This window comes from Heterodontus francisci, chromosome 7 (genome assembly GCF_036365525.1).
Source record: "Heterodontus francisci isolate sHetFra1 chromosome 7, sHetFra1.hap1, whole genome shotgun sequence".
In the NCBI taxonomy this organism is placed as follows: domain Eukaryota; kingdom Metazoa; phylum Chordata; class Chondrichthyes; order Heterodontiformes; family Heterodontidae; genus Heterodontus; species Heterodontus francisci.
In genome coordinates, this window is record NC_090377.1 from 6,694,846 (window position 1) to 6,821,880 (window position 127,035).

Consider the following 127,035-nt stretch of genomic DNA (forward strand, 5'->3'; position numbering starts at 1 on the left):
GGGATACCCTCTCTTGGGTAATTGAGGTCAGTGAGGGATACCCTCTCTCGGGTAATTGAGGTCACTGAAGGATACCCTCTCTTGGGTAATTGAGGTCAGTGAGGGATACCCTCTTTCGAGTAATTGAGGTCACTGAAGGATACCCTCTCTCGGATAATTGAGGTCAGTGAGGTATACCCTCTTTCGAGTAATTGAGGTCAGTGAGGGATACCCTCTCTCGGATAATTGAGGTCAGTGAGGGATACCCTCTCTTGGGTAATTGAGGTCAGTGAGGGATACCCTCTCTCGGATAATTGAGGTCAGTGAGGGATACCCTCTTTCGAGTAATTGAGGTCAGTGAGGTATACCCTCTTTCGAGTAATTGAGGTCAGTGAGGGATACCCTCTCTCGGATAATTGAGGTCAGTGAGGGATACCCTCTCTTGGGTAATTGAGGTCAGTGAGGGATACCCTCTCTCGGATAATTGAGGTCAGTGAGGGATACCCTCTTTCGAGTAATTGAGGTCAGTGAGGTATACCCTCTTTCGAGTAATTGAGGTCAGTGAGGGATACCCTCTCTCGGATAATTGAGGTCAGTGAGGGATACCCTCTTTCGAGTAATTGAGGTCAGTGAGGTATACCCTCTTTCGAGTAATTGAGGTCAGTGAGGGATACCCTCTCTCGGATAATTGAGGTCAGTGAGGGATACCCTCTTTCGAGTAATTGAGGTCAGTGAAGGATACCCTCTCTCGGATAATTGAGGTCAGTGAGGTATACCCTCTTTCGAGTAATTGAGGTCAGTGAGGTATACCCTCTTTCGAGTAATTGAGGTCAGTGAGGGATACCCTCTCTCGGATAATTGAGGTCAGTGAGGGATACCCTCTCTTGGGTAATTGAGGTCAGTGAGGGATACCCTCTCTCGGATAATTGAGGTCAGTGAGGGATACCCTCTTTCGAGTAATTGAGGTCAGTGAGGTATACCCTCTTTCGAGTAATTGAGGTCAGTGAGGGATACCCTCTCTCGGATAATTGAGGTCAGTGAGGGATACCCTCTTTCGAGTAATTGAGGTCAGTGAGGTATACCCTCTTTCGAGTAATTGAGGTCAGTGAGGGATACCCTCTCTCGGATAATTGAGGTCAGTGAGGGATACCCTCTTTCGAGTAATTGAGGTCAGTGATGGATACCCTCTCTCGGGTAATAGAGGGTAGTGAGGTATACCCTCTTTCGAGTAATTGAGGTCAGTGAGGTATACCCTCTTTCGAGTAATTGAGGTCAGTGAGGGATACCCTCTCTCGGATAATTGAGGTCAGTGAGGGATACCCTCTCTTGGGTAATTGAGGTCAGTGAGGGATACCCTCTCTCGGGTAATTGAGGTCAGTGAGGGATACCCTCTCTCGGATAATTGAGGTCAGTGAGGGATACCCTCTCTCGGGTAATTGAGGTCAGTGAGGGATACCCTCTCTCGGATAATTGAGGTCAGTGAGGGATACCCTCTCTTGGATAATTGAGGTCAGTGAGGGATACCCTCTCTCGGATAATTGAGGTCAGTGAGGGATACCCTCTCTTGGGTAATTGAGGTCACTGAGGGATACCCTCTCTCGGATAATTGAGGTCAGTGAGGGATACCCTCTCTCGGGTAATTGAGGTCAGTGAGGGATACCCTCTCTCGGATAATTGAGGTCAGTGAGGGATACCCTCTCTTGGATAATTGAGGTCAGTGAGGGATACCCTCTCTCGGATAATTGAGGTCAGTGAGGGATACCCTCTCTCGGATAATTGAGGTCAGTGAGGGATACCCTCTCTCGGGTAATTGAGGTCAGTGAGGGATACCCTCTCTCGGATAATTGAGGTCAGTGAGGGATACCCTCTCTTGGATAATTGAGGTCAGTGAGGGATACCCTCTCTCGGATAATTGAGGTCAGTGAGGGATACCCTCTCTTGGGTAATTGAGGTCAGTGAGGGATACCCTCTCTCGGGTAATTGAGGTCAGTGAGGGATACCCTCTCTCGGGTAATTGAGGTCAGTGAGGGATACCCTCTCTCGGATAATTGAGGTCAGTGAGGGATACCCTCTCTTGGGTAATTGAGGTCAGTGAGGGATACCCTCTCTTGGGTAATTGAGGTCAGTGAGGGATACCCTCTTTCGAGTAATTGAGGTCAGTGAGGGATACCCTCTCTCGGATAATTGAGGTCAGTGAGGGATACCCTCTCTCGGGTAATTGAGGTCACTGATGGATACCCTCTCTTGGGTAATTGAGGTCAGTGAGGGATACCCTCTTTCGAGTAATTGAGGTCAGTGAGGGATACCCTCTTTCGAGTAATTGAGGTCAGTGAGGGATACCCTCTCTTGGGTAATTGAGGTCACTGATGGATACCCTCTCTTGGGTAATTGAGGTCACTGAGGGATACCCTCTCTTGGGTAATTGAGGTCACTGAGGGATACCCTCTCTTGGGTAATTGAGGTCACTGATGGATACCCTCTCTTGGGTAATTGAGGTCACTGAGGGATACCCTCTCTTGGGTAATTGAGGTCACTGAGGGATACCCTCTCTTGGGTAATTGAGGTCACTGAGGGATTCCCTCTCTCGGGTAATTGAGGTCAGTGAGGGATACCCTCTTTCGAGTAATTGAGGTCAGTGAGGGATACCCTCTCTCGGGTAATTGAGGTCAGTGAGGGATACCCTCTTTCGAGTAATTGAGGTCAGTGAGGGATACCCTCTCTCGGGTAATTGAGGTCAGTGAGGGACACCCTCTTTCGAGTAATTGAGGTCAGTGAGGGATACCCTCTTTCGAGTAATTGAGGTCAGTGAGGGATACCCTCTCTTGGGTAATTGAAGTCACTGAGGGATACCCTCTCTTGGGTAATTGAGGTCACTGATGGATACCCTCTCTTGGGTAATTGAAGTCACTGAGGGATACCCTCTCTTGGGTAATTGAGGTCACTGAGGGATACCCTCTCTCGGGTAATTGAGGTCACTGAGGGATACCCTCTCTTGGGTAATTGAGGTCACTGATGGATACCCTCTCTTGGGTAATTGAGGTCACTGAGGGATTCCCTCTCTCGGGTAATTGAAGTCACTGAGGGATACCCTCTCTTGGGTAATTGAGGTCACTGAGGGATTCCCTCTCTCGGGTTATTGAGGTCACTGAGGGATACCCTCTCGGGTAATTTTGCTCCTTCTGCACCTTCCAGATCAGATGAGGAAATGCTGGTTAGGAATTTTAATCACCGAGATGGAAAATATTTTTGCTCCTTAACTTCTAAATGACTGGTGGGTTTCGTGTAATTTAGTTGAGCTGTCAATATTTGTGAATATTTTGGTACAGGGCTCAACACTGAATGGCCTTTGATCACAGAGAGTGTTTGGTGCATTTAAAGTTCATTCAATTCAGAATGAATCTGCAGCCCCAAGAATGATTTCCGTGACCAATGAACAGGCTTCCTTGGGAGGCAGTGGGAATGATTCATATAGTTTCATTCAAATGCAGATTGGATGGATTTCAGAAAATACTGTTTTGGGATCCAGTATGTGATTAATTTGGGATGTGATGTGTTGTGGGAGGAGCGTGTTCTGGAGGAATAGGTGACCTTGGATCTATGATTCCCAAAGCTCTCCAGCACTGGGAGTTTTCTCCACCTCCTCTCCGGGTCTGGTGTGGACTCATTGATAGAGATTGATCACTGTGATTGATCAATAACTCCATTATCGATGTATCATGAGACTCCCAGTATAGGAGAAGGTGAAGGAGATGGACCTGGTCTTCCTTCATCCAAGGATTCTTATTTTGCCATCAGAGCCTTTTTTTATTCTTTCATGGGATGTTGGCGTCACTGGCAGGACCAGCATTTGTTGCCCATCTCTCATTGCCCCTGAACTGAGTGTCTTGCTCGGTCATTTCAGAGGGCATGTCAGAGTCAACCACATTGTTGTGGGTCTGGAGTCACATGTAGGCCAGACCAGGTAAGGACGGCAGATTTCCTTCCCTAAAGGACATTAGTGAACCAGATGGGTTTTTACAACAATCAATGATACTATCATTGCACCATTATTGAGACTAACTTTCAAATCCAGATTTTTATTAACTAATTGAATTTTTATTAATTAATTAAATTTAAAACCGTGGTGGGATTTGAATCCATGTCCCCAGAACATTAGCCTGGGCCTCTGGATTACTATCAAACACCTTCCCCCACCCTCCCTCCCCTTCACTTGCTTAGAACCTAATTATTTTCCAACCTTTGCCAGTTCTGATAAAATGTCACTGACCTGAAACTTTAACTTTGCTTCCCTCTCCACAGATGATGCCAGGCTTGCTGAGCATTTCCAGCACTTTTTGTTTTTGCCTCTGGATTACTAGTCCACTAGACCACCATCGCCCTTCTCTTCACTAGAGACAGATCTTCAGGATCAGTCTAAGCCATCGCTGGATGCTCATGCTGCAGTTCCTATCCGTTCTCCATTCTGAGCGGATTTGTGTCACACTAACTGAAGGTTAGTGCGGCAGAGGAAAGGAGATGTTCTCCCACAAAAGATGGTTCCTTCATAAGTACTGATTGATACTCAGGCAGATCATTGATACAGTGAAATCAGTGAGTAACTAAGAAATGCACAGGAGCATGTCCGTGATGGGGTGGTGATGGATTGAATTCTGCAATACAGTGAGTGCAACTGCAACAACACTCAGGAAGATCCACCATCCAGGACAAAGCAGCCCGCTTGATCAGCACCCCATCTACCACCATCAACATTCACTCCCTCCACCATTGATGCACAGTGCCAACAGTGTGTACTGTCTACAAGATGCATTGTCGCAATGCATCAAGTTTCATTCAACAGCATCTTCCAAACCCTCGACCTCTGCCAACTAGAAGGACAAGGGCAGAAGATGCATGGGAACACCACCACCTGCAAGTTCCCCTCCAAGTCACACACCATCCTGACTTGGAACTATATCGCCGTTCCTTCACTGTCATTGGGTCAAAATCCTGAAACTCCCTTCCTAACAGCACTGTGGGTGTACCTACCCCACATGGACTGCAGCGGTTCAAGAAGGCAGCTCACCAACACCTTCTCAAGAGTAATTAGGGATGGGCAATAAATGCTGGCCTGGCCAGCGTCGCCCACATCCCATTAATGAATTTTGAAAAATAGTCTCACTGCCTTCTGGGTTAGAAAGGGGGAAATCAGCCAGGGTTCCTGCTGCTGATCACTGTCCAGAACAGGATGAGGCTTAGCTGTGAAGTCTGCTGCAGTCGAATAGCCAACACCACTCATTGTCTGGGCTCACACGTCATTGGCAGAGGCAGTGCAGGGTGAAAGCAGCCTGTGGAGTTGTTCCCAGTGAAGGTTCAGTGATTTCTGGGTGGAGCGGGAGGCAGGTTTTATATTTAGTGAGTGTTTCCGTTTACAGCGTGCAAGATCCATGCCTTGTGTTCAGAACATAGGAACAGTAGGAGGAGGCCATTCAGCCCCTCAAGCCTGTTCTACCATTCAATTAGATCATGGCTGATCTATACCTGAACTCCATTTACCCACTTTCGTCCATATCCCTCGATACCCTTAACCAACACAAATCCAGCTCGGCATACTGCTCCTAAAGAACAGTTATAGCAAAGAGTCATCCAGCTTGCTTTCAACACAACCAGCTCTCTGCACATTCCTCTCTGAGCCAATGTTTGGACCTTGAGTGTGTTTCAGAAGCGTCCATATTCCAGCTGGTTTATGCCAGAGAACGAGTTTATATATCATTTAGCTTGGATTTAAGACAGACTCTTCCTCTGTTTCTGGGAAGGATCACAACGAGTACAACGTGATCTGCCAATAAAGATTATCCAATAGACATGGGTCAGCCTACCATTGCTTTGGCTTGTCAGGTAGACAACCCTCAGGCAATGGTGTGATGCCAATTCTCCTTCAGTCACATGAGAACAGGTTGCATAGGCTGGGCTTGTACTCCCATGAGTTTAAAAGATTAAGGGGTGATCTAATTGAGATCTTTAAAATGATAAAGGAATTTGATGAAGTAATTAGAGAGAAAATATTTCCTTTAGTGGGGGGAGTCCAGAAGAAGGGGGCAGAACTTTCAAATTGGAGCCAGACCATTCAGGGGTGATGTCAGGAAGCACTTCTTCACACAAAGGGGAGTGGAAATCTGGAACACTCTCCCCCAAAAAGCTGTTGAGGCTGGGGGTCAATACGAGCTTTCAAGACTTCGATTTTGTTGGGTAAGGGTATCGAGGGATATGGGGCAAAGGCTGGTAAATGGGCTTGAGGTACAGATCAGCCATGAACAATCTGAAGGGTCTAAATGACCTGCTCCTGCTCCTGTTCCTATATTCCTATTTCTTTGAAGAGAAGCGTGGGGATGATCCATCGAGAATGTACAATAACCAGATTTACCCAAAGATTTGGAACAAGGCAGGGAATCGGTATCTGAGTGCGACCAAACGCCTGCAGGAGGGGAGACAAAGGAAGGAATGTCAAAAATAACAGACCTCAACATTATGAGAACAAAATATTCCAGTGTGTGATGTATTGGGTCACAGGAATAATGTTCCATTCACTTGGCCAACCATAGATATCTCTTAACATCATTGCTCATGAATTATTCATTCATCGAGGGGTATAAATCATATTTTATGGTTATCCATCACACACCTACTACTATTTTCAATTGGCTTCAATTGCTTTGATCAGTGTTCCAAAGCTCCTGCTAACTCCAGTTCAAATCAATGCTGATAACTTCTATCCCCAGGCCATTAACACAAGTGCTCGACACTTAGACAAGAATGTTAACAAAAGCTGGGCTGAGGAGAGACAATGAGTGAATATTGTTCTGTACAAGGCAGGTCAGCACAAAACCGAGAGGTTGCTCTCCTGGGAGAAAGACATCGTCAAAACTCTTGGGAATGATCAAAGTGAAGAACCGAATTTTGACTGAGAATCACGAGTGATACATGTGGGAGACAAAGGTATCAAAAGCATTACATCGAACTTAGAATCATAAAATGGTTACAGCACAGACAGAGGCCATTCAGCCCATTCTGTCTGTGCCAGCTCTCTGCAACAGCAATTTACCTTTATTTTTATTCATTCGTGGGATGTGGGCGTCACTGGCCAGGCCAGCATTTATTGCCCATCCCTAATTGCCCTTGAGAATGTGGTGGTGAGCTGCATTCTTGAACCGCTGCAGTCCATGTGGGTTAGGTATACCCACAGTGCTGTTAGGAAGGGAGTTCCAGGATTTTGACCCAGCGACAGTGAAGGAATGGCGATTATAGTTCCAAGTCAGGATGGTGTGTGACTTGGAGGGGAACTTGCAGGTGGTGATGTTTCCATGTATTTGCTGCCCTTGTCCTTCTAGTTGGTAAAGGTCGCGGGTTTGGAAGGTGCTGTCTAAGGAACCTTGGTGCATTGCTGCAGTGCATCTCGTAGATGGTACACACTGCTGCCAATGTGCGTCGGTGGTGAAGGGAGTGAATGTTTGTAAATGGGGTGCCAATCAAGCGGGCTGCTTTGTCCTGGATGGTGTCGAGCTTCTTGAGTGTTGTTGGAGCTGCACCCATCCAGGCAAGTGGAGAGTATTCCATCACACTCCTGACTTGTGCCTTGTAGATGGTGGACAGGCTTTGGGGAGTCAGGAGGTGAGTTACTCGCCTCAGGATTCCTAGCCTCTGACCTGCTCTTGTAGCCACGGTATTTATATGGCTACTCCAGTTCAGTTTCTGGTCAATGGTAACGCCTAGTCCCATTCGCCCCTCCTTTCCCTGTCGCCCTGCAAATGTTTTCCTTTCAGGTGTTTATCCAATTCTCTTTTGAATGCTTGATTGAACCTGCCTCCACCACTCTCAGGTAGTGCCATTCCAGATCCTAAACATTTGCTGTGTAAAAAAGAGTTTTTCCTCATGTCACCTTTGGATCTTTTGATATTCACCTTAAATCTGTCTCCTCGGTTTCTCGATCCTTCTGCCAATGGGAACAGTTTCTCTCTATCTACTCTGTCCAAACCCCTCATGATTTTGAACACCTCTATTAAATCTCCTCTCAACCCCTCTTCTCTCAGGACAACAGCCCCAGCTTCTCCAAAATATTCATGTAACAGATGTTCCTCATCCCTGGAACCATTCTTGTAAATCTGTTCTGCATCCTCTCTAATGTCTTCACAGCCTTCTTAAAGTGTGGTGCCCAGAACTGGATACAATACTCCAGTTGAGGCCAAACCAGTGTTTTATAAAGGTTCAGCATAACTTCCCTGTTCTTGTACTCTATACGTCAATTTATAAATCCCAGGATCCCGTATGTTTTATCAACCACTTTCTCTACCTGCCCTGCCAACTGCAACAATTTGTGCACATATACCCCCAGGTCCCTCTGTCCCTGCACTCTCTTTAGAATTGTATCCTTTATTTTATATTGCCTCTCCTTGTCCTTCCTACCAAAATGTATCACTTCACACTTCTCAGCATTAAATTTCATCTGCCACTTGTCCACCCATTCCACTAGCCTGTGTCCTCTTGCAGTTTATTACTCTCCTCCTCACAATTCACAATATTTTCAAGTTTTGTGACATCCACAAAGATTGAAATTGTGCCCTGTACATTCAAATGTAGGTCATTAATATAGATCAAGAAAAGCAGGGGTCCGAGCACTGACCTGAGGGGGACCCCACTATGTACCTTCCTCCAGTTCAAAACCCAACATTCACCACTACTCTCTGTTTCCTGTCACTCAGCCAATTCTGTATCCATGCTGCTTTTCTCCCTTTTTATTCCATCAGCTTCAACTTTGTTGACAAGCCTGTTATGTGGCACTTCATCAAATACCTTTTGGAAGTCCATGTACACCACATCAACCACATTACCCTCATCAACCCTCTCTGTTACCTTATAAAAGAATGTGAGCAAGTTAGTTAAACACAATTTGCCCTGAATAAATCCATGCTGGCTTTCCTTAATTAGTTCACATTTGTCCAAATTAATTTTGTCCTGGATTATCGTTACTAAAAGCTTTTCCACTCACTGAGGTTAAAATGACCGGCCTGTAGTTGCTGGGTTTGTCCTTGCACGCTTTTTTGAACAAGGGTGTAACATTTGCAATTTTCCAATCCTCTGACATCACCCTTGTATCTAAGGAGGATTGGGAGATTATGGCCAGTGTCTCTGCAAGTTCCACCCTTTCTTCCCTCAGTATCCTCGGCTGCATCTGATCCAATCCTGGTGACTTTTAACTTTAAGTACAGGCAGCCTATGAAGTACCTTCTGTTTATCAATTTTTAACCCATCCAGTGTCTCAGCTACCTCCTCTTTCACTATAACTTTGGCAGCATCTTCTTCCTTGGTAAAGACAGATTCAAAGTTTTCAAACTTGAACATGTTGATCAACTTTGTGTTTTCCTGCTGGATGACAAGTTCTGCTATTGCAGGATTCACATCTTCAGCAACACACCCAGAAACACAACCAGAGTTAAGGGATATGGGAGAAGGTGGGTCGGTGGGGATTGAGGGACAGGGGAAAAAAATGGGGTTGAGGGAAATTGAGAGAAGGTGGGACTGAGGGAGAGGGAGAGAGGGTGGGATTGAGGGATATGGAGAGAGGGTGGGATTGAGGGATCGGGAGAGAGGGTGGGATTGAGGGAGAGGGAGAGAGGGTGGGATTGAGGGATATGGAGAGAGGGTGGGATTGAGGGAGAGGGAGAGAGGGTGGGATTGAGGGAGAGGGAGAGAGGGTGGGATTGAGGGATATGGCGTGAGGGTGGGATTGAGGGATAGGGAGAGAGGGTGGGATTGAGGGATAGGGAGAGAGGGTGGGATTGAGGGATATGGAGAGAGGGTGGGATTGAGGGATAGGGAGAGAGGGTGGGATTGAGGGATAGGGAGAGAGGGTGGGATTGAGGGATAGGGAGAGAGGGTGGGATTGAGGGATAGGGAGAGAGGGTGGGATTGAGGGATATGGTGAGAGGGTGGGATTGAGGGATATGGCGAGAGGGTGGGATTGAGGGATAGGGAGAGAGGGTGGGATTGAGGGATAGGGAGAGAGGGTGGGATTGAGGGATATGGCGAGAGGGTGGGATTGAGGGATAGGGAGAGAGGGTGGGATTGAGGGATAGGGAGAGAGGGTGGGATTGAGGGATAGGGAGAGAGGGTGGGATTGAGGGATAGGGAGAGAGGGTGGGATTGAGGGATATGGCGAGAGGGTGGGATTGAGGGATAGGGAGAGAGGGTGGGATTGAGGGATAGGGAGAGAGGGTGGGATTGAGGGATATGGCGAGAGGGTGGGATTGAGGGATAGGGAGAGAGGGTGGGATTGAGGGATATGGAGAGAGGGTGGGATTGCTGTATTATAACAAGAAGGTGTGTACAGGCAGCAGTTGTAGCTGTTGCTCAGGGTGAGGACGAGGCCTCTCAAGAGGGGCTGTGGTGGGGTTAGGTGCGATTGCAAGTGAAGAACAACGTCCAGTGTTTACAGACAAGCAAATAGAGAAAGGCCAAGGTTTAAACAGCACTGAGACAGGGGACTGATCCATAATAACTTTTTAAAATACATTCATGGGATGTGGGTGTCGCTGGCTAGGCCAGCATTTATTGCCCATCCCTAATTGCCCTTGAGAAGGTGTTGGTGAGCTGCCTTCTTGAACCGCTGCAGCCCATTTGGGGTAGGTACACCCACAGTGCTGTTAGGAAGGGAGTTCCAGGATTTTGACCCAGTGACAGTGAAGGAACGGCGATATAGTTCCAAGTCAGGATGGTGTGTGACTTGGAGGGGAACTTGCAGGTGGTGGTGTTCCCATGCATCTGCTACCCTTGTTCTTCTAGTTGGTAGAGGTCACGGGTTTGGAAGGTGCTGTCTAAGGAGCCTTGGTGCGTTGCTGCAGTGCATCTTGTAGATGGTACACACTGCTGCTACTGTGCGTCAGTGGTGGAGGGAGTGAATGTTTGTGGATGGGGTGCCAATCAAGCGGGTTGCTTTGTCCCAGATGGTGTCGAGCTTCTTGAGTGTTGTTGGAGCAGCACCCATCCAGGCAAGTGGAGAGTATTCCATCACACTCCTGACTTGTGCGTTGTAGATGTTGGACAGGCTTTGGGGAGTCAGGAGGTGAGTTACTCGCTGCAGGATTCCTAGCCTCTGACCTTCTCTTGTAGCCACGGTATTTATATGGCTGGTCCAGTTCAGTTTCTGGTCAATGGTGACCCCCAGGATGCTGATAGTGGGGGATCAGCGATGGTAATGCCATTGAATGTCAAGGGGAGATGGTGAGATTCTCTTTTGTTGGAGATGGTCATTGCCTGGCATTTGTGTGGCGCGAATGTTACTTGCCACTTATCAGCCCAAGCCTGATATTGTCCAGGTCTTGCTGCATTTCTACACTGACTACTTCAGTATCTGAGGAGTCACGAATGATGCTGAACATTGTGCAATCATCCGCGAACATCCCCACTTCTGACCTTATGATTGAAGGAAGGTCACTGATGAAGCAGCTGAAGAAGGTTGGGCCGAGGACACTACCCTGAGCAACTCCTGCAGTGATATCCTGGAGCTGAGATGATTGACCTCCAACAACCACAACCATCTTCCTTTGCGCTAGGTATGACTCCAGCCAGTGGAGGGTTTTCCGCCTGATTCCCATTGACCTCAGTTTTGCTAGGGCTCCTTGATGCCATACTCCATCAAATGCTGCCTTGATGTCAAGGGCAGAAACTCTCACCTCACCAACCTTTAAAAGGGAAGTGCATAGATATTTAGAAATAAAAATGTCAAAGGATTTGAGGAAAGGACAGGGATACGGGACTGAGAGGTGAAGCATATCACTGAGAGCAGCTAAAAGAAACAGAGATCAGCCCCAAACTCTGTCTACTTACTGAATGGGACAGATCCTGCCCCGCATTGCCACCCTGTGTACTTCAGTGCTACTGCAACAACGTTCATGCTGCCACACTGGGAAGCTCAACACACACTGCAATCACATGAGTCAATTATAACTAGAGCAGCAGGAGGGGAGGGAACCCGTTCGTGAGGGGCTCAGTGGGAGGTTGCCGACCATTAAACATCTCGGCTGACAGGCTCAGTGCAGAACAGAGGGAGTGCTGCACTGTCAGAGGGTCAGTACTGAGGGAGTGCTGCAATGTCAGAGGGTGAGGACTGAGGGAGTGCTGCACTGTCAGAAGGTCAGGACTGAGGGAGTGCTGCACTGTCAGAGGGTCAGGACTGAGGGAGTGCTGCACTGGCGGTGGGTCAGTACTGAGGGAGTGCTGCACTGTCAGAGGGTCAGGACTGAGGGAGTGCTGCACTGTCAGAGGGTCAGTACTGAGGGAGTGCTGCACTGTCAAAGGGTCAGTACTGAGGGAGTGCTACACTGTCAGAGGGTCAGGACTGAGGGAGTGCTGCACTGTCGGAGGGTCAGTACTGAGGGTGTGCTGCACTGTCAGAGGGGCAGTACTGAGGGAGTGCTGCACTGTCAGAGGGTCAGTACTGAGGGAGTGCTGCACTGTCAGAGGGTCAGGACTGAGGGAGTACTGTACTGTCAGAGGGTCAGGACTGAGGGAGTGCTGCACTGTAAAAGGGTCAGTACTGAGGGAGTGCTGCACTGTCAAAGGGTCAGTACTGAGGGAGTGCTACACTGTCAGAGGGTCAGGACTGAGGGAGTGCTGCACTGTCAGAGGGTCAGGACGGAGGGAGTGCTGCACTGTCAGAGGGTCAGTACTGAGGGAGTGCTGCACTTTAAGAGCGTCAGGATTGAGGGAGTGCTGCACTGTCGGAGGGTCAGTACTGAGGGAGTGCTGCACTGTCCGAGGGGCAGTACTGAGGGAGTGCTGCACTGTCAGAGGGTCAGGACTGAGGGAGTGCTGCACTGTCAGAGGGTCAGTACTGAGGGTGTGCTGCACTGTCAGAGGGTCAGGACTGAGGGAGTGCTGCACTGTCGGAGGGCCAGTACTGAGGGAGTGCTGCACTGTCAGAGGGGCAGTACTGTGGGGGTGCTGCACTGTCAGAGGGTCAGTACTGAGGGAGTGCTGCACTGTCAGAGGGTCAGTACTGAGGGAGTGCTGCACTGTCAGAGGGTCAGGACTGAGGGAGTGCTGCACTGTCAAAGGGTCAGGACTGAGGGAGTGCTGCACTGTCAGAGGGTCAGGACTGAGGGAGTGCTGCTCTGTCAGATGGTCAGTATGGAGGGAGTGCTGCACTGTCAGAGAGTCAGGACTGAGGGAGTACTGTACTGTCAGAGGGTCAGGACTGAGGGAGTGCTGCACTGTCAAAGGGTCAGGACTGAGGGAGTGCTGCACTGTCAGAGGGTCAGGACTGAGGGAGTGCTGCACTGTCAGAGTCTCAGGACTGAGTGAGTGCCGCACCGTCAGAGGGTCAGTACTGAGGGAGTGCTGCACTGTCAGAGGGTCAGGACTGAGTGAGTGCTGCACTGTCAGAGGGGCAGTACTGAGGGGGTGCTGCACTGTCAGAGGGTCAGGACTGAGGGAGTGCTGCACTGTCAGAGGATCAGGACTGAGGGAGTGCTGCACTGTCAGAGGGTCAGTACTGAGAAAGTGCCGCACTGTCAGAGGGTCAGTACTGAGGGTGTGCTGCACTGTCAGAGGGGCAGTACTGAGGGAGTGCTGCACTGTCAAAGGGTCAGTACTGAGGGAGTGCTGCACTGTCAGAGGGTCAGGACGGAGTGAGTGCTGCACTGTCAGAGGTTCAGGACTGAGGGAGTGCTGCACTGTCAAAGGGTCAGTACTGAGGGAGTGCTGCACTGTCAGAGCGTCAGTACTGAGGGAGTGCCGCACTGTCAGAGGGGCAGTATTGAGGGAGTGCTGCACTGTCAAAGGGTCAGTACTGAGGAAGTGCTGCACTATCAGAGGGTCAGTACTGAGGGAGTGCTGCACTGTCAGAGGGTCAGGACTGAGGGTGTGCTGCACTGTCAGAGGGTCAGGACTGAGGGAGTACTGTACTGTCAGAGGGTCAGGACTGAGGGAGTGCTGCACTGTCAGAGGGTCAGTACTGAGGGGGTGCTGCACTGTCAGAGGGTCAGGACTGAGGGAGTGCTGCACTGTCAGAGGGTCATTACTGAGGGAGTGCTGCACTCAGAGGGTCAGGACTGAGGGAGTACTGCACTGTCAGAGGGTCAGGACTGAGGGAGTGCTGCACTGTCAGAGGGTCAGTACTGAGGGGGTGCTGCACAGTCAGAGGGTCAGGACTGAGGGAGTGCTGCACTGTCAGAGGGTCAGGACTGAGGGAGTGCTGCACTGTCAGAGGGTCAGGACTGAGGGAGCGCTGCACTGTCGGAGGGTCAGTACTGAGTCGGCTGTTCACAATATATATCAATGATTTGCATGTGGGCACCAAATGTAATATTTCCAATTTCACAGATGATACAAAACTAGTTGGGAAAGTGTGTTGTGAGGAAGATGCAAAGTGGCTTCAAGGGGATTTGGATAGACTTTGTGAATGGGCAAGAATATGGCAGGTGGAATATATTGTGGAAAAATGTGAGTTTATCTACTTTGGTAGGAGGAATAGATGTGCAGAGTATTTCTTAAATGGTAAGAGATTAGAAAGTGTAGATGTACAAAGGGACCTGGGTGTCCTTGTCAATAGTCACTGAAAGCTAACATGCAGGTGCAGCAAGCAATTAGGAAGGCTAATGGTATGTTAGCCTTTATTGCAAGAGGATTTGAGTACAGCAGTAGTGAAGTCTTGGTTCAATTGTATAGAACCTTGGTTAGACCGCACCTGGAGTACTGTGTGCAGTTTTGGTCCCCTTACCTTCGGAAGGATATTATTGCGATGGAGGGATTGCAACGAAGGCTCACCAGACTTGTTCCTGGGATGGCGGGACTGTCCTATGAAGAGAGATTGGGGAAACTGGGCCTGTATTCTCTAGAGTTTCGAAGAATGAGAGGTGATCTCATTGAAACCTACAAAATACTTAAAGGGATTAACAGGGTAGATACGAACATAAGAAATAGGAGCAGGAGTAGGCCATTTTGCCCCTCAGGCCTGCCCCGCTATTCAATAAGATCATGGATGATCTGCCCCAGACCTCAATCCTCTTTCATGCCAGCTCCTCGTAGCCCTCAACTCCCCGATCTTTCAAAAATCTATCTATCTCCTCTTTAAATACTTTCAGTGATCTAGCCTCCACAACTCTCTGAGATTGAGAATTCAAGACAGTCACTCCCCTCGGAGAAAAGAAATTCCTTCACATCTCAGTTTTAAATGCGTGTCCCCTTATTCTATAACTATGTCCCCTAGTTCGAGATTTCCCCCACTCGTGGAAACATCTTCTCAACATCTACCCTGTCAAGCCCCCTCACTCACTCTAACCTGCCCCCCTCTGTACTTGACGCACTCCGTTCTCTCAGGTCTAACCCCGACATAGTCATCAAACCTGCAGACGAGGGTGGTGCTGTTATTGTATGGCGTACCGACCTCTACCTTGCAGAAGCTCAACGCTAACTCTCAGACACTTCTTCCTATCTCCCTCTGGACCATGACCCCAGCACCGAACAACAAGCTACTGTCCACGGGACTGTCACTGACCTCATCTCCTCTGGAGATCTTCCCTCTCCAGCTGCCAACCTCATAGTCCCACAACCCTAGACAGCCCACTTCTACCTCCTTCCTAAAATCCACAAACAGGACTGTCCCAGCAGGCCCATTGTGTCAGCCTGCTCCTGCCCCACTGAACTATCTCTTCTTATCTTGACTCTATCTTTTCTCCCCTGCTCCAGTCTCTTCCCACCTACATCCATGACTCTTCTGATGCCCTACATCATTTTGACAATTTCCAGTTTCCTGGTCCCAACCGCCTCCTCTTCACTATGGACGTCCAATTTCTCTACACCTCCATCCCCCACCAGGATGGTTTGAGGGCTCTCCGCTTATTCCTGGAACAGAGGCCCAACCAGTCCCCATCCACCAACACCCTCCTCCGCCTGGCTGAACTTGTTCTCACATTGAACAACTTCTCCTTCAACTCCACTCACTTCCTTCAAGTAAAAGGTGTCGCTATGGGTACCCGCATGGGCCCTAGCTATGCCTGTCTTTTTGTGGGATATGTCGAGCATTCTTTGTTCCAGTCCTACTCAGGCTCCCTCCCCCAACTCTTTTTCCGGTACATTGATGACTGTATCGGTGCCGTTTCCTGCTCCCGCCACGAACTGGAAAACTTTATCAACTTTGCTTCTAATTTCCACCCTAATCTCACCTTTACATGGTCCATCTTTGACATTTCCCTTCCCTTCCTCGACTTCTCTGTCTCCATCTCTGGGGATAGGTTGTCTACCAATATCCATTATAAACCCACTGACTCCCACAGCTACCTCGACTACACTTCTTCACACCCGACCTCCTGTAAGGACTCCATTCCATTCTCCCAGTTTCTCTGTCTCTGACGCATCTGCTCTGATGATGCTACCTTCCATGACGGTGCTTCTGATATGACCTCCTTTTTCATCAACCGAGGATTCCTCCCCAGTGTTGTTGACAGGGCCCTCAACTGTTTCCGGCCCATTTCCCGCACCTCTACCCTCACCCCTTCCCCTCCCTTGCAGAACCGCGACAGGGTTCCCCTTGTCCACACTTGCGACCCCACCAGCCTCCACATCCAAAGGATCATCCTCCGCCATTTCCGCCACATCCAGCGTGATGCCACTACCAAACACATCTTCCCCTCCCTTCCCCTGTCAGCATTCCGAAGGGATCGTTCCCTCCGCAACACCCTGGTTCACTCCTCCATTACCCCCACCACCTCGTCCCCTTCCCACGGCACCTTCCCCTGCAATCGCAGGAGGTGTAATACCTGCCCATTTACCTCCTCTCTCCTCACTATCCCAGGCCCCAAACACTCCTTTCAGGTGAAGCAGCGATTTACTTGTACTTCTTTCAATGTAGTATACTGTATTCGCTGCTCACAGTGTGGTCTCCTCTACATTGGGGAGATCAAACACAGATTGGGTGACCACTTTGCGGAACACCTCTGCTCAGTCCGCAAGCAGGACCCTGAGCTTCCGGTTGCTTGCCATTTCAACACTCCCCCCTGCTCTCATGCTCACATCTCTGTCCTGGGATTGCTGCAGTGTTCCAACGAACAGCAACCCAAGCTCGAGGAACAGCATCTCATTTACCGAATAGGCACGCTACAGCCTGCCGGACTGAACATTGAGTTCAATAATTTCAGAACATGACGGGCCCCCATCTTTTTTATGTTCAGTTAATTTTTCTTTTTTTTCTTTTTTCTCTTTTCTTTGGTTATTTTATTTTAGTTTTTTTTAGTTTGCTTAGTTTGTTTCTGCTGTGCCTACCCACTGTTTCTGTTGAAAAAAAAATTATGTTAGTGCTTGGAGTGCTCTGTGCTTTACAGTCTATTAACACCCTCTCTGTACTAACTCACTTTGGAGCATGCGCGATGCTGAGGAGGTCGTGGATAGCACGTTTAGCGAATTGGTCACACCGCAGATTAGGAATGCTGAGGGAGAAAGGGAATGGGTGACCAAAAGGCAGAGAAAGAGCAGGAAGGCAGCGCAGGTGTCCCCTGTGGTCATCTCCCTCCAAAACAAGTCTACCATTTTGGATACTGTTGAGGGAGATGGCTCACCAGGGGAAGGCAGCAGTAGCCAGGTTCATGGCACCGTGGCTGGCTCTGCTGTTCGGAAAGGCGGGAAAAAGAGTGGGAGGGCTATAGTCATCGGGGATTCGATTGTAAGGGGAGTAGATAGGCGGTTCTGTGGTCGAAAACGAGACTCCCGAATGGTATGTTGCCTCCCAGGTGCACGGGTCAGGGATGTCTCAGATCGGCTGCAGAACATTCTGAAGGGGGAGGGTGAACAGCCAGTTGTCATTGTGCACATAGGCACCAATGATATAGGTAAAAAATGGGATGAGGTCCTACAAGCAGAATTTAGGGAGTTCGGAGCCAAGTTAAAAAGTAGGACCTCAGAGGTAGTAATCTCAGGATTGCTACCAGTGCCACGTGATAGTCAGAGTAGAAATGAAAGAATAGTCAGGATGAATGCGTGGCTTGAGAGATGGTGCAGGAGGGAGGGGTTCAGATTTTTGGGACATTGGGACCGGTTCTGGGGGAGGTGGGACTATTACAAATTGGACGGTCTACACCTGGGCCGGACTGGAACCAATGTCCTTGGGAATGCTTTTGCTAACGCTGTTGGGGAGGGTTTAAACTAATGTGGCAGGGGGATGGGAACCAAATGAGGAGGTCAGTGGATAGTAAGGAGGTAGTAACGAAAGCCTGTAAGGAACTAGATAATGAAGTCAGATTGACTAAGGGGAAGAGTAGGCAGGGAGCAGATGATGAACGCAAAGGGAGTGGTGGTCTGAGGTGCATTTGTTTTAATGCAAGAAGTGTAGTAGGGAAGGCAGATGAACTTAGGGCTTGGATTAGTACCTGGGAGTATGATGTTATTGCTATTACTGAGACTTGGTTGAGGGAAGGGCATGATTGGCAACTAAATATCCCAGGATATCGATGCTTCAGGCGGGATAGAGAGGGAGGTAAAAGGGGTGGAGGAGTTGCATTACTGGTCAAAGAGGATATCACAGCTGTGCTGAAGGGGGGACTATGGAGGACTCAAGCAGTGAGGCAATATGGGCAGAACTCAGAAATAGGAAGGGTGCGGTAACAATGTTGGGGCTGTACTACAGGCCTCCCAACAGCGAGCGTGAGATAGAGGTACAAATATGTAAACAGATTATGGAAAGATGTAGGAGCAACAGGGTGGTGTTGATAGGAGATTTTAATTTTCCCAACATTGACTGGGATTCACTTAGTGTTAGAGGTCTAGATGGAGCAGAATTTGTAAGGAGCATCCAGGAGGGTTTTTCAGAGCAGTATGTAAATAGTCCAACTCGGGAAGGGGCCATACTGGACCTGGTGTTGGGAAATAAGCCCGGCCAGGTGGTTGAAGTTTCAGTAGGGGACTACTTTGGGAATAGTGATCACAATTCCGTAAGCTTTAAAATACTCATGGACAAAGACGAGAGTGGTCCTAAAGGAAGAGTGCTAAATTGGGGGAAGGCCAACTATACCAAAATTCGGCAGGAACTGGGGAATGTAGATTGGGAGCAGCTGTTTGAAGGTAAATCCACATGTGATATTTGGGAGGCTTTTAAAGAGAGGTTGATTAGCGTGCAGGAGAGACATGTTCCTGTGAAAATGAGGGATAGAAATGGCAAGATTAGGGTACCATGGATGACAGGTGAAATTGTGAGACTAGCTAAGAGGAAAAAGGAAGCAGACATAAGGTCTAGGTGGCTGAAGAAAGACGAAGCTTTGAAAGAATATCGGGAATGTAGGACCAATCTGAAACGGGGAATTAAGAGGGCTAAAAGGGGTCATGAAATATCTTTAGCAAACAGGGTTAAGGAAAATCCCAAAGCCTTTTATTCATATATAAGGAGCAAGAGGGTAACTAGAGAAAGGATTGGCCCACTCAAGGACAAAGGAGGAAAGTTATGCGTGGAGTCAGAGAAAATGGGTGAGATTCTAAATGAGTACTTTGCAACGGTATTCACTGAGGAGAGGGACATGACGGATGTTGAGGTTAGGGACAGATGTTTGATTACTCTAGGTCAAGTCGGCATAAGGAGGGAGGAAGTGTTGGGTATTCTAAAAGGCATTAAGGTGGACAAGTCCCCAGGTCCGGATGGGATCTATCCCAGGTTACTGAGGGAAGCGAGAGAGGAAATAGCTGGGGCCTTAACAGATATCTTTGCAGCATCCTTAAACACGGGTGAGGTCCCGGAGGACTGGAGAATTGCTAATGTTGTCCCCTTGTTTAAGAAGGGTAGCAGGGATAATCCAGGTAATTATAGACCGGTGAGCCTGACGTCAGTGGTAGGGAAGCTGCTGGAGAAGATACTGAGGGATAGGATCTATTCCCATTTGGAAGAAAATGGGCTTATCAGTGATAGGCAACATGGTTTTGTGCAGGGAAGGTCATGTCTTACCAACTTAATAGAATTCTTTGAGGAAGTGACAAAGTTGATTGATGAGGGAAGGGCTGTAGATGTCATATACATGGACTTCAGTAAGGCGTTTGATAAGGTTCCCCATGGTAGGCTGATGGAGAAAGTGAAGTCGCATGGGGTCCAGGGTGTACTAGCTAGATGGATAAAGAACTGGCTGGGCAACAGGAGACAGAGAGTAGCAGTGGAAGGGAGTTTCTCAAAATGGAGACGTGTGACCAGTGGTGTTCCACAGGGATCCGTGCTGGGACCACTGTTGTTTGTGATATACATAAATGATTTGGGGGAAAATATAGGTGGTCTGATTAGCAAGTTTGCAGACGACACTAAGATTGGTGGAGTAGCAGATAGTGAAGGGGACTGTCAGAGAATACAGCAGAATATAGATAGTTTGGAGAGTTGGGCAGAGAAATGGCAGATGGAGTTCAATCAGGGCAAATGCGAGGTGATGCATTTTGGAAGATCCAATTCAAGAGTGAACTATTCTGTAAATGGAAAAGTCCTGGGGAAAATTGATGTACAGAGAGATTTGGGTGTTCAGGTCCATTGTTCCCTGAAGGTGGCAACGCAGGTCAATAGAGTGGTCAAGAAGGCATACGGCATGCTTTCCTTCATCGGACGGGGTATTGAGTACAAGAGTTGGCAGGTCATGTTACAGTTGTATAGGACTTTGGTTCGGCCACATTTGGAATACTGCGTGCAGTTCTGGTCGCTACGTTACCAAAAGGATGTGGATGCTTTGGAGAGGGTGCAGAGGAGGTTCACCAGGATGTTGCCTGGTATGGAGGGCGCTAGCTATGAAGAGAGGTTGAGTAGATTAGGATTATTTTCATTAGAAAGACGGAGGTTGAGGGGGGACCTGATTGAGGTGTACAAAATCATGAGAGGTATCGACAGGTTGGATAGCAAGAAGCTTTTTCCCAGAGTGGGGGATTCAATTACTAGGGGTCACGAGTTCAAAGTGAGAGGGGAAAAGTTTAGGGGGGGATATGCGTGGAAAGTTCTTTACGCAGAGGGTGGTGGGTGCCTGGAACGCGTTGCCAGCGGAGGTGGTAGATGCGGGCACGATAGCGTCTTTTAAGATGTATCTAGACAGATACATGAATGGGCAGGAAGTAAAGAGATACAGACCATTAGAAAATAGGCATCATGTTTAGATAGAGGATCTGGATCGGCGCAGGCTTGGAGGGCCGAAGGGCCTGTTCCTGTGCTGTAATTTTCTTTGTTCTTTTCTTTGTTCTAATGCTTTGTCTTTCAGCACACCATTAACATACCATTTGTCTTTGTTCCATGACTTTCTGGTCCGTTATTCTCTGTGACCCTGTCCTATCAACACCTTCTCTTTTGTTATCTCTTGCCCCACTCCCTGCTTTACTTGCTTAAAACCTTTTTCATTTCTAATATTTGTAAGTTCTGAAGAAGGGTCACTGACCTGAAACGTTAACTCTGCTTCTCTCTCCTGCCATCATTTCTTCTTTTTATTTCAGATTCCAGCATCTGCAGTATTTTGCTTTTATAACCCCTCAGAATCTTGTACATTTCAATAAGATCACCCCTCATTCTTCTAAACTCTAATGAAGAAAGGGTTAACCTGTTTAGCCTTTCTTGACAAGTCAACCCCTTCCTCCCAGGAATCAGCCTAGTGAATCTCTGTTGAACTGCCTCCAATGCCAGTATATCCTCTCTTAAATACGGGGACCAAAACTGTGCGCAGTACTCCAGGTGTGGCCTCACCAACACCCTGTACAGTTGTAACAAGACTTCCCTGTTTTTTAACTCTAACCCCCTAGCAATAAAGGCCAAAATTCCATTTGCCTTCTTAATTAGTTGCTGCACCTGCATGCTAACTTTTTGTGTTTCATGTACAAGAACATCCAAATCCCTCTGCGCTGCACTTTTTTGGAGTCTCTCCATCTAAATAATAATCTGCCTTTTTATTCTTCCTACCAAAGTGGATGACCTCACACTTTCCCACATTGAACTCCATCTGCCAAGTTTTTGCCCACTCACTCAACCTATCTATATCCCCTTGCAGATTCCTTATGTCCTCATCAAACATGCCCTGCCACCTATTTTTCTATCATCAGCTAATTTGGATATATTACACTCTGCCCCCTCCTCCAAGTCATTAATATAGATATTAAATAATTGAGGCCCCAGGACTGATCCTTTTGGCACTCCACTAATTATGTCTTTCCAACCTGAAAAAGACCCATTAATCCCGACTCTCTGTCTTCTGTGTGTTAACCAATCCTCAATCCATGCTAATACATTACCCCCAATACTGTGAACTCCTATCTTGTGCAATAATCTTTCATGTGGCACCTTATCGAATGCCTTCTGGAAATCTAAATACGCTACATCTACTGGTTCCCCTTTATCAACTCTGCTTGTTATATCCTCAAAGAACTCTTGCAAATTTGTCAAACAAAATTTCCCTTTCACAAAACCATGTTGACTCTGTTTGATTACATTATGTTTTTCTAAATGTCCTGCTATTTCTTTCTTAATAATGGACTCTAGCATTTTCCCAACGGCCGATGTTAGTCTGACTGGTCCATAGTTTCCTGCTTTTTGTCTCCCTCCCTTCTTGAACAGGGGCGTCACATTAGTGGTTTTCCAATCTGCTGGGACCCTCCCAGAATCTAGTAAGTTCTGGAATATTTTGACCAATGCCTCCACTATCTCTGCAGCCACTTCCTTCAAAACCCTTGGATGTAGGCCATCAGGTCCTGGCGACTTGTCTGCCTTTAGTCCCATTAGTTTGTCGAATACTTTGTCCCTCGTGATAGAGATTGTTACCAGATCTTTCCTCCCATTAGCTCCTTGCTTATCTGATATCTGTGGGATGTTTACAGTGTCCTCCACAGTGAAGACCGATGCAAAATATTGGTTTAAATTATCTGCCATTTCCCTGTTCCCCATTATAAATTCTCCAGACGCATCCTCCAAGGGTCCCACGCTCACTTTAGCTACTCTCTCTCTTTATATACCCGTAGAAGCTCTTGCTGTTTGTTTTTATATTTCTTGCCAATTTACTTTCATAATCAGTTTTCTCCCTCTTTATTAGCTTTTTAGTCATCCGCTGCTGGTTCCTAAAAAATTCCCAAGCCTCTGGCCTACCACTAGTTTTTGCCGCTTTGTATGCCTTAGTTTTTGATTGGATACTCTCCTTAACTGCCTTTGTTCACCACAGGTGGTTCATCCTTCTCATCGAATCCTTCTTTTTGACCGGGATAAATTTTACTGAGTGTTATGAAATATCTGCTTAAATGTCTGCCACTACTCATCCACTGACTTTCCACTTAGTCTATTTTCACAGCCCGCTTTAGACAACTCTTTCTTTATACCTCTGTAATTGGCCTTGTTTAAGTTGAAGACACTGGTTTGAGACCCGAGTTGCTCACCCTCAAACTGAATTTGAAATTCTACCATGTTGTGATTGCTGCCCCCTAGAGGATCATTAACTATGATATTCCCAGAGGGCTGTGGAAGCTCCGTCATTGAGTATGTTTAAAATAGAAATTGACAGATTGCTAAATATCAATGACATAAGGGGATATGAGGCTGTGTGGGAAAAAGGCATTGAAGTGGATGATCAGCCATGATCGTAACGAATGGTGGGGCAGGCTCGATGGGCTGAATGGCCTACTCCTGCTGCTACGTTCCTATGTGATCCACCCTGTCGAACGTCTTCTCCTGAGCGAGGGAGAGAAAGGCAACCGTCAGAGCAGTCCTCTGGGAAAAATGGATCGGGTCCTGGACCAGATGGATGTTGTCCTGGATGGACAGGCCCGGGACCGTGTAGGACTGGTCGGGGTGGATCATGTGGGCCAGCACGGAGCTCAGACGGGTAGACATAGCCCAAGCAAAGATCTTATAATCCGTGATGAGGAGGGAGACCGGACGCCAGTTCTTAAGCAAGCGGAGATCGCCCCTTTTTGGCAGCAGGATGATGACCAACCTGTGCCACGAGAGGGGCATCTCCCCAGTCGTCAGGTTTTCCCCCAGGACCCGCGTGTAATCGCACCCCCCCAGGACAGCCCAGAATGCCCTGAGGAACTCCACGGTCAGCCCGTCCAACCCCGGGGATTTGCCCCTCGAGATTTGGTGGAGGGCATCGGTCAGCTCCGCCAATGTGAGCGGAGCCTCCAGTCCTCCCACAAAATTCACTGGACGGATCCAGAGAGAACAACGTGCCGTAACAAGTACAGATCAAGAGTCCCATTCCCTCCGGATCCATGATGGAGGATCCATTGTTGGCTACCAGCCATTTTTCCAGAGAGTAGAAGGGTGAGGCATGGTCCAAATCTTCCAGGATCGGGACCTCGGGACCCTATGTGCTGCTCTCTCCCCAGACCGTCCTGAGGGACAGAGGGCTGCTGCTTAGGGCTCGAGGCCCTGATGGTGCTGGTGGTGGGGGGAGCCAGAGGACCCATGCCAGGAGATGGACCCTGCAACTCATGGCCCTCTTCAGACAGAGGGTAACAGTGAATGGGTGTTTTTCTGAATGGAGGGATGTGACTAGTGGTGTTCCGCAGGGATCAGTGCTGGGACCTTTGCTGTTTGTAGTATATATAAATGATTTGGAGGAAAATGTAGCTGGTCTGATTAGTAAGTTTGCGGACGACACAAAGGTTGGTGGAGTTGCGGATAGTGATGAGGATTGTCAGAGGATACAGCAGGATATAGATCAGTTGGAGACTTGGGCGGAGAAATGGCAGATGGAGTTTAATCCGGACAAATGTGAGGTAATGCATTTTGGAAGGTCTAATGCAGGTGGGAAGTATACAGTAAATGGCAAAACCCTTAGGAGTATTGACAGGCAGAGAGATCTTGGTGTACAGGTCCACAGGTCACTGAAAGTGGCAACGCAGGTGGATAAGGTAGTCAAGAAGGCATACGGCATGCTTGCCTTCATCGGTCGGGGCATAGAGTATAAAAATTGGCAAGTCATGTTGCAGCTGTACAGAACCTTAGTTAGGCCACACTTAGAATATTGCGTGCAATTCTGGTCGCCACACTACCAGAAGGACGGGGAGGCTTTGGAGAGGGTACAGAGGAGGTTTACCAGGATGTTGCCTGGTCTGGAGGGCATTAGCTATGAGGAGTGGTTGGAAAAACTCGGATTGTTTTCACTGGAACGACGGAGGTGGAGGGGCGACATGATAGAAGTTTACAAAGTTATGAGTGGCATGGACAGAGTGGATAGTCTGAAGTTTTTTCCCAGGGTGGAAGAGTCAGTTACTAGGGGACATCGGTTTAAGGTGCGAGGGGCAAAGTTTAGAGGGGATGTGTGAGGCAAGTGTTTTTACACAGAGTGTGGTGAGTGCCTGGAACTTGCTGCCGGGGGAGGTGGTGGAAGCAGATATGATAGCGATGTTTAAGAGACATCTTGACAAATACATGAATAGGAAGGGAATAGAGGGATACAGACCCCGGAAGTGCAGAAGGTGTTAGTTTCGGCAGGCATCAAGATCAGCGTAGGCTTGGAGGGCCGAATGGCCTGTTCTTGTGCTGTACTGTTCTTTGTTCACATGAGTGGTGTCTGATGCAGGTGGAGGGGAAGTGGGGGGATGGGGGGGAACGGTGCAGCTGTGCCACCCACCCTGGGCCGTTGAGGTGGAGTTGGCAGCCGGGTGGTTGGGGCAGCTCTTACAAACATGCCCCACCCTCTTACAGGCATGGCACTGCGCCCCATCCATCATCCAGAAGGCACGGTAGGCCACTCCCTGGAACTCCACATTGAAGTGGCCTTCGATGACCAGCTCCCGCAGCAGCTGCAAAAGTATCTGATGGACAAAGGAGTATACATGCTGGAGGCTGTTCTGCCGAAGACCGAGCAGGATTGGGGTGATCCCTGACCTCACCTCCCCCAGATGGTGTAGGTGGGGGAGGAAGAGCTCACTGAGAACAATGGGTGGGACATTTGATAACAGAATCCGCTGCACAGTAGCCTCCAAAGGGTCAACTGGCAGAAAAGTCCCACCTAATGTGAGCCCCTTACTCAGGGCCAGGGACACTACCCCCTCGGTCATTCAGAGAAATACAGACTTGCCATACATTTTTGAGGCTGCGACAATAGCCGAGGGACCGACAACCTCACCCATTGCCTTTACATAAGCCTCAATTGTCATATTTGGGTGGGAGTAACTCTTCACTCCATGCTTTGTTGTTAAAAGCTTGACTGGTGACGGGGCCAAAGGAGTGTCCACAGCAGCTGCTGCAACATAAGGCCTCACCACCGGAGAGGACTGAGAAACCGTGGGCGGAAGAGTCATACACCCCATTTGTTGAGAAAGAGAGGAAAAAATAGTAAATATAATAATAAATTGATAACACAAACACTTGGAGGATTATGGCAAAAGGGGAAGAGGCTGAGGGAGAAGAAGGCCAGGAGGAATCAGTCTTCGCTGCTACAATAATGGAGTGCTGTCTTTTCACCAGTGTTCCGGTTGGGGCCGGTGGGTTATGTCTTCATCTGGGACAGCTAAAACTGCTCAGACACATACCTTTCCCAATGTTATTAGAGATTGTTCCAGGCCACGTAGTTGGGGTGGGGAGGAGCTCTCTATTCGATGGTAACAAAAACACAGGAGCCCCCGACTGAAACAGACAACCCCACGGTTATGACCAGGTGAGAAAGGAGTCTAGGGTTCCCTCTCAGCCTTCACCTGGTCTTACCATAAAGGGTTTAATTTTAAACACACTATTTTTAGCTCCCCCTTGGTGAATCCTTGCCACTGCTTTCCAATTCTTAGGCAAAGAAACCAGCACAAACAAGCTTTCTCAGGTTTAAAGAAGAAAAATTTAAATTTATTAAACTTGAACTTAACCTCTAATTCGGTTGATGCTTATGGATACGTCCCCACGCTAGCATGCATACGCAATACACACATGCAGATAGAGACAAAAAAGAGCAGAAGAAAAATAAAGTGGAAAAGTTTGAGGCAATATCTGAACAGTTTTTGTTACGGTTCTTCGAGTTCACTGGTAGAGTCCTCGATTGTAGGTAGATCTTGCTTTTTGTTGGGGCCCAGTATTCTTCTTAAACTTTGTTCACTGTAGGAGACTTTTCTCTCTTGGGGTTCATGTGTCTTCAGTGGATTCAGAGGCTTGTGAGAAAGAGTTGGGAGCAGACAGGAGGGATCGTCTCAGTCCAGGAGCAAGCAGTCTTTTTTGAGTTCAAACTCTCCGGGGCCAGTTCAAAAGAAAGCCCTGGAACAGCCAGTTAGTCATGTGACCAGCTGGTCTATCCAGTCCTGGCCCCTGTGGATTGTATCACCCCAGCAGGCCCTGGAATGCACTTCCCCACCCCCTCACTGTCCGGTGACCAACATCCATAGTGGGTTGAATGTGTCAGGGAATGGTCCTTTGTCCTTCCAATCACTGTCTGTTAATATGCAAATGTATTTTCCAGCTCCGGCTGATCTGTTTAAAAAGTTATTTTCTCGCTCCAGCAACAGTTAAAAATCAATGTTCATGACAAAATTAATGTGCCTTTTTCTTGGCAGGTGGGGGCCAAGCATGACATCCACCCTGGTCAATAAAAAGACTTCAATGCTCCAACCAAACTCACAAAGGATTTTTCAGTTCTTGTGTCTTCCTGTTGCCTTCCTTTGGTGAAAAAATAAGTAGAAATTTTCCTCACCAGAAATGATGATCTGCTGAGAGAACCTGAGGATTGAGGGTCCAAACTAGATTGGGAAAGGGGGAGGTGCAGTGAGACCTGGGTGTCCTTGTGCACCAGTCGCTGAAAGTAAGCATGCAGGTGCAGGAGGCAGTTAAGAAGACAAATGGTATGTTGTCCTTCATAGCGAAAGGATTCGAGTACAGGAACAAGGATGTCTTGCTGCAATTATACAGGGCCTTGGTGAGATCACATCTGGAATATAGTGTGTAGTTTTGGTCTCCTTAGCTGAGGAAAGATGTTCTTGCTATGGAGGGAGTGCAGTGAAGTTTCACCAGACTGATTCCTGGGATGGCAGGACTGATGTATGAAGAGACATTGGGTTGATTAGACTTGTATTCACTAGAGTTTAGAAAAATGAGAGGGGATCTCATAGAAACCTACAAAATTCTAACAGGACTGGACAGACTAGATGCAGAAAGGATGTTCCAGATGGCGGGGGAGTCCAGGACAAGGGGTCACAGTCTAAGGATAGAGGTAAGCCATTTAGGACTGAGATGAGGAGGGATTTCTTCACCCAGAGAGTGATGACCTGTGGAATTCTCTACCACGGAAAGCAGTTGAGGCCAAATCATTAAATATATTCAAGAAAGAGTTAGATATAGTTCTTAGGGCTAAAGGAATCAAGGGATATGGGGAAAAAGCAGGAAGAGGGTACTGTGTTTGGACGATCAGCCATGATCGTATTGAATGGCGGAGCAGGCTCGAAGGGCCGAATGGCCTACTCCTGCTCCTATTTTCCATGTCTCTATGTTTAAACTAAAACACAGAACATCAAAGGTAATCATCTCCAGATTGTTACCTGAGCACATACAAATTGACACAGGGTCAAGCAGATTAGAGAACTAAATGCGTGGCACAAAGTGTGGTGTGGGAAGAATGGGTTTCGATTCTTGGGGCACTGACATCAGTACTCAGGGAAGAGGGAGCTATTCCATTGAGATGGGCTTCACCTGAACTGGGCTAGAACTAGTATCCTGGCCAATCGCATAACTAGGGCTGTGGACAGGGCTTCAAACTAACAGAGTGGGGGGAGGGTTTGGGTAAAGGGAAATTTAAAAATCCAAAGAGAGAGGTCAGGGCATCGGAGCAGGATAGTGATGTGAGTAAATGCCAACAGAATGGGACAGGAAGGGATAGAGAGTTAAACAAAAATTTTACATCACCAAATAAGGTCATTCCAGGGAATAGAGGTAATAAAATGAAACTGAAGTTCCTTTATCTGAATGCACGAAGCATCTGTAGTAAGATAGATGAACTAGTGGCACGAATAGAGGTAAATGATCGAGATCTAATTGCCATTACCGAGACATGGTTACAAGGAGATTGAGATTGGGAAATGAATATTCCAGGGTACACAATATTTCAAAGACACAGTAAATGGCAAAGGAGGAGAGGTAGCCCTGATAGTAAAGGATGACATAAGGACATTAATTAGGGATCTGGCCTCAGAAGATCGTGAAGTAGAATCAGTTTGGGTGGAAATTAGGAATAGCAGGAGTCAAAAAATACTAGTGGGAGTAATTTGCAGGCCCCCGAACAGTAGTTATGTTATTGGACAGAACATTAAATGGGAAATTATTGGAGCGTGTAAAAAAGGTAATGTATTAATTGTGGGGTACTTTAATCTGCATTTAGACTGGGACAATCAAATTGGCAACAGCGGTCTAGAAGATTAATTTGTAGAATTCTTCCGTGACAGTTTCTTGGAGCAATACATTGTAGAACCGACTAGGGATAAATCTATCTTAGATCTCATATTGTGTAATGAAGCAGGGTTAATAAGCAATGTCATAGTAAAAGATCCACTGGGAAATAGTGATCATAATACCATTGAGTTTCATGTTACGTTTGAAAGTGACACATTTCAATCACAAACAGGAATCTCAAACTTAAACAAAGCCAATTATGAAGGTATGAGGGGAGAACTGGCTAAGGTTAATTGGGTAAATAGACTGGAAAGTATGGCGGTAAATGAACAGTGGGAAACATTTAAAGAAACAATTCAAAGAGTTCAACAAAAGTACATTCAGTTCCAAAACAGAAACTCATCAAGAAAGACCCATCCGTGGCTCACTCAGGAAGTTAAGGAGAGTATTAGACTAAAAGAAGAGGCTTAAAATGTTGCAAAAAATAGCTGCAGGTCTGAAGATTGGGAGTGTTTTAGAAACCAGCAAAGGGCCACCAAAAAGTTGATAAAAAGGAAAAAAATAGAATATGAGAGCAAACTAGCCAGTGATATTAAAACGGATTGTAAGAGCTTTTTATAAGTACATAAAAAGGGAGAGAGTAGCTAAAGTAGATATTGGTCCCTTAGAGGAAGAGACAGGAGAAATCATCATGGGGAATGAGGAAATGGCAGAGGCATTGAACAAATATTTTGTGTCTTGTCTTCACTGTAGAAGACACAAGTTCCATACCAGAAATAGGCAGTAACCTAGGGGCTAAAAAGAGTGAGGAAATTAAGCACATTGCTGTCAGTCGAGATAAGGTATTGGAGAACCTTAAGGGACTAAAATCTGACAAGTCCCCGGGACCAGATGGCCTACACCCTCGGGTTCTAAAAGAGATAGCTGCAGAGATAGTGGATGCGCTGGCTATGATATTCCAGAATTCCTTAGATTCAGGGATGGTCCCATCAGGATGGGAGTTGGCAAATGTTACATCGCTTTTCAAGAAAGGAGGGAGAGAGAAATCAGGAAACTACAGGCCAGTTAGCCTAACATCAGTCATTGGGAAGATGCTGGAAATTATTATTAAAGAAGTCTTAACATTGCACTTAGAAAAGCAAAGTATGATTAGAACAAGTCAGCATGGTTTTACTAAAGGAAGATCCTGTTTGACTAATTTTTGAGTTTTTTGAGGATGTAACTAGTAGGTTGGATAAAGGAGAACCAGTAGATGTCGTATAAATTAAAACAAAAAGTGCTGGAAATACTCAGCAGGTCTGGCAGCATCTGTAGAGAGAGAAACAGAGTTAACATTTCAGGTCAGTGACCCTTCATGAGAACTGGCAAAGGTTAGAAATGTAATATGTTTCAAGCTAATAAACCGGGAGCGGGAGAAAAGAGAACAAAAGGGGAGTTGTTGATAGGACAGAGGGTTGGAGATATTAACTGACAAGGAGGTCATGGGGAAAAGGCAAAGGGAGTGTGATAATGGTGTGGTGAAAGACAAAGCATTAGTGCGGAGAGGGTATTGTACAAACATGGACAGGCGCATGGTTTAAAAAAAAAATGATGAAACAAACTAAAATAAAAATGAAAAAAGACCAGTCATGCTCTGAAATTATTGAACGAATTGTTCAGTCTGGTAGGCTGTAGTGTGCCTAATCAATAAATGAGCACTTACCTTCCAGGAGAGGAGCGAACCTACGGGAGGAACATGGAGCAGGGAGCTGATAAATACAGCCCGAGGATTGCGGCCTAGAGCACTTACCTTCCAGGAGAGGAGCGAACCTACGGGAGGAACATGGAGCAGGGAGCTGATAAATACAGCCCGAGGATCGCGGCCTAGAGCACTTACCTTCCAGGAGAGGAGCGGAGTTTGAAAACAAAATGAACAATGATGTCACAGGAAAGCTGCAAGGTGATTGGTTGGTGAGTAACTGCTGTTAGAGTGCGTGTGTAAATAGCTTAATAACAAGGAACAAGTGAGTAGCTTTTTTTTGAGTAAGGTTTTTTTTGAGTAAGGTTTATTTTAACTAGTGAACTGTATTGATTTTTAGTAGAATTTATCAGTATTAGAAAGGTTTTATTAATAATTCTGAGGTGTTGTAGTATTGGTAAGGATTTTTTTTTAGCAGTAGCAAAGGGTCAACTAATAAATAAAGGAATGGCAGGAGTGCTTCAACCTCGAGAGTGCATCTCCTGTGCTATTCAGGAGCTCCAGGATGCTTCCCATATCCTGGAGAACTATTTGTGCAGGGAATGTCGTCAATTGAAGCAGGTTGAGCTCCGGGTTTTGGAACTTGAGCGGCAGCTGGCGACACTGTGGTGCATTCGTGAGGATGAGAGCTATGTGGATAGCACGTTTACAGATGTGGTCACCCCACAGATTAAGAGTATGCAGAGAGAGAGGGAATGGATGACCGCCAGGCAATCAAAAAGAATCAGGCAGGTAGTGCAGGAGACCCCTGAGTACATCTCACTCTCCAACAGGTATTCAGTTCTGAATACTGAGGAAAGTGATGCTTCACCTGGGGAGTGCAGCTAGAGCCAAGTCCATGGCACCACAGGTGGCTCAGCTGCACAGGAGGGTACAGGGAAGACTGGAAAAGCCATAGTGATAGGTGATTCAATAGTCAGGGGAACAGACAGGTGTTTCTGTGGCTGCAGACGTGAATCCAGGATAGTGTGTTGCCTCCCAGGTGCCAGGGTCAAGGATGTCACTGAGCGGCTGCAGAGCATCCTGAAGGGGGAGGTTGAACAGCCAGCAGTCGCGGTCCACATCGGAACTAACACCATAGGTAGAAAGAGAGATGTGGTCTTGCAGTCAGAATTTAGGGAGCTAGGTAAGAAATTAGCAAGCAGGACCCCAAAAGTAGTAATCTTCAGATTACTCCCAGTACCACGCACAAGTGAGTATAGAAATAGAAGGTTAAGACAGATGAATGTGTGGCTGGAAAGTTGGTGCAGGAGGGAGGGCTTTAGATTCCTGGGACATTGGGACCCGCTCTGGGGGACATGGGACCTGTACAGGCTGGATGGGTTGCACCTGAACAGAGCTGGGACTGAGTTCATTGCGGGACATTTTGCTAGTGCTGTTGGGGAAGGTTTAAACTAATTTGGCAGGAGAATGGGGACCTGAGGGTAGACTCAGGTGGGACAAAATCAGAAATTAAAATGGAAGGCGGAAAATTAATGGATGAGTCTGGAAGACAGAGGAAATGATGGTTAGAAAATAAATAAAAGTGTTTGGCAGTGCTCAAGGGTATCTATTTCAGTGCAAGGAGTATAGCAAATAAAGTAGATGAGCTGAGGGCACATATAGACATGTGACAGTATGATATCATAGCTATTACAGAAACATGGCTGAAGGAGGGACAGGAATGGCAGCTCAACATTCCTGGTTACAGGGTTTTCAGACACGATACGGAGGGGTATAAGAAAGGAGAGGAAGTGGCAATTTTGGTCAAGGAAACCCTTACAGCTTTGAGAAGGGATGATGTGTTGGAAAGTTCATCAAATGAGGCCATATGGATTGAGTTAAGGAACAAAAAAGGGACAATCACACTGCTGGGAATGTACTATAGATCCCCAAACAGTCAGAGGGAGATAGAAGAGCAGATATGTAGACAAACTCTGAGAAGGGCAGTAATAGTAGGGGATTTTAACTATCCCAATATTGACTGGGATAGTTTTAGTGTGAAAGGAATTGAGGGAGCAGAATTCTTGAGGTGCATTCAGGAGAACTTTTTTCCCAGTATGTAGCAAGTCCAACAAGAGAGGGTGCAGTTTTAGACTTAGTTTTAGGAAATGAAGATGAGCAGGTGGAAGGAGTGGCAGTGGGAGAGCATTTTGGTGGTAGTGATCATAATTCAGTCAGTTTTAACATAATTATGGAAAAGGACAGAGATAGAACAGGAGTTAGAGTTCTCAATTGGGGCAAGGCCAATTTTACTAAACTGAGGAGTGATTTAGTGAAAGTGGACTGGAAACAACTACTTGAAGGTAAATCAGTGTCAGAGCAGTGGGAGGCATTCAAAGGGGAGATACAAGGGGCTCAGGGTAAACATGTTCCCACAAAGAAAAAGGGTGAGGCGGCCAAATCTAGAGCCCCATGGATGTCAAGGAGCCTACAGGGTAAGATAAGACAGAAAAGGAAAGCTTATGTCAGACACTGAGAACTCAATACTACAGGAAGCTGAGAGGAGTATAGAAAGTGGAGGGATGAAATCAAAAAGGAAATTAGGAAAGCAAAGAGAGGGCATGAAAGAATATTGGCAAGCAAAATCAAGGTGAACCCAAAGATGTTTTATCAATATATTAAGAGTAAGAGGATAACTAAGGAGAGAGTAGGGCCCATAAAAGGCCAAAAATGTAACCTATGTGTAGAAGCGGAGGATATTGGTATGGCTCTTAATGAATACTTTGTGTCTGACTTCGTAAAAGAGAGGGACAATGCAGATATTGTAGTTAAGGAGGAAGAGTGTGAAGCATTGAATGTGATAAACATAGGGAGAGAGGAAGTATTAATGGGATTAATATCCTTGAAAGTTGATAAATTACCAGGGCCAGATAAAATGATGAAATATATCCCAGGCTGTTAAAAGAAGCAAGAAAGGAAATAGCAGAGGGTCTGACCATCATTTTCCAGTCCTCACTGGATATTGGTGTGATGCCGAAGGATTGGAGAATTCCTAACATTGTACCTCTATTTAAAAAGGGAGCGAAGGATATACTGAATAATTACAGGCCAGTCAATCCAACCTCAGTAGTGGGCAAATTATTGGAATCTATTCTGAGAGTCAGGATAAATTGTCACTTAGAAAGGCACAGGTTAATCAAGGATAGTCAGCATGGATTTGTTAAGGGAAGATCTTGTTTGACCAACTTGATTGAATTTTTTGAAGAAGTAACAAGAAAGGTAGATGAGGGTAGTGCAGTTGATGCAGTCTACATGGATTTTATCAAGGCTTTTGACAAGGTCCCACATGGCAGACTGATTAAAAATAAAATCCCATGTGATCCAGAGGAATGCAGCAAGGTGGATACAAAATTGGCTCAGTGGCAGAAAACAAAGGGTAATTGTTGACAGCTGAGCAACTGGAGGGCTGTTTCCAGTGGTGTTCCGCAGGGATCAGTACTGGGTTCCCTGCTATCTGTGCTGTATATTAATGATTTGGATGTAAATGTAGGGGGCATGATCAAGAAGTTTGCAGTCGACACAAAGATTGGCCGTGTAGTAGATAGCGAGGAGGATAGCTGTAGGCTGCAGGAAGATATTGATGGTCTGGTCAGATGGGCAGAAAAGTAGCAAATGGAATTGAACCTGGAGAAGTGTGAGGTGATGCATTTGGGGAGATTAAACAAGGCAAAGAAATACACGATTAATGGGAAAATACTGAGAGGTGTAGAGGAAGTGAGGGACCTGGGGGTGAATGTCCACAGATCCCTGAAGGTAGCAGGACAGGTTGATTAAGGTGGTTAAGAAGGCATATGGAATCCTTTCCTTTATTAGCTGAGGTATAGAATATAAGAGCAGGGAGGTTATGCTGGAACTGTATAACTCATTGGTTAGGCCACAACTTGAGTACTGTGTGCAGTTCTGGTCACCTCATTACAGAAAGGATGTAATTGCACTAAAGAGGGTACAGAGGAGATTTACAAGGATGTTGCCAGGACTGGAAAAATGCAGCTATGAGGAAAGATTGGATAGGCTGGGGTTGTTCTCCTTGGAACAGAGAAGGCTGAGGGGAGATCTGATTGAAATGTACAAAATGTTGACGGGCCTGGATAGAGTGGAGGTGAAGGGTCTATTCACCTTAGAGAGGCCAGTGACAAGGGAGCATAGATTTAAAGTGATTGGTAGAAAAATTAGAGGGGAGATGAAGAAAGATTTTTTCACCCAGAGGGTGGTGATGGTCTGGAACTCACTGACTGAAAGGGTAGTTGAGGCAGAAACCCTCAACTTATTCAAAAGGAGTCTGGATATGCACCTCAAGTGCAGTAAACTGCAGGGCTATGGACCAAACGCTGGAAGATGGGATTAGAATAGGTGGATCATTTTTTGGCCAGCACAGACACGATGGGACAAGTGGCCTCTTTCTGTGCCTTAAAATTTCTATAATTCTTTCTATGATTCTAGGTGCTGTTCCTTGAGCTTGCATTGTTGTTCACTGGAACACTGCAGCAAGCCCAGGACAGAGATGTGAGCATGAGAGCAGGGGGGGGTGTGTTGAAATGGCCAGCGACAGGAAGCTCAGGGTCATGCTTGCGGACTGAGCGGAGATGTTCCGCAAAGCGGTCACCCAGTCTGCGTTTGGTCTCCCCAGTGTAGAGGAGACCACATTGTGAGCAGCGAATACAGTATACTAAATTGAAAGAAGTATAAGTAAATCGCTGCTTCACCTGAAAGGAGTGTTTGGGGCCTTGGATAGTGAGGAGAGTGGAGGTAAAAGGGTAGGTATTACACCTCCTGCAATTGTATAGGAAGGTGACGTGGGAAGGGGACGAGGTGTTGGGGGTAATGGAGGAGTGGACCAGGGTGTCGCGGAGGGAATGATCTCTTCAGAATGCTGACAGGGGAGGGGAAGATGTGTTTGGTGGTGGCATCATGCTGGAGGTGGCGGAAATGACGGAGGATGGTCCTCTGGATATGGAGGCTGATGGGGTGGAAAGTGAGGACAAGGGGAACCCTGTCACGGTTCTGGGAGGGAGGGGAAGGGGTGAGGGTAGAGGTGCGAGAAATGGGCCGGACACAGTTGAGGGCCCTGTCAACCACAGTGGGGGGGAATCCTCAATTGAGGAAAAAGGAAGACAAATCAGAAGCACCGTTGTGGAAGGTTGCATCATCAGAGCAGATGCATCGGAGACAGAGAAACTGGGAGAATGGAATGGAGTCCTTACAGGAGGCAGGGTGTGAAGAAGTGTAGTCGAGGTAGCTGTGGGAGTCGGTGGGCTTATAATGGATATTAGTAGACAGCCTATCCCCAGAGATGGAGACAGAGAAGTCGAGGAAGTTCAGGGCGGGAGCAGGAAACGGCACCGGTACAGTCATCAATGTACTGGAAAAAGAGTTGGGGGAGGGGACCTGAGTAGGACTGGAACAAGGAATGTTTGACATATCCCACAAAAAGACAGGCATAACTAGGACCCATGTGGGTACCCATAGCAACACCTTTTATTTGAAGGAAGTGAGTAGAGTTGAAGGAGAAGTTGTTCAATGTGAGAACAAGTTCATCCAGGCGGAGGAGGGTGGCGATGGATGAGGACTGGTTGGGCCTCTGTTCAAGGAAGAAGTGGAGAGCCCTCAAACCATCCTGGTGGGGGATGGAGGTGTAGAGAGATTGGACGTCCATAGTGAAGAGGAGGCGGTTAGGGCCAGGAAACTGGAAATTGTCAAAATGATGTAGGGTGTCAGAAGAGTCACAGATGTAGGTGGAAAGAGACTGGACCAGGGGAGAAAAGATAGAGTCACGATAGGAAGAAATAAGTTCAGTGGGGCAGGAACAGGCTGAAATGATGGGTCTGCCAGGACATGTCCTGTTTGTGGATTTTGGGAAAGAGGTAGAAGCGGGCTGTCTGGGTTGTGGGACTATGAGGTTGGAAGCTGTAGAGGAAAGATCTCTGGAGGAGATGAGGTCAGTGAAAGTCCTGTGGACAGTAGCTTGATGTTCGCTGGTGGGGTCATGGTCCGGGGGAGGTAGGAAGAAGTGTCTGAGAGTTGGCGCTGAGCATCTACAAGGTAGAGGTCAGTACGCCAGAGAACAACAGCACCACCCTTGTCTGCAGGTTTGATGACAATGTCGGGGTTAGACCTGAGAGAACGGAGTGCAGCAAGTTCAGAGGGGGACAGGTTAGAGTGAGTGACGGGGGCAGAGAAATTGAGACGGCCGATGTCTCGCTGACAGTTCTCAATGGAAAGATCAAGAGCGGGTAAGAGGCCAGAGGGAGGGGTCCAGGTAGAGGGAGAATGCTGGAGGCGAGTGAATGGGTCTGCTGGTCGGGGGGAGGACTCCTGGTCAAAGAAGTGAACCGGAGGCGGAGGCGACGGAGGAAGAGCTCAACGTCATGTCGAGCGCGGAATTCATTGAGGTGGGGACGCAAGGGAATAAAACTGAGTCCTTTGCTGAGTACAGAACGCTTCGCGTCAGAGAGGGGGAGGTCAGAGGGTATAGTGAATATATGGCAAGGGGTCAAATCAGAAGGGGTGGGGTCAGAGGGAAGTGAAGGGGAAGGAGGATCTGGAGGGGCATTAGTCCCCATCAGCTGCTGGAGCTTGCGTTCCTTGACACCTGAAAGGAAGAAAAAAAGTTTTTCGTTAATGTGTCAGATAAGACGAAGGGTGAAATGAAACTGTGGAGTAGAACAGCTTTGAGATAAGGTGAAGCGGTGCTTCTGGAGAGAGAGGTCCAGTGTGTGCATGTGGCGGTGCATGGCACTGAGTGTGGATCTCAGGATGCAGTGAGAACAGCAGTCCGAGGAACATTGTATTTCTCGGAGATTCCTGTAATCCTGGGTGGACTCAAAACCTGAAGGATGAACCTTCAGTTGGAATCCACGTGGAATAAGTTGGAGACGGAGAGAGTCGTTGAGGAAGGAGATGTGGCTGTGAAAATGAGTAGATGTAATATACCTGAATTTTCAAAGGTCATTCAATAAGGTGCCACATAAAAGATTAATCGGCAAGAAAAGGGCTCATGGTGTTGGGGGTAATATATTAGTGTGGATAGAGGATTGGTTAACAGACAGGAAGCAGAGAGTGGGCATAAATGGGGCATTTTCAGGTTGTCAGGCAATGAATAGTCGGGTGCCGCAAGGATCAGTGCTGGGGCCTCAGCTATTTGCACTCTATATTAATGAATTGGATGAAGAGACAGTGAATAATGTATCTAAGTTTGCTGATGATACAAAGCTCAGTGGAAAGGTAAGCTGTGGGGAGGACATAGAGAGGCTGCAAAGAGATATAGACAGGTTAAGTGAGTGGGCAACAAGATGGTAAATGGAGTATAATGTAGGGAAGTGTGAAATTGTTCACTTTGGTCGTAAAAATAGAAAAGCAGAATATTTTTTAAAAGGTGTGAAACTGGTAAGTGTTGATGTTCAGAGAGACTTGGAGATACTCATACAAGGAACACACAAAGTTACCATGCAGGTGCAGCAGGCTATTAGGAAGGAATACATGTTGGCCTTTATTGCAAGGGGATTGGAGTACAGGAATAAAGAAGTCTTACTAAAATTGTACAGGGTTTTGGTGAGACCGCACCTGGAATACTGTGTACAGTTTTGGTCTCCACATTTAAGAAAGGATATACTTGCACTGGAGGCAGTGCAGCGAAGATTTACTAAATTGGTCCCTGGGATGAGGGGGTTGTTCTATGATGAGTGGCTGAGTAAATTGGGTCGATATTCTCTGGAGTTTAGAAGAATGAGAGGTGATCTAATTGAGACATACAAGATTCTGAAAGGGTTTGATAGCGTAGAAGCTGAGAGATTGTTCCCACTGGTCAGGGAATCTAGAACACGGGGACACAGTCTCAGGATAAGGGGTCAATCATTCAGGACTGAGATGAGGAGAAATTACTTCACTCAAAGGGTTGTGAATCTTTGGAGTTCTCTATCCCAGAGGGTGTGGATGCTCCATCACTGAATACATTTAAGGCTGGGATAGATAGATTTTTGGTCTCACAGGGAATCAAGGGATATGGGGAGTGGGCAGGAAAGTGGAATTGAAGCCCAAGACCAGCCATGATCGAATTGAATGGCAGAGCAGTCTTGATGGGCTGAATGGACTACTCCTGCTCCTATTTCTTGTGTTCTGTTTCTGTCTCTCCTGCCTGCAGCAGTTGCACAGCTCAAAGTCAACAGATAGCTGAAACCTGTTGTTGTTCACAGGTCCTGAGTTGCTCCAATTAGGCAGCAGCCAACCCATTTTTTTCTTTTCTTTTGAGCTGTATCTAACCCCGTTTTTTTTTCACATCGAGGGGGCCTTTATTCCTCAGGCCCCCTTTATATACATATTTACAGTTTTAAAATAACTTTATAAAAACCAGATAAATCAACAAATAACTCAAATTAAAATGCCATTTTCGGCGTCGACAATGCACTCCAGTCCCTGCGGTGCCCACCGATCGCGGAAGGCCTCAAGCAAACCGGCGGACACCGCATGCTCCTCCTCCAGGGACACCCGGGCCGAACGTAACCGCAGAAGAGGGGCAGGCAATCGGGGCGGACGGACCCCCTGACGGCCCGCAACCTGGACCTGTGAATTGCCACCTTGGCCAGGCCCAGCAGCAGACCGACGAGGAGATCCTCCTCCCGGCCCATGCCCCTCCGCACCGGGTGCCCATAGATCAGGAGCGTGGGACTGAAGTGCAGCCAGAATTTGAGGAGCAGCCCCTTCAGATACTCAAATAGGGGCTGCAACCACGCACACTCCATATAAACGTGGAACACGGACTCGTCCAGGCCGCAGAAAGTACAGGCGGCCTGGGAGTCCGTGAACCTACTTAAAAGCCTATTGCACGGGACTGCTCTGTGCAGCACCCTCCATTCCAGGTCCCCGATGTAAAGGGGGAAGACTCCCGCATAGAGAGACCTCCATCGGGGTTTCCCCTCGCCACCAGATGGCAACGCAGACCGCCAGGGCGTGTCCGGCCGGCTGACGAGGGGGAGGAAAGTGGAGAGTGTGCAGGAGCAGCCCGTACAGGAAAACCCTCCGCGCCGATTGGAATGGCACGGAGGGCATTTCCGAGAGGCGGCTCGGGTTGTACGGGACCGGCATTCGAGGAGGGTTTCGGGGCCTGGGTCCGATGAGCACTTCCGGCCGAGCGGGGGTCAGCTCGGCCGGGATCGCTCCGCACACCCGATCCCCCTCACCACCCGCAGTGAGGGGCGTCCCGGAGGTTTCGGCTACTCCTCCGCCCGCCGGACCGTCCCCGGAGTCGGCCGCCCGGACAGCCGAGGCGCTCTCATCCGCCGGCGGGGGAGCGCCCTGACTGGAGGCGACCATGTTCCAGACTCGGAATAGATCCCGGAAAAAGACAGGCAACTCCCACAGAGAGGCGCGGCTAACGGACTCCACCGGGAGCTGCGTGTCGTCTTGAAGGCAGTGACACTGGCGGAAAAAATACGTCGCCAGCGCACACCATCTGGGAGGACGCTCGATGTGCAGGTATCTCTGCAGGGTCTGAAGGCGGAGAGTCGCAGCCTGGGTGCGGACGCACACCAGCGACTGGCCGCCCTCCTCAATCGGGAGACTCAGGACCGCGGCAGAGACCCAGTGTTTCCTCTTGCCCCAGAAGAAATCGACGAGTTTCTTCTGGATCTTGGTGGCAAATACAGGGGGCAGGGCCAAAGTGACCAACCGGTACCACAGCATGGAGGCCACCAGTTGGTTTATGACCAGCGCTCGGCCCCTGCAGGAAAGCACTCTGAGCAGTCCTGTCCAGCGCCCCAGCCGAGCGGTGACTTTCGCCTCCAACTCCTGCCAGTTTGCCGGCCAGGCTTCCTCAGTGGGGCTAACGTGGACTCCCAGATAGAGGACGTGCGTGGTGCTCCACGCAAAAGACGTCATCTCCTCCGGCAGGGAGTCCACCCGCCACTGACCCACCAGGAGTCCGGAACATTTCTCCCAATTGATCCTCGCGGAGGACGCGGCAGAAAAGGTCTGCTGGCAGTCGCGCATCCTCCGCAAGTCAACGGGATCTGTGACCGCGAGGAGCACGTCGTCGGCGTAAGCCGAGAGGACGACCCGCATGGCCGGCTCGCGCAGAGCCAATCCCGTCAACCTCCTGCGAAGCAGGCACAGGAAGGGCTCCACGCAGATGGTATACAATTGGCCGGACATGGGGCATCCCTGACGCACTCCTCTCCCAAAGCGAAGGGGCGCCGTCAAGGACCCGTTAACTTTGACTAGACACTTTGCGGCGGCATATAAAAGTCGGACCCGGGCCACGAAATGCGGCCCAAGTCCGAAAGCGCGCAGAGTCCCGAAAAGGTATTCGTGATCCACCCTGTCGAACGCCTTCTCCTGATCGAGGGAGAGAAAGGCGACCGACTGACCAGTCCTCTGGGAAAGATGGACCAGGTCCCAGACCAAGTGGATGTTGTCCTGGATGGACCGGCCTGGGACAGTGTAGGACTGGTCTGGGTGGATCATGTGGGCCAGCACGGAGCCCAGGCGGGTAGACATAACCCGGGCAAAGATCTTATAATCCATGCTGAGGAGGGAGACCGGACGCCAGTTTTTAAGCAGGCGGAGATCGCCCCTCTTCGGCAGCAGGACGATGACCGCCCTGCGCCACGAGAGGGGCATCTCCCCGGTCGCCAGTCTTTCCCCCAGGACCCGCGCGTAATCGTCCCCCAGGACGTCCCAGAACGCCCTGAGGAACTCCACGGTCAACCCATCCAGCCCTGGGGATTTGCCTCTCGAGAGCTGGTGGAGGGCGCCAGTCAGCTCCGCCAACGTGAGCGGAGCCTCCAATCCTTCGGCGCCCTCCGGGCTGACCTGCGGCAGGCCCTCCCACAAAACTCTGCGCGCATCCTCGCTGGACGGATCCGGAGAGAACAACGCACTGTAATAAGTCCGGACCAGGAGGCCCATTCGCTCCGGATCCGTGATGGAGGATCCGTCGTCGGCCAGCAACTCAACGAGCTGCTTACGGGCCCCCCGCCATTTTTCCAGCGAGTAGAAGGGTGAGGCGCGGTCCAACTCTTCCAGGATCTGGATCCGCGACCTCACGTACGCACCTCGGGACCCTATGAGCTGCAGGTCCCTCAGCGCGCCCTTCTTCTCTTTGTACGCCTGCCACAGGGCCGGGTCCACGACGGCATGACCAAGGCGGGACTCCAGGTCGAGCACCTCCCTCTCAAGGCGCCCGATCTCGGCTTCCCGCCTCTTGGTCGACCCCTTCGCGTACTCCTGACAGAAGACGCGGATGTGAGTTTTGCCCACATCCCACCATAGCCTCAAGGAGGGGAAGCCCCACTGCTTCCTTCTCCAGTCGGCCCAGAATTGACAAAACGAGTCCCGAAATCCCTAGTCCTCCAGCAGCTGGTTGTTAAAGTGCCAGTACGCGGACCCCGCCCATGTGCGGAGCGGAGTAAACTCCGCCCACACCAAGCGGTGGTCCGAGCACGGCACCAGCCGCATGGAGGCCGCCAAGACGCGGGAGACGTACGCCTGCGAAAAGTAGAGGCGGTCGATTCGCGACCCTCCTCCTCCAGACCTCCACGTGAAGGCGCTGGAGTCGGGATGGAGATTCCGCCAGACATCCACCAAGCTAAGGGAGCTGATCAGTCCGCTCAACTTCTCCACCGACGCTTGGCCGCGCTGGGGACTGGAGCGATCCCCCACCTCGAGGGTGCAGTTAAAATCCCCCGGAGGATGATGCACTCGCCGCGATCAATGGAGCTCAAGAGAGCGGACACTTCTTCAAAGAAGTGCGCTTGCAACGCGCCGGGCCTGGGCGCGTACACGTTCACAAAGTGGAGCGGCACGCTACCCAGGCGAATGGCGAGGTGGAGCAAGCGGCCCGGCACTAGCTCCTTGACCCCCAAGATCTCCGGCTGAAAAGTTGGGGCCAACAAGATAGCCACCCCACTAGAAATAGGGGTGAGGTGACTCATGTGGACCCCACCCTGCCACTCCAGGAGCCAGGTGGCTTCGTCTCCCGGAACGGTGTGGGTTTCCTGCAGAAAGCTCACCGCGTATCTCCCTTCCCTGAGGACTGAGAGATTGTGAAATCTGCGGTGAGACCCCCTGCTGCCATTGATGTTGAGGCTGGCTATGGTTATCTTCATGTCAAAGGTACTTAAAACCCGTCACCAACAGCTCACTGTGAGGAGGGAGTGGAAGTGCACCTGGCCTTCCACTCCCCCAGCAACCCATTGAGGAACACATTAAAACGGCGCCTCTCAACCAGTTTCATGCCCGCACCCTTGCCCGCTTTCTTCAGGGCGGCACGGACGGACTGTATGATCAGCGCCAGTTTTGACCAACGGCCGAGGGCCAGCTGAACTTTATCGTGGCAACCCCTGCAAGCCGCGAGGAAATCCCGGAGCTCCGCCGTGGGGATAAGGGGAGATTCGGTGGGAGGCACGAGGGACTCCACCACCTCACTGGCGATGGAATCAAGGTCATCCTCCGTGCCCAACACCGAATCCCCATCCTCCTCCGGGTCGTCACCGCCAGCGGCCGACACATCCATCACACACTGTGGGGCGGACGTCCCGGCCGCGCCAGCTGGTCCTGCCTCCGTCACGATCCCACCCCCAGGATCGATGGCGGAGGAGTCCTCTCTGGGTTCAATTGTGAAACTGGAGCCTGTGGGTACCAGCAGCCCAAGACCCCCCACCACCTCCGTCCCCAGGCCAATGAGTGGTCCAGGTGAGACAGAAGTTCCCGACTCCGGAAATCCAGCCGGAGCCAAAACCTGAGGCGGAGAGAGGAGGCCATCTCCCGCTCCGCCAGCACCCACAGGCCCAGCAGATGGGGCAGCATTCTCGGTTATAACCGGGTCGGGTGTTTCCTGGTTGGTGGTGGACTCCGGCTGGGAGGGCCGACCCTTTGGGGCCCCGCCCTCCCCTCTCATCAGGGCACCCGACCCAGTGGCAGTGGCAGAATGGGTGGCGTCCCCAGGCTCCCCCACAACAAGCAGGGCTCCACTGGCTTCCCTGGGAGGGGCCAGATTTACAGGTGTCTCCCCCTCCCCTCCATCCTGAGGAATAGGGAGCTCCTGCCCGGACTTTGTAGCCTTGGTGGTGGCGCTAGGGGAAACGTGGGGACCCGAAACAGGAGACAGCTCCCCTCCAACAGATGGACCCTGCGCCTCAGGGCCCCTTATTACCTCTGTGGAGGGGTGCCTTCTCCTCTTTTTCCCAGTTGGGTGCGGACGCTCAGAGACCTCCATGTCATCAGAGGCCTCCACCTCCGCACTCTCTCTTTTTTTATTCACCCTGGGCCTGAGCCCAGCCCTGGGGCAAGTTGACTTCCCGAGATCGGGCTTTATGCTGAGCTCAGACTCGGATACTGTCACGGTGTCCAGGGGACACGCCTCTCGATGTTTATTCCTCCTCCGCGCCTTCCTTCCACTTGGACGGTCACCCCTCCTCCCTGCTGGAGACCGTGAAAACCACAGCCTCCGGTACCGACTGAATGGTATCTGGTGGAGGTGTAGGGGGGGTGGGAGGAGGTGCAGCGTCACCACCCTGGGCCGCCGAATTGGAGTTGGCAGCCGGACATGCCCCACGAACATGCCCCACCCCCTTACAGACATGGCACCGCACCCCGTCCAAGGTCCAGAAGACGCGGTAGGCCGTCCCCTGGAACTCTACATAAAGTGGCCCTCTGTAACCTCCTCCCGTGTCAGCTGCATGAATAACTGGCGGCGGAAGGAGTACATGTGTCGGAGGCTGTTCTCCCAAAGACCGAGCGGGACTGGGGTGAGCCCCGTCTTTACCTCCCCCAGATGGTGCAGGTGGGGAAGGAGGAGCTCACCAGGAATGAAGGGCGGGACATTGGATAAAATGAGCCTTTGCGCAGTGGCCTCCAGGGGGTCCACTGGCAGAAAGGTCCCACCCACGGTGAGCCCCTTACTCAGAGCCAGGGACACCGCCCGCTCGGTTCTCAGGAATAACACTGCCTTCCTGTACATTTTAGAGGCTGCAACAATGGCCGAAGGGCCGACAACCTCGGCCATAGCTTTCACACATGCCTCTATAGTCATGTTCGGGTGGACGTAGCTCTTGACCCCATGCTTCGATATTAATAAAGCAAACGGTGACGGGGCAACAGGTGCAGCTGCAGCGGCCGCAGCAGCATATGTACGGGAAGGTCCCGCCACCGGCGAAGGAGGGCTTGCCATGGGGTCTAAGAGCCACGTCCACCCCCAAGAAACAAAACAAATTAACACAATTGAAACAAAAAAAAAGCAAACTTTAAACAAAGTGGAGTGGGAGTAGAGGAGGATGGGGTAGGAAGGTAAAGGAAAAGGGGAGGAAAGGTGACTGAGGCGACTGAGTGGAGGAAGGGAGAGAAAGGCTGAAAAGGATGTTTGATCCAACTGCCAGTTGGAGCACCTTTATCACAATTAGTCCAAAACTGTTTGTTGTCTTCCAGTTGGGGGAGGCTTCTTCGCCCGGGATGGCTGGAGCCGCCTGGTACTCTCCTCTTCTGATCTTAACAAGAAAGTCTTCACCCGGGCAACTCCAGCTGTCCCGAGCAGGCAGTTGGGGTGGGGAGGGAGCTCCCTGTGTGCAAGCACCAATACAAATACAGGGGCCCCCTACTGGATTTGGCAGCCCCACCCAAGTCTTCCGGCCTCTTCACCCTCCCCCAAACAGTCCAAATTTAAGAGTTCTTCAGGTGCCCTGACACCCACCTCTCCAAAACAATTGCAGCCTTCCTTGATGGTTTCCCTCCACTCTGTATTCACCTTTCTCCAGTCTCTCTCCCCAGTTGCTGCAGTCTCCACTCTCCACTCTGCAGTTGCTGCAGCACAGGTGCAGCTGCTCCCCCTGATTGCTGGCAGGAAGTGTTCCAAATTGCCCAGCCAATCCCAGTGCTGTGCCTGTCCTGGGAGTGTTTGATGGGGATAATGCAGAAGGAGCTTTACTCTGTATCTAACCTGTACTGTACCTGCCCTGATGAACCCTGGTGTCCGCACCGGGAAAGCCTGTTATTGTTCTACAGTTTGGCTTCACTGTCCTGAACTATTGCTGACTCGTGTCCCGCAGTCTGCACTGAGGTGCCTCTCCAGCCTGCCTGTAACTGTGTACAAGGTTCGGCCGCACCCGCTCACTCTTTGTACCTTTGCCAGAGAAGCTGACAGGGTGTGCTGTGCTATGCTGACGATTTCAACCTGCCCGGGCAGGTGCAACAGCGACATTAAAAAAAATTTAAAGAGAAATTCCTCTCAGACGGACTTGACTCCACCAACAATAAAAAGTAATTTGGAATTGCCAGAATTCTGTCGTAGCCAGAGAAGCCACTCAGGAGGGGAGGATCTCTTATAAGAGCTAGGCCCCTTGTTAAAGAGTGTCTCCTCATCATGATGTCTATCACTGCACCCTGATCAACTATTTCAGTGCAGGGTGAGAGCAGAGTGTAAACTTCCTCAAACACCTTCACAAGAGCAGGAATTGAACATGATTAGAATCCCATCCTCCACATCCTGGCCTGTTGTGTCAGTAAATACCAGAAAATCATCACGGTAGCAATGACAGAGACCAACAGCTGGGATTACAAGATGGTGGCTGTGCTTTCATTGTCGGGAGTGATGCTGAACCAATTTGGTGTCAAGACTGTGTCGCGACGGACACTGTGAACCCCACCAGGTGTCTCCTCTCTCTCCAAATGTTATACCTGGAATGGGAATGTCCAGGCTGAATCAGCTGCTCTCTGCTATGGCTGGAGGAGAAGTAACGTAGCTGATCTCCACCAGGCCACAGAGGGGAAATCGGCCAGGGTTCCTGTTCCTGATCACTGTCCAGTGACCTCTGAGTTAGAGAGAGAGGGGAAATCAGCCAGGGTTCCTACTCCTGATCACTGTCCAGTGACCCCTGGGCTAGAGAGAGGGGAAATCAGCCAGGTTTCCTGCTCCTGATCACTGTCCAGTGACCTCTGAGTTAGAGAGAGAGGGGAAATCAGCCAGGGTTCCTGCTCCTGATCACTGTCCAGTGACCCCTGGGCTAGAGAGAGGGGAAATCAGCCAGGTTTCCTGCTCCTGATCACTGTCCAGTGACCCCTGTTGGAATGCCTGCAAGTGCACACTGTGTAAAGACTGGATCCAATGAGGTTTGGATTATCTGTTTCTGCTACACTCCAGCAAGTTTGGGCAGAGGGATGGTGAGGAGGGGAAACTGGGGAAATAGTGACCCTAGAATTAGTTCTCTAAGCATCGCTGTTACTCTATTGCCCATTGGTGACGTGCTGAAGGAAGCATCTCGGAGACTATTGATGACAACAGCACAGGGGGTCAGGGCCTGACACCAAGACAGGGCACTGTGGACTGGGAAGAGTTAACGTGCTGTGGGCGGGAGCTCCTTTAAGTTGGAACACTTCCTCTCTCCGTACAGTGACTTCTGCAACACACAGGAACAGCGAGCGATACCTGATGGGATTGCCGAGCATAAGACTGTCGCTTTCAGCCAAACCCTCAGCATTGTTGCAGCACCAGGCAGAAGGTAGGAAGCTGTGTTTATGGTGGGTCACGCAGCATGTGCAGGAGACTCTGTCTTCAGCCTCTGTAACTGTACAAAAACAGCACAGCAAGGGTCACCCAGCATGAGTGGGGGATTCAGGCAAATACTCAGACTGAGACTCAGACACAGACAGACAGGCAGGCAGACAGACAGAAGCTGACAATCTCACACAGACAGACAAACAATCAGACAGACAGACAATCAGACACAGAGACAGACAATCAAACAGAGAGAAAGAAAGACAGACAGGCAGATATAGAGACAGACAGACAATCAAACAGAGAGGGTCAGACAATAAGAAACTGACAATCTAGCACAGACAGACAGACAATCAAACAGAGAGAGACAGACAGACAATCAGACAGAGGCAGACAGACAGACAATCAGACACAGAGAACAACAATCAAACAGAGAGAGAAAAAGAGACAGACAGAAACAGACAGACAATCAAACAGAGAGAGAGAGACAGACAGACAATCAGACAGAGAGGGCCAGACAATCAGAAACTGACAATCTAGCACAGACAGACAGGTAATCAAACAGAGAGAGAGAGAGATAATCAAAGAGAGACAGACAATCAGACACTTAGACAATTGAACAGTGGAGACAATCAGATAAAAGGAGACAGAAACAGACGAGAGAGACAGACTCTGGTTTGGATTTTGAGTGCCTTCACCTGCTTGTCACAGGGTGGTAATGACCTCAGAATGAGGTCACTACCTGACCTTCCTGGTAAATAAACTGGAGGAAAGATTTGCATTTATATAGCACCTTTCATAAGGTCAAGACATTCCAAAGCACTTGACAGACAATATAGTACTTTTGAAGTGTAGTCACTGCTGTTATAAAGGAAACGCAGCAGCCAATTTGTGCAAAGCAAGATCCCAGAATGAGCAATGTGATAATGACCACATGTGAAAGTTGATAAAGGGATAAATATTGAAAAAGACACTGGGAGAACTCCCCTGCTGTACTTTGAAATTGTGCCCTGAGATCCTTTGTATCCACGTCTCATCTGGAATTTGCCGCCACCGACAGTGCAGCACTCCCGCAGTACTGACCCTCTGACAGTGCAGCACTCCCGCAGTACTGACCCTCCGACAGTGCAGCACTCCCTCAGTACTGACCCTCTGACAGTGCAGCACTCCCTCAGTACTGACCCTCTGACAGTGCAGCACTCCCTGAATACTGACCCTCCGACAGTGCAGCACTCCCTCAGTACTGACCCTCTGACAATGCAGCACTCCCTGAATACTGACCCTCCGACAGTGCAGCACTCCCTCAGTACTGACCCTCTGACAGTGCAGCACTCCCTGAATACTGACCCTCCGACAGTGCAGCACTCCCGCAGTACTGACCCTCCGACAGTGCAGCACTCCCGCAGTACTGACCCTTTGACAGTGCAGCACTCCCTGAATACTGACCCTCCGACAGTGCAGCACTCCCTCAGTACTGACCCTCTGACAGTGCAGCACTCCCTCAGTACTGACCCTCTGACAGTGCAGCACTCCCTGAATACTGACCCTCCGACAGTGCAGCACTCCCTCAGTACTGACCCTCTGACAGTGCAGCACTCCCGCAGTACTGACCCTCTGACAGTGCAGCACTCCCTGAATACTGACCCTCCGACAGTGCAGCACTCCCTCAGTACTGACCCTCTGACAGTGCAGCACTCCCTCAGTACTGCCCCTCTGACAGTGCAACACTCCCTCAGTGCTGACCCTCTGACAGTGCAGCACACCCTCAGTACTGACCCTCTGACAGTGCAGCACTCCCTCAGTACTGCCCCTCCGACAGTGCAGCACTCCCTCAGTACTGACCCTCCGACAGTGCAGCACTCCCTCAGTACTGACCCTCCGACAGTGCAGCACTCCCTCAGTACTGACCCTCCGACAGTGCAGCACTCCCTCAGTACTGACTCTCTGACTGTGCAGCACTCCCTCAGTACCGACTCTCCGACAGTGCAGGACACCCTCAGTACTGACCCTCTGACAGAGCAGCACTCCCTCAGTACTGACCCTCTGACAGTGCAGCACTCCCTCAGTGTTGACCCTCTGAAAGTGCAGCACTCCCTCAGTACCGACCCTCCGACAGTGCAGGACACCCTCAGTACTGACCCTCCTACAGTGCAACACTCCCTCAGTACTGACTCTCTGACAGTGCAGCACCCCCTCAGTACTGACCCTCCGACAGTGCAGCACTCCCTCAGTACTGACTCTCTGACAGTGCAGCACTCCCTCAGTGCTGACCCTCCGACAGTGCAGCACTCCTTCAGCACTGACCCTCTGACAGTGCAGCACTCCCTCAGTACTGACCCTCCGACAGTGCAGCACTCCTTCAGTACTGACTCTCTGACAGTGCAGCACTCCCTCAGTACTGACCCTCCGACAGTGCAGCACTCCTTCAGTACTGACCCTCGGACAGTGCAGCACTCCCTCAGTACTGACCCTCCGACAGTGCAGCACTCCTTCAGTACTGACTCTCTGACAGTGCAGCACTCCCTCAGTACTGACCCTCTGACAGTGCAGCACTCCCTCAGTACTGACCCTCCGACAGTGCAGCACTCCCTCAATCCTGACCCTCCGACAGTGCAGGACACCATCAGTACTGACCCATTGACAGTGCAGCACTCCCTCAGTACTGACGTTCTGACAGTGCAGCACTCCCTCAGTACTGACCCTCTGACAGTGCAGCACTCCCTCAGTACTGACGTTCTGACAGTGCAGCACTCCCTCAGTACCGACCCTCTGACAGTGCAGCACTCCCTCAGTACTGATGTTCTGACAGTGCAGCACTCCCTCAGTACTGACCCTCTGACAGTGCAGCACTCCCTCAGTACTGACGTTCTGACAGCGCAGCACTCCCTCAGTACTGACCCTCTGACAGCGCAGCACTCCCTCAGTACTGACGTTCTGACAGTGCAGCACTCCTGGGTGATACTGGGAGTATCAGCCTGGGTTATGGGCTCTGGCTGGGACTTGAACGTAGAAGCCTTTGATTCAGGGGTGGGAGTGTTACCCCTTGGGGAAGGGAATGAATCCGAGGTGAGGATACAGAGATCTGCATCGATTCCAATTCTAAACATCGAATTACATCGTGCTTACAGAACAGAAACTGACCATTCAGTCCATCTGCTCCGTGCTGCTGTTTCTGCAGCACATGAGCCTTCTCCCACCCCTCTTCATCCCACCCTATCAGCATTTCCTTCTATTCCTTTGTACTCGGGTTTATCCAGCTTCCCCTTCAATAGATCGATACTCTTCACGTTAACCACTCCCTGTGATAGTGAGTTGCACATTCTCACCGCTCTCTGGGCAAAGAAGTTTCTTCAGAATTCCTGATTTTATTCATTGGTGACCATCTTATCGTTATGGTCCCTAGTTCTGGTCTCGCCCACTAGTGGAAGCATCTTCTCTATCAGGTCACCCCTCGGTCTTCTGGAGAAAAGAACTCCAGTCTATTTTTTTTTATTCATTCATGGGATGTGGGTGTCGCTGGCCAGGCCAGCATTTATTGCCCATCCCTAATTGCCCTTGGGAAGGTGGTGGTGAACCGCCTGCTTTAACCGCTGCAGTCCATGTGGGGTCGGTACACCCACAGTGCTGTTAGGAAGGGGTCAATCTTTGCTGATGGTTGTAACTTCTCAGTTCCGATATGTCATTGTGAATCTTTTCTGCATCTTTTCCAGTGCCTGTATATCCTTTTTGTAATATGGAGACTGGAACTAGTCACAGTAACTCCAAGTGTGGTCAAACCAAAGTCCTGTCCAAGTTTAACATAGCTTCTTTGCTTTTGAATTCTGTTCCTCCAGAAGTGAATCCCAGGGCTTTGTTTGGTTTTTATTCCCTTATTTAACTGTGTTGCTACTTTTAGTGATTTGTGCAGCTATTCCCCAGATCCCTCTGATCCTTTACCCCATTTACCTAATTTGCCAAGGAGTTTGTGGCCTCCTTATTCTTCCGACCAAAATGTACCACCTCTCACTATTGAAATTAATTTTCCAATTATACACCCATTCTGCAAATTTATTAATGTCTTCCTGTCACATTCTTCCTTTGTGCTATCGATATCCTCCAGCTTGATGTCATAACCATAAATAACCCCAACATTGAGCTCTGCACCAATACCAACATTGAGGGCAACACCAGTTGCAGTCATTATCGAGTTTAACACTGACCCCACAGATACAGAGTCGAAATGTTCTGCTAATTTCTTTTTAAAAAGAGACCTTACAACTTTAGGTTCAGTGAGAGAAGTCTGGAGGTTTTACCCTGTCAGACCATTAATCTTACAACAAGAAATTCCAGTTTATGAAGCTGTCAGTCCATAATGTGAGGGAGATGAGAGAGACAGGAGGAGTTCCTGGGATGTGGGCGTCGCTGGCTAGGCCAGCATTTGTTGTCCATCCCTAATTGCCCTTGAGAAGGTGCTGCTGAGCCACCTTCTTGAACCGCTGCAGTCAATGTGGGGTAGGAACATAGGAGCAGGAGTAGGCCATTCAGCCCAAGAAGCCTGCCCCACCATTCAATAAGATCATTGCTGATCATCCACTTCAAATCCTTTTTCCCACATTATCCCCATATCCCTTTTATGACATTGGTATTTAGAAATCTGTCAATCTCTGCTTTAAACATACTCAATGACTGAGCTTCCACAGCCCTCTGGGGTAGAGAATTCCAAAGATTCACAACCCTCTGAATAAAGAAATTTCTCCTCATCTCGGTCCTAAGTGGCTTCCCCCTTATTTTGAAATTGTGTCCCCTGGTTCTAGACTCCCCAACCAGAGGTGCATCTACCCTGTCTATCCCTTTAAGTATTTTGTAGGTTTCAATGAGATCACCTCTCATTCTTCGAAACTCTAGAGAATACAGGCCCAGTTTCCCCAATCTCTCTTCATAGAACAATCCCGGGAACAAGTCTGGTGAACCTTCGTTGCACTCCCTCTATGGCAATAATATCCTTCCTAAGGTAAGGGGACCAAAACTGCACACAGTACTCCAAGTGCAGTCTAACCAAGGTTCTATACAATTGAAGCAAGACTTCACTACTCCTGTACTCAGGTCCTCTTGCGATAAAGACTGACATACCATTAGCCTTCCTAATTGTTGCTGCACCTGCATGTTAGCTTTCAGTGACTATTGACAAGGACACCCAGGTCCCTTTGTACATCTACACTTTCTAATCTCTTACCATTTAAGAAATACTCTGCACATCTATTCCTCCTACCAAAGTAGATAACCTCACATTTTTCCACATTATATTCCATCTGCTATGTTCTTGCCCATTCACTAAGTCTGTCCAAATCCCCTTGAAGCCACTTTGCATCTTCCTCACAACACACTTTCCCACCTTGCTTGCTGCACCTGCATGTTAGCTTTGTAAAAGGTTCCCGCGCCCGTTTCCCTCCTTACTGATGGTTCTTGACTTTAGGATTTTATAAAGGACAAATTGCACAGACGCAGGGTTAGGCTGAACCACAAACATGTTTATTAAAACCCTCCTAACGCTCTGATACAAAGACCTCTAAACTAATTTAAAGGACACCACACGACACCTTGATTGGTTAGTCCGATTTAAATCCCTCCATGGTTTAACCTCGGCTCCCACCCAAACACACAAATCACCATGATTTATAAGATAAACCTTTTTTGAAAAACCACAGGCAAAACCCCACGTTTCTGCCCCAAACTCACTCAATTCAAAACACAAACCCTCCCAGGATTTGGTTGTTACACTTAAAATTGCTTTAAACTCTCCTCCCCAAATACCCCTTGGATGTGGCTGATAACTTACAATCCTCCACGCAGTTGGTCCTTCTGGTAAGAATTATATGTCCATGAGCCTGGTTGACCTTTCCTGACCCTCCTTTTCGACTGCAGCGCCAAACCCTTCGATCAGGTCCTTTTTATGATGATCCTTATCGAAATATCATAAACACATCTGCTGAAGCCATCCTGCTGGATGGTCAGCGCTTAGCACCTTTTAATTTCTTTCCTCTGTTACCTGCCTGGTCCAGACAGATCCACTTAGTGCTGATGTTATTTCCCTGACTGAGAACAATGAACTCCACCAAGGTGAGGTATTCCAGGCTCCAGAGCTGATATATATGAAAAAGGTTTCTCTCCTGTCTTGACAGGAGTGAATGCTTTGGTCTGGGACCGGTTAGTTGTAACAATGGCCTCCCCAATTACTTAATTGGGTTACATGATGGCAGTTATCCTGTGTCACTGTTATGACAATGTCCCAAATTCCAGTCCTTTAACAGTATCAGTTCTGTTGCGATGTTGGAATGTTTGAAATTGACCCATTGGAATACAGCCTGCCTCTGTGTGCTTTGTGTTGAGGTTTGGCTCTCATTCATAGTACTAGTGTCATAGGGGGTTGGGGTTCCTTCCCCATATTCCACAAAGTCCAGTTTTACAGTCCAGTTGGTGGGGGGGCAGGGAGGAGGAATTCTGATCCCACATCTCCCCCCTTTAGTATCTTGAATACTAGAGATATTACCTCCGATAAAATCTTCTGTTGCGTTATGGGAATTGTGAGCATCAGCTAAATCACTATCTATACATTATAATCCATTATCAAAATCCCTTCTTAACCATTTCCCATGTTTTGCCTTTTGATTTTTCGTTTCAGTTTACATGATAATCTTAACACATACATTATAACTATTTGTACAATCACCAACACGTGCGAAACAACTCCAGTCCAGGAGGGAATTTCAATATTGAAACCAAACTCCCACCAGGGTGGGGAGGCTATTTCCCTAATATAATCCCCCGTGTCTCTGTTCCTCTGTTCAAGATTGTAATAGTTCTTTTGAGACAGTTCCACCTCCTTCACCAATTCCGTGAAAAGCTCGAGCAGGGATGAAATATCATATCCAAAGTGGGCTATGTGTTCTTGGAGGTTTGGGAGGGCACTGCCTGCAGTGAGGTTCACCAAGGTATGATCCCAGATCGGGATTATCCTTTCCTGCAATATCTGAACCTCCATCGGGGGCTTAAAACAGAAGGTCGGGTCCTGGATGGGGCACCAGGTGTAATTGTTTAGCCTAAACCGGCTCACACTGGTGGTAACACAGTATGTCCCACTGACCTGAGGTGGAACATGGTCCTGAAGTATCACCTCCACAGTGCACTGGATGGAGTGTGCACCCTCCGATGCAAACCCACACATCGCTCAGTCAAACTCATTCAGATGGTATGGGCACAACACCACACGTGCACCCCTTTCCTGACACCCCTTTAGATCCGTGCCAGAGATGGAGTTCCCCCGTTTAAGCACATAGGGAGGGGCCTTTTGATGCTGCACATGTACCCCATTTCGGATGACCCCAACATTCTCCACCCGTATACTGGCACCGGCCGTTGTCACTGGTCCATCACTGGCATCCTGAGAACTATCCCCATTATAGTTTGGTTATCCCAGCCACAGTCAATTGGAACTGGATACGCTTCAGAGGCCAACCGCAGCTGGCACAGGTTCATGAGGTTATCGTGGGTGCTCATGGCCCTTAAGTGTCTGTTGTCGACCCATGATGGTACGTGACCCTGTTTCAAATCCCCCAAATTACTGCGCCCCTTCTGGCATTTATGTTCTGATCCTCACACACACACATAAATCCCTTGCTCCTCCTTCCACCATTTGTCCCAACACAATTTTGCTCCCCCCTTTGTCCCAGTATCTCATCTAAACGAGTCATTTCCCAATCTTTCCTAGTCCCCGAATACATCACCCTTAGTCCAATCCGTCTTTCGTTACCACCACCAGCATCCCACTGAAATGCTCCCTCCAGCACTCCAGGTACACTTGCCTTCCCTCTTTCACGCGTACCTTGCTGGCGGTAATATTTACAGCTTGGGCAGGGCACTGATATCCGGTGGAATTGAAATATTTGGTCTAATTGGACCCCAACCAACCCGGCCACTTTCCCTCATGGGAGTATATGATTGTTCCATCTGTGTCCCTTGTCTTCCCCCCCCCGAGTTATGATAGTCCAGCTCCCCACATACACCCGTAGGTGAAAGACATCTCGGTGCCGCCCTGATCCGTCTGTCCGGCACCCACCAGGATTGTCACCACGATCAGCCACAGGGTACGTCCCATCTCGTGTCCTTGGATCTGATTTGCTTCTACAGAAAAGAGAAAAAGAAGAAAAATATCACTACTCTGTGAGGGCTCCTCCCTCCACAGGGCACACTTTGGTTATGTACAAATTTACATGGGGTGCCCCAATTACCTCATTCCCCTTCCTGTCTATCAGGGCCGCGTCTCTTGCGGCTCTGGATTGGTTTGCGGGGAGGTGTCCAGAGCACCCTGGGTCGGGGTGTCCGACTGCTCCTCCTTACCGCCCCGCTGTCTGTGTCTTACCTTTAAACAAAGAAAACTCCCTTTTCCAAAATTAAAACCTCTTTATCTAAAAAAAAAATTACCCAAATTGTCTTATTTCACCCTTTAAATTCCTTTTGTCAAATGATCCTTTGTTCTTCCCGCAGTCTGAGTTTAAAATACACAGGTTGAGCGTGTTTATTAAAAATTCCAATCCCTAACTTGCATGTGCGAATTTCTGTCCAGAATAAAATCCCCGTATGTTTAACAAAACAAAATTCCATACGAATTAAAATTTTGATCAGAAATTCCAACTGGAATTTATAACTTCGAACATTTACTTAGTTCCGTTACTGTCCCCCTTTAACTAAAATCACAATTTCAGAAGACAGACTTAAAACATACATCCTCCACACAAAACCTTTATTACACACACATTCTCTTTATTACACACACAGCTTCCCACTTGCGTTCTCCATGCACACACCTTAAACTTTATCAATTTAAATCAATTAACATAGAACATATTTTACAAAGAAACAAAAGAAAATAACAAGTTCTGGGTTCTTGGGTCTTCTTTCTTCAAGGTTCCCTTTTAAAGCAACTGTCAGTAGGAAGGTACGAAAAAGGTGAATTTTCACAGTAAACTTCAGATAAGATTTAAACCTAACAGCAACCTCACATGGGAGGGAACCCCCGATATCTTTCTTTCTCAGAACAATGAACACAATGTTTTTTTTTTAACAGTCCAATATCCATGTTATCATAACTTCTTTTTCACTTACACCAATTAAAACGAAACAGCTGTTGAAACACATTAAACAACCAACTGTTTTAAAATCACATACGAAAACAGACCACAAGAGGTTAAACAACTTTTAAGCGACACAGATACTGGCTTGCAAAGTCAGAGAAATCAGAGACATGAGTCACTATCTCTCTCTCTCTGAGCACAAGAGCACAACACAATTAGATTTTAACGCTTCCAACATCCACTCAGTGACAGACACTGAGCACTGGAGCACAGACATAAAAAAATTAAACAGGACACTCCAATAAAACATACTAACAGAAAACTGAACCAACTCACATACACACAAAGTTTCCTTTTACTGTTCACACAGTGGTTTAAAACCTACCGTGTGAATCTTCTGATTAACTTCCTCTAACCATTATCTTTCAATCCGAGCAACACTTCCTGTCCCTTGCCTGTAATGCGGTCACCAGATGTTTTACTGGGTCATCTACACTCTCCTCTGTCTCGACTTCCCGAAACTCCGATCCTGAGGAATCCCCGTTTACCTTCTCCTTCTCCAGCTCTACTTCCCGCGGCTTTGGTCCTGAGGAACTGCCATATCCTGGTTTTCCCCCTTTCCGGGACTTACACTCACTGAGTCAGTGTGCCATCCTTCCGCAGTTTAAACATACCCTGTTCCCGCTACCCGTTTCTTGTTTCCATTCTCTTTTGCCACTCCTACTTCCCTTCATCTCATGCACTATCCCCTTCAGCTTCAGCTCCCTCCCCCCCCTCCCCGGTCAGCTTTAAACACGAGGGTCAGCTTCCTCAGTACCCCTGCCTCAGTGTTTGTCAGGGGTCAAATGATGACTCTGCCATCGTTCTGATCCGTGGCAGGCTGTGGGTTATTCGTGTCCTCAGCCAATGGTTTCTGGAGGCCCTTACCAGTTGCAAACAGCCCTGGTTTCCTCTCGTAGCCTTCAAATACACTGGCCATAATCTGTCCGCAAACACATCTGTTGCCTCACCCGCTATCTGCCTGGTCTGTTCAACCTGTAAGAACAGGCTGCCCTGACCGTGTCGCAACACAACCAAAACCTCATCCTTCAGACCATTTACGTTGCCCCCTCCCATCTTACTGGCCACAGATAAGCTTTGGTACAGCTTCCCATCCAGAGAGAAAAAGATCAGCTGTTTCATCTCGTCCTCATCGCGATTGTTGATCCCCACTATCTGCTGTATGCTAGCGAAGTGAACAGAGACGTCCCCTCCATGCTTCAGCCTCGGCACGCTGGCTAGCATTTCCTGTAACTGTAGGGTAGTATAGGGAACCACATAGTCACTCTGCAACGGCGCCGGACTGCCGCCTGCTGGGGGCGGGCTGCACTTCCGCTGTCGCAGGGGGCACATCGGTCTCGGAGGACCCGGAGCCTTGGGAGCCGGCCGATGTACTGGATCCTGTCATCGGGCTCTTTCTCCTCTTCATCCCAGTCTATATCACCTTCTCCTGGCGCCATGAGACAAGCCATACCCCTGGCCCCTGATATGCTAGAGTCAGCTTCCGAATCTTTTCCCATACAGGGTCAGTTGTCAGCCTCTTCGTATTCCTGACTCTGAGCTACCCTGTAACCTGCCTTAGCATCTATCAGCTGCCCCTCAGCCTTGCCAGCCCTCTCCAGATTCCTGGCACTTTGTTCATGTTGAGCCTGGCACTCTCTTACTCTCTGTAACCTGACACCGTAAATACCCTAAAATAAAAGCAAAATACTGCCGATGCTGGAAATCTGAAATAAAAACAAGAAATGCTGGAAATACTCAGCAGGTCTGGCAGCATCTGTGGAGAGAGAAGCAGAGTTAACGTTTCAGGTCAGTGACCCTTCTTCAGAACCCTGAGTTCCAAAGAAGGGTCACTGACCTGAAACGTTAACTCTGCTTCTCTCTCCACAGATGCTGCCAGACCTGCTGAGTATTTTCAGCATTTCTTGTTTTTATTACTGTAAATACTCTACTGCATTTCTTGAAGTCTCCTCCTGCGCTTTCCTCTCCTGCCTTTCGCTGCTTAATTCCGCCACCAGTTGATCACCACGGCTTAGAAACATAGAAAATAGGAGCAAGAGTAGGCCATTCGGCCCTTCGAGCCTGCTCCGCCATTCATTATGATCATGACTATAACCTGTTCCCGCTTTTGCCCCATACCCTTTGATCTCTCTAGACCTAAGAGCTATATCTAACTCCTTCTTGAAAACATACAATGTTTTGGCCTCAACTGCTTTCTGTGGTAGCGAATTCCACAGGCTCACCACTCTCTGGGTGAAGAAATGTCTCCTCATCTCAGTCCTGAAAGGTTTACCCTATATCCTTAGACTATGATCCCTGGTTCTGGACTCTCCCACCATCGGGAACATCCTTCCTGCATCTACCCTGTCAAGTCCTGTTAGAATTTTATAGGTTTCTCTGAGATCCCCCCTCACGCTTCTGAACTCCAGCGAATATAATCCGAACCGACTCAATCTCTCCTCATACGTCAGGTGCACCATCCCAGGAATCAGTCTGGTAAACCTTCGCTGCACTCCCTCCATAGCAAGAACATCCTTGCTTCTCTATCTTCACCTGTTCTGTTCTCCAACTCCGCCTTTTCCTCCTGTACCTGATTGAGTTTCTCCGTTAAAATTTGAATCTGCCTCTGCGTACACAGTAGCCAGACTGCCTTTTCCTTTGATTTCTTGTGTGCCCCACTACCCACCCATTCCATTGCCTGCTCCTCCAGACAGTCAGCACACATAAGTTCCTGCAGCCATGATGCAGAAAAGTTTAACTTGCCTCCCACATACTTGGATATCCTATCCCCCATTGAGGGTTTCTTGCCTTTGGCCCTGTCCATAATTTGCCCTTAACCTTAAAGTCCTGCCACAGTCACCAATATGTAAGAGGTTCCCGCGCCCGTTTCCTCCCTTACTGATGGTTCTTGACTTTAGGATTTTATAAAGGACAAATTGCACAGACGCAGGGTTAGGCTGAACCACAAACTTGTTTATTAAAACCCTCCTAACGCTCTGATACAAAGACCTCTAAACTAATTGAAAGGACACCACACGACACCTTGATTGGTTAGTCCGATTTAAATCCCTCCATGGTTTAACCTCGGCTCCCACCCAAACACACAAATCACCATGATTTATAAGATAAACCTTTTTCGAAAAACCACAGGCAAAACCCCACGTTTCTGCCCCAAACTCACTCAATTCAAAACACAAACCCTCCCAGGATTTGGTTGTTACACTTAAAATTGCTTTAAACTCTCCTCCCCAAATACCCCTTGGATGTGGCTGATAACTTACAATCCTCCACGCAGTTGGTCCTTCTGGTAAGAATTATATGTCCATGACACAAAAACAAGAAATGCTGGATTCACTCAGCAGGTCTGGCAGCATCTGTGGAAAGAGAAGCAGAGTTAACATTTCGGGTCAGTGACCCTTCTTCGGAACTGACAAATATTAGAAAAGTCACAGATTATAAACAAGTGAGGTGGGGGTGGGGCAAGAGATAACAAAGGAGAAGGTGCAGATTGGACCAGGCCACATAGCTGACCAAAAGGTCACGGAGCAAAGGCAAACAATATGTTAATGGTATGTTGAAAGACAAAGCATTAGTACAGATTAGGTGTAAATACACTGAATATTGAACAGCAGCAAGTGCAAACCTGAAAAAAAACCTGAAAAAAACAGTGGGTGCTGTCGGAGGAGTCTTGATGAGTTGCTGCAGTGCATCTTGTAGATGGTACACACTGCTGCCACTGTGCGTTGGTGGTAGAAGGAGTGAATGTTTATGGATGGGGTGCTGATCAAGTGGGCTGCTTTGTCCTGGATGGTGTTGAGCTTCTTGAGTGTTGTTGGAGCTGTACCCATCCAGGCAAGTAGAGAGTATTCCATCACACTCCTGACTTGTGCCTTGTAGATGATGGACAGGTTTTAGGAAATCAGGAGGGGAATTATACTCTGCAGGATTCCGAGCCTCTAACCTGCTCTTGTAGCCACAGTATTTATGTGGCTGGTCCTGTTAAGTTTCTGGTCAATGGTAACCCCCAGGATGTTTATAGTGGGGGATTCAGCGATTGCCATGCCATTGAATGTCAAAGGGTCAAGGGGCGATGGTTAGATTCTCTCTTGTTGGACATGGTCACTGCCTGGCACTGTGTGTCGCAAATGTTACTTGCCTAATTCTTGCTGTCTTCAGGCAAGGACCGCTACGGTATCTGACCTGTTATTTATGGTAGTGAATTACATATAAATGACATAAATATACAGATAAATGCAAGTTCTTTCCATCCTTCTTAGTCAGTGATTGTTCAGCAGCAGGGAAATGGCAAGAGATGGTACAGATAACGGAGGAATTTCTCAGGGCCATGACACATCCATCACATCAACCTGCTCCTCACAAATTGCTGCAAAGAGACTTGACTAGACAGTCAACGTGTGTCACCCAGAGCCCCTGTAATTGCAGCATCAGGTCTGACCCAACATAAGGAGGTACAGCAATACCTCCATCACCACTGTCAATCACTGGCATTAACCATTAACCCCATTTCCTCTTCCCCTTGGGGAAACACTTAGAGGAAGCATGTGATTATTAAGCAGAAGGAGAACAGCAAACATTGGGTTCCAAAGAAGGGTCACTGACCCGAAACGTTAACTCTGCTTCTCTTTCCACAGATGCTGCCAGACCTGCCGAGTGGTTCCAGCATTTCTTGTTTTTATTTCAGATTTCCAGCATCCGCAGTATTTTGCTTTTATTATAGCAAACATTGGGGCCGATTTTAATTCCAAACAGGGGTAGGTTCCGTGAGGACCACCCTCGCTGTCCTAAATATTAGGCCTGGGAAATTTTAAGTCCCAGGCTTTATTGATGAGTCACTGGTCCACCTGTGCTTATGGGTAAATGGGGGAGAGGGGTTAATGGAAGCATCTTGGTGGGAGGGGAGGTAGAGGAGGAGTCCTGGACAGAAGATGCCATGCCTTTCCTTGTGGGGCCTGGAGTCGTCCTTCATTCCAAAGAGGAAATATTCCCACTCCCTGCAGGGCCTATTCCTCCTTCCTATTAGCAGCCACCCTGCTCCCCGTGAGGGTCCAATCAAAATTCCCATCACCCCGTTATCTCCTTACATGCTCAATATCAAATATTGTTTGATAACACTCCTGTGAAAGTGCCTTGGGCCATTTTACTATGTTAAAGGTTCTATATAAATACAATAATAAAAGCAAAATACTGCAGATGCTGGAAATCTGAAATAAAAACAAGAAATGCTGGAAATACTCAGCAGGTCTGGCAGCATCTGTGGAGAGAGAAGCAGAGTTAACGTTTCAAGTCATTGACCCTTCATCATATAAATATAAGTTGTTGTTGTGCCATCAGGGTCCCTGTTGATGTCCAATGGCATGAATCTGCTTGCTGAGTCCAGCAGACACCTCATCCACCGTCAAAACCAGCAGAAATAAAATCAGAGGCTGAAGGGCATAGAGCAGGAAATGGAGCTGTTCGATTGAACTGCTTCCTCATTTCATTTCCACCCTGAGGAGAGAGTTAAAATTCCACACAGGAGTCATAAAGGGGAAGCATCAGGATTTTAAAAACTGAAAACCCTGAACCCCACACACTAGAACAGCGATGAAATCTGTGTCCATTGGCACTGTAACATACGGTGAAAATTTGAACAGAATGGGGCTGAATTTGGGTCGTGAGGTATGGCTGAGGATTTTTAAAAAATTCATTCATGGGATGTGAGCATCACTGGCTAGGCCAGCATTTATTGCCCATCCCTAATTGCCCTTGAGAAGGTGGTGGTGAGCTGCCTTCTTGAACTGCTGCAGTCCATGTGGGGTAGATACACCCACAGTGCTGTTAGGAAGGAGGTTCCAGGATTTTGACCCAGCGGCAGTGAAGGAACGGCGATATAGTTCCAAGTCAGGATGGTGTGTGACTTGGAGAGTAACTTGCAGGTGGTGGTGTTCCCATGCATCTGCTACCCTATATCTGGGTCATTGACAGCTCCAGTGCTGAACCTTATTTCAATGGCAGTGATCATTGCTCCAGATATATTTATTTTTTTAGAGATACAGCACTGAAACGGGCCCTTTGGCCCACTGAGTCTGTGCCAACCAACAACCACCCATTTATACTTTCTTTTCTTTTTCTTTCTTTCTTTTGGGCCTCCTTATCTCGAGAGACAATGGATATGCGCCTGGAAGTGGTCAGTGGTTTGTGAAGCAGCGCCTGGAGTGGCTATAAAGGCCAATTCTAGAGTGACAGGCTCTTCCACAGGTGCTGCAGAGAAATTTGTTTGTCGGGGCTGTTACACAGTTGGCTCTCCCCTTGCGCCTCTGTCTTTTTTCCTGCCAACTACTAAGTCTCTTCGACTCGCCACATTTTAGCCCCGTCTTTATGGCTGCCCGCCAGCTCTGGCGAACGCTGGCAACTGACTCCCACGACTTGTGATCAATGTCACAGGATTTCATGTCGCGTTTGCAGACGTCTTTTTAGCGGAGACATGGACGGCCGGTGGGTCTGATACCAGTGGCAAGCTCGCTGTACAATGTGTCCTTGGGGATCCTGCCATCTTCCATGCGGCTCACATGGCCAAGCCATCTCAAGCGCCGCTGACTCAGTAGTGTGTACAAGCTGGGGATGTTGGCCGCCTCGAGGGCTTCTGTGTTGGAGATACAGTCCTGCCACCTGATGCCACGGATTCTCCGGAGGCAGCGAAGATGGAATGAATTGAGACGTCGCTCTTGGCTGACATATGTTGTCCAGGCCTCGCTGCCATAGAGCAAGGTACTGAGGACATTTATACTCACCCTGCAGTAATCCCATATTCCCTACCACCTACCTACACTAGGGGCAATTTACAATGGCCAATTTACCTACCAACCTGCAAGTCTTTGGCTGTGGGAGGAAACTGGAGCACCCGACGGAAACCCACACAGTCACAGGGAGAACTTGCAAACTACGCACAGGCAGTACCCAGAATCGAACCTGGGTCCCTGGAGCTGTGAGGCTGCGGTGCTAACCACTGCGCCACTGTGCCGCCCTCAATATAATTGTATTCATTTCTACCAGGACGATAGCAGAACTGAGAGGGTACAACCATCAGGAAAGACTGAACAGGAAAGAGAGGTGATATGATAGTAATGGTGATCTACCCAAGGGAAGGTCCTCTGATCATTTTTCTACACCTCATGGTCCTGTGCTTTCCTCTTCAGTTGTTCTTAAGAGCTTCCCATTTTTCAACTTCCATGAGAAATTAGGAATATGACTCGGGGGTAAAAGGACACGAGGTGGTTTCCCATTTCCTTCCTCATGCGTGCTTTAAAGGAAACACAAGTCCTTTTCTCAAAGGATCCTCTGCCTGTAAGCAGTCCTTGTCCCTCGAGGCTCTAGCTCTTCTACCATCACCACTGAAAATTTGCTGGTTCCACCATTGGACATAGCTTGTAACCCTGAGCGTGGGACCCTTACCTGAGCCTTGGATGACTTGCAAAAGGGCAGGGACGATCACTCCCTGAGGTCTCAAATGACTCTGCGACCCTAGATCAGATAGAAGCCTTCACAATTACGGGGGGTTTGCTAGGGTAGAAGTAGAGAAAGAGTCCAAAACTAGGGGTCATAAACATAAGACAGTCATGAATAATCCAATTGGGGAATTCAGGAGAAACTTCATCATCCAGAGATTGGTGAGAATGTGGAACTCACTACCACAGGGAGTGCTTGAGGTGTACAACCAATATAATGCAATCAAAACACAATCTGATTTAAAACACATTTCTTCCTATAAAGGAAGTAGCTAAGCATACAAACATCAATGGAGAGCAGCACAGCTGCATTAGCCAGCTAGCAAGCAAAACAGTACGCAATGCCAATACAAATTACTTTTGGAGACAGAATAGAGCCAGCTACACCATGTGCTAATGTTGCGCTAGAATGTAGGCAGTCAGCTGAACCATTACACAGTAAAAACCAGGGCTGTGAACAGAACCGTCTCTTTCCCAAGCTGGGTTGAACAATCTTTTTGTAAAAAATTCGACACCATGTTCTTTCACGGTTAAGGAAAAAAGTGGAAAATTGTGAACGTAGAATGAGAATTCATTGCTGCTTCCCAAGTCTCTCCTGGTCATTGAGGACATTTAGGATGGGCGGCACAGTGGCGCAGTGGTTAGCACCGCAGCCTCACAGCTCCAGCGACCTGGGATCGGTTCTGGGTATTGCTTGTGCAGAGTTTGCACATTCTCCCTGTGACCACGTGGGTCTCTTCCCACATGCCAAAGACGTGTGGATTGATTGGTAAATTGGCCATTGTAAAAATTGCCCCTAGAGTAGGTAGATGGTAGGAGAATTTAGGAAAGGTGGGGATGTGAGAGGGAAAATGGGATTAATGTAGGATTAGTATAAATGGGTGGTTGATGGTCGGCACTGACTCGTTGGGCCGAAGGGCCTGTTTCAGTGCTGTATCTCTCTATTAATGCATGTTAAACTTTATAAATGTATTCTAGTCCAAAGATTGAACGAGATATGATGGTAAAGACTGAAGTCCTTCGAAAGTCTAACACCAGAACTTGCACAATCGATGCAATCTTTGTGAAATATTCATTTATTCAACTTCCTGTCCTCCTCCTTTCTATTACGTTTGGGGAGTTTGTGGTTTGTGTCGGGCAGAGGTTTTTTTTAATTAAAGGAATTTTTACCTTTTGCTGTAGCTCTGGACCACGTTCTTCTTCTTTGACCACCTTGTCTCGAGAGACAATGGGTAAGCACCTGGAGGTGGTCAGTGGTTTGTGAAGCAACACCTGGAGTGGCTATAAAGGCCAATTCTAGAGTGACAGGCTCTTCCACAAGTGCTGCAGAAAAATTTGTTTGTCGGGGCTGTTACACAGTTGGCTCTCCCCTTGCGCCTCTGTCTTTTTTCCTGCCAACTACTAAGTCTCTTCGACTCGCCACACTTTAGCCCCGCCTTTATGGCTGCCCGCCAGCTCTGGCGAACGCTGGCAACTGACTCCCACGACTTGTGATCAATGTCACAGGATTTCATGTCGCGTTTGCAGACGTCTTTAAAGCGGAGACATGGACGGCCGGTGGGTCTGATACCAGTGGCGAGCTCGCTGTACAATGTGTCTTTGGGGATCCTGCCATCTTCCATGCGGCTCACATGGCCAAGCCATCTCAAGCGCCGCTGACTCAGTAGTGTGTATATGCTGGGGATGTTGGCCGCCTCGAGGACTTCTGTGTTGGAGATACGGTCCTGCCACCTGATGCCACGGATTCTCCAGAGGCAGCGAAGATGGAATGAATTGAGACGTCGCTCTTGGCTGACATACGTTGTCCAGGCCTCGCTGCCCTAGAGCAAGGTACTGAGGACACAGGCTTGATACACTCGGACTTTTGTGTTCCGTGTCAGTGCGCCATTTTCCCACACTCTCTTAGCCAGTCTGGACATAGCAGTGGAAGCCTTACCCATGCGCTTGTTGATTTCTGCATCTAGAGACAGGTTACTGGTGATAGTTGAGCCTAGGAAGGTGAACTCAGAACCACGTGCTCTCCCTTTTTCCAGCAGGTTCTCTCTCAGGCACATACACCCCACCTGTGCTGTGTCCTAAATGGTTCATCCCTCCCCTCCCCTCCCCTAGGCACCTTTATAACTGAGCCAGGTTTCCTTTAAAGTTTTGGGCTTTGATGTTGCAGTTTATTAATCCTTAGTTCCTCCAGAAGAGCTAGATATCTGGCGGCTGCTAACCCAATCTATCACCAGGAGAAGCCCCACAGCTGCCGCCCCCCTCAGTGAAAACGTGGGACTGGTAGCTTCTTACTGGGGGTGTTTGAGGCCTTCACCGGGTGTTTCTGAAGCCTCCCCCCACCCAGCCGCCAGATACATTCCTCTCGACGGTTTCTCACCCGCTGCAGATCTGACAGGACCACCTCCGTCCAGCTCCATCACCTGCACTCCGCGTGCTCCAGTCACGGCCCGCACTGCACATGCTCCAGTCACGGCCTGCACTGCACATGCTCCAGTCAAGGCCCGCACTGCACACGCTCCAGTCACGGCCCGCACTGCACATGCTCCAGTCAAGGCCCGCACTGCACACGCTCCAGTCACGGGCCACACTGCACATGCTCCAGTCACTGCCCCCACTGCACACGCTCCAGTCACGGGCCACACTGCACACGCTCCAGTCACGGCCCACACTGCACACGCTCCAGTCACGGGTCACACTGCACACGCTCCAATCACGGGCCGCACTGCACATGCTCCAGTCACGGCCCGCACTGCACACGCTCCAGTCACGGGCCGCACTGCACATGCTCCAGTCACAGCCCGCACTGCACAAGCTCCAGTCACGGCCCGCACTGCACACGCTCGAGTCACGGGCCACACTGCACACGCTCCAGTCACGGCCCACACTGCACACGCTCCAGTCACGGCCCCCACTGCACACGCTCCAGTCACGGGCCACACTGCACATGCTCCAGTCACGGCCCGCACTGCACATGCTCCAGTCACGGGCCGCACTGCACATGCTCCAGTCACAGCCCGCACTGCACACGCTCCAGTCACGGCCCGCACTGCACACGCTCCAGTCACGGGCCGCATTGCACACGCTCCAGTCACAGCCCGCACTGCACACGCTCCAGTCACGGCCCCCACTGCACACGCTCCAGTCACGGCCCGCACTGCACACGCTCCAGTCACGGGCCGCATTGCACACGCTCCAGTCACAGCCCGCACTGCACACGCTCCAGTCACGGCCCCCACTGCACACGCTCCAGTCACGGGCCGCATTGCACACGCTCCAGTCACAGCCCGCACTGCACATGCTCCAGTCACAGCCCGCACTGCACACGCTCCAGTCACGGCCCGCACTGCACACGCTCCAGTCACGGGTCACACTGCACATGCTCCAGTCACGGCCCGCACTGCACACGCTCCAGTCACGGCCCCCACTGCACACGCTCCAGTCACGGGCCGCACTGCACACGCTCTAGTCACGGGCCACACTGCACATGCTCCAGTCACGGCCCGCACTGCACACGCTCCAGTCACGGCCCCCACTGCACACGCTCCAGTCACGGACCGCAACGGGAGGGGTGACAGCTGCCGATTCCCTGATGCTTTCTAATTACTTTCGCTCCTGGTAATTTTAAATGTCTTGCTCCAAGCCTTGGAACATATGTTTTAAATTAAATGAATGGATAGGTTTTTTTAAAACACATGTATAAAAGCTTGAATCAAGACATTTAAAATTACTACTGACTTCAAAATTTGTAACCACGGGCACTGGTATCCGTGTACAAAGACCTGGATTGTATCAGGCTCGATAAGATCACCGCGGAGTGGGGAAATGTACTTCTGCGGTTTTGCAGATACGGGGGCAGGTTTTGGGGTCCAGTGGAGGGAGAGGCTCCTGAATTCAGGGTACACGGACTGAAATTCTCTGACCCATTGGTTCCAACCCTAGATATACCCAATCATACCCCTGGCATCAAGGATTTTCAGACGTGATAGGGAAGGGGATAAGAAAGGAGGGAGAGTGGCAATTTTGGTCAAGGAAACTATTACAGCTGTGAGGAGGGATGATATATTGGAAGGTTCATCAAATGAGGCCATATGGATTGAACTAAGGAACACGAAAGGGGCAATCACTGCTGGGAGTGTACTATAGACCCCCAAACAGTCAGAGAAAGATAGAAGAGCAGATATGTAGGCAAATCTCTGAGAAGTGCAAGAACAATAAGGCAGTAATAGTCGGGATTTTAACAATATTAACTGGGATAGTTTTAGTGTGAAAGGAATTGAGGGAGCAGAATTCTTGAGGTGCATTCAGGTGAACATTTTTGCCCAGTATGTAGCAAGTCCAACAAGAGAGTTTTAGACTTAGTTTTAGGAAATGAAGATGGGCAGGTGGAAGGAGTGGCAGTGGGAGAGCATTTTGGTGGTAGTGATCATAATTCAGTCAGTTTTAACATAATTATGGAAAAGGACAGAGATAGAACAGGAGTTAGAATTCTCAATTGGGGCAAGGCCAATTTTACTGAATTGAGGAGTGATTTAGTGAAAGTGGACTAGAAACAACTACTTGAAGGTAAATCAATGTCAGAGCAGTGGGAGGCATTCAAAGGGGAGATTCAAGGGTTCAGAGTAAACACGTTCCCACAAAGAAAAAGGGTGAGGCGGCCAAATCTAGAGCCCCATGGATGTCAAGGAGCCTATAGGGTAAGATAAGACAGAAAAGGAAAGCTTATGTCCGAACCTGAGAACTCAATACTACAGGAAGCCGAGAGGAGTATAGAAAGTGGAAGGGTGAAATCAAAAAGGAAGTAGGAAAGCAAAGAGAGGGCATGAAAGAATATTGACAACAAAATCAAGGTGAACCCAAAGATGTTTTATCAATACATTAAGAGTAAGAGGATAAATAGGAGAGTGTAGGGCCCATAAAAGACTAAAAAGGTAACCTATGTGTAGGGGTGGATGATATTGGTATGGTTCTTAATGAATACTTTGAGTCTGTCTTCACAAAAGAGGGGAATGAAGCAGATATTATGGTTAAGGAGGAAGAGTGTAAAGTATTGGATGTGATAAATATAGGGAGAGAGGAAGTATTAATGGGATTGACATCCTTGAAAGTTGGAAAATCACCAGGCTGTTAAAAGAAGCAAGAGAGTAAATTGCAGAAGGTCTGACCATCATTTTCCAGTCCTCACCGGATACAGGTGTGGTGCTGGAGGATTGGAGAACTGCTAACTTTGTACCTCTGTTTAAAAAGGGAGCGAGGGATAGACCGAATAATTACAGGCCAGTCAGTCTAACCTCAATCATAGGCAAATTATTGGAATCTATTCTGAGAGACAGGATAAATTGTCACTTAGAAAGGCACAGGTTAATCAAGGATAGTCAGTATGGATTTGTTAAGGGAAGATCTTGTTTGACCAACTTGATTGAATTTTTTGAAGAAGTAACAAGGAAGATAGATGAGGGTAGTGCAGTTGTTGTGGTCTACAATGGATTTTTGCAAGGCTTTTGACAAGGTCCCACATGGCAGACTGGTTAAAAAAAACTCCATGGGATCCAGGGAAATGCAGCAAGGTAGATACAAAATTGGCTCAGTGGCAGGAAACAAAGGGTAATTGTTGATGGCTGTTTTAGCGACTGGAGGGCTGTTTCCAGTGGCATTCCGCAGGGCTCAGTACTGGGTCTCCTGCTTTTTGTGGTATCTATTAACGATTTGGATGTAAATGTAGGGAGCATGATCAAGAAGTTTGCAGACGACACAAGGATTGACTGTGTGGTAGATAGCGAGGAGGATAGCTGTAGGCTGCGGGAAGATATTGATGGGCTGGTCAGATGGGCAGAAAAGTGGCAAATGGAATTCAACTTGGAGAAGTGTGAGGTGATGCATTTGGGGAGGTCAAACAAGGCAAAGGAATACAAGATTAATGGGAAAATACTGAGAGGTGTAGAGGAAGTGAGGGACCTTGGAGTAAATGTCCACAGATCCCTGAAGGAAGCAGGACAGGTCGAAAAGGTGGTTAAGAAGACATATGGAATCCTTTCCTTTATTAGCCGAGGTATAGAATATAAGAGCAGGGAGGTTATGCTGGAACTGTATAAATCATTGGTTAGGCCACAACTTGAGTACTGTGTGCAGTTCTGTTCATCTAATTTCAGAACGGATGTAATTGCACTAGAGAGGGTGCAGAGGAGATTTACGAGGATGTTGCCAGGACTGGAAAAATGCGGCTATGAGGAAAGATTGGATAGGCTGGGGTTGTTCTCCTTGGAACAGAGAAGGCTGAGGGGAGATCTGATTGAAATGTATCAAATTTTGAGGGGCCTGGATAGAGTGGAGGTGAAGGGTCTATTCGCCTTAGCAGAGAGGTCAGTGATGAAGGGGCATAGATTTAGAGTGTTTGGTAGAAAAATTAGAGGGGAAATGAGGAAAAACTTTTTCATCCAGAGGGTGGTGATGGTCTGGAACTCACTGCCTGAAAGGGTAGTTGAGGCAGAAACCCTCAATTCATTTAAAAGGAGTCTGGATATGCACCTCAAGTGCTGTAATCTGCAGGGCTATGGACCAAATGCTGGAAGGTGGGATTAGAATAGCTGGTTCGTTTTTCAGCTGGCACAGACACGAGGGGCCAAGTGGCCTCTTTCTGTGCCTTCAGCATTCTATGATTCTGTGATTCTTTACACAGAGAGTGGTGGGTGCGTGGAATGCGCTGCCAGCGGTGGTAGATACATTAGGGACATTTAAGCGACTCTTGGATAGGTACATGGATGATAGTAGAATGAAGGGTAGGTAGTTAGTTTGATCTTAGAGTAGGATAAAGGTTTGGCACAACATCGTGGGCCGAAGGGCCTGTACTGTGCTGTACTGTTCTATGTTCTATGTTCTATGATTCCCAAAGTCATGAATTCCCACCTTTCTAGCAGACCTGGTGGCCGGAGGACCAATTGAAAAGAGGCGTAGAGGTCACATGTGTGCTCTGCTTTGGGTCTCAGGCTGCGATCGTCGGCTTGACCCTCAAAGCAGAACTTTGTTCCAAGTTGTCACACTTTAAAATTATCTTTGGATGAGCTGAGGGGCATTATCAACCCCTTGCCCCAGACCAGACACAGAATACCACATGGTGCAACCCTGAAAAGGGCTAGAGAGGGCCCAAGTGGTCCCATTAAACCCCATTACAATTCCACAACCGGGGACAGGGTCCAAGTGGGAATAAGTATGGGGTAACTTACTCGATTTCAGACCTGGGATTTCTGAACCCTGGTGTTTAATGGCACTGGAGTTGGGAGGTGAGGTTTGTTTCATTGTGTGTCCAGCAGTAGAGGGGTCGGGCGAGATCTCGGAGCATTTAAAATTCCGAGGTGTTTTGGTAGAGTCACTAGGGGTGGGAGGGATTCCACTGACAGGAGGGTCGGTAACCAGCGGGCACAGATTTAAGATGATTGGCAAAAGGGGTAGATTCATAGAGTCGTACAGCAGAGAAACAGGCCCTTCGGCCCACCGCGTCCATGCCGACCATAATGCCTATCTATAATAATCCCACCTGCCTGCATTAATTCCATATCTCTCTATGCCTTGCTCATTCAAGTACCTGTCCAGATGCCTCTTAAATGTCGCTACTGTTCCTGCCTCCACCACCTCCTCAGGCAGCTCATTCCAGATACCCACTATTCTTTGTGTGAAAAATTTACCCTTTTGATCGCCTTTAAACCTCCTCCCTCTCACCTTAAATCTATGCCCTCTAGTTTTAGTCACCCCTACCATGGGAAACAGACTCTGGCTATCTATCCTATCTATGCCTCTCATAATTTTATATACCTCTATCATGTCCCCTCTCAGCCTCCTTTGCTCCAGGGAAAACAGACCCAGCCTATCCAATCTCGCTTTATAACTCAAGCTCTCCAAACCAGGCAACATCCTGGTGAATCTTTTCTGCACCCTCTCTAACTTAATCACATCTTTCCTGTAGTGCGGCGACCAGAACTGCACACAGTACTCCAAATGCGGCCTAACCAACTGTAACTGTAACATGACATCCCAACTCTTGTACTCAATGCCTCGGCCGATTAAGGCAAGCATGCCACACGCCTTCTTCACCACCCTGTATACCTGTGTTGCCACTTTCAGGGACCTATGTACTTGTACCCCAAGATCTCTCTGCTCAACAACACTCCCCAGGCCCTGCCATTCTCTGTATATGTCCTGCCCTGGTTTAACTTCCCAAAATGCATCACTTCACACTTGTCTGCGTTAAATTCCATTTGCCAATCCCTTGCCCACTTTCCCAGTTGATCTCAGTTGGGCGGCACAGTGGCGCAGTGGTTAGTACCGCAGCCTCACAGCTCCAGCGACCTGGGTTCAATTCTGGGTACTACTTGTGTGGAGTTTGCAAGTTCTCCCTGTGTCTGCGTGGGTTTCCTCCGGGTGCTTCGGTTTCCTCCCACAAGCCAAAAGGCTTGCAGGTTGGTAGGTAAATTGGCCATTATAAATTGCCCCTAGTATAGGTAGGTGGTAGGGAAATATAGGGACAGGTGGGGATGTGGTAGGAATATGGAATTAGTGTAGGATTAGTATAAATGGGTGGTTGATGGTTGGCACAGACTCGGTGGGCTGAAGGGCCTGTTTCAGTGCTGTATCTCTAAAATAAAAAAAATTAAAAATATCCTGTTGTAACCTGAGACAACCTTCTTCACTGTCCACTATACCACCAATTTTGATGTCATCTGCAAACTTACTAATCATGCTCCTTACATTCACATCCAAGTCATTAATATATATGACAAACAACAGAGGGCCCAGCACCGATCCCTGCGGCACACCACTGGTCACCGGCCTCCAATCTGAAAAACAACCCTCCACTACCACCCTCTGCCTCCTATCACCAAGCCAATTTTGTATCCAATTTGCTAGCTCACCCTGGATCCCTGTGTTCGAACCTTCTGGACCAGCCTACCATTTGGGACCTTGTCAGAGGCCTTGCTAAAGTCCATGTAGACAATGTCCATCGCCCTGCCCTCGTCAATCCTCTTGGTCACCTCCTCAAAAAACTCAATCAAATTCGTGAGACATGATTTCCCACACACAAAGCCATGCTGACTATCCCTAATCAGACCTTCTTTTTTTTCTTTTGGGCCTCCTTATCTCGAGAGACAATGGATACGCGCCTGGAGGTGGTCAGTGGTTTGTGAAGCAGCGCCTGGAGTGGCTATAAAGGCCAATTCTGGAGTGACAGGCTCTTCCACAGGTGCTGCAGAGAAATTTGTTTGTTGGGGCTGTTGCACAGTTGGCTCTCCCCTTGCGCCTCTGTCTTTTTTCCTGCCAACTACTAAGTCTCTTCGACTCGCCACAATTTAGCCCTGTCTTTATGGCTGCCCGCCAGCTCTGGCGAATGCTGGCAACTGACTCCCACGACTTGTGATCAATGTCACACGATTTCATGTCGCGCTTGCAGACGTCTTTATAACGGAGACATGGACGGCCGGTGGGTCTGATACCAGTGGCGAGCTCGCTGTACAATGTGTCTTTGGGGATCCTGCCATCTTCCATGCGGCTCACATGGCCAAGCCATCTCAAGCGCCGCTGACTCAGTAGTGTGTATAATCAGACCATGCCTTTCCAAATGCATATAAATCCTGTCTCTCAGAATCCCTTCCAATAACGTTCCCACCATTGATGTAAGGCTCACCGGCCTGTAGTTCCCTGGCTTATCCCTGCTGTCCTTCTTAAATAAAGGCACAACATGAGTTATCCTCCAGTCTTCCGGTACCTCACCCGTGGCTAACGATGATACAAAAATCTCTGCCAGGGCCCCAGCAATGTCCTCCCTTGCTTCCCAGAGCATCCTAGGATACACCTGGTCAGGTCCTGGGGATTTATCCACCTTAATGCGCTTCAATACCTCCAACACCTCCTCCTTTGTAATGTTGATATGCTCCAGGATATCGCTGTTCCCTCCCTTGAACTCATTAGCTTCCATGACCTTCTCCACGGTAAATACGGATGAGAAATATTCATTTAAGACCTCGCCCATTTCCCGTGACTCCACACATAGATTACCACACTGATCCTTAAGGGGACCTACTCTCTCCCTAGCTACCCTTTTACTCTTAATATACTTATAGAATCTGTTAGGATTCTCCTTTATCTTATCTGCCAGGGAAATCTCATGGCCCCTTTTCGCCCTCCTAATTTCCTTCTTAAGCTAACTCCTACCTCCCCTATACTCCTCGAGGGACTCGCTCGATCCCAGCTGCCTATACCTGACATATGCCTCCTTCTTTGTCCTGACCAGACCCTCAATATCCCTCGTCAACCAAAGTTCCCTAAACTTGCCAGCCTTGCCCTTCCATCTAACAGGAACATGCCGGCCCTGAACTCTTCCTATCTCACTTTTAAAAGCCTCCCACTTGCCAGACATCCCTTTACCTGTAAACAGCCTCTCCCATTCAACGTTTGAGAGTTCCTGTCTGATGCCATCGAAATTAGCCTTCCCCCAATTTAGGACTTCAACCTGAAGACCAGTCCTATCCTTTTCCATAACTATCTTGAAGCTAATAGTCACTGGTCCCAAAGTGCTCCCCCACTGACACATCAACCACCTGCCCAGCCTCATTTTCTAAGAGGAGGTTGAGTGTAGCCCCTTCTCTAGTAGGGCCATCCACATACTGCTTCAGAAAACTATCCTGGACACACTTAACAAATTCTTCCCCATCTGATCCCTTAGCACTAAGGCAGTCCCAGTCAATATTAGGGAATTTAAAATCATCTACTATTACAACCTTATAATTCCTACACCTATCTGTGATTTCCCTACATATATGCCCCTCCAATTCCCTCTGACTATTGGGGGGCCTATAGTATAATCCCATCAAAGTGATCACCCCTTTCTTATTTCTAAGTTCTACCCTATGGCCTCGCTGGACGTTCCCCCCGGGATATCCTCTCTAAGTACTGCCGTGATGTTCTCCCTGAACAATAGTGCAACTCCCCCTCCTCTCTTACCTCCACCTCTAAGTGGAGGAGAATTTATTTACACAGTGTGTTATAATCTGGTAAGTGTATGTTTAATTAGTAATTATTGAATGATTACTAAAACTATCAAAATCTGACATCTGATGCTGTGAACCCATTATTGTGAGTGGTAAATGATAAGTAACAATATTCATTCCTCCATCAGTCTGGTCATTAACACGGATCAGTCCTTCGGTACAGGCCACAGAGGGTTCTGCTGAGCAGATTACTGTCCTGGGATGGCAGGAAAGATTGACAATCACCTCATAAAGGTGATCAAAGATCTACAAGGTAAGACAATTTCATTCACACTCTCTAGCCCTGTTCTGTCTCTGTGAGATCACTTAACAGTTACTGATCCTGTTTGTTTCACAGGTTCAATCCAAGAGCTTTGCAAACACTACGAGTGGAATCAGCTTCCCATTACTGATGCTAGCCCTGTCCTCCACAGGCTGTGTACTAAGCTCGAGTACCTGCTACAGGTAGGACACCTCACTCTCTAGCTCCCACCCCAGATCAATCTGTATCTTTTCTGTGTGTGACTTCTCATACATCAGGGTGAGGGGGTAATAGTGATGGGAAATGGAAAGTGTGTGTGTCTGATTACTGTTCTAACTCTGTCTGTCTCTACCTCACTGTGTCTCTCTCTGTATCTATCTCTTTCGATCCCTACTTACCTCGTTCTCTATTCTCTCTGTCTATCAGACTCTCTCTCTCTGTCTATATCTGTCTCTACCTCACTCAGTCTCTCTGTCTCTAACTCTTTTTGTCTCTACTTATCTCTGCCTCTATTCTGTATCTCTGTCTGTCATTTTCACTGCCTCTCTATCTTTCTGTGTCTCTTTTTATATATCTATCTCTACCTCACCGTCTCTCTCACTCACTTTGTCTCTCCATCTGTCTCTGCTTTTCAGATGAATTAATTTCTATTTCTCTCCTCCCCAGTATGATCAGAAGGAGAAGAAATCTATTTTTGGAAGTCGGAAGGATTACTGGGATTATTTCTGCACCTGCCTGAATAGCCACAAGTGTGGAACAGATGCCCTGAAATTTATTAAACACACAACAAGAGTAAGTGTTGACGCAATCAGTTTCATTGAAACTTTTTTGGCTGAAGTTTCCTGTCTGGGAACTCTGCATACATACCAATTTACACAAACATATACAGAAAAGGAGAGACCAACTGTTCATCACACCTGTCCCATCTTGACATATTCACTGTATTGTCTCCATCTAACCCCTAACCTGACCCCACCATTACTGAGAGAGGCAGCAAAGGGAAAAAATAAACTATCAGCCAAAGTAACTCTGCAAAATTACTCTCCTACCTCAGGTGATAAAGCAAGTGCAAGGAGACCCTGGTGACTAGTATCACTCACCCCCTCCCATTAACCCATTAATAACTCACCATTGTCTCCACTTACAAGGACTGAAGGGGTTTCTGCTTCCTGTCCTCTGGGTGAGATACCACAGCACAGGCTGGAATGGAGGCTTGGCTTTTGACTCAGTTACACATTGCTGTAAACACCTGCCGCATCATAGAAAGCTAGATGTGTATTTCTACACACTGAATATTAGAGTGAGCAGCAACACCTGTGTACTATAGGAAGCAGCCAGTTAAACCCCTCCGCTCTCTCTCTCTCTCTCTTTGTGACCTGCAGCTGAACACCTCAATGGGGAAAGGACGAGCTTTCATCCGATACTGTCTGGTGCAACAGCAACTGGCAGACACTCTGCAGCTTTGCTTCCTCAATCAGGAGCTGGCCAGGTAAGGTGAAGGTGCCAGTCAGTCACACACCTGCACGGGGAATGCTGTGTGTTGGCAATGAAGGGCCGGATTGTGTTCCCAGCCTGGTGTCGGCTCCGTGGCGGTGGGGGGAGGAATGGCACTGGAGAATTGGAGAGGCGGTGGCCACTATGGAACCCTCCATGTCGTGTGAGAGCTGGTGTAACTCAAGTTGAAACCTTGGCCACCCCATCTCTGTAGCTTTACAGTGCCTGTGACTATTAGTCTGTGGCAATGTGTAGCCCAATGGCTCAACAGTGCCCCTGGCAGGTTATTGATAGAACTGCTGGGGTTTAAGAAGAGTGTGACAGTAACTGTGACGTTCATTGTTTCCCTTCCTCCTCTGCATGGGGCAGTGATTGTTAGAGCTGGGGGCAGGACGGGACAGTTTCAGGAACCAGCTTGGCCCCTCACTCAGAGGGCCAATCTTTAAATGACATTAGTTATGTAAAGAGATGAGAGAAGCTGGAATTATTCTGGTTGGAGCAGAGAAGGTTCAGGAAATATTGACTAGAGGTGTTTTGATGGAGTAAATAAGGAGAAACTGTTTCCATTGGCAGGAGGGTTGGTAACCAGAGGACACAGATTGAAGGTGATTGGCAAAATAACCAGAGGGGAATGTGTTATGTATTCTCCGGTTTGCTGGATATTTTATATATCTGATTTATCTCAGAGCAATGCAGAGATGACACAAGTTCTGAATCAACAACAAATGTATTTACAGTACTTAAAAATATCCCAGCACTTAGAAGATTTCAGTACAATGTCTCTCAGAACACTCTTGACTTTAGTTTCAGTTTCAAAACACGTAAGCTCCACCCAGAGGTTTAAGCAATGAAGCACAGTGAAGACTGCTCAGTGAACAGAATCATACTATCAAACACAGATTAATTAACCCATTGAGCACTACGGGATGGAAATAATTTTTTTACACAGTGAGTTGTTGTGATCTGGAATGCGCTGCCTGAAAGGGTGGTGGAAGCAGATTCAATAGTAACTTTCAAAAGGGAATTGGATAAATAGTTGAAAAGGAAAATCAGCAGGGCTCTGGGGAAAGAGCAGGGTATCGTTGAATCAGTTGGAGAGCTCTTTCAAAGAGCCAGCACAAGTACGGTGGGCAGATTGGCATCCTCTATTGCTTTACAATTCTTTGAAGTGGGATAGTGTTGGACCCTATGTGCCCACGTTACTTCATTTTGCGTCGTGACTGCTGGGGATGGGAGGGGGTTTCCAGTTCCTCCTGCTGCAGATAGGCTGATTCAGATCAATTGGGTTCAGATGTGTGAGGAGCAGACATCCAGAGCTGGCATCCTCTGACGCTAACCTGTATTGTATTGCACAAGCTGCCATGATTTGCCACACTATTACTTTGAGACATATTGTATTGACTGCTCTTTTTCAGTGACTGGTATTATGCCAGGAGCCCCTTCCTGTCCGAGAAACTCAGGTCTGACATCATGGAGCAGCTGTACTCCTTGAACGGAGTGAGATTTGACCTGGATTTGGAGGGTGTTCACCTAGACACAGCATGGCCATTAGGCACATGGTAAGGAGACAGAGAGAAGGAAGGAATAAAAGTTATAGAAACCGTCACATTTGCCTTTCCATTGGGTACAGCTTCACGCACTGTGTATACTTTTGGTCTCATTATTTAGGGAGGGATATACTTGCATTGGAAGCAGTTCAGAGAAAGTCTGCTAAGTTGATTCCGGGGACTGAAGGGGTTGTCTTCTGAGGAAAGCTTGAGCATGTTGGGCCGGTATTCATTGGAATTCAGCAGAAGATTTTCAGGGGGTTGACAGGGTAGAGGCTGAGAGGATGTTTCCCCTCATGGGGAAATCTAGAACGAGGGGGCACAGCTTCAAAATGAAGGGACTCCCTTCAAAGACAGAGATGAGGAAGTATTTCTTCTCCCAGAGGGTCAGTAATCTTTGGAATTCTCCAACCCAGTGAGTAGTGAAGGCTGGGTCATTGAATATATTCAAGGCTGAGTTAGACAGATTTTTGATCTACAAGGGAGTCAAAGGTTATGAGGCAGGCAGGAAAGTAGAGTTAAGGCCACAATCAGGTCAGCTATGATCTTATTGAATTATGGAGCAGGCTCAAAGAGTTAAATGACCTACTTTTGTTCATATTTTGTATGTTCTTCTGACTCTCACTGGGGTACAGTTCCACACACAATGACTCTCACTGGGGTACAGTTCCACACACACTGACTCTCACTGGGGTACAGTTCCACACACATTGACACTCACTGGGGTACAGTTCCACACACACTGACTCTCGCTGGGGTACAGTTCCACACACAATGACTCTCACTGGGGTACAGTTCCACACACACTGACTCTCGCTGGGGTACAGTTCCACACACACTGACTCTCACTGAGATACAGTTCCACACACACTGACTCTCACTGGGGTACAGTTCCACACACACTGACTCTCACTGGGGTACAGTTCCACACACACTGACTCTCGCTGGGGTACAGTTCCACACACACTGACTCTCACTGAGATACAGTTCCACACACACTGACTCTCACTGGGGTACAGTTCCACACACACTGACTCTCACTGGGGTACAGTTCCACACACACTGACTCTCGCTGGGGTACAGTTCCACACACACTGACTCTCGCTGGGGTACAGTTCCACACACACTGACTCTCGCTGGGGTACAGTTCCACACACACTGACTCTCGCTGGGGTACAGTTCCACACACACTGACTCTCACTGGGGTACAACAAAGAACAAAGAACAGTACAGCACAGGAACAGGCCATTCGGCCCTCCAAGGCTGCACCGATCTTGATACCTGTCTAAACTAAAACCTTCTGCACTTCCGGGGACCGTATCCCTCTATTCCCATTCTATTCATGTATTTGTCAAGATGCCTCTTCAACATCGTTATCGTATCTGCTTCCACCACCTCCCCCGGCAGCAAGTTTCAGGTACTCACCACCCTCTGTGTAAAGAATTTGCCTCGCACATCCCCTCTAAACTTTGCCCCTCGCAACTTAAACCTATGTCCCCTGGTAACTGACTCTTCCACCCTGGGAAAAAGCTTCTGACTATCCACTCTGTCCATGTCACTCATAAATTTGTAAACCTCTATCATGTCGCCCCTCCACCTCTGTCATTCCAGTGAAAACAATCCAAGTTTATCCAACCACTCCTCATAGCTAATGCCCTCCAGACCAGGCAACATCCTGGTGAACCTCCTCCGTACCCTCTCCAAAGCCTCCACGTCCTTCTGGTAGTGTGGCGACCAGAATTACACGCAATATTCTAAGTGTGGCCTAACTAAAGTTCTGTACAGCTGCAGCATGACTTGCCAATTATTATACTCTATGCCCCGACCGATGAAGGCAAGCATGCCGTATGCCTTCTTGACTACCTTATCCACCTGCGTTGCCACTTTCAGTGACCTGTGGACCTGTACGCCCAGATCTCTCTGCCTGTCAATACTCCTAAGGGTTCTGCCATTTACTGCATAACTCCCACCTGCATTAGACCTTCCAAAATGCATTACCTCACATTTTTCCAGATTAAACTCCATCTGCCATTTCTCCGCCCAAGTCTCCAACCGATCTATATCCTGCTGTATCCTCTGACAATCCTCACAACTATCCGCAACTCCACCAACCTTTGTGTCGTCCACAAACCTACTAATCAGACCAGCTACATTTTCCTCCAAATCATTTATATATACTACAAACAGCAAAGGTCCCAGCACTGATTCCTGCGGAACACCACTAGTCACAGCCCTCCATTCAGAAAAGCACCCTTCCACTGCTACTCTCTGTCTTCTATGACCGAGCCAGTTCTGTATCCATCTTGCCAGCTCACCTCTGATCCCGTGTGACTTCACCTTTTGTACCAGTCTGCCATGAGGAACCTTGTCAAAGGCTTTACTGAAGTCCATATCGACAACATCCACTGCCCTTCCTTCATCAATCATCTTCGTCACTTCCTCAAAAAACTCAGTCAAGTTAGTGAGACATAGCCTCCCCTTCACAAAACCATGCTCTCTCTCGCTAATAAGTCGATTTGTTTCCAAATGGGAGTAAATCCTGTCCCGAAGAATCCTCTCTAATAATTTCCCTACCACTGACGTAAGGTTCACCGGCCTATAATTTCCTGGATTATCCTTGCTACCCTTCTTAAACAAAGGAACAACATTGGCTATTCTTCAGTCCTCTGGGACCTCACCTGTAGCCAATAAGGATACAAAGATTTCTGTCAAGGCCCCAGCAATTTCTTCCCTTGCCTCCCTCAGTATTCTGGGGTCGATCCCATCAGGCCCTGGGGACTTATCTACCTTAATGCTTTGCAAGACACCCAACACCTCCTCCTTTTTGATAACGTGATGACGAGACTATCTACACTCCCTTCCCTAGGCTCATCATCCACCAAGTCCTTCTCTTTGGTGAATACTGATGCAAAGTACTCATTTAGTACCTCGTGCATTTCCTCTGGCTCCACGCATAGATTCCCATCTCTGTCCCTGAGTGGGCCAACCCCTTCCCTAGTTCCCCTCTTGTTCTTTATATACGAAAAATAAGTCTTGGGACTCTCCTTAATCCTGTTTGCCAATGACTCTTCATGACCCCTTTTAGTCCTCCTGACTCCTTGCTTAATTTCCTCCCTACTTTCTTTATATTCCTCAAGGGCTTCGTCCGTTCCTAGCCTTCCAGCCCTTATGAATGCTTCCTTTTTCTTTTTGACTAGGCTCACAATATCCCTCGTTATCCAAGGTTCCCGAAACTTGCCAAACTTATCCTTCTTCCTCACAGGAACATGCTGGTCCTGGATTCTAATCAACTGACATTTGAAAGACTCCCACATGTCAGATGTTGATTTACCCTCAACAGCCGCCCCCAATCTAAATTCTTCAGTTACTGCCTAATATTGTTATAATTATCCTTCCCCCAATTTAGCACCTTCATCCGAGGACTACTCTTATCCTTATCCACAAGTACCTTAAAACTTATGGAATTATGGTCACTGTTCCCGAAATGCTCCCCTACTTAAACTTCGACCACCTGGCCGGGCTCTTTCCCCAATACCAGGTCCAGTACGGCCCCATCCCTAGTTGGACTATCGACATATTGTTTCAAGAAGCCCTCCTGGATGCTCCTCACAAATTCTGCCCCATCCAAGCCCCTAGCACTAAGTGAGTCCCAGTCAATATAGGGGAAATTAAAATCACCCACCACGACAACCCTGTTACCTTTACATCTTTCCAAAATCTGTCTACATATCTGCTCCTCTACCTCCCACTGGCTGTTGGGAGGCCTGTAGTAAACCCCCAACATCGTGACTGCACCCTTCCTATTCCTGAGCTCCACCCATATTGCCTCGCTGCACGACCCCTCTGAGGTGTCCTCCCGCAGTACAGCTGTGATATTCTCCTTAACCAGTAATGCAACTTCCTCACCCCTTTTACATCCCCCTCTATCCCACCTGAAGCTTCTAAATCCTGGAACATTTAGCTGCCAATCCTGTCCTTCCCTCAACCAAGTCTCTGTAATAGCAACAACATCATAGTTCCAAGTACTAATCCAAGCTCTAAGTTCATCTGCCTTACCTGTTATACTTCTCACATTGAAACGAATGCACTTCAGACCACCAGTCCCGCTGTGCTCAGCAACATCTCCCTGCCTGTTCTTAGTCCTACTGGCCTTAGTTACTAGTTCCCCCTCATTTATTTCACTTGCTGTCCGACTGCTCTGGTTCCCACCCCCCTGCCACACTACTTTAAACCCTCCCGAGTGACACTAGCAAACCTCGCAGCCAGGATATTTGTGCCCCTCCAGTTTAGATGCAACCCGTCCTTCTTGTACAGGTCCCATCTGTCCCTGAAGAGATCCCAATGATCCAGATATCTGAAACCCTCCCTCCTACACCAGCTGTTCAGCCACGTGTTTAGCTGCACTATCTTCCTATTTCTAGCCTCACTGGCACGTGGCACAGGGAGTAATCCTGCTGTCTGTGAGGAGCTGCAATTGGGTACACTTCCTGCAGATGTTGTCGTCTGGAACGCTGGAAGCATCACACACTGACATCACACACACTGACCCTCACTGGGATACAGTTACACACACACTGACTCTCACTGGGATACAGTTCCACATCAGCCAGGTCCCCTCTGATACTTGGCTGAAACGCCCAGTCTTTCTGTGTAGTTCTAGATTGTCGGTACTGGCAGCCTATTCAGCGAACTGATATTGCATAAATAAGCTGAATCTTGCACTCAGCCAATAAACACACGGCAGCAGAATTCAGAGCCAGTGATGAGGGAGTGGTATCCGTGTCTCACTTCCTCTTCCCAAAGCTTGACCCTGAAGTGAATTGTGAACCTTCTAAAGCAGTACAGAGTGCAGTCAATTAACTCCAGCAGTGTACCCTGGGGCTTTCGGGATTGGGGGAAAAAATGTCAAAATCATTCAAAAATTGAATAATAAAATGTTTTTCCCTCATGAAATAATTGTTTTTTTTTAAGGAAATCATCTTGAAACTTAAAACAAGGAAACAAAACCCTCCACAAAGCGAGCTGACCTCAGTGTGTCTTAGTTGTTGGAGGGAACTGCAACAACATGGGAATTGACAACCCAATAATATAGAAAGTACACAAAACACACGATGTTATTAACCAAATAAAAGCCACTCAATGGTTTCTGTTATTCCATTTAAAAAACACCCGAACCCTTCGATTAGATTCCAGTCTGTAACTCACTCCTGGGTATCTGTTATTCTATATATAAACCCACCCGAACCCCTCGATTAGATTCCAGTCTGTAACTCACTCCCAGGTATCTGTTATTCTATATATAAACCCCCGAACCCCTCGATTAGATTCCATTCTGTAACTCACTCCTGGGTATCTGTTATTCTATATATAAACCCCCCGAACCCCTCGATTAGATTCCAGTCTGTAACTCACTCCCAGGTATCTGTTATTCGATATATAAACCCCCGAACCCCTCGATTAGATTCCATTCTGTAACTCACTCCTGGGTATCTGTTATTCTATATATAAACCCCCCGAACCCCTCGATTAGATTCCAGTCTGTAACTCACTCCCAGGTATCTGTTATTCGATATATAAACCCCCCGAACCCCTCGATTAGATTCCAGTCTGTAACTCACTCCCGGGTATCTGTTATTCTATAAATAAACCACCCGAACCCCTCGATTAGATTCCAGTCTGTAACTCACTCCCGGGTATCTGTTATTCTATATATAAACCCCCCGAACCCCTCGATTAGATTCCAGTCTGTAACTCACTCCCGGGTATCTGTTATTCTGTATATAAACCCCCCGAACCCCTCGATTAGATTCCAGTCTGTAACTCACTCCCAGGTATCTGTTATTCTGTATATAAACCCCCGAACCCCTCGATTAGATTCCAGTCTGTAACTCACTCCCGGGTATCTGTTATTCTGTATATAAACCCCCCGAACCCCTCGATTAGATTCCAGTCTGTAACTCACTCCCGGGTATCTGTTATTCTGTATATAAACCCCCCGAACCCCTCGATTAGATTCCAGTCTGTAACTCACTCCCAGGTATCTGTTATTCTGTATATAAACCCCCGAACCCCTCGATTAGATTCCAGTCTGTAACTCACTCCCGGGTATCTGTTATTCTGTATATAAACCCCCCGAACCCCTCGATTATATTCCGGTCTGTAACTCACTCCCGGGTATCTGTTATTCTACATAAGAATGCTTTGACATTCTCCCTGAATTGTGGTGCCCAGAATTGGTCTCTATATTCCAGCTGAGGCCTAACAAGTGATTTATGAAAGTTCAGCAAAGCATCCTGGCTTTTGTACTCTGTGCCTATATTTTAGATGTCTACACATATACTGCAGAGTCCCTGATACTAAGGATAAAGGCCCTTTGAGCTGTACTGGGTCCATATTACTCCAAGTCCTGTACTGGGTCGAGGATCGTAGGAGCAGGAGTAGGCCATTCAGCCTGTCAAGACTGCTCCGTCACTAGTTACATCATAGAGTCATAGAGTCGTACAGCATCGAAACAGGCCCTTCAGCCCATCGCGACCATGCTGACCATGATGCCTATCTATAATAATCCCACCTGCCTGCATTAATTCCATATCCCTCTATGCCTTGCTCATTCAAGTACCTGTCCAGATGCCTCTTAAATGTTGCTACTGTTCCTGCCTCCACCACCTCCTCAGGCAGCTCATTCCAGATACTCACTATTCTTTGTGTGAAAAATCTACCCCTTTGATCCCCTTTAAACGTCCTCCCTCTCACCTTAAATCTATGCCCTCTAGTTTTAGTCACCCCTACCATGGGAAACAGACTCTGGCTATCCACCCTATCTATGCCTCTCATCATTTTATATACCTCTATCATGTCCCCTCTCAGCCTCCTTCGCTCCAGGGAAAACAGACCCAGCCTATCCAATCTCTCTTTATAACTCAAGCCCTCCAAACCAGGCAACATCCTTGTGAATCTTTTCTGCACCCTCTCTAGCTTAATCACGTCTTTCCTGTCGTGCGGCGACCAGAACTGCACACAGTACTCCAAATACGGCTGAGCCAACGTTATGTACAACTGTAACAGGACGTCCCAACTCTTGTACTCAATGCCTTGGCCAATGAAGGCAAGCATGCCATTCGCCTTCTTCACCACCCTGTCTACCTGTGTTGCCACTTTCAGGGAACTATGTACTTGTACCCCAAGGTCTCTCTGCTCAACAACACTCCCCAGGGCCCTGCCATTCACTGTATATGTCCTGCCCTGGTATACCTTCCCAAATTGCATCACTTCACACTTGTCTGCGTTAAATTCCATTTGCCACTCCCTTGCCCACTTTCCCAGTTGATCTATATGTTGTTGTAACCTTTGACAACCTTCTTCACTGTCCACTATACCACCAATTTTGGTGTCATCTGCAAACTTACTAATCATGCCCCTTACATTCACATCCAAGTCATTAATATATATGACAAACAACAGAGGGCCCAGCACCGATCCCTGCGGCACACCGCTGGTCACTGGCCTCCAATCTGAAAAATAACCCTCCACTACCACCCTCAGCCTCCAGTCACCAAGACAATTTTGTATCCAATTTGCTAGCTCACCCTGGATCCCATGTGTTCTAACCTTCTGGACCAGCCTACCATGTGGGACCTTGTCAAAGGCCTTGCTCCATGTAGACAATGTCCATCGCCCTGCCCTCGTCAATCCTCTTGATCACCTCCTCGAAAAACTCAATCAAATTCGTTAGACATGATTTCCCACGCACAAAGCCATGCTGACTATCCCTAATCAGACCATGCCTTTCCAGATGCATATAAATCCTGTCTCTCAGAATCCCTTCCAATAACTTTCCCACCACTGATGTAAGGCTCACTGGGCTGTAGTTCCCTGGCTTTTCCCTGCTGCCCTTCTTAAATAAAGGCACAACATTAGCTATCCTCCAGTCTTCCGGTACCTCACCCGTGGCTAACGATGATACAAAAATCTCTGCCAGGGCCCCAGCAATCTCCTCCCTTGCTTCCCAGAGCATCCTAGGATACACCAGGTCAGGCCTTGGGGATTTATCCACCTTAATGCGCTTCAAAACCTCCAACAACTCCTCCTTTGTAATGTTGATATGCTCCAGGATGTCGCTGTTCCCTCCCTTGAACTCATTAGCTTCCATGACCTTCTCCACGGTAAATACGGACGAGAAATATTCATTTAAGACCTCGCTCATTTCCCGTGACTCCACACATAGATTATCACACTGATCCTTAAGGGGACCTACTCTCTCCCTAGCTACCCTTTTACTCTTAATATACTTATAGAATCTTTTAGGATTCTCCTTTATCTTATCTGCCAAGGAAATCTCATGGCCCCTTTTCGCCATCCTAATTTCCTTCTTAAGTGTACTCCTACATCCCCTATACTCCTCGAGGGATTCGCTCGATTCCTGCTGCCTATACCTGACATATGCCTCCTTCTTTGTCCTGACCAGACCCTCAATATCCTTCGTCAACCAAAGTTCCCTAAACTGGCCAGCCTTGCCCTTCCATCATGGCTGATCATCTACCTCAATGCCACTTTCCCACGTTATCCCCATACCCCTTGATATCCAGATATCTCTCAATTTCTGTCTCGAACATGCTCAATGATTGAGCTTCCACAGCCCTCTGGGGTAGAGAATTCCAAAGATTCACCGGCTTCTGAGTAAAGATATTCCTCCTCATCTCAGTCTTAAATGGCCTACCCCTTATTCTGAGACTGTGTCCCCGGTTCTAAACTCACCAGCCAGAGGAATCATCCCATCTACATCAACCCTTTCATGCCCTGTAAGGATTTTGTAGGTTTCTGTGTTACTCTGAGCCCTGTACTGAGTCTGTGTTATTTGAAATGTGCACAAATGGAACCAATCCTCTTGTCTCTGTGCTGCTCCAGTAATTGGTGTATCCCTGTCATAAATACAGACAGGCAGGAAAATATAGGGGCGGAAATGTCTATGGTAGTTATAGCACTTCTGGTACGGAGCTGGCAACCCAGACGTTGCACGTTCAAGTCACACTAGGGCAAGTCGTAATAGTGAATTAATTAACCAGAAAACGACTGTTAAAAATAGCCAGTTCACTAACGATCTACAGGAAAGCAAAGCTGACACCCCAGCTACCCTGTGGCCTAGTTGTGACCTCGGCCTGGCCTAAGCCTGACCTTGGCCTGGCCTAAGCCTGACCTCGGCCTGGCACTGACACTGCATGGCCCCATGATAAATAAATTAATTAAGGAATGTGTTTCAACAATTAAAAAAAGTGCCAAAAATTGACTAAAGTGATATGAGAACTAAGAGGACAACTTATCAGGGAAGATTGGGCTGGGCTGTTCTCTCTAGAAAACAGACTGAGGGGTGCCTGGAACAGCCCTTTAAGATTATGGAAGAGTTTGATAAGGTAGATGTTGAGATGCTTCCACTTGTGAGAAAGACGAAAATTATGGGCCATAAATGTAAGATAGTCACTGTTGTGAGCCAGTAAGAAAGGTGTTTGGGATTCCCTTTCAGTCTTCACCTGGTCTTACCGTAACAGGGTTTAATTTCAAACACACGGTGTTTTTAGCTCCCCCTTGGTGAATCCTTGTTCACCGCTTTCCAATTATAAGGCAAAGAAACCAGCACAAACAGGTTTTCTTAGGTTTAAAGAAGAAAAGTTTAAATTTATTAAACTTAAACTCTAATTTGGTTGATGCCTATGGATACACGACGCGCCCACGCTAGTATGCATACGCGATACACACATGCAAATAGAGACAGAAAAGAGCAGAAGGAAAATAAAGTAGAAAAATTTGAGGCAATATCTGAAGAGTCTTTGTTATGGTTCTTCAAGCTCACTGTAGAGTCCTGGATTATAGGCAGTTCTTGTTTTTCGTTGGGGCCCAGTATTCTTCTTAAACCTTGTTAACTGTAGGAGACTTTTCTCTCTTGGGGTTCATGTGTCTTCAGTGGATTCAGAGGCTTATGAGAAAGAGATGGGAGCAGACAGGAGGGATCGTCTCAGTCCAGGAGCAAACAGACTTTCTGAGTTCAAACTCTCTGTGGCCAGTTCAAAAGAAAACCCTGGAACAGCCAGTTAGTCATGTGACCAGCTGGTCTAACCAGTCCTGGCCCTAGTGGATTGTATCCTCCTTAGCAAGCCCAGGAATGCGCTTCCTCACCTTCGATGTCTGTTGATATGTAAATGTTTTTTTCCAGCCAAGGCTGATCTGTTCAACAAGTCATTTCCTTGTTCCAACAACAGTTAGAATTCAATGTTCATGACAAAATTCTTGGCAGGTGGGGGCCTAGCATGGCATTCACTAACAAATCCAATAGGGAATTCAGGAGAAGCTTCTTTACCCAGAGAGTGGTGAGAATGTGGATCTCACTGCCACAGTGAGTAATTGAGGTGCATAACATCAGTACATTTAAGGGGAAGCTGGATAAACATATGAGGGAGAAAGGAACAGAAGAATATGCTGACAGTGAGATGAAGAGGAGTGGGAGGAGGCTCGTGTGGAGCATAAACACTGGCCTGGACTTGATGGGCTGAATGGCCTGTTCTTCTGTAAGTTAATACTTTGTAATAAGGACAGCCAAGGGAATTAAGATATTTGTATAATCAACATTTAATATATAAATATCATTAATTTATTAAGGGAAAATCATGTTTAACTAACTTGCTGGAGTTTTTTGAAGAACTAGCGGAGAGGGTTGATGAGGGCAATGCAGTTGATGTGCTGTACATGGATTTCCAGAAGGCGTTTGATACAGTGCCACGCAACAGACATGTGAGCAAAGTTATAGCCAATGGAGTAAAAGGGACAGTGGCAACATGGATATGAAACTGGTTGTCTGACCAGAAACAAAGAGTAGTGGTTAGTGGATGTTCTACGGGCTGGAGGAAGGCTTGTAGTGGAGTTCCCCGGGGGTCAGTGTTGGGACCCTTGCCTTCCTGATATATATTAATGACCTAGACCTTGGTGTACAGGCCACAATTTCAAAGTTTGCAGATGATACAGAACTTGGAAGCATTGTGAACTGTGAGGAGGATAGTGTAGAACTTCAAAAGGACATAGACAAGTTGGTGGAATGGGCAGACAGGTGGCAGATGAAGTTCAATGCAGAGAAATGTGAAGTGATTCATTTTGGTAGGAAGAACATGGAGAGACAATATAAAATAAAGGGTACAATTCTAAAGGGGGACCTGGGTGTATATGTGCATAAGTCATTGAAAGTGGCAGGACAGGTTGAGACAGCAGTTAGTAAAGCATACAGTATCCTGGGTTTTATTAATAGTGGCATAGAGTACAAGAGCAAAGAAGTTATGTTGAACTTGTATAAGACACTAGTTCGGCCTCAGCTGGAGTATTGTGTCCAATTCTGGGCACCACACATTAGGGAAGATGTGAGGGCATTGGAGAGCGTACAGAAAAGATTCATGAGAATGGTTCCAGGGATGAGGAACTTCAGTTATGAAGATAGATTGGAGAAGTTAGGACTGTTTTCCTTGGAGAAGAGAAGGCTGAGAGGTGATTTGATAGAGGTATTCAAAATCACGAGGGGTCTGGACAGAGTAGATAGAGAGAAACTGTTCCCACTCATGAAAGGATCGAGAACGAGAGGGCACAGATTTAAAGTGATCGGCAAAAGAAGCAAAAGTGACCTGAGGAAAACCTTTTTCACACAGCGAGTGGTTAAGGTCTGGAATGCGCTGCCTGAGAACATGGTGGAGGCAGGTTCAATTGAAGCATTCAAAAGGGAATTAGACAGTTATATGAAAAGGAAGGATGTGCAGGGTTACGGGGAGAAGATGGGGAATGGCACCAAGTGAATTGCTCATTCGGAGAGCCGTTGCAGACACGATGGGCCAAATGGCCTCCTTTTGCACTGTAACAATTCTGTGATTCTGTGATTTAATGAGTAATTAATGCCACAACTTTCCCACTATTCTGTTTACAGCAGTGAATTTAAAAACCCTGGGAGAACATCTGGGATGGGAGGTCCATCCAACAACCACTTTAAGGTATTATACACCTTTCAAATAGTTTCTGCTGAATGGATTTCATTATGCGTGAGGCAATTTGAACAGGGCAAACCTCCACTTCTGTCCGTTAGTGTCAGGTACAGCACAGGTTAGATACGGAGTAAATCTCCCTCTACCCTATCCCATCAAACACTCCTCGGACAGGTACAGCATGGGGTTAGATACGGAGTAAATCTCCCTCTACACTGTCAAGAAAAAAGAAAAAAAAAACGGGGTTAGATACAGAGTAAAGCTAAAAAAAGAAAAAACGGGGGTTAGATACAGAGTAAAACTCCCCCTACAAAAGAAAAAAAAATTAAAAAAAATGGGGTTAGATACAGAGTAAAGCTCCCTCTACACTGTCCCCATCAAACACTCCCAGGACAGGTACAGCACAGGGTTAGATACAGAGTAAAGCTCCCTCTACACTGTCCCCATCAAACACTCCCAGGACAGGTACAGCATGGGGTTAGATACGGAGTAAAGCTCCCTCTACACTGTCCCCATCAAACACTCCCAGGACAGGTACAGCACAGGGTTAGATACAGAGTAAAGCTCCCTCTACACTGTCCTCATCAAACACTCCCAGGACAGGTACAGCACAGGGTTAGATACAGAGTAAAGCTCCCTCTACACTGTCCATTCAAACACTCCCAGGACAGGTACAGCATGGGGTTAGATACGGAGTAAAGCTCCCTCTGCACTGTCCCCATCAAACATTCCTTTCTGGGTTGTGGCCAAGGTATCTGGAGGATGGGAGATAAACAATGATGGTAGGAACATCTATTGTCTGAGAGATTGAGAGGATGTAACACTGCTGGGAATGCTGGGATATTGGTGCTTCCATAAGTATGGCCTTGTCAGGAATTCTGGAAAAAAAAAATGGGGTTAGATACAGAGTAAAGCTCCCTCTACACTGTCCTCATCAAACACTCCCAGGACAGGTACAGCACGGGGTTAGATACAGAGTAAAGCTCCCTCTACACTGTCCCCATCAAACACTCAAAAAAAAAACGGGGTTTGAGAAAAGAAAAAACAAAAAACAATAAAACAAAAACCGGGTTGGCAGGCAATCGAGAGGCGACATGAAGGCTTCAGGCACCCTTAAGGAATACAAGGTGATTGGGCGACGCCTGCCCTCACCTAAAGAGCCCAACCCTGCCCTGTATCAGATGCGCATCTTTGCTCCAAATCATATTGTTGCCAAGTCTCGATTCTGGTACTTCATCTCATTGATGAAGAAGCTGAAGAAGTCTGCTGGTGAAATTGTCTATTGTGGACTGGTTTTTGTGAAGTCGCCAGCAAAAGTGAAGAACTTTGGTATTTGGCTGCGCTATGACTCTTGTAGTGGAACCCATAACATGTACAGGGAGTACAGGGACCTGACCACTGCTGGTAAAAAAAAAAACGGGGTTAGATACAGAGTAAAGCTCCCTCTACACTGTCCTCATCAAACACTCCCAGGACAGGTACGGCACGGGGTTAGATACAGAGTAAAGCTCCCTCTACACTGTCCTTATCAAACACTCCCAGGACAGGTACAGTACGAGGTTAGATACAGAGTAAAGCTCCTTCTACACTGTCCTCATCAAACACTCCCAGGACAGGTACAGTACGAGGTTAGATACAGAGTAAAGCTCCCTCTACACTGTCCTCATCAAACACTCCCAGGACAGGTACAGCATGGGGTTAGATACAGAGTAAAGCTCCTTCTACACTGTTCCCATCAAACACTCCCAGGACAGGTACAGCATGGGGTTAGATACAGAGTAAAGCTCCTTCTACACTGTTCCCATCAAACACTCCCAGGACAGGTACAGCATGGGGTTAGATACAGAGTAAAGCTCCCTCTACACTGTCCCCATCAAACACTCCCAGGACAGGTACGGCACGGGGTTAGATACAGAGTAAAGCTCCTTCTACACTGTCCCCATCAAACACTCCCAGGACAGGAAGAAAAAAAAAGAAAAAAAAACGAAAAAAAAAAACGGGGTTAGATACAGAGTAAAGCTCCCTCTACACTGTCCTCATCAAACACTCCCAGGACAGGTACAGTACGAGGTTAGATACAGAGTAAAGCTCCTTCTACACTGTCCTCATCAAACACTCCCAGGACAGGTACAGTACGAGGTTAGATACAGAGTAAAGCTCCCTCTACACTGTCCTCATCAAACACTCCCAGGACAGGTACAGTACGAGGTTAGATACAGAGTAAAGCTCCTTCTACACTGTCCTCATCAAACACTCCCAGGACAGGTACAGCCCGGGGTTAGATACAGAGTAAAGCTCCCTCTGCACTGTCCTCATCAAACACTCTCTGTATGGTTTTGGTGCAGAGTAAATGCTTAATGTGAAAATACATATGTTGATGATGGCATTGTGGTTATGACCTGTAATCTAGAGACCCAGGCTAATGCCCTGGGGACACCGTTTTAATTCCACCACAGCAGCTAGTGGAATTTAAATTCAATTAATTGATAAAAATCTGGAATTGAAAGCTAGACCCAGTGGTGGTGTCATGAAACTATCATTAATTGTTGTAAAAAACAATCTGCTTCACTAATGTCCTTTAAGGAAGGAAATCTGCTGTCCTTACCTGGTCTGGCCGACGTGTGACTCCACAGAAATGTGGTTGCCTTTTAACTGCTCTCTGATATGGCCCAGCAAGCCACTCAGTTCAAGGGTAATTAAGGATGGGCAACAAATGCTGGCCTTGCCAGTGATGCCCACATCCCATGAAAGAAAAGAAGAAAAAAATGGTGATCATATTTTGCCTCCCATGTCAGATAATGTGGAGGTCGGAACTTTCTGAGGATATTACTTCAGGTATGATGTTTAATATTTGTGATCATGGTTTTATACTTAGGGGATGTTCAAGAAGGCAAATAATGGGTCAGCTAAGGATCCTGAGCACGAAAAACCAGTGGTTACCGGGGAGATGAAGAAATCCAGGAAGATCATAGTGCAGGAAATCCCATCAGGACCATTGGCACCACATGGTGCTTTGCAGAGTCATGGTAATCTACGAGACAGCCATGAACCAATTCAGGAAATGTCTACAAACTCTGATGGCTCCAGTTCAGTTTCAGGTCAACAGGCACAACCTGAACATGATGTGAAAATATTCCAACATGAAGGACAGAATGTAGAATTGGTGAGCAACTTGGACCAAGAGTGTAACAGCTCGGAGCAGCCCAGGGGGAAAGGCCAAGATGACACCCAGAGGTGTCCGGAATATGTGACCACCTTGGCTGCAGGTGAGAAGAGAGAGACTGAAGTAAAGGTTATAGCAGAGCAGCAATCTCTAATAGAGAAACTCAGCAGGGATCTAAAGGAGAAAGAGCATGTCATTGAGCAATTCAATGGTCTTCTCAAAGAAAAAGAGAAGATCCATGGGGAGGAGTCCTCCAAACTCCAGCAAGAGATCTCAAACTTGAAGGAGATGCAGAAGAAAAATGAGGAACAATTGAACAGGGTTATGCAGCTTGAGGAGAGTAATAAGTTCTTGAACGAAACTGTTGAGGAAATGGACAGTGTCCTTGATGAACTGAAACAAGTGATGGTTGAAAAAGGTCAGGAGAATAAGTTACTGAAAAAGGAGCAGGTTGAAAAGGTGGCAGCAACCCAACAAGTCCACCAGGAAGAGTTGGAAAAACTGAAGCTCTCTCTTGTAGAACAACAAAAGGAATACGATGGAATGAAATGTGATGCTGATCAAAGGCTCAAGAAAGTGATGGAGGAACTGAGAAACAAAGAGTCAATCCTGGCTGGATTTCAGAGTAATCACGAGCTGGAGACAGACAAGCGATTGGCCGAGATGGAAGCGTTACAGTCCAAGCTGCAAAGCCTGGAGTCTCTCAACAATTCACTAGAAAACAAGAACCGAGAGAGTCGGCGGAAGGTCAAAGATTTAGAAATGACTGTCATCTCACTTCAGTCAGAGCTTAGCAGACTGCAAGCTTCAGAGAAACAGCTTCAACAGAGTAGTGTTGCCATCCTCTCTCCTGATGGAAAGGAACTAAAGCTGAAGGCAGACAATGACAATGTCGAAGAGTTCCTGAGGGAAGTCCAAGTGCAGAATGAATTGATCAATCAAGGGCTGGAAAGGGATGAACTCACGCAGGGGGAGGCCGTGTGCTCGGATTCACTCGCTGCTTTGAAGCTGGAACACCAACGAGCCCTGGTGAAAATTTCAGACCTTGGTCAACAGCTGGCAAAATACAAAGAGCAAGAGCAAACCTCCAAAAATCCCATTGAAGAAAACATAAACACTGCAGCAAAGGAAATGGAAGATCTACAGGTCATGAAGGACAAACTTGAAGAGATTACTCAGAAATTAGAGTCATCAAATGCAGGGAAGTTAGAAGCCGAACGGAAACTAGAGGTAACTGTTGCCCAACTCTATACGTTAACAGCAGAACAGTCAAGTACAGAAAACCGAATGACAGAATTGACAGATCAACAGAAGGTTCTTGCAGAGGAGAGGAAGACTGAACTGGTAATACCTGACAGAAGCCAGGCAGAAATGGTTGGGCTACAGCCTCACAAAGCTGAAGTGAGAAACAGTTTACAAGAGGTCCCAGAAGAGAACATCTCCACCCAGACGGAACTGACCTCTGTGCTTTCTGCTCTGGATGAGTCTAGTCAGGAAGTCGCCAGGGTCAAGAAACAGATGGAAGAGCTGGAGAACAACCATAGGCTAGAGGTTCAAGGAATGATGGAAAGAATTGAGACCATTCAAGCTGAGCAGGGAACATTGGAGCAAGAGAAGGATGAGCTGAGGAAGAAAGTTTCTATCCTGGATGAGGACCTTTTGCAATTGAAGGAGAGTGCTGCAAAACTGGAGCAGGCCAATGCCAAGGCACACGGTGAGATGGAGAGGGCACAGGCCGAGGTGGAGCAGTTACATGCACAGATGGTACAGCTGACCTCCGAGAAGGTTGCAATAGAGGAAAAGGTTGCGAGGATGGGACAGCAGCAAGTGAACGATGAAGCCCGCAAGTTGGAGAACACAGAGGAAGGGAAGGAGGGAGCACGAGGGCAGCTGTCGTCCCTCGCAAGGGCTAACGAGGAACTTCAGGCCAAACTGCTGGCTGCGCAAGAGCAAGTGAGCTCACTGCAGCAGTCGAGGGAACAGGCGAGCTCAGACTTTGATCAAGAAATGGCCAAGAAAACCGTTGAATGTGACAGGCAAACAGAGGTACAAACTTAACCTTGCAATGGCTGTGTCAAACAGTTACATTTTGTGGCCTATAATTTTCAGTTTTTCTTTCTAGTTTTGGTTGATGATGAAAAGGCAAACCTGCAATCACATCCCTCAGAGTGTTTCACATATCATCAATTAATTTGAACAGCAGGGACTGGGATAGAATCAAACACAGAAGCCATTTTGGACACAGAAAGATCCCACAGATTCTACCACTGTTCTGACTCTGGAACAGTTCCTACAGATTGGAGGGTAGCTAATGTAACCCCACTATTTAAAAAGGGATGTAGAGAGAAAACAGGGAATTATAGACCAGTCAGCCTGATGTCGGTAGTGGGGAAAATTCTAGAGTCCATTATCAAATATTTTATAGCAGAGAACTTAGAGAACAGTGATAAAATCGGGCAGAGTCAGCATGGATTTACGAAAGGGAAATCATGCTTGACAAATCTACTGGAATTCTACGAGGATGTAACTAGTAGAGTTGATGAGGGGGAGCCAGTGGATGTGGTTCTTTTGGACTTTCGGAAGGCTTTCGACAAAGTCCCACATGAGAGATTAACACGTAAAATTAAAGCGCATGGGATTGGAGGTCGTGTTATTGAGTTGGATGATCAGCAATGATCAAAATGAATGGTGGAGCAGGCTGGATGGGCCGAATGGCCTACTCCTGCTCCTATTTTCTATGTTTCTATGTTTCTATGTAACACCATTTCTCTACTCATACTGATTTCTTTCAGTTCTTCTCTCTCACTAAGCCCTGTGTCCCCCAACATTTCTGGTATGATATTTGTGTCCTCCTTTGTGAAGACAGAACCAAAGTATGCATTTAGTTGGTCAGCCATTTCTTTGTTCTCCATAATAAATTCTCCTGTTTCTGACTGTAAGGGACCTACATTTGTCTTCACCAATCTTTTTCTCTTCACATACCTGTAGAAACTTTTACAGTCAGTTTTTATGTTCCCCGCAAGCTTGCTCTCGTACTCTATTTTCCCCTTCTTAATCAATCCCTTGGTCCTCCTTTGCTGAATTCTAAACTGCTCCCAATTCTCAGGTCTGTGGTTTTTCCTGGCAAATTTATATGCCTCTTCCTTGGATCTAATGCTATCTCTAATTTCCATTGTAAGCCATGGTTTGGCTACTTTTTCCATTTTACTTTTGCACCAGACAGGGATAAACAATTGTTGCAGTTCATCCATGCACGCTTTAAATGTTTGCCATTGCCTATCCACCGTCATCCCTTTAAGTAACGTTTCCCAATCCGTCATGGCCAACTCGTGCCTCATACCTTCGTAGTTTCCTTTACTAAGATTCAGGACCCTCGTTTCAGAATCAACTATGTCACTCTCCATCTTGATGAAGAATTCTATCATATTATGGTCGCTCGTCCTCAAGGGGTCTCGCACAACTAGATTGTCAATTATTCCTCTCTCATTACACAATACTCAGTCTAGGATGGCCTGTTCTCTAATTAGTTCCTCAATGTATTGGTCCAGAAAACCATCCCGTATGCACTCCAAGAATTCCTCCTCTATGGTATTGTGACTAATTTGCTTTGCCCAATTTATATGCAGATTAAAGTCACCCATAATTACAGATGTTCCTTTATCGCATGCATCTCTAATTTTCTGCTTCATGCCAACATCACCACCACAGTTTAGGGGTCTATATACAATCTCCACTAACGTTTTTTGCCCCTTAGTGTTTCTCAGCTCTACCCATACAGATTCCACATCGTCAGAGCTAATATCTTTCCTCACTATTGCGTTAATTTCCTCTTTAACCAGCAATGCAACTCCACCATCTTTTGCTTTTTGTCTGTCCTTCCTAAATACTGAATATCCCTGGATGTTCATTTCCCATCCCTGGTCACCTTGCAGCCATGTTTCCGTAATCCCGACTATATCATAATTATTTACATCTATTTGCACGATTAATTCATCCACTTTATTGTGAATGCTCCACGCATTAAGGCACAAAGCCTTAAGGCTTGTCTTTTTAACATTATTTCTCCCCTTTCCACTATTTTTCACTGTGTCCCTGTTTGATTCTGGCCCTTGATTTCTCTGCCTATCACTTTTCTTATTCCCCTTACTGTCTTTTGTTCTTGTCTTTGATCCCCCCTCCTCTGACTCCTTGTAAAGGTTCCCATCCCCCTGCCATTTCAGTTTAAACCCTCCCCAACCACTCTAGCAAATACTCCCCCGAGGACATCAGTCCCGGTCCTGCCCATGTGTAACCCGTCCAGTTTGTATTGGTCCCACCTCCGCCAGAACCGGTCCCAATGTCCCCTCCCCCTCACACCATCTCTTCAGCCACGTATTCATCCGATATATCCTGCTATTTCTACTCTGACCAGCACGTGGCACTGGTAGTAATCCTGAGATCACTACCTTTGAGGTCCTACTTTTCAACTTACTTCCCTATATTCTGCTTTTAGGACCTCATCCTTTTTTTCACCTATGTTGTTTGTACCAATGTGTACCACGACCACTGGCTGTTCACCCTCCCCCTTCAGAATGTCCTGTAACCGCTCTGAGACATCCTTGACCCTAGTACCAGGGAGGCAGCATACCATCCTGGAGTCTCGTTGCGGCCACAGAAACGCCTATCTATTCCCCTTACAATTGAATCCCCTATAACTATTGCACTCCCACACTTTTTACTCCTCCCCTATGCAGCAGAGTTGGGCTGTTGCTGCCTTCTCCTGAGAGGCCATTCCCTCCAGTAGTATCCAAAGCAGTATATCTGTTTTGCAGGGGAATAGCCACAGGAGATTCCTGAACTGCCTGCCTAGTGCTCTGCCTGGTGGTCACCCATTCCCCACCTGCCTGTGGGGTCTGAGCCTACGGTGTGACCACCTCTCTATACGTGCTATCCACGATACTCTCCACCTCGTGGATGCTCCACAGTGTCCCCAGCTGCCACTCCAGCTCCGAAACCCGGGCTTCCAGGAGCTGCAGCTGGATACATTTCCTGCATACATGCTGGTCCCGGGCACTGGAAATGTTCCCGGCTTCCAACATGGAGCACGAGGAGCACACCACGGCTTTGAGCTCTCCTGCTATGACTTAACCCTTCAAATTAAATTAAACCTTCTGGAAGATCTTAATGTCCACTAATTTCAGTTACTGTAGGGCCCTTCTTCCCTGGTCCTCATTACAACAGAACTCCCTAAAAAAAATACTATATTTGAAATAAACTTTAAACTTTTGAGATACTTACCCAACTATTTGGAGCTAGTCCCCAATAGCAGTGACCCATCAACCAATCACCTTGCAGCTGAGTGAGGGTGTGTGCGTGTGTGTGTGTGTGAGGAGGGAGTGTGTGTGTGAGGAGGGAGTGTGTGTGTGAGGAGAGAGTGTGCGTGTGAATAGTGAGTGTATGTGTGTGTAAGTAATGAGTTTGAGGAGAGAGTCTCTGTGTTGCCATGGTCCTGTAGTTTGTTTTTTTCTGTGAATATGCGGTTTGCCTTTAAGGCTTGCAAAGGATCAGTATTGCTTTAAGAACCAACAAGCTTCAGGAGTTATAGGAAGGTGCATATTCGTTGCCTTAGAAACAGCCATTTGGAAACTGTGATTTAAAGGGTCCATTCTTGTTACCATAGATAGTCACTGGGAGTGAATATCAAGTGATCCATTTGTTACAATTGAATTTTGAACTGACATTTTAGTTGAAGACAGTTTGTTCTAACAGAACACAGACACAGAGGACACACAGGTAGACAGCTGTGGTGTTTAGCACCTGAAAAAAGAGCTCTCAACCATTTAAACTGAAGGAATATGATTTTAGTCTGTGTAATTATTATCTCTCAAAATTCTAAAAAAGTCAAGCCAAAAACAGAGATCTCTGGTAATTTGAATTGAAGGAAGGGAAGTTAGACTTTGACAATCTGTTATCCCTCAAAAACTCTAAAGTCAGATTGATTCTATTGAAAGTGTTTGCAAGTCGTTAATTGTTGAAATTCGCTGGAGAAGGAAAGCATCCCCCACTGTTGGAGTTAGACTACGGACTGTTCTTGCAAGGACTCTAATTTTTTTGATTTTAAATGTTGATTATATCTTCATAGTGTTTAAGAATTTAGTTCTTCTAATTAAAGAGTTAATTTGTTGATTTAAAAACACCTGGTTTGGTTAGCCTCATTCGGGGGTTAATAGATGGTACAGTTTGGCTGGGTCTTTCTTTAATTTGGAAAGTTTTAAATGATACGTTAGGTGATCTGTGGAGCGACGGGATTGAATTAACAGTGCGTTTTTCCCACCACAATCAGAATCGTATATGTTGATTGGGGGCTTTGACTGGAGCATAACATATTTATTGGGGGCTCGTCCTGGATTTGAATAACATATTAATTGGGGGCTTGTTAGCAGTTGAATCGTATTTAATTTGGTGACTCGCGTCTGGGATCAGAAACTGACTAATCTGGAGGGCTCACATTGGAATCATAATAATTACTCGTCTCTGGGATAACATATCTAAATTGGTGTGTTGCGTTTGGCATCAGATTAATTGCTCTCAAGTCTGGGATCTTATCAATTGGAAACTTGATTGTTGGGATCTAAATCTGACACCAATTACAAAGAAATTAAAAGAACCAGGTCTCTTGTATAATAAGGTGCATTCTATATCATTGTTATGGTATTAATGGTTGTAGCAGAGTTTTTGGGAAAGCAGAATGTTTCCCTGAGTGATTTGATAACTTTAATTAAGAATAAATTAAAAGAATTGGCAGTGAAATTGGGGTTGGAATTGAAATTGGGTGCCAAAAAAGCAGAGATAATTGTAATAATAGCCGAACATCTGGAATTAGTAGAAGAAGCTGCTGATGATGATGATGATAATACAGATGAAGGGCAATACGAGGAACAAGACGGTAGTAGGTCCGAGAGTGGTGCAGTGGTATTGGCTAGGAATCAGTTAGAAACAAAAAAACTTGAGGCAGAAAAAGAATTAAGAAAACTTGAATTGGAAAATGAGGAAAAGGAAAGGGAAAAAGAAAAAGCAATAAGAAAACTTGAATTGGAGGAAAGGGAGAAAGAGAGCATTTCAGAGAGAAAGTGAAAGAGAAGAGAGGGAATATAAGTTAAACTAGATGGAACTAAGACAAAGGGGTAGTCTTAAATCCAGGGAAAATTCAGGTCAGGAAGAATCTGAATTTAGATCAGGACCCAGCGAGAAGTTGTTTAAATTTTACAGGCGCTTTCTAAGTTCGAGGAAAAGGACGTAGAGGCATTTTTCATATCTTTTGAAAAAATAGCCAAACTGATGAAATGGCCGAAAGAAAACTGGACACTGCTTATGCAGGGCTGGTAGGCAGAGCTCATGAAGCTTATACCATGCTTTCTGATGAGGCTTCTGCAGATTATGAGGTGGCAAAAAAGGCTATACTCGCTGTGTATGAGTTAGTCCCTGAAGCTTGCCGTCAGAAGTTTAGGAGCTTACGGAGATTGACTGGGCAGACATATGTAGAATTTGAGAGGGTGAAGCAAATGAATTTTGACCATTGCATACAGGCATTAAAGATAGAAACTACGTATGAGAACCTTCGAGAATTGATTCTCTTAGAAGAGTTTAGAAACTCCATTTCTTCAGTAGTGAGAACTCATATAGATAACCTGAAAGTTTTGAAAGCTAGACAAGCAGCAGAAATTGCTGATGATTTTGTGAATAAGCCAACTTATTTTGTCCATCACCCCCATAAACCCGAGAAGGATAGAAAGTGGAAGAGTGAAAGGAAGGCAAGTAGCCGGGGACAAGAGGGAACAGCTGGGAATGCCCCAGGATCACCTCCTCAGGTCAGAAAGGAAGGTGCTGAGGGTAGAAGTGAGGGTTGCAAGCCAAAGTGTTATCATTGCCACAAAACGGGTCATCTTCATTCAGAGTGCTGGAAATTGCGAGGTAAACCCACAGGACTTGTTGGGGTACGCAAAGCTAGTGCAGAGGAAAAGACTCTGACTGAGAATAGGGCAGACCAGGCTATAGCTTTAACGACAGCTGTGAATGTGAAACCAGATATTAAAACTAAGAGGAGTGTAGAGGTTAAGAATAAACTACCTGAGAGTTATAATGATTTTTTTGTCAAAGGGGAGAGGATCTCTGTATCCTGTAAGTGAGGCAGGAAAACCTATCATTATACTCAGGGACACAGGAGCAACCCAAACACTCTTGCTGGGGAAAGATATGAGGTTTCCACCAGAGAGCACCTTGAACTCTAAAGTTTTAGTTAATGGAATTGGCGGGGAGTGTATACCCGTACCTTTGTATAAAGTACACCTAGAGAGTGACTTAATATCTGGGATAGTAACTGTAGGTGTTGTCCACAGTTTACCAGTAAAGGGAATTGATCTACTCCTAGGAAACGATTTGGCTGGATCAAAAATATCAGTTTCTCCTATAGTTACAGAGAAACCAAGTGAAATTAAGGAAACAGAGCAATTGCAGGAGCAAGTTCCGGGAATATTTCCTGCATGTGTAGTTACCGAGCAATGGCTAAAAAGGATCCATTGTCGGAGGTAAAAGGGGCACCACAAATAGATAATCAGGCATCTGAAACCTTATTTGGGGATTTAGATAATCCAAACGAGATGTTTAACAGATCGTCTATCATTGTAGCACAGCAAGCTGATCCAGAGATCTACCAAATAGCACAGATGGCTCTGTCAGAAGCTGAGGTGAAATGAGTTCCGGAAGGCTATTATATGGCAAACGAGGTTTTAAGGAGGAAATGGAGACCGCCTCATAGACCTGCCGATGAAGACTGGACAGTTGTTGAACATATAGGGGTACCACCTAAATATCACCAAGGATTATTAAGGTGAGCACACGACATTCCCTTTTCAGGGCATTGGAGAATTTGGAAGACCAAATCACACATAAGCAAACATTATTACTGGCCAGGTCTTACAAAGGAGGTGAGACAATTTTGTAGGGCATGCCACACCTGTCAAACAGTGGGAAAACCACAACCGACCATAAAACCAGGGGATGAAGTTTTAGTGTTGTTACTATCACAGGGAGAACCAGTGAAAGCACGGTTCAGTGACCCATATAGAGTGATCAAAAGAGTGGGTAAGGTAGATTACTTGATTGACATCCCTGATCACCGGAAGAAGAACCAGTTGCGTCACATTAATTTGCTCAAACCATATTTCCGCAGGGAGGTGGATAAGCCAGTACAGGTATGTCAGGTAATCGGGATTGTGGAGAAGGGAAAGGATAGTGAGGATGAGGCGGAAACAAGCCTAAGAAATTCTCAGATTGAACCTCCAACTATCCAATCAGCGAATGCAGAATGGCTAGGAAAATTAAACAATAGGCTTTTACACTTGGAGGCAAAACAACGTGAAGTCCTAACCAGGGTTTTCACAATGTTTCAAAAAGCTTGTAGGGATAAGCCAGGATGTACAATCTTAGCCACACATGATGTGGCAATAGGGGGAGCCATTCCTTTAAAACAACATCCTTGTTGCTTAGGTCCAGACAGACAGGCCCAAGTGGAAGCAGAGGTACAATGGATGCTGAAGGGCAGCTTAGATGAACCTAGTCAGGACAGCTGGAATTCACAGATGGTCTTGATGACTAAACCTGGTGGGACGGTTCAAACTTTCATCGACTCTAGAAAAGTCACTGTGGTAAAGAAAGCAGACTCCTACCCAAATTCTCATTTAAAGGACTATGGGGAGAGACTGGGCAACACAATGTGTCTTAAAGAGACAGATGTGTTGGAGGAAACCTGTCAAATTCCTTTGACACCCCAGGGTAAGAAAAACTCAGCTTCTGTTACACTGGACAGAGTTTTCCAGTGTCAAGTGATGTCACATAGGTTAAGGGGTACACGAGAAACTTCTCAGAGAATAGTGAACTCAGTAGTGGTCAGTGCTCCTAGCTGCACAGCTCACCTGGCTGAGGTGATGGACAATAGGGACACTTGGAAGGAAAACACAAAACAATTGGAAGTCTATGCTTGTAAATTTTAAATGGGTTAATTGGAACAACCTTTTGAAAATTTAAAGCCGAAATGTTCTGGTCGAACTTGTTGCTGTGGACTAAACATTTTTTTTAGAAATGTGCATATCTGTAAATGAGTGAAAAAAGTCAGCATTTTTTCAATTTTTTTTACCCATTGTAATGAAACACATTTCAAGAATGGTGTTTCATTCTACTAGGGGCGGAGGTGTCATGGTCCTGTAGTTTTTTTTCGGGAATATGCGGTGTGCCTTTAAGGCTTGCAAAGGATCAATATTGCTTTAAGAACCAACAAGCTTCAGGAGTTATAGGAAGGTGCATTTTCGTTGCCTTAGAAACAGCCATTTGGAGACTGTGATTTAAAGGGTCCATTCTTGTTACCATAGATACAGCCACTGGGAGTGAGTATCAAGCGATACATTTGTTACAATTCAATTTTAAACTGGCTTTTTAGTTGAAGACAGTTTGTTCTAACAGAACACAGACACAGAGGACACACAGGTAGACAGCTGCGGTGTTTAACACCTGAAAAAAAGAGCTCTCAACCATTTAAACTGAAGGAATATGATTTTAGTCTGTGTAATTATTATCTCTCAAAATTCTAAAAAAGTTAAGCCAAAAACAGAGATCTCTGGTAATTTGAATTGAAGGAAGGGAAGTTAGACTTTGACAATCTGTTATCCCTCAAAAACTCTAAAGTCAGATTGATTCTATTGAAAGTGTTTACAAGTCATTAATTGTTGAAATTTGCTGGAGAAGGAAAGCATCACCTACTGTTGGAGTTAGACTATGGACTGTTCTACTGTGGAAGAACCTTTTTTTTTCCACATCGGTTGGCTGTGAGGATTTCAAGCAACATTCTGTGAGGACTTCAAGCAACATTGGAACGTAAATTTGCAAGGACTCTAATTTTTTTTAGTTTAAATGTTGTTTATATCTTCATAGTGTTTAAGAATTTAGTTCTTCTAATTAAAGAGTTAATTTGTTGATTTAAAGACACCTGGTTTGGTTAGCCTCATTCAGGGGTTAATAGATGGTACAATTTGGCTGGGTCATTCTTTAATTTGGAAAGTTTTAAATGATATTTTAGACAATCTGTGGAGCGGCAGGATTGAATTAACAGTGCGTTTTTCCCACCACAATCAGAATCGTATATGTTGATTGGGGGCCTTGACTGGAGCAGTCGGTCGTAACAGTGTGGGTAGTGAGTGTGTGTGTGAGGAGAGACTGAGTATGTGAGGAGAGAATGTGTGTGTGTGAGTAGTGAGTGAGAGTGTGAGGAGAGAGTGAGTGCGTGAGGTGAGAGTGATTGTGTGTGGAGACAGTGTGTGTGTGAGTAGTGAGTGTGCATATGAGGAGAGAGTGTGTGTGTGCGCGGTGAGTGTGTGTGAGGAGAGAGTGAGTGTGTGAGGAGACAGTGTGTGTGTGCGTGGTGAGTGTGTGTGAGGAGAGAGTGAGTGTGTGAGGAGACAGTGTGTGTGTGCGTGGTGAGTGTGTGTGAGGAGAGAGTGAGTGTGTGAGCAGAGAGTGCATAAATATCCCACAAGTGCAATCTGAAAATGTGCATGTACAGGAGAATGTGTGTTCCTGGCTGACTTTGGGATTGGGCTTTTTTCTTTGCTTGTTGACAGGTAGGGTTTGGATGGGGAATAATCAGCCATGGGATCCTTCCCCTGAACACTGTCAAGTCAATCTTTTTGGAAAGTGAGTGCATGAGAACAGGATCAGGCTCAGATGTGATGTCCCTGCAGTTGAATATCCAGGATTAGGAACTTGACTGAGGTACCAGAGGGGTTATCAGTTCCTGTGGAGCCCAATCACAAAGACAGTCAGCACTTTCAGGTCTTGTTAAGTATCAAGTAAAATTTGATAGTGAGTTGTGAGTTCTCCTTCCAGATGAATTCTTCTATTTTCTCCCTATATCCAGACCCTAAACGAAGCTTTACTGATCGGGAGGAAGGACGTCCAACACAAGGTAGAAGAACTAAAATCCAAAGATGCTGAGCTCCTGTCGCTGGTTGAATCTCTAGCACAGTAAGGATCTCTCAGTCCCACTCCAAACATGTATCATTCCATGTCGGTCTTTCTAATTGTCTGTTGTCATCCTCAGTTTCAATGCTTAATTAGTTCACCAGTAGCGGTGACATTGCTACTTCTTAACCAGAAGGTTTAGAGTTCAAACTCCAGTCCAGACAGTCCAGGTGAGTGAAGAGCCAAGCTCCAGCTCTGAATTCTGGAGGGATCCTCGTGTCCGGTGGGTAACCAGTCCCACCCTCTTCCTACCGTACAAGACTAAGCACCCTATCAGCTGGGAGAAAGATGGTTACGGCCATTGGAAGCAGTGTCCATGTCGCAGTCTGTCAGGTTGTTAATCAGTCTGTGAACCCTCATGCTGCTCAACACTGTTAGGGGCGGCACAGTGGTTAGCACTGCAGCCTCACAGCTCCAGCGACCCGGGTTCAATTCTGGGTACTGCCTGTGTGGAGTTTGCAAGTTCTCCCTGTGTCTGCGTGGGGTTTCTCCGGGTGCTCCGGTTTCCTCCCACAAGCCAAAAGACTTGCGGGTTGGTAGGTAAATTGGCCATTATAAATTGCCCCTAGTATAGGTAGGTGGTCGGGAAATATAGGGACAGGTGGGGATGTGATAGGAATATGGGATTAGTGTAGGATTAGTATAAATGGGTGGTTGATGGTCGGCACAGACTCGGTGGGCCGAAGGGCCTGTTTCAGTGCTATATCTCTAAACTAAACTGTTCACCAAGGGAAGGGTGTGAAGATAAAGCAAATAATCATTGAGTGCTCTCGAGCGTGAGGAAAGCTCATCCCAGATTACACTCAACACTCTGACTGCTCCAGAATCTACAATGTGTTGCAAAGGTGAAATGGGGCAACAGTTTTTCCGCAGATGCAGCAACGCCAAACTTAATAATGTTCATAGCCCGTACTTGATTATCGAATGACCTATAGCCTATCTGTAGGTCAGACAGTGAGTATCATCTCTCTCATACAGCCTTGTGCTGTTAAATATCAGCTACTCCACGGAAAGTATACAGAAAATGTTCAGGAGCTGACACTGAGACACACTGGGGCAGTATAGTACCAGACAACAGTGAATCATTTCCTCTTACCCTGTGTTTACTATTGGTGCAATTATGTGTGTTTCTCAACAGGCCTTTTTGGCCACTAGATGGGGCCCTGTACATTCCCTTCTGCTTCAGATTAGTGACTGTGTGTCCCTGAGATGAGATTAGTTGGATTAGACCCTACATTATCCATTCTCCTGGTTACCACATGGTTATAATGGTTATCACACTGAGTAATGCAAGGTACTGCTGTAGTGTTTGCACGAACTAAAAACCCAGGGCTTAACAGGGAAACTGAATGGCTAAAGAGATGACCAATTCTGTCATTGGGTCCAGTAAGGGTTCTGGTCCTGGAATAGCAAACCAGAGGTCAGGGGTTCAAATCACATCGTGGCGAGCTGTGGAACTGAATTCAATAAATCTGGTCACTTGTGGACTATAGCTGGGTAAAATTATCGTGAGGCAATTTCGTTGTGAAAACCCAACTGGTTCGCTGATTACCCGATGTGACGTACACATGATTCCAGTCTCAATCTGCAGACAGGCTGTCCACTGCTTCACTTGCACGGTCTCCCTGGATTTCCCATGATTAGAGGCAGCATCTCATTCTGACCTCACTCCATCCACCTCGTATTACAGCTACCCCCTTCCTCTGTGTGCCATTGAGAGCTGTAGAACTGTGTTAGATAAACAAAATGAGGAGGAGGACACTGAGGAGTCCTTCACACTGTCAGTCTGATGTGAACCTGTTCTCTTTGAGCAGTTTAATGCTTCCAATCTCTTTGAACGAGGCTCTATCATCCAATTAGAGCAAAAGGCACAGAGAGAATTAGCATGGTAAAGGACGGTAAAGGATGACATAAGGGCATTAGTGAGAAAGGATCGGGCCTCAGAAGGCATTGAATTCGAATCAAGATGGGTAGAAATAAGGAATAGCAAGAATTAGAAAACACTGATGGGAGTAGTTTATAGGCCACCTACATATACCATTGGACAGAACATGAAACAAGAAATTATTGGAGCTTGTAACAAAGGCAATGCAATAATTGTCAGGGACTTTAATCTTCGTATAGACTGGGACAATGAAATTGGCAGGAGTGGTCTCAAAGATAAGCTTGTCGAATGTTTTCGACAGCAATATGTTGTGGAGCCAACTATCTTAGATCTAGTCAGCAGGTCTGGCAGCCTCTGTGGAGAGAGAAGCAGAGTTAACGTTTCAGGTCAGTGACCCTTCTTCGGAACTAGCAACTATTAAAAATGTAAAAGGTTTTAAGCAAGTAAAGCAGGGGTGGGGCAAGAGATAACAAAAGAGAAGGTGTTGATAGGACAGGGTCACAGAGAATAACTGACCAGAAGGTCATGGAACAAAGGCGAACGGTATGTTAATGGTGTGGTGAAAGACAAAGCATTACTACAGAGAAGGTGTGGATAGACTAAAGCACTGAGCACTCCAAGTACAAACATAAAAAAACACATCAAAAAAACCAAAACAGTGGGTAAGCACAGTGGAAGCAAACTGAACAAACTGAAAAACCTGAAATAAAATAACCAAATAAAAAAGGAAATAGAAAAAATAACTAAGCATAAAAAAGGGGGCCAGTCATGCTTTGAAATTATTGAACTCAATGTTCAGTCCGGCAGGCTGTAGTGTGCCTAATCGGTAAATGAGATGCTGTTCCTCGAGCTTGCGTTGATGTTCACTGGAACACTGCAGCAATCCCAGGACAGAGATGTGAGCATGAGAGCAGGGGGGAGTGTTGAAATGGACAGCAACTGGAAGCTCGAGGTCATGCTTTCAGACTGAGCGGAGATGTTCCGCAAAGTGGTCACCCGGTCTGCGTTTCGTCTCCCCAGTGTAGAGGAGACCACATTGTGAGCAGCGAATACAGTATACTACATTGAAAGAAGTACAAGTAAATCGCTGCTTCACCTGAAAGGAGTGTTTGGGGCCTTGGATAGTGAGGAGAGAGGAGGTAAATGGGCAGGTATTACACCTCCTGCGATTGCAGGGTAAGGTGCCGTGGGAAGGGGATGAGGTGGTGGAGATAATGGAGGAGTGGACCAGGGTGTCACGGAGGGAACGATCCCTTCGGAATGCTGACAGGGGAAAGGTGGGGAAGATGCGACTGGTAGTGGCATCACGCTGGAGGTGGCAGAAATGGCGGAGGATGATCCTTTGGATATGGAGGCTGATGGGGTGGAAAGTGAGGACAAGGGAAGGGAAGTGTTGGAGATGGACCATATAAAGGTGAGAGAAGGGTGGAAATCAGAAGCAATTTTAGAAAGGTTTTCTAGTTCTGGGCGGGAGCAGGAAACGGCACTGATACAGTCAACAATGTACCGGAAAAAGAGTTGGGGGAGGGGGCCTGAGTAGGACTGGAACAAAGAACAACGTTATTAACTTTGCTTCTAATTTCCATCCTTCTCTCACCTTTACATGGTCCATCTCCGACACTTCTGTTCCCTTCCTCGACTTCTCTGTCTCCATCTCTGGGGATAGGCTGTCTACTAATATTCATTATAAGCCCACCGACTCCCACAGCTACCTCGACTACACTTCCTCACACTGCCTCCTGAAAGGACTCCATTCCATTCTCCCAGTTTCTCCGTCTCCGACGCATCTGCTCTGATGATGCTACCTTCCATGACAGTGCTTCTGATATGTCTTCCTTTTTCCTCAACCGAGGATTCCCCCCCACAGTGGTTGACAGGGTCCTCACCCATGTCCAGCCTATTTCCCGCACCTCTACCCTCACCCCTTCTTCTCCCTCCCAGAACCACGACAGGGTTCCCCTTGTCCTCACTTTCCACCCAACCAGCCTCCAGATCCAAAGGATCATCCTCCGCCATTTCCGCCACCTCCAGCGTGATGCCACTACCAAAGGCATCTTCCCCTCCCTTCCCCTGTCAGCATTCCAAAGGGATAGTTCCCTCTGCGACACCCTCATCCACTCCTCCAATACCCCCGCCATCTCATCCCCTTCCCACGGCACCTTCCCTTTGCAATCGCCGGAGGTGTAATACCTGCCCATTTACCTCCTCTCTCCTCACTATCCAAGGCCGCAAACACTCCTTTCAGGTGAAGCAGCGATTTATTTGTACTTCTTTCAATGTAGTATACTGTATTCACTGCTCACAATGTGGTCTCTTCTACACTGGCGAGACCAAACGCAGATTGGGTGACCGCTTTGCGGAACGCCTCCGCTCAGTCCATAAGCAGGACCCTGAGCTTCCGGTTGCTTTCCATCTCAACAACTCCCCCTGCTCTCATGCTCACATCTCTATCCTGGGATTGCTGCAGTGTTCCAGTGAACATCAACACAAGCTCGAGGAACAACATCATTTACCGATTAGGCACGCTACAGCCTGCCGGACTGAACATTGAGTTCAATCATTTCAGAGCATGATGGGCCCCACTTTTTATGCTTAGTTATTTTTTCTTTTTTTCTTTTTCCTTTTTTATTTGGTTATTTTATTTTAGGTTTTTCAGTTTGTTTAGTTTGTTTCCACTGTGCTTACCCACTGTTTTGGTTTTTTTGATGTGTCTTTTTATGTTTGTGCTCGGAGTGCTCTGTGCTTCACAGTCTATTCACACCCTCTCTGTACTAACGCTTTGTCTTTCAGCACACCATTAACATACCGTTTGCCTTTGTTCCATGGCCTTCCGGTCAGTTATTCTCTGTGACCCTGTCCTATCAACACCTTCTCTTTTGTTACCTTTTGACCCACCCCCGCTGTACTTGCTTAAAACCTTTTACATTTCTAATATTTGTCAGTTCTGAAGAAGGGTCACTGACCTGAAATGTTAACTCTGCTTCTCTCTCCACAGATGCTGCCAGACCTGCTGAGTATTTCCAGTGTTTCTTGTTTTTATTTCAGACTTCCAGCATCTGCAGTATTTTGTTTTTATCTTAGATCTAGTATTGTGTAATGAAGCAGGGTTAATTAGCAATGTCACAGTAAAAGATCCACTGGGAAACAGTGATCATAATACCATTGAATTCCATGTTAAGTTTGAAAGTGACATGCTCCAATCACAAACAAGAATCTTAAACTTAAAGCCAATTATTTAGGCATGAGGGGAGAACTGGCTGAGATAAATTGGATAAGTAGACTAAAAGGTATGGTGGTAAATGAACAGTGGGAAACCTTTAAAGAAACAATTCAAAATGTTCAACAAAAATACATTCCTTTGAAAAACAAAAACTCAGCCAGAAAGACCGTCCGTGGCTCACTCAGGAAGTTAAGGAGAGTATTAGATTAAAAGAAAAAGCTTACAATGTTGCAAAAAGGAGTAGCACGTCTGAGTATTGGGAGTGTTTTAGAGACCAGCAAAGGGCCACCAAAAAGTTGATTAAAAAAGGTAAAAATAGAATGAGAGTAAACTAGCCAGCAATATAAAAACAGATTGTAAGAGTTTTTATCAGTATATCAAAAGGAAGAGGGTAGCTAAAGTAAACATTGATCCCTTAGAAGCAGAGACAGGAGAAGTTGTCATGGGGAATGAGGAAATGGCAGAGACATTGAACAAATATTTTGTGCCTGTCTTCACAGTAGAAGACACAAGTTCCATACCAGAAATAGTCAGAAACCTCAGGGCTAAAAAGAGTGAGGAAATTAAGGAAATTCATATCAGCAGAGAAAAAATAGTGGAGAAACTTAAGGGGCTAAAATCAGGACCTGATAGCTTACATCCTATGGTTCTAAAAGAGATAAAAGCGCTAGCTATGATTTCCAAATTTCCTTAGATTCTGGAATGGTCTCATCAGATTGGGAATTGGCAAATGTTTTGAAGAAAGGAGGGGAGAGAAAACAGTGAACCACAGGCCAGTTAGCCTAACATCAGTCTTTGGGAAAATGCTGGAATCTATTATTAATGAAGTCTTAACAATGCACTTAGAAAAGCACAGTCTGATTAGAACAAGTCAACATGGTTTAGTAAAGGGAAATCCTGTTTGACAAATTTATTAGAGTTTTTTGAGAATGTACCTCGTCCGGTAGATAAAGGGGAACCAGTAGATGTCGTATACCTGGATTTCCAAAAGCCATTCAATAAGGTGCCACATAAAAGATTAATAGGCAAGATAAGGGCTCATGGAGTTGGGGGTAATATATTAGCATGGATAGAGGATTGGTTAACAGATAGGAGGCAACGAGTGGGTATAAACAGGACATTTTCAAGTCGGCAGGCAGTAATTAGTGGAGTGCCGCAAGGATCAGTGCTGGGGCCTCAGCTATTTACAATCTATATTAATGACTTAGATGAAGAGACAGAAAGTAATGTTACCACCAGGTGAGAAGGGGTCTAGCGGTTCCCTCTCAGCCTTTACCTGGTTTAATCGTAACAGGGTTTAATTTTAAAAACACCGTGTTTTTAGCTTCCCCTCAGTGAATCCTTGTTCACTGCTCCAATTGTAAGGCAAAGAAATCAATTCAGACAGGTTTTCTTAGAATTTAAACAAGAAAGGTAGAAGTTTATTAATCTTAAACTCTAATCTGGTTAACGACTACGAATATGCAGCATGACCATGCTAGCATGCATACTTGATAAACACACACGCAGATAGAGACAGAAAAGTAGAAAAGAATAAAGGGGAAAAGTTTGAGGCAATAGATAGGTTTCTGGTTTACTGTCCTTTGAGTTTGTTGTGAAGTCTTTGGTTGCCAGTCAGACTTGCAATTCGTTGGGGCCCAGTTCACGCTTCAACTTGTTTCGAGGTCAGAGTCTTTTCTCTGAGGTTTTCGTGTCTTCTGTGGGTCCGGTGACTTGGGAGAAAGTGAAAGAGAGGGAGAGGGAGAGAGAGAGAGAGGCTTCCTTGTTCCAAGTTCCAGATCAAACAGCCTTCTGCTTTTCTCTTTGGCACAATTAAAAAAAAACCCAGGTTGCTCAGCAGGTTAGTCATGTGACTAGCTGGTTTGACCACTTATGCTTCATATGACAAAATTAATATGCCTCATTCTTGGCAGGTGGGGGTCTGCATGATAGTAATGTATCTAAGTTTGCTGATTATACAAAGGTAGGTGGAAAGGTAAGCTGTGGGGAGGATGTAGAAAGGCTGCAAAGAGATATAGACAGGTGAAGTGAGAGGGCAACAAGATGGCAAATGGAGTATAATGTAGGGAAGTGTGAAGTTATGCACTTTGGTCGTAAGAATAGAAAAGCAGAATATTTTTTAAAAGGTGTGCAACTTGTTAGTGGCGATGTTTAAAGAGACTTGGGTGTGCTTGTACAAGGAACGCAGAAAGTTAACATGCAGGTACAGCAAGCAATTAGGAAGGCAAATAGCATGTTGGTCTTTATTGCAAGGGGACTGGAGTACAAGAATAAGGAAGTATTGCTACAATTGTACGGGGTTTTGGTGAGACCATATCTGGAATACTATGTGCAGTTTTGGTCTCCACATTTCAGAAAGGATATACTTGCACTGGAGGCAGTGCAGTGAAGGTTCACTAGATTCATCGCTGGGGTGAGGGGCTGGGTAAATTGGGCCTGTATTCTCTGGAGTTTAGAAGAATGAGAGGTGATCTCATTGAAACATATAAGATTCTGAAAGGGCTGGATAAGGTAGACACTGAGAGATTGTTCCCACTGGTCAGGGAATCTAGAACACGGGGACACAGTCTCAGGATAAGGGGCCGATCATTCAGGACTGAGATGAAGAGAAATTACTTCACTCAAAGGGTTGTGAATCTTTGGAATTCTCTATCCCAGAGGGTTGTAGATGCTCCATCGTTAAATACATTTCAGGCTCGAATAGACATATTTTTGGACTGTCAGGAAATCAAGGGATATGGTGAGTGGGTGGGAAAGTGGAGTTGAATCCTAAGATCAGCCATGATCATATTGAATGGTGGAGCAGGCTCGATGGGCCATATGGGCTACTTCTGCTCCTATTTCTTGTGTTCTTGTGTTATGACCCCAGAATGAAGCCAGTCACCATTAGTGTCCATGTGATAGCCATTCTCAGCATTTCTCCACTATAGGTGGACATGTCTGCATGGAGACAGCACGTCAAGTGGAACCAAAAAGAGAGACTTGCATCCTCAGGACATCTGAAAGTGCTTTACAGCCAATGAAAGACTTTTGAAGTGTTACACTGTTGTAATGTAGGAAATGACTAGGATAAAGGGACCGAATGTATTGTAGCCAAATTTGTGGACGATACAAAGATAGGTGGGAAAGCAAGTTGTGAGGCGGACACAAGGTGTCTGCAAAGAGATATAGATAGGTTAAGTCAGTGAGAAAAAAAATTCATGTGGATTATAATGTGGGAAAATGTGAGGTTGTCCACTTTGGCAGGAAGAATAGAAAAGCAGTATATTATTTACATGTAGAGAGACTGCAGAATGCTGTGGAACAGAGGGATCTGGGTTTCCTTGTACATGAATCACAAAAAGTTAGCATGTGGGTACAGTAACTAATCAGGAAGGCAAATGGAATGTTTGCTTTTACTGTAAAAGTAGGGAAGTCTTGCTACAACTGCACAGGGCATTGGTGAGACCACTCCTAGAGTACTGTGTACAGTTTTGGTCCCCTTACATAAGCTTGGATATACTTGCATTGGATGCAGTTCAGAGAAGATTTGCTAGGCTGATTCCTGGGATGAAGGGGTTTGTCTTATGAGGAAAGGTTGAGCAGGTTGACCCTATACTCACTGGAGTTTAGAAGAATGAGAGGTGATCTTATTGCAACATATAAGATTCTGAGGGGGTTTGACAGGGTAGATGTTGAGAGGATGTTTCCCCTCGTGGGGGAGTCTAGAACTAGGGGGCACAGTTTCAAAATAAGGGGTCTCCCATTTAAGATGGCTATCAGGAGGAATTTCTTCTCTCAGAGGGTCACTAGTCTGTGGAATTCTTTTCCCCAGTGAGCAGTGGAGGCTGGGTCACTGATTATATTCAAGGCTGAGTTAGACAGATTTTTGATCTACAAGGGATTCAAGGGTTATGGGGGGCAGGCAGGAAAGTAGAGTTAAGGCCACAATCAGATCAGCCATGATTTTATTGAATGGTGGTGCAGGTTTGAGGGGCCGAATGGCCTACACGAGTTCCTATTTCTTATATTCTTATGATCTTGCATGTCAGGGCTAATTATCCCAACTGTGCAGAATATCTGATTAATTTGCACCAATCAACAATCCAGATATACTCTCCTGTATCACTGCAGCTACTGTATGTTTATTTTACATTAAGAATGGGATCAGATTCACAACAACCAAAATTTGCATTTATATAACATCTCTAAACTACTAAAGTGTCCCAAGGCACTTCACAGCCTTGTCATTGGTTATTGACACTAAACCACAGAATGAGTCATGGAGTCATAAAGTTATACAGCGCAGAAACAGGTCCTTCGGCCCATCGTGTCTGTGCCAGCCATCAAGCACCTATCTATTCTAATCCCATTTTCCAGCACTTGGCCCATAGCCTTGTATGCTATGGCGTTTCAAGTGCTCATCTAAATACTTCTTAAATGTTGTGAGGGTTCCTACCTCTACCATCCCTTCAGGCAGTGTGTTCCAGATTCCAACCACCCTCTGGGTGAAATTCTTTTTCTCAAATCCCCTCTAAACCTCCTGCCCCTTAACTTAAATCTATGCCCCCTGGTTAGTGACACCTCCGCTAAGGGAAAAAGTTTCTTCCTATCTATCTTATCAATGCCCCTCATAATTTTGTATACCTCAATCATGTCCCCCCTCAGCCTTCTCTGCTCTAAGGAAAACAACCCCAGCCTATCCAGTCTCTCTCCATAGCTGAAATGCTCCAGCCCAGGCAACATCCTGGTGAATCTCCTCTGCACCCTCTCCAGTGCAATCACATCCTTCCTATAGTGAGGTGACCAGAACTGTACACAGTACTCCAGCTGTGGCCTAACTAGCATTTTTTACAGCGAATGAGATATTAAGACAGGTGATAAAACACAATGTCAAAGAGGGAGGTTTTAAAAAATGTCAGAGAGGTTTAGGGAGGGAATTCCAGAGCTTGGGGCCCAGGCAGCTGAAGGCACGGCCGCCAATGGTGGAGTGATTAAAATCGGGGATGCACAAGAGGCCAGGATTAGAGGAGGGTGGGGATCTTGGAGGGTTGTGGGGCTGCAGGAGATTATAGAGATAGGGAGTGGTGAGGCCATAGAGGGATTTGAAAACAAGGGTGAGAATTTTTAAATCAGGTCATTGGTCGATTGGAAGCCAATCGGATGGTCAGGGCTGATTCTGATTTTCCTGTGAGAGCTCCACATCAGGAAATGTGGTTGAAATTGCTTGGTGAAAAGTTGAAGTTAAAGTGGAGGGTGGGTGCAGCTCTGTTTAATCTCCTGCATTGATGATGTTCACTTTCTACATCCATTCGCAGAGCCAGAAGAGCTGAAGAAGATCTGAAGGAGACTTTGAAAAACACACAAGAAGATGCAAAAATCAGAGAGGAGGAATTGCACCGCGAAATCCAGGATCTCAGCGAGACAGTCAGATCACTGAAGGAGAGGACAGTGGAATTACTCAGGTGAGGATCTGAAAAAACACAAATCACTGAACCACAAACTGAACTGAACTGAGTGATCATCAGAAGAAGGGTTTTATTATTTGTAATGAGTGTGTGGGGGTGTGTAGTGAGTGTGTGGGGGTGTGTAGTGAGTGTGAGGGGGTGTGTAGTGTGTGAGGGAGTGTGTAGTGAGTGTGAGGGGGTGTGTAGTGAGTGTGAGGGGGTGTGTAGTGAGTGTGTGGGGGTGTGTAGTGAGTGTGAGGGGGTGTGTAGTGAGTGTGAGGGAGTGTGTAGTGAGTGTGTGGGGGTGTGTAGTGAGTGTGAGGGGATGTGTAGTGAGTGTGAGGGGGTGTGTAGTGAGTGTGTGGGGGTGTGTAGTGAGTGTGAGGGGGTGTGTAGTGAGTGTGAGGGAGTGTGTAGTGAGTGTGTGGGGGTGTGTAGTGAGTGTGAGGGGATGTGTAGTGAGTGTGAGGGAGTGTGTAGTGAGTGATGGGGTGTGTAGTGAGTGTGAGGGGGTGTGTAGTGAGTGTGAGGGAGTGTGTAGTGAGTGTGTGGGGGTGTGTAGTGAGTGTGTGGGGGTGTGTAGTGAGTGTGAGGGGATGTGCAGTGAGTGTGAGGGGGTGTGTAGTGAGTGTGTGGGGGTGTGTAGTAAGTGTGAGGGGGTGTGTAGTGAGTGTGAGGGAGTGTGTAGTGAGTGTGTGGGGGTGTGTAGTGAGTGTGAGGGGATGTGTAGTGAGTGTGAGGGAGTGTGTAGTGAGTGTGAGGGGGTGTGTAGTGAGTGTGAGGGGATGTGTAGTGAGTGAGGGGGTGTGTAGTGAGTGTGAGGGGGTGTGTAGTGAGTGTGAGGGGATGTGTAGTGAGTGAGGGGGTGTGTAGTGAGTGTGAGGGAGTGTCAGTGAGTGTGACAGGGTGTCAGCGTGTGTGAGGGTGCTAGTGAGTGTGAGGGACTGTGTAGCAAGTGATATGGGGTGTGGGGGAGGTGGTCTAGTAATGTAGAGGCTGCGGCTTATACTCTGGAGGCATGTTTTCCGATCCCACCACGGCAGCTGCTGGAATTAAAAATTTAATTAATAAATGCAATTAATTAATGAAAAAATCTGGAATTAAAGGTTAGTCTCAGTAATGGTGCCATAAAACTATCATTGATTGTTGTAAAAACCCACCTGGTTCACTAACATCCTTTAGGGAAGGAAATCTGCTGTCCTTACCTGGTCTACATGTGACTGCAGACCCACAGCAATATAGTTAACTATTAACTGTCCTCTGAAATGGCCAGGCAAGCCACTCATTTGTCAAGAGTAATTAGGGATGGGCAACAAATGCTGGCCTTGCCAGCGACACCCACATCCCCTGACAGAATTTAAAAAAAGAGTATGACAAGATGTGTGATGAAATGTATAGTGAGTGTGATAGTTTGCATAGTTTTATTGTGACTGAATTGATTCACTGTGTCTCACAGGGAGAAGGATATTCTTTGGCAGAAATCAGATAAGTTGGAGTTTAATCAGCGGCAATCGGATCAGAAACATTTGTCAAGAAGAGATCGATTTGGGAGCAAGAAGTGAATTTAATCAGCGAGCTGATGGCGCCAGGAAGACTTTCAAAGGGTCTGTGTTTTGTTGGTGCCTGGCTGGGTAGAACTCAGATCCTTTTCCATATGTTGGTGATGGGATGGGTGAACACTTTCTGTTTGAGATACTGAAGGGTAGAATTTCCGATAAGCCAATGTTAATACTCAGGAGCAGTGCCTGAGCATTCAATCGCACCCATTTTGCATCCAATTTTGCAGCTGCAATTTCCAAAGGCAGTGGACGTTTGCAAGGTCTGACAAGATGTCCTGACCAAGTTGTGTCCACAATTCACCAGTGTTTACACTGACAGAGCGAGGGAGAGGATGGCCAACTCTATATGGACATATTCCAGACGTTTTCATCACATGCCCTTTCACTTCCAGCCATGTCTGTATTCCCTGAAGTGTCCAGTTGGATGGGGGCAATTACAAGGTCGTACCATCTTCTTTTAGGTCATCTGCAGACCACCACCACAGGGGACTGCCTCTCACAATGGCAGTCAAGCTTACATTCTCCCACCTCTGTTCCTTCCAGGTGAGGGTGGCCTGTCTGCATTCACGATCATTACACTGGTGAAAGTGCCAGCAACTTCAGGAGTGTGCACACACACTATAGTGCTCTCGTCCCGAAGCTGCACTGAGCCATTCTGTGCTGTTCCCGAGTGTTTGCTCTTTTGCTCTGCAACATTGACATTAACAGGGGAATAATGGTACAGGCATGAATTTTGATTCAGTGTCTTTGGATCATTGTTGTTTAGTATATTTGCATTATATTTTCATAACCAGTGCAGTCACTGTCGTAGTGTAGGAAACATGGCAGTTAATTTATACATAGCAAGATCCCACAAATAGCAGAATGATAATGACCCGATAATCTGTTTTTTAAGAATGTTGGTTGAAGGGTAAGTATTGGCCAAGGACATCGGGAGAACTCCCCTGCTTTTCTTTGAATGGTGACTTGGGATCTTTCATCCAATTAGAGGATTTTTAATTATCAGTCAAACAGACTTTTTGGTATCTCTGATATTTTTTCCAACAAATAAACCAAGAAAATGAAAAAATAAACGTAGTGGTTTTAATGCCCTTATGATTTTTCTCCTGGGTTGCTCAAAGTAATGTCGGGGACATTAATCCCTGGAGAGTCCAGGATAATCCGAGGGAGCTGTTGGTGACCATGAGGAATTCAGACACCAAGTGGGTAAATATCCATGTGAGGTTTCCATGGACTTGATTGTTTTCACAAGCAGATTGGGAGCGATTGATAAGATGAGCACTTTACTACTTTACTCTCCTGTTTCACTGCCTGGATGGGAGGGTTTGTGGCTGTTATTTTACCTACAAATACAATAATGAGATCAATGCCTTTCCCTGCAGGGATTGCTCCTTTTATTTAGCCATTCATGGGATATGAATGTCACTGGCAAGTGAAAACGTTTATTGCCCATCCCTAATTGCCCTTGAGAAGGTGGTGGTGAGTCATCTTCTTGAAATATCGCAGTTCATCTGGTGCAGGTACACCCACAGTGCCATTAGGGAGGGAGTTCCAGGGTTTTGACCCGGTGACAGTGAAGGAATGGCGATTTCGTTCCAAGTCAGGATGGTGTGTGGTTTAGAGGGGAACTTGCAGGTGGTGGTGTTCCCATGCAGCTGTTGCCCTTGTCCTCCTAGGTGGTAGAGGTCACGGATTTGGAAGGTGCTGTCGAAGGAGGCTTGGCAAGTTGCTGTCATGCATCTTGTAGATGGCACTTGTGTGGCACGAATGTTACTTGTTGCTCTTTTACCTGTGCTCCTTGGAGATAGAACAGGAGTTAAAGTTCTAAATTGGGGTAAGGCCAATTTTACTAAGCTGAGAAATTATTTAGTAAAAGTGGACTGGAAACAGTTACTTGAAGGTAAATCAGTGTCAGAGCAGTGGGAGGCATTCAAAGGGGAGATTCAATGGGTTTAGAGTAGACATAAGTAAACACAAAGAAAAAGGGTGGGACAGTCAAATCTAGCATCTCCTGGATGTCAAGGAGCTTAAAGGGTAAGATAAACCAGAGAAGGAAAGCTTATGTTAGACATGGAGAATTCAGAACTACAGCAAACCGAGAGGAGTATAGAAAGTGGAGGGGTGAAATCAAAAAGGAAATTAGGAAAGCAAAGCAAGGGCATGAAAGAATTTTGGCAGCAAAATCAAGGTGAACCCGAAGATGTTTTATCAATATGTTAAGAGTAAGAGGAATACTAAGGAGAGAGTAGGGCCCATAAAAAAAACAAAAAAGTAACCTATGTGTAGGAGCAGAAGATGTTGGTATTGTTCTTAATGAATACTTTGTGTCTGTCTTCACTAAAGAGGAGGACAAAGCAGACATTGTAGTTAAGGAGGAAGAGTGTGAATTATTGGTTGTGATAAACATAGAGAAAGAGGACGTATTAAGGGGATTAGCATCCTTGAAAGTGGATAAAGAACCAGGGCCAGATGAAATGTACTCCAGGATGTTAAAAGAAGCAAGAGAGGAAATAGCAGAAGGTCTGACCATCATTTTCCAATACTCACTGGATACAGGTGTGGTACCGAGGGATTGGAGGTCGTACCTCTGTTTAAAAAGGGAACGAGGGATAGACCGAATAATTACAGGCCAGTAAGTCTAACCTCAGCAGTGGGTAAATTATTGGAATCTAGTCTGAGATGCAGGATAAACTGTCACTTAGAAAGGCACAGACTAATCAAGGACAGTCAGCATGGATTAGTTAAGGGAAGGGCGTGTCTGACCAACTTGAGTGAATTTTTTGAAGAAGTAACAAGGAAGATTGATGAGGGTAGTGCAGTTGATGTGGTCTACATGGATTATAGCAAGGCTTTTGACAAGGTCTCACATGGCAGACTGCTAAAAAAAAATCCCATGGGATCCAGAGGAAATTGGTAGGACCACCCCACCATTTCACCTCAACCAACTCTCGTAGTGCCGAAGCCACCGGCATCATGGAGTTTGCCAGTACCCAAGATCCCATACTCCAACAGCTGCCATTAAAGGTGATTCCATATTTTGCAGTGATGGTAATGCCTGTGGTCTATTCTCAACAAGAGACAGAACCTCCCAGACAGGAGAGAAGAGAAGAGCAAGGGGAACAAAAGGGTAAAAAGAGGAAAACTTCAGTTTCTTTGTTTTGACTGCAGCATCTCCCGAGACTGGCAAGGACACCCACATGACCTGTTTCATAAGGCTTGCTGCATTAACAATTCTGTAGCTCTGCAAAGTTTGCCTAATAACTGACCACAGTCCTAAAAATCAACATCAATATTGCAAAGTCTTGCACAAACTGTTATATCATCGCTCTACCCTGTTCCACAACTCTCAGGGAAACCTCACAATTGCATAAACATGTAATGTTGTGATGTGTGAGTGACTTCCCGTGCAAAGCTCCCCTTTCTCCCTCAAGAGTCTACACTGTCCCATCAAACAGTCCCAGGACAGGTACAGCACGGGGTTAGATACAGAGTAAAGCTCCCTCTATACCTCCCAGGGCGGGTACAGCACGGGATTAGCCGAGCAATTTGTGAAGCACTTCCTGTCTGCAATCAGGGGGAGCAGCTGCACCTGTGTTGCTGAAACTGGAGTGGAGAGAATGGAGTAACTGAAGAGGAGACAGCAGAGTGGAGAGAGCTGCATTTACAACTTTAACTGTGGAACTGATGGACTTTATTCAAGGACAAAGGTGACCTGCAAGTCATTTTGGAGAGGTGGGTGCTGGAGCACCAGAGAACTGTTGGTTGTTTGGACTGTTGGGGGAGGGAGGAGGCACCGGAAGATCCAGGGATGTTGCTGCCAAATTCTATAGGGAGCCCCTGTACTTGCTCTTGTGTTTACCTTCCATCCTGCACAAAGGGGGCTCCCTCCCCACCCCAACTGTCTGGCTTGGGATGGCTGGAGCTGCCCGGTTTACGAAAGTCCTTATACAACAGCAGGAAAAGGAGATAATCGGGCGGCTCGAACCTACACGGGCGAAGAGCCCACCCCTAACTGGAAGACAGGACTGTAGACTTGGCAGCAAGGTGCTCCAACCACCAATTGAACTGTAACATCTTCGCAGCTCTTCACTCCCTTCTATCACTCGGCCACCTATCCTCTCCTCTCCTCTCCTTGTCCTTTTCAGCCCTATCCTCCTCTACTCCCATTCCCCGCCCCCCCCCCCCCACCCCCCCATCATATTGCTTGTGTTTAAGAGAAAACTTGTGTGCTTTGTTTCTTGGGTGTGGGCTTGGCTCTGAGACCCCATGGCAAACCCCTCTTCGCCAGTGGTGGGGTCTTCCCGCACATATGCTGCTGCGGCTGCACCTGTTGCCCCGTCACCGTTTGCACTCATAACATCCAAGCTTGGGGTCAAGAGCTACGTCCACCCAAACATGTCAATAGAGGTATGCATGAAGGCAATGGCTGAGATTGTCGGCCCTTCGGCCATTGTTGCCTCAAAAAATGTACGTGAAGGCGGTGTTTTTCCTGAAGACCGAGCGGGCCGTGTCCCTGGCTCTGAGCAAGGGGCTCACCGTGGGCGGGACCTTTCTGCCAGTGGACCCCCTGGAGGCCACTGCACAATGGGTCATTCTGTCAAATGTCCCGCCCTTCATTCCTAGTGAACTCCTCCTTCCCCACCTGCACCATCTGGGGGATATAAAGACGGGGCTCACTCCAGTCCCGCTCGGTCTTTGGGAGAACAGCCTCCAGCATGTGTACTCCTTCCACCGCCAGTTATTTATGCAGCTGGTGCGGGAGGAGGTCACGGATGGCCACTTTAATGTAGAGCTCCGGCTGGATTTCCGGAGTCGGGAACTTCCGTCTCCCCTGGACCGCTCATTGGCCTGGGGACGGAGGTGGAGGGGGGTCCTGAACCGCTGGCGCCCGTAGGCTCCAGTTCCATTCTAGAACCCAGAGAGGACTCCTCCGCCATCGCTCCTGGGGGTGGAATTGCAACGGAGGCGGGACCAGCTGGCGTGTATGGTGGGTGTGTCGGCCACTGGCGGTGACGACCCGGAGGAGGATGGGGACTCGGTGTGGGGCATGAAGGACAATCTTGATTCCATCGCCAGTGAGGTGGGGAGTCCCTCGTGTCTCTCACCGAGTATCCTCTCATCCCCACGGTGGAACTCTGAGATTTCATCGCGGCTTGCAAGGGTTGCCACAATAATGTTGAGCTGGCCTTCGGCTGTTGTCGAATCTGGCACACTCTCCACTTCCTCGCCCTTGTCAGCTGGCTGGACACGCCCTGGCGGTCCGCTTCGTCATCTGGCAGCGAGGGGACACCCCGATGGAGGTCTCTCTACGCGGGAGTCCTCCCCCTTTACATCGGGGACCTGGGGGTGGATGGTGTTGCACAGAGCAGTCCTGTGCAATAGACTTTTAAGTAGGTTCACGGACTCCCAGGCCGCCTGTTCTTTCTGCGGCCTGGACGAGTCCGTGTTCCATGTATATATGGAGTGCGCGAGGTTGCAGCCCCTGTTCGAGTATTTGAAGGGGCTGCTCCTCAAGTTCTGGCTGCACTTCTGTCCCATGCTCCTGATCTTTGGGCACCTGGTGAGGAGAGGTGTGGGCCGGGTGGAGGATCTCCTCGTCAGTCTGCTCCTGGGCCTGGCCAAGGTGGCAATTCACAGGTCCAGGCTGCGGGCCGTCGGGGGGTCCGTCCTCCCCGATTGCCTGCCCCTCTTCCGAGGTGTCCCTGGAGAGGGAGCATGCGGTGTCCGCCGGTACACTTGAGGCCTTCTGCGACCTGTGGGCACCGCAGGGACTGGAGTGCATCGTCGATGCCGAGAATGGCATTTTAATTTCAGTTTTTGGTTTATTTATCTGTTTTTAATAAAGTTATTAAAAAGAAAACGGGGTTAGATACGGATAAATTCCCCTCTACACTGTCCCATCAAATGCTGCTGGGTCATTAGTACAATGTGAGCTTGCGGATAAAACTACTGCCACATGGCCTTTTTATTCGCAGCAGCTGTTATCCTATTGCCTCTGAGTCAAATTGCTATTGAGAAACTATCATATTTTGGGGCTGGTTTCAGTGGAAACAGTGCATTGCATAGAGAGGCCGAACCTGGATTTTCCACAGTTGGCTAATTTACACACTGCTGGTACACAGCCTTTGCTGAGCATGCCCATGCTGTCATGCTCCCTTATCTTCATTACTTATTGTTCTCTCAAACAGCAGCAAAGGCCATCATATTCGGGCCTTTCCTATTCCAAGAAAACCTTTTCTCAAATGGAACAGAGGACCTGTGTCCTTGTACAGAGCCTATCCTTGAGCTCTTCTTTCAGCATCACAGAGGGATATTACCCAGAAATGATAGGCTGCAGGAAACTGGTGTCATTTCATCACCGTCTGCAGGCAAAAGAGGCCCATGTTAAAAAATGAATGGTAATAGAATCATACTGCACTGAGGGAGCCACGTGGCCCATCATGTGCCTGTGCCAGCCTTTTGAAAGAGATGTCCAAGTAGATCCACTCCTCTGCTCTTTCCCTGAAGAACTTGCCCCTTCGAGTATTTGTCCAATTCCTGTTTGAAACTTACTATTGAATCCGCTTCCACCGCTTTCAGACAGCACATTCCAGAATGACTTGCATTTATACTCACTTTTCATAGCCTCAGGAATTCTATAATAGAATAACAGATACCTGGGAGTGAGTTACAGACTGGAATCTAATCGAGGGGTTCAGGGGATTTATATATAGAATAACAGATACCCGGGAGTGAATTACAGACTGGAATCTAATCGAGGGGTTCAGGAGATTTATATATAGAATAACAGATACCCAGGTGTGAGTTACAGACTGGAATCTAATCGAGGGGTTCAGGGGGTTTATATAGAATAACAGATACCTGGGAGTGAGTTACAGACTGGAATATAATCGAGGGGTTCGGGGTGGTTTATATATAGAATAACAGATACCCAGGTGTGAGTTACAGACTGGAATCTAATCGAGGGGTTCAGGGGGTTTATATATAGAATAACAGATACCCGGGAGTGAGTTACAGACTGGAATCCAATCGAGGGGTTCGGGGCGGTTTATATATAGAATAACAGATACCTGGGAGTGAGTTACAGACTGGAATATAATCGAGGGGTTCAGGGTGGTTTATATATAGAATAACAGATACCCAGGTGTGAGTTACAGACTGGAATCTAATCGAGGGGTTCAGGGGGTTTATATATAGAATAACAGATACCCGGGAGTGAGTTACAGAATGGAATCTAATCGAGGGGTTCAGGGGGTTTATATATAGAATAACAGATACCTGGGAGTGAGTTACAGACTGGAATCTAATCGAGGGGTTCGGGGGTTTTATATATAGAATAACAGATACCCAGGAGTGAGTCACAGACTGGAATCTAATCGAGGGGTTCGGGGGGGGGGGCTGCGGTTTCTATATAGAATAACAGATACCCAGGAGTGAGTCACAGACTGGAATCTAATCGAGGGGTTCGGGGGGGGGGGGGGGGCTGCGGTTTATATATAGAATAACAGATACCCAGGAGTGAGTCACAGACTAGAATCTAATCGAGGGGTTCGGGGGTGGGGGGGGGGGGGGCGTGCGGTTTATATATAGAATAACAGATACCCAGGAGTGAATTACAGACTGGAATCTAATCGAGGGGTTCGGCGGGGTTTATATATAGAATAACAGATACCCGGGAGTGAGTTACAGACTGGAATCTAATCGAGGGGTTCAGGGGTGGAGAGATTTTTCCTTGCAGAATTTCGGTTGTAGCTTGTGAGGTCAATGATTTTCGATCGGTCTTGTGTTAATTGTGTCCTTTATGTAAGGAACGCCAGAAATAAACGGTAGCTCTGGTCACATCCTGCTGCTGCCAAGACAAGACAGAGCAGGCTGCCGCAGGGTCGAAGGTCTGGACAATGCGTCCTTGTCCTGACATTTCGGTTTTGATTCACCTTGTCAATAAAATTCCAATTTTGTCACAAATCATTACATTGTTGGATTTGTATTATCAACTGCAACATGTACAAACAGAATGTATCGATCTCATCGTAGTTCACAGGAATTGACATATAGAATAACAGACACTGGGGAGTGAGTTGCAGACTGGAATTTAATCGAGGAGTTTGGAGGGTTTGTATGTAGCATCACATATTAAAGCATCCCAAGACACCTCACAGAGGTGTAATCAGCTAAAATTTGAAACTGATATTAGGAGACCAAAATCTTGGTCAAAGAGGTCGTTTAAATGGAAAGTTGAGGTATATATAAACAAGAAGTACCGTCCTTGTGTAACAAACCTCTTCATCTCTGTTCCGATGTGATGAGGAGATTATCGCTTGCTAACTGCTATCATTATGAAATAGGTTGGCCTGTGTCTATCTATTGGAAATTTCTGCAACTATTGCATATACAGCTCTACTCTTAACTGTTAGAGTTGCTTTTTGAATTAGACTGTAGCATGAGTTAAGTAAATGTGAATAAACCAGCACAGCAAAGCAGCAGAAGAACATTGGGACTGCAGTAATAAAAAAATAACAAACTCCCATTTTTCTACTGCCTTCCATGATCTCAGGACATCACAAAGCACTTTTGAGGCACTTTTTCAAGTGCAGTCACTGTTGTAATGTAGCAAACAGGGCAGCCAATCTGTGCACAGCAAGATTCCACAAACAGCAATCAGCTGATGGGGGTGGGTGGGGGGGGGGGGGGGTGGTGTTGGTGGTGCGCAGTAGGTTGTAATCATTAGGAGGTTACCTCGCCCATGTTTGACCTGATGCCATGAGACTTCATGGGATCCGGAGTCGATGTTGAGGACTCCCAGGGCAACACCCTCCCGACTGTGCCACCACCTCTGCTGGGTCTGTCCTGCCGGTGGGTCAGCGCATACCCAGGAATGGTGATGGCAGTGGCTGGGAAATTGTAAGATATGATTCCATGAGTATGACTATGTCAGGCTGTTGCTTGACTAGTCTGTGGGACAGCTCTCCCAACTTTGGCACAAGCGTCCAGATGTTAGTAAGGAGGACTTTGCAGGGTCGACAGGGCTGGGTTTGCCGTTGTTGTTTCCAGTGCCTAGTTTAATGCCGGGTGGTCCATCTGGTTTCATTCCTTATTGACTTTGTCGAGGTTAGATACAACTGAGTGGCTTGCTCGGCCATTTCAGAGGGCATGTAAGAGTTAACCACATTGCTGTGGATCTGGAGTCACATGTAGGTCAGACCAAGTAAGGACAGCAGGTTTCCCGAAAGGACATTAGTGAACCAGATGGATTTTTAGGACAATCGACAATGGTTTCATGGC

General features: G+C 47.1%; 1 protein-coding gene across 2 annotated transcripts; it reads left to right on the forward strand.

The window, feature by feature from the left end:
- The first annotated feature begins 47,398 nt into the window (after positions 1-47,398).
- On the forward strand, positions 47,399-118,826 carry LOC137371820 (FYVE and coiled-coil domain-containing protein 1-like). Of its 2 annotated transcripts, XM_068034728.1 has the most exons (11): positions 47,399-47,488; positions 75,294-75,418; positions 75,503-75,609; positions 76,073-76,198; positions 76,789-76,895; positions 78,316-78,459; positions 90,398-90,461; positions 93,328-95,661; positions 105,560-105,666; positions 116,066-116,212; positions 117,651-118,826. In XM_068034728.1, exons 2-11 carry the CDS (start codon positions 75,367-75,369, stop codon positions 117,754-117,756), a joined length of 3,294 nt encoding a protein of 1,097 aa, XP_067890829.1. In that variant the 5' UTR covers positions 47,399-47,488; positions 75,294-75,366; the 3' UTR covers positions 117,757-118,826. The 2 variants fall into 2 exon arrangements, with proteins under 2 accessions (XP_067890829.1, XP_067890830.1); XM_068034729.1 differs by lacking the exon at positions 78,316-78,459.
- Positions 118,827-127,035: the final 8,209 nt, after the last annotated feature.

Bases quoted from the DNA above. Each gene is read 5' to 3' on its own strand.
- LOC137371820 (XM_068034728.1), top strand. From the start codon at position 75,367: ATGGCAGGAAAGATTGACAATCACCTCATAAAGGTGATCAAAGATCTA. The intron at 78,460-90,397 runs GTAAGGAGACAG...TTCTGTTTACAG, and splicing joins GCATGGCCATTAGGCACATG to CAGTGAATTTAAAAACCCTG. The intron at 95,662-105,559 runs GTACAAACTTAA...CCCTATATCCAG, and splicing joins AATGTGACAGGCAAACAGAG to ACCCTAAACGAAGCTTTACT.